Here is a 131494-nt window from a genome sequence, read left to right on the forward strand (position 1 = left end):
CCTGCTCTGGACTGAAAACCCAGAAAAACACCAGAGCTCACCTGTGGCCCACTGGGGCCCAGGACTCTGCATTCCAGCACAAGAGGGACTGATAAGAGACTGGGCTGAGCTACACCCCTTGACAAGGGCTTTCTGAATTTGCCATCTCTTCAGAACTGCCAGAGGTTCTATTGTTTAATATTATTCACTTTTTATGCTTGTGAATATTCTGCTTGTTGAATAAACAGTTTTTTTCCTTTTCTCCAAGGAAATCTTTTCCTGAACCATTTAGGAGGGGACACTTGAATTTGTTTTCTAGAGGGATCCCTTTAGATGTTTTCTCCCAAATTTGCCCTAAACCAGGACAGTGCAGTAGCTCAGAAATGTTCAGGTCATCTCATTTCTGTAGTGTGTTTAAAACTTTTATCTCCTATACAGAGGTATTTATCTCCTAACAAGGTATTGTCAGGTGAATCTTCATATCATCTATGTGCATCAACTATGCTTTTCTCTGGGTTACGTTGCTTTTGGAAGCCACCATGTACTATCAATATTTTGATACATCAGGCTCCTGGGAACAGAAAATGTCACCCACTACAACCAACCACAGGAGGGCTCTCTCGCTAGTTAGGCATTGAGTAAAGACTACACAATAGTTCGACTGTGGATGTGGTTGCCACCTCATGGTCACTAGCACCTTCTCTTTCTTCCATCCAACTCAGCCCACTATTTCCATTCCTCTATTCTCTTTTCAGTTCCTGCCACTTAGCTTCAAGTTCAAACTAATAGTCCAGCTGAGTCCAGCCACAGCCTACAACATTCTGCTCCCGATGCTCCAGAATTAGTATGTAAATCTGCCACACACTGGCTCGACATAGAAAGATCTTGACACTGTGGTTGCCATTCCTGTTATACAGCGTCATAGCACACTAATTACAAAGCAGTCCTTGTATGCAAACTAAAAGGAAAAAAGCAAGGAAGATTAATCTCCCTCTTTCAGAGATACACCTATGTATATGGAAGAAAAATTTAAGCTCTGCAGAAGGCAGCAGAATAATCTTAAAGCAAATAGGTTATTCAGCAGTTAATGTCTGAAGTTTGTCCAGGAAAGGCTTACTTCCATTTGCCTAAGGACTCCCAAAGAATAGTAACTTACCTTATATCTGTGATTATAATGATGTGTTCACAGTCCCCTTGGTGGCAGTAAAGGTATGGAAAGCCAATTTTGAGGGATAAATCATTAAATACATAGTCCTCCATATTAACAGACTGAAGATTTTCATAGCCTCTCTCGTGAGATTCTGACCACTCTATAATTGTTCTGAAAACAGAAAGGCCATCAGCATGGCAAAGCTATGAACTGTGAATGCAGAGAAAAAGATGCCTTGGGGACATGCAAAACTCTTTACTGAGACACAGTTAAATGATGAAAATCAAAACAGTTCACAACATTTTGTAACAGTTTTAGGTGATTTCACAGCAATACTACAACACTTTAGAATTGTTCACTGCTCTTGTGGAACATCTGCCTTTCAGTCCTCACCAGGCAACTTCTTGAGGAGTTTTAGCCAGTGTATGCTCCTGATGGCACTCATCCAGGTCACAGGACAATATTTCTTAAGTAGTCCAATAATTCAAGTTACTAGCAGGTCATTTTGACCCCTTGGTCAATTACTTCAATTACTTCATTTTAAAGTATTACAAAGAGCTTTTTTTTTTTTTTTTTTTTTTTTTTTTTTTTTTTTTTTTTTTTTTTTTTTTGTCAAGGAGAAACATAAAGCTGACAAATGCAGTTACATTGCCAAAATTTAGCACTGGAAGGGCACTGGCCACTGTAAATTTCTTTTTGGCTTTTCAGCACACTCCTACACACAAGGCATCTAACTCTACAAGCTGTGTATGCTATGACAAGCCCTTCTGTGAAGACCACTGTCATTCACAAACAGAAAGACAAGAAGTAAAATATTAATTTCCCCGAAGTCACATACAAAGTCTGGCAAAACAACAGGGTCCAACAGTCAGCTCTTCCATACCAGCCATTTTAAACATTTTCATCTCCTAAATCTCACTAGTGTATCAGTAATACCACAATTCCTTAAAATATCAGATATCTTTTCTGATCAGTCACACAAACCCCATGTTGACTTTACAATGAAGGCATTCAGCATATTTTCAAGACTGAGCAGGACAACCACTGCCACACAGCTGAGCTTGTTGTCTTTCTGACCCATCTTCTACCTCACAGGCAAGTCTTTTGATTGCCATCACAAGTAGGGAAGGTACTTAAAAATACAATACAAAATGGCACCTGTCACTTTACACAGAAATCCCATCTCAACAGAGCAAAACAGGATTTACAGATTAAAAAAAGGATTCATACTCTTTTCAAAAGAGAGGCAAATGGAAGGAATAAGTAGAGCAAGTAAAGTTAAACTTCTCTGTAAAAACCAATTCATCATGGAAAAACAGTAGAAGTCCATTCCAGCTTAATACTCTAGACATTCCAGTATCCATAACACCACAAGTCATAAACAAAATGAAACAAATTTCATGCTCCTTAAGGTTTTCCTGAATTCAACATCTACAAGTACCATACCTGCTCAGATCTCTGCACTCTGGGTATCTTTTATCATTATAGAAGACGCCTTCAAAATAGAAGAAGGCAGATTTGTAGTGATCCTGCGAGACAGAGAGAAAAGTCTCCATTAGTCTTATGAGAGAATAAACACCTTAAACAAGAAGATGCAAAAAATCTAGGCATTTTAGATATCTAAATTATATTAAGAGACCTCACTGTACAAGTGTCTAAGAAAAGTACTGCTCTAATTGTAGATACTGATGTGACAACTAGGCTTATATGATTGCCAACTACACAGCTACTCTGCTGATATTGTTCTCAAGCCATTACAGGTTACTTTAATGCTCTTTTCTTATTCTGTCCCCATCATAGCAGTTATGGACTTCTGCAAAAACACAGAAAAACATAGGCATCACTACAAAAATTCATTAATTGCAAGGCACTGACTTTAAACAATAATAATATTTTAAAAAATTAGCAAGACACAGTGTGTTTACTTTGAGTAGCTACCAGATACCTATCCAGCTGTTCCTCTTTATTAACAGGACTAGGGAAAAAAAATAAGACAAGCAAGCTCGTAGGTTCAGATAAAGGCAGTTTAATGAGAAAAAGCAAAGGCTGCATGCAGAAGCAAAGCAAAAAAAAGCAGATTTGTTCCCTATTTACCACCTGACCACCCTTGCAGTGAAGAAACATTTCCTAATATCCAATCTAAACCTTCTTTGGTGCATTTTGAAGGCCATTTCCTCTCATCCTGTCTCTTGTTATCCAAGAAAACTGACCGTCTACATGGCTACACCCTCCTCACCCTCCTTTCAGATAGTTGTAGAGAGTGATAATGTCTCCCTTGAGCCTCCTGTCAAGGTCCTCCTGAATGCCATCCCTGCCCTCCAGTGTGCCAACTGCCCCACATAGCTCAGTGTTGTCAGCAGACTTGCTGTGGGTGCACTTGATGCCACTGTCCATGTCACTGACAAAAACGGAAAAAAGCACGGGTCCCAATATCAATTCCTGGTTGACAACTGCTCTCCACTTGGGCATCAAGCCATCAACATGGCAACCATGTGCCCAGAGGTCTTTTTGAGCTATTAACTCTAGGCTGGGAAAACACAGGAAAAGCAGACCCCAGGACCAAAGACAGGATTTTTCAGATGACCTGCATGAAGACACAATGGTAGGAACGTATTTCACATTCAGACTCTTTGATTCACTTCTGTCTGTTACCATTACCTTCTCTGCTGCTAACATAAAACTGGAAGGAGTGGCTGATACACTAGACAATCCTGCTGCCGGCCAGAAGGATCTTAACAGCCCAGAGAAATGGGCCAAAAAGGACTTGGTGAGGTTGAGCAAGGAGAAGTGTTTATCTTTCCTCTGGGGATAAGCAAGCTGATGCTCCACTGTATGCTGAGGGCCACTCAGCTGGAGAGCGGCAAGGCAGATAGCCCAGGATCCTGGTAGATCCCAAACTGAGTATGAGCCAACATGTCCTTGCAGCAAAGACAGCCAGTGGAGCAGGTGGGATCCTGTGCTGCATTAGATAAAGTACCACCAGCAGGTCAAGGGAGGCAATCCTTCAGCACTCCTCAGCACTAGTGAGGCCATGCCTAAAGGCCTGTCTTCAGTCCCTGGCTACTCAGTATAAGAGAGGCATGGACATACTGGAGAAATATTCCCATAAGGGCCATGAAGAGGAAGGGACAGCAGCATCTCTCCAAAAAGGAGTGGCTGAGAGAGCTGTGAGTTCCCGCCCTGAGGAGAAAACTCAGGTAGGGGAATCTTACTAAAATACACAATACCTTAAGGAGGGTGCAAAGAGGATGGAGCCAGGCTTATTTCAGAAGTCCTGAGTGAAAGGAAACTAGAACATACACAGTTCCCCATGAACCTCAAGAAGCACTTCTTTACTGACACAGACACAGGCAACCACCATCCTTGGAGATAGGCAAAAAACATCAGGACATGGTCATGGAAAACTGGATGTAGGCGGCCTTGCCTGAGCAAAGGAAGTAGACCAGATGAACTCCACAAGCTCCTTTCAACCTCAACCATTCTATGATATGACGTATATTACATGTTATACAATGTATGATCGAAGTGATTAAATATCAGTATTTTCAACTAGATAATTTGTTTTGCTCATATCCAGAGAACACGTAGCAACTTCAGGAGAGAAGAATAATCTTCATCCCTACATTTGATCAGCATCCAGTTGCAAACAACAAAGCACAGTGGGATGGTCTGGCTTATTATTATTAGTGGGATTAAGCTATTACCTCTGACGTTTCAGAATACAGCTCAAAATAAAATCAGTCCCCAGGAATATATCTACACAAAACTCACTGCTTGTGTTTCTATTACCTAGCAGTAGAAATGATAATGCTTTTTTTGATATTGGACAAAACAGATCATCTAGATAATGCCACCATGAAGTATCTACTTGCAGTGCAACCAACAGTTAGAAACAATGCAGCTGAATTTACTGCTGAAGAAAAAAACACCAAAACAAAACTCTGTCTCCTTCTCTATGTTTTCACTCCTATACATGTAGAGGGTTCCACACAGAAAGTTTTACCTTGCTGATGTGCTCTGGTGCTTGATCTGGCTGACTGCTGAACTCACCACCAATCTGGAGGTCACTGACGCAGGAAATTGAGTCTCTCAGCTCAGTGAGCTTCTGGCTGCCCAGTACAAGGACTGTTTGGTAGGGTTTGTGATCTTTATGCTACAAAGAACACAGCATGCAAACTTCAGATAAACTGTAACATATCAGCATCAGCCCTGCTGTTCCTTTGACAGCTTAAGGCCATTACTTGCAGCATCTAGCACAACACTTCTCTGAACAGCATCTTGCCATAGCCTCTCCTAAGACTTGACACTTAATAGTTTTATTCAGGAACTCGGAAGTTACATTCTCCATCAGAGAGTGCAGTAAAGACAGAAAGTCTGAGCTCACTTATCCCAAATCCAGAAAGAATACTTTGGTTTTCACGTATTTAGTTTCAGGTTTTGAACTTTCTATAAAATAAATTAACTACTGTGTAATTTTTGTAGAAGTTTTATTATGTAAACAACTAACAGGATGAAAGCCAGATTCTGAATGAGCCTTAAGAAATTACTAGTGTTGAAGAGTTTACCACATCTTCAGTAGACTCACTGATTTTAACTGCTTAGGAGAGCAAGATATTACCGAACAGGAAAAAAATCACAACACAACCCAGAGAATTTCATACCAACCTTCTGAAATATAACAGGATAAAAGATGTTCAGAGTTAAAAGTAGTTCTCCCTCCTCAATTAGATCTGTTGTACTGTCTGGCCTCTTTCCAGTTGCACGTGATTCCTGGAAAAACATACAGACACATACATATATATTATATCGGTAAAGATATAGATATAGATATAGATATATGCAGACACAGATATATATAAATAAATCCTGGGTAACAGTCCAAGAAATGCTGAGAAATGCTAACTAATTTTTGACTATGTAGCATTCAGAACTGAAAACAGCCTACTTCCTGCAAGGTGGAAAGTAACTGCTCCAGTTACTGATTTCAAGCATGTTCCTTCATTTCTCAGCTTTGTTGCAAGACAGCTGGCTGCTCCTTGGCTATTGAGAGGCCCTGAATAAAGGAATTAGAAGCTGCTGCCATTCTGCCCTCATGCAACCCAGCTGCTACCAACTTTTACCAGTTAATGCTTTGAAATGCTCTTTGAATGCTTTCATATGTCAAGGAAGATTGCAACCCTTAACTTGGGAAACACTAACCTAGAAAATATACACAGAATTAAATATATGAAAATTACAGTCCATGCAACACTTCCTCTTATTAGGGAAGTTAGACATAGCTGGAGGCTACAATTTCTCCAAAATCCAAACCCAAAACCCAGCAATGACCTTGCCCCAGTACTGGGTTTTAGAAAATAAGTAAATGCAACCCTACATTTTCATCCTGCTTTGTGTTTAAGACACAGCTCAGCTATGAAAATGAGGGAGGGTACTTCTCTGTGATGGTTTCCTCCTTTTCCAACTGATGCCTTAAGTTTTAGCTTTCATGTTTTTCAGATTCTGTGCTGCCTAGGGGTACAGTTCTGAGCCTCATATTAAGTGCCAGTAAGCTCTCTTCACAGAGTTAGTAGACAAAACAAATCCTTTTCCTGCTGAGAACCAAGGACAACTTTCAGCCCAACAGCATAAACAACGGTGGACTGAAAGGAAGAACAAGGACAAGACCTCACAACCTGAAGTTGTAATTGGACAGTTAAACCCCAATATGCAAATGGTCCAAAACTTATGAAAGTGTAAAACCTTGTGACCTGTTTCCCATTTTGTGATCATTCTCAGTCCACCTTGGGTGTAGCCCTGGTCAGGCTCTTGTCCTGCCCAAGGTGTATCCTCTTAAGGCCTTTCAATAAATACCTACTTTATTCTCTAGCTCTGTCCTGTCTCTGTTTCAGGCCACCCTTCCCAAGGCATCACAACAAATCAAGAGAGAATACTTCCTGCACAAACACCTCCCATCAGCATGGAGTATTCCTTAGATTTAGTAGCAGAAACTTGTACTCCTGTGACATCCAGATATACTTGTACTCTCTGCCTTGCATCTGCCTTTTTCATGTCACACATTCCAAACTCACATTTCTTACTGCTCTCCTCCTGTACAAAGGCATTGTGGTCTCAACCACAGAATCACAGCTCTGACATAGCTTGCTTAAAGAATGCAATAATGACCATGTGCTCATTCTTCAGAAACAGCAGTAAGACACCACTCATGGAAACCTTTTATGAAGGTTTCCATTGCTAATATTTTCTCAGATTCTCCTCAGGCTAAGAGCCCAGCAGAATAGTTGCATCATGTTGTTTACATAATGTGCCTGGGTCTCTGAACAGCTGAAACATAACTCACTACAGACCAAGAAATCCCAAGGGGAAAAACAAGTCTAATAGTCACACCAGGCTCTTTCCTCACAAGACTTTTGTCCCTAATTTTTACAGCAGTTCATGGCTTGTTCAAGCCATAGACTCCAGCACTTCAGTGTCCCTGAAAAGTTCAAAGAATATGTATATGTGGTGCTTAGGGGGACAGTTTAGTGGTGGATCTGGCAGTGTTAAGGTAATGGTTGGGCTCAATGATCCCAAAGGTCTTTTAGCCTTAATGATTAAATGAACATTTATGAAATGAGGTTTTGCTGTTTAGGAATTCAATGTTTGTGAATAAATAGTAATAATAAAAAAAAAAAGTATTAAGCATAGTTAAAAAAATCCAGTAAGGCTTTTGAGGAGCTGATGACAAAATTCTTGGTTCCTGGCAGTTCAGAATGGCTGAAAAACTTGGGTTACAAAGCTCAAAATCAGGAATTTACCACCACTGTGCTGCTACTGTTTTCTTCTTTCAGCCCTAATGAAATCAGCTCACAATCATTCACACACTGAAGCTTAGTTTCCAACATTGAACTCCAGGAGCAAAACCATTACATATTTTGTCTATGTCCAGCTGGAAGTTCACAGCACTTAAAAAAAGCCATATAGTCATATAGTCGTAATGAACTGGAACTCCTCCTTAACTACATCCAGTATTAACAGACAGTTAAGAGCAGACTTCCAGTCCTATCTTTCCATAAAATGTCTCTATCCTTAATAATTACCAGCAAACTTGTATCTGCAAACATTTACAGGGTATATTTCAAAGCAGTGAATAAAAAAGCAACCAGAAGCTGGATTTCAGGTGTCTTGAAAGCCCTAAAGGTGACAGGCAACTTACCATCTCATAGGTAAGAGTTTCTTGTCTGCACGCCCGATCCACAATAATTGTTTCTTCTCTCCTCTCTAAAGCCTTCTTTCTAATTCTGAGGGGCAAGAACACACAAAATTTCATTCAACAATTTCCATGTAGAATTCCAAGAATTTCATATTTTTAAATGACACATGCTACTACAGAACAGCTTTCAAAGAGCAGGATTCCTGTCTGTCTTAGTGGGACAGACTAACTTAAAATACTCATCTCCTGACTCTCATAAAACCTGACAGGGCAGAGGTCATCTTGTGGATTTCAGTTTGTGGGCTTTTCCCCGCTTTTGTGCAAATGACAGGTTGTTTGTGAGCAATTTTACATTCACAATAAAAAACAGAAAAATGTTGTTTGAAGAGGTTGTACTAGGACAAAACACTTTGTGGCCTTTGAGAAAGCTGTTTCAACAATGTTTTCTACTTCAAAAAAATTGAATTCATGTGCAAACAAAACACAAGGAAAAAGCAACCCACATATATTTTTTTCTCAGCCCCACAGCATAGACACTTTAGAAATACCCCAAAACAAACCTTCATTATCATTTGTGCTTTGTTTAAACCATCTTTACATTAGTGCTATGTAAGCAAGGCCTAACTGGCCAAGTTTGCCAGCTGATAGAAACCTTACATATATTGGTTAACCTCTGAAATGCACCAGTAGTATCAATGAATTCCATGAACAAAACAAAATTCAACAAAACAGAGTGGGTTCAGATAAAAAGCTTATCTGGATACAGCATCAGTAGTTACAGTCTGGCTGTAACAGTATGACTATGAGTTAGCAGACGTATGAGACAGGTTTTTTTTGGAGGAACCTCACACACATGGTTATCAGAAGGCCCCTGCACACTCCAAACTTAGGCACTACTTCAGAAGCACCTAGGTCCAGAAATCCTTTTCCAGTAATAAAGATAGCATATTCTGTACATCTTAATAAAAAAATCCTAAACAACATTAAAGCAGAAGACTCATACCAATGACCCCATCATAAGCTGGTATTTTTGTATAGTGCTTCAGAAAGCATTGCCTGGAACAAGCAGCCAGCCGTGCTTCTGTGCTGATTTCCAACCCCCACCTCGAATAAGGATACCATGAGAGCACTGTGACAGCATACCGAAGAGTAATCAGACTGCTGTCTTCAGGAATAACATCTGGGTCCTCTTCTTTTTCAGAAGGCATTAACATATCAATGCTAGAACAATAAAAAAAAAATAACAGATAGAATAACAGAATCATAGAACAGTTTGGGTTGGAAAGGACTTTAAAAGATCATCTAGTTCCATTCCTCCCAGCAGCACTGGCGGGTCACTTTTCACTGGCCCAGGTTGCTCAGGGGCACATCCAACCTGGTTTTGAACACCTCCAGGGATGGAGCATCCACAAATTCTTTGGGCAAACTGTTCCGCTGCATCACCACTCTACACAGTAAACAACTTCTTCTTGATATCTAATATAAATCTACAGCTATTCTCTTTGGACATGGCCGTGATTTCTCATAGTCTGTGGAGAAGTATGAGAGGCAGGAACCTGGAGGTGCTTTCACTACTTGGTCCCATTTATGAATTCCCATTTGTTGTGCACTACAGCACATCAGATTCAGAGGAATCATCATATGCACATCGTTTCCTCTGCAGTCCTTCCCAGAAGCATTTTGCATTAATCACAATAGAATTTTATCCAGCTTAAAAATAGCCTGAGGAAGAAAATATTTAAAACTGAGAATCTGCTTTGAATCAGACTCGACTGCTTTTGTCTCTCCACTTTTGTGGACTCTATAAAGACAAGGCTTACTCCAATGCCTAAGTCCACCTGCAGTTTGAATCCCAGCAAACTTTTGTGCAAACCCATCTCTTTATGAGACAAAATTACCACTGGTGAAGTCCAGGGAACCTGTTGGACTGTACCATTTATCCTCAATAATATCTATGATTTAATTATATTCTTTTTAATTATAATCTTATTCTTCATGTCAACAATAATATCACTGCAGTAATGAATAACCCTTTGGAGTGGAAATGCATAGGAATACAAAGTAATTGAGAAATAGAAGTCTGGAATCAACTGTTATCAGCTGACAATAGGCAAAAGTCAGAGACAATGTTTTGATTGTGGACAGATGGCTTTATTCTGATGAGCCATACAAATAAAATCACCCTGTATCAACAGTAAGATGAATTTACTATTGTTCAGTTAATTACCATTCAGCAATATAAAAATTTTAAACTTTCTGTTTCACAGTTTTCACATCTCAAATAGAAAATATTTCTTTAAGTTACTAAGAAAATATGATTCTTTCAGAAGCACCATTTTAAAAGGAACTTTGCAGTAATGAGCCATTACCTCCTGGAAACAGAATGAACTTGATCCTTAGATTCCTATTTGAAGAAGTGGAGGCAGAGAAAACCAAGTGAATACGGTGTCACATGTAGACTGAAACATGTAGCTCAGAAACAAAAATTTAACTAACAGAAAGATGGAGAACAGTACTTTGGAGAACACAGTTCACCCATTAGCCTTTTAGATGGGGCTGTTTTCCAGGCAGCATACAGCTGTGTTATGAGCAGCCCACATAATCAAGTAAAAGATATCGCCTGACAGAAAAATCAACTCACGACTGACCCTTTCTGCAAAACTGATAACATGACCAAATTATTCATCCAAAGTCTTCTGGCACATGGATCAATGATCCCATTCACCAAAGAGCATAAGTCACTTGAATATATACCATTTTGAGGAAATGACTTTGTACTCAGTTCGTTAAACACCACAGGTACTATTTGCAGGATCTAAAAATGTCTATTACCTTCCATTGTGAAGTTTCACTTGCATTAAAGGTGACAGTTTCCCATTTTCCTTCTGTGCCAGAACCCACCAACAGTATGTCAGAACTTACTAACAACACTTGTGCTTTTCTTTCTTCCCATAGTCCTAGATGGGATCTCTGGCTGGGCTATCCACACCATGACCATTAATTGCCTGCTTCAGGGAAAAAAATAATATTTTTTATTTTTCCCAGAAAAGCTGCTACAAGCAGACACTATGTAAAAAAATGCCATTAAAACTGCTTCCTCTTTTTCCTTATAAGGACTGAAAGGTAGCTAAAGTGAACCCCTGACAAGTTCCATGGAACCTTGCAAGCACTCTTACTGCCTCTTCTCACTCCTGAATTTTCTAATGGAAAATTCTCCTGAACTCTCACTCCTTCAATTTCTAAAGGAAAAGCAAAGCACCTTTTTTAGTATTAAAAATCAGACTAATTACATATGTCATTGTATCACATGCAGTGAAGTCTTGAAAGGCTTTTCTGTGTGGCCTTACACACAGGCCATGCTGGACCTCCCCTTGTGTAATTCCACTGTTGCCAGTGGAACCACATAAGCAATACTTGGTCCATGGTCCTGAGGAAACCAGGCTTTACAAACAGGAAATATATGCTGATCCCTCCAGAAACTAAGGCTAAGTCAATGTCAGACACCTAAGACACAGAAGTGCATGCAATTTAGAGTTTGCACTGGGAACACCTCACTCCTGACTGCCAAAAGCTTGGGATCCTACTGTGTCCCAACAGAGACTATAATTATTCCCTGCATGCGTGACAAATTCACTCAGTGCACACAGTTACAACAGACAGGAAAACACTGGCCATGCTGTTTAATGGAAACCAAGGTGAAGCGCAGGACAGTAATGAGGAACAATAGCTGAAAGTGTCACTTGAAAAAAGCTAAATGCAAAGTGTTATATGAATTCACATCCCCTATAAAGATATTTTAAGGTGAACAGAAATAAAAAGGCCAAAGAAAACTCTCTGGAAATGTAGACTCAGAAACAGACTACCAATGAAGCCTTTAATCACTGTGACTTTACTTTTCCTACAATATTCTAGCAGCACAATGAGTTTTCTCCTTTAGAAATTCAAAGATAATTTAGTATTTTGCCTGAAAGTTTATAATAAGCAGATACAGTGTTTATATTACTCTTTATATTGCACATATTTTAAAGGTAGTACTTTCATCACCTTTGAGACACTAATACCACAAGACGCTAAATACTAATATGTTAAGACGTTAATGCTAGCTTAATGCAGCTTTATAACACATCCCAGGAGATATTTACAACTACCCATTCTAATAAAACAAGAAGGTGACTTAGGGCTGAAGCTGAATAAGGTACCTGCAAGCCTCACCTCTCTTGACCGACCTAAAACCCACAGTGATTTGAGGCTTAGCCTGCCCTGTACGTGCACACAACAAATCACACAGAAGGCAAAACAGAAAAACACAGCTCCAACAGACGAACAACATCTCCAGCATTCAAGGATTTCAGTCACCCAAGCACCAATTACGAATGCCAGTACTTCTTTGTTCACAGACTCCTGAGGCATTTGAACAGAACCTAGAATTTTACTCTTTTGACACATTGGTTATTTAAGAGCATTACTGATGGAATCTTTCAGATAAAGACACAGTTTTACACCTGTTTAAGATCTCTTGAAAACACGGTAAACCTCTATAATGATTATCAGCATACAACTTGAGCAATATGCAAAGCATTCTTACTGCATCAAATGCAAGTGAGTGAAGACACAAATTTTTTCCTGCATTCTGTTTGCAGGAATGTATTACAGGAAGAAAGTAGAATAAAATAATAATAATAAAAAAACCAAAATCAAACAGGCAAAACAAGAACAAAAAATAAACCAACAAATAAATTAAAAAAAAAAAAAAAAAAACCAAGAAAACAAAATTAAAAACAAAAACAAAACAACAAAGAAAACCCAACAAACCCAAAACCCAAACCAACCAAAAAAATCCAAACGAACTAAGCAAAAAAAACCCCACAATGACCACACTCCACCAGGGTGCCAAAAGTGTTAAACAGCATTGAAACATGATACAATTTCTCTTCCCCAGAAGACTCTACATTGTAAGAAATACTTACATGTTCACTATGTCACTACTCTAAAAAAGATTTAATGATTGCTATTGAAAAAACTTTATCCTGAATCCATGACAGATTCTTTTAATCTAAGACTATTTTAAAAATAGATGTAGGAGTATCCACATCTTCCTATCTCTCTTCCAGCCAAAAAATACCTACTTAATTTGTCAGAATTTTCCTTAGAAGTATTTTAGAGTCAGAAAAATCTGTATTTATATCCATTATGTGTGCACTTCACCTTATAAAGTTATATTTACACTGGTAATAAATGTGATCCCAGGATATCATAGAACAGATCTTGGTGTAGCCCAGTGTTCTTATCTCTCCCCAACAGAGGAATATGAGTGGCTCAGAGCAGGTGAGTGAAAGTGATCAAAGGCAGCGATTTGAGGTTGGCCAATGTTAAGGAGAAACTCAAGACGCTAGGGCTGTTTAATTTAAAAGCAAAAGCACATAAAGATTACAGATTGGGATTTCCAGCCTGAACAGGGGAAAGGTTCAGGATGTGTAGGTTTAGCTTCATTCTCCTGCAAAGCCAACAAATGGCTGCCAGGTGATCAGCTCTCTCCCCATCTTAGAACACCAGTCATTTTCTCTTTCCCAAATGACCACTGTTCACAATACACAGCTTGAAACAGGCAGCATTGCTCTGTAGCACCAGCAAATGACAGCAAGTGACGTGCAGCAGTTGTACACTGAAGAAAGCAAAACAGAAGAAAAAAGAAAAAGGAATGTGACTAAAAATAAAGAAACCACAGGAAAAACTCCTTGGACTTCAGATGAAAACAGCAACAGAGTTGCCACAGAGAAGAAGGAGCACAGGAGCAATCAGGGACTATCTACACCTCAAGAGCTTACAGAGTAACTGTCACAGTTTCTGCCACACCAGAATACATTTTTTAAAACCAATATCATCCTCCTTTTCTACTAAGTCTAGTAATGGTAAAAATTTATGCTAGTCACCAGAACTTCGACAGCTGAAGCACAAAGTTACAAAGATAAGATCAGAACTCTGGCAAGCCTTCCTTACTGAGGGACTACAGAAAAATTAACAACTGTGATGCATTCTATAGGAATTATTGCCTGAAATAAGGCCTTTTCTACAAGTGAGGGGCAATTCTCACTATCCACGTGACCGGAAAGCCTTCCAGCCATAGTGTGTTAGATGCTGCTGCTGCTTCAGTACCCACAAAGCACTCACATAGCTCTGATTTCACCACCACCCTGAGAAAAACAAGTCAGCGGAGGCTAAGGACAAAGAGATGCTCAACAGGTACTGTATGCTGCCAGCTACCTGAACTACTCTAAATGACGTTTTTAAGGGATTGAAACTAAAAGAGAGTAGGCTTAGATTCATATTGGGAAGAAGTTCTCTGCTGTGAGGTGTTGAGTGACTGGAACAGGGTGCCCAGAGAAGACGGATGTCCACCCCTGGCAGTGTTCAAGGCTAGGCTGGATGAGGCTTTGAGCAGCCTGCCCCAGGGAAAGGTGTCCCTCCCTATGGCAGGGGGATTGGAACAAGATGATCTTTAAACTAAACCACTCTGTGATTTTATGATTCTTCATTAATACAAACAGATGCCTGGCTTATCTCTTCATATAAGGTGTGTTATTCATTGTGCAACTGGGGTCTCCTAACGCCGCGAAGATGTTCAGGTACCTTTAAGTACTTAACCAGTACTACGTGGCTCAATGTTTACTTATGTAACCTTAAGCATCAAACTGTTGGTTCAAGTTTGCAGATGTAACAAAGTTTCCACCACTGGAGCACTACCCTCCAGAGAAACTATTTGCCTTCACAGTGTATTTGGCCTACAGAGATGGAAGGATACAGATAAGGAACCGTACCACGGGATAAAGAGCATTCAGTACAAATGAAACGGGCAAATTTATATTCGGCATTAGGAAAAAACTCTTTACTGTGAGGGTGGTGAGGCGCTGGATCAGGTTGTCCAGAGTACTAGTGGATACTGGAACACTGGCAGTGTTCAAGGCCAGTGGATGGAACTCTAAGCTATTTGGTCTAGTGGAATGTCTCCCTGTACATGGCATGGGGGCATATATACGGTCTGTAAGGTCCATTCCAACCCCCTGAGAGTCTACGATTCTGTATTTACTCGGGAAACACGGGGGCCGCAAATCCGGAAGAGGCTGCTCCGAAGCGCTTTTGCCCGAGCACCTTCCGCCTCTGTTGAGAAACCGCCGCGGCGTCTGGCGACAGCACCAGCCACGTCTCCCGCGCCAGAGCCGAGCGAGGCCACTGACATCCCCCTCGCACCAGAGCCACAAATCCCGGCTTGGAGACAGCCGCGCTTCCCCACCTGCAGACGGCGCGCAACTCGGCCGCCGTGCCCGACGCGCAGCCCAGCGCCGCCGCCACGGCCGCATCCGACTCCTCCGCCGCTTCCGCCGCCAGCGAGAGGTCGGGCGGCCCCAGCACCCGCCGCCAGCCCGGGCCCAGGGCGCCCACGCTGAACACGCGCGTGTACTGCTCCGCCGACTCGTAGTCCGGCGCCGCCACCTCCGCCATGGGCGCCGCCATGGCCGCCCGGCCCCGCCCCCCGCCGGCCCCGGACCCGCCCCCCGCCGGCTCCGGCCCCGCCCCCTGCCGGCCCCGGCCCCGCCCCCTGCCGGCCCCGGCCCCGCCCCCCGCCGGCCCCGCCCCCGCCCCCCGCCGGCTCCGGCCCCGCCCCCCGCCGGCCCCGGCCCCGCCCCCCGCCGGCCCCGCCCCTCGCGTCACGGGCCGGGGCCTAACGGGCGGTGTGCCGCGTGACCGGGAAAGCGGCTGCTGGGCCTGTGCCGCCTGTTCGTTGGCTGTTCGCAAAACAAACAAAAAACCAACCAAACAAAACACCCACTACCCCCAAATAATTTCTCAATTAATTCAAAAACCCACCGCGTCCACTGTTCTAGAGAGGTACACAGAATCGCAGAATCTAGTTTGAAAAGACCTGTGAGATCGTTGAGTCCACCCTATGATCGAACTTTGTAATCTAGACGACCAAAACTTAAGTGCCAGTCTTTCCTTAAACACCACCATGGACAGTGACACTCCCACCTTCCTGGGCAGCCCATTCCAATGCCTAATCACCCTTCCTGTGAAGAATTTCTTTCTAATGTCCAACCTAGACCTCCTCTGGCACAGCTTAAGACTGTCTTCTCATTCTGCCACTTGTTATCTGAGAAAAAGACCAATCCCTACCTGGCTACAAGCTCTTTTAATATGGTTATTCTCCTTCCAACGTGAAAACTTAATGCATTGGTACAGTGAACAAGGCTAATGAGATGCATTAACTTTTACCTAACACTGCTCATACCAGCGCTTAAAGAGAATATATATGTGCCAGCCATCTGGAAATTCCCCACTAAAGTAGTGTGACAAAGCTGACATGAGCACAACCTGTTGAGGAAGACAATAGAAGTAATTCTGGATTGCCCTCACCTTTGTACCTGATGCCCATGCCCATTGAACCACAGCCTTGGCACTTGCTTCGAGACAAAATGTTGATGGAATCAAGAATTAAAGCATGGTTTGAGTGCTAAGGGACTCAAAGATAAAGATCTAGTTTCAACCCTCACTGCTGTGAACAGGGATACCTTCTAGTAGAACAGGTTGCTCAATGCTCTGTCCAGGCTGGTAGTCTTGGACAGTGCCAGGGATGGGGCATCCACAAGATTTCTGGGCATCCTGCTCCAGTGCCTAGCCATCTCGATAAAGAATTTCATCCTAACATCATTCAAAGTTAAATCTAAACTTGCCTTCTTTCAATTTAATACCTATGCCTCTTGTCTTGTCACTATCTGCCTTTATAAAAACTCTTTTCCCTTTTCAGTCCCCTTGATATACTGGAAGTGAAATCTCCCTGAAGCCGTCTCTTCTCCATGCTGAAAAACTCCAGCTCTCTCAGCTATTCCTCTTACTTCACTAACTAGAAAAATAATGCTGGGAAAAGAGGCGTATTATCAGATGGTGTTGAAGATAAGACCTGAAAAAGTTCAAGAAAAGCGACTGGGTTTTTGCATGCTCTATGGAATGGGCAGAATGCCGAAGGTTTTGAGATTTGCCTGCTAGTTTCAAAAAGCAAAGCAATATAGAGGAAGTTAAGAATGTAAGAAAGCCCAACGAGAGTGTATTTTGCTTTGCTTAGCAATAAAAATGTGGCCTAAAGCCTTTATACTTCCCCCAGTTATATTTAGACTTGCATTGCATTTCAATGCTGATTTTTTTTATTAGCTCTCATTAACCTCTGCCTCTTAACCTGTAGTTATTATTCCTCATTATGAAAGTTTTGCTAAGCTTCATTTTTCGTGTAAGTATAGACAGTATCTGTTTTCTTCCTCAGTTACACTCTCTGCTTTATTCATCCATCACCTTTGTGCTTCATGACACTCCTCAGCTCTGGAAGAAGCTCTTCATTAAAGGCTGTTGCCCTCACTTCCTGTTGTATCCTCCCTGAAACCTATGAGTTGTCCTATGAGAAATCTCATTCCAATTTGCCTGCCTCGTTATGTGTTTGTTGTTATTGCCTATGCTCTGTTTATTTTATGAACGTACATTTTTGCTTGCAACATTACCTGAAGTTTGAAAACGCCCCATCACTTATCTGATTTAGCCATATCTAGGGTGGAAGTGACAGGGCTCTGCTGATTTAAGTGCAGTGGTGACATAAACAGGTGGGAGGAATTTCAGCCAAGAGTTGCAGGATTAAACTCTACTCTTCCAGAAATCTATCAGGGATTTTAGTGTTCATAGAAGGGAAATAGTATACTTGTTTCAAAAACCTTCCTTAGAAAACTGAACACCGTAGAAATCTGTGGTGTGAAACGACCGTGTGAAAATGACCGTGTGAAAAGGACATCACAGAATTCCCCAGCACAAGGACGGTATCTGCAAACCACAGCACTGTCAAGAGAGGAGTGACGTTTGGAAGGAGCTAGAGGCTACTGTGCTGTGATTATTCATGCTTTTTGGCATGATGCCATGGGGTTTTCAGTTAAATATATGAATTTCCCTCACTGCCTCTCTTCCTTCTCTTCATGGTAGTTTTGATTTTGGAGTTTTTCTGTATTTGTTTAAAAAACTCCAAACCTGTAAAGTACACAGACCTCAAGCAGGAAGACTGAATAAGAAGCTTAAGGAACAGTTGAGTTGAAAATACAGAAGCTGGTAATTTTTAACCATGAATGGATAATATGGTTTCTGTTTTGTTTCCAAACTTCAGTACTAAGCAATCATATACTTATAAAGCCACTCCACTCAATCCAAATCCTCTTAAGAACAAAGAGAACTGTTTATTTTTATAGCTTGGAATTAATCTGCCCTTTATATATTAGGCATAAGGCACATGGGCATTTCAAGGTTTCCAGGAAGTATTTACTTTTCTTTCCTGGAAAGACTTTAATAATTCAACAACAAAGCAATGAAGGATGTATGAACTCAAGGAGTATGAACTTTACAGGAATTTGGGTGAAATCTTTAATAAGAGCTGAAATCCAAAAAGCGTTGAAAGTAGACTGAGTTAGAGAAGTGAAGATAGTACCAAAGACACTTGGAAACAAACTAATAAAAGTACTGTACTTGCAAAAACTCTCAAGAAAATTTGTAACTAATGTGCTCCTAACATAATCAGGTAGCCTGTATTTTCTAGTACTGTGAGATCCTGTGAGCTTGAAAGACTAATTTTCAGAGCTTCCATGTTCACAATTACAGCTACAGTCAGTAAACGCTGTGGATATATAACAACTTTGAAAAGCCAGTCCTTAATGGTCTGATGAATCTAAGATTAAGACTAAACCCTTGAGTTCCAGGCTAGTCTTTTAACACAAGAAACACCCTTCATTCCTTTCTTGATTCACACAACTGCTGAAGCACATAAAGTTATGTGAAGCTAATCACATTCCTTGGCAGTACTGAGTAATACTTCCTCTAACAGACATAGCCTTAATATAATGACATGAGAATGCTTATTAAAGGGTAGTTTTGTGGCTTAATCATAAATCATATTTTATGCTAATCTCAGCCCTGTCTCACATCACTGAATTTACTGGACTTCCACTCCAGAAAAAGTACAATGATCATCACTTAAGCTCCAGCAGGAGTATCATGGCTAACAAACTTAGTGTTTGTAGGTAGTCCAAAAATACCTTTGGCAAACCGGTGTTGAACATTATATTTACTCAGTGTTTTAGAATTAGCTTAATCCTTGCTTCATTACACCAAGAGTATGTTACCACTGTGCCTTGACTGACAAGGAATACTGTCACTGTTTCTTAAGCACTGACTGTGTCAGCACAGCAATTACAGAACTATGCAGAGGGCTATCATTTTGGGAGTTAAGTTTTCAGCAGTGGTGAGTTTTTTCTTTGTCATGCAAGCTACTTCTGGCCTTTGTTCTGAGGATGCTGCTGACTTCTGGACAGCAGCACCCAAGGAACTCATCAAACCCAGTTGAAAACACTCCCCAAACCCTTCTGAGCAAGGGTTTTTTTAACTTGGCCTAAGCTAGACTGTAATATTTATAGTATAATCTCACACAGGGTTGCATCACACAGTGGTGCCCACCAGGAGAGGGAACAAAAAGGAAGGCCTAGAAACATCTGTCCTGTCACTGCTTTCAAAATTCCCATAACATTGAAGAGTGATGCAGCGGTGTAACAATCTCAGCATCAAAGACTCTCAAAGTCAGCCACTAGCGTCTTTTACTCTTATACCTGAACAAAAATGTTGCATTCTTAAAACGTAGCTATAGTTGGGACATATCTTACATTACTTTTACAGTAAAGGCAATAAAATATTAGTGCATGGTAACACATCATAATGTCTCAACATGGATACTTGTTTAAGTATGAAACTGCTGGCAATTTGAAAGCGTGCAACCTAAAATGTAATTCTGTCCAAAGACAGATGTTTAACTCACTTTTGGTTCAGTTAATATTTGCTTCAGATGGTTTTTGCATCTCTTCCCAAAAGTGAGACCACTTCCCAAGGGTAGCATGTTGTTTTGGCAGAGTATAGAGTATGTTGTTTTGCTCTCACCCAAGGTAAACAGAAACAACTGAAAAAACCCAAACTGCATAAAAACAAAAAAGTAAGGAAATATATGTGATTGGTAATTTCTGAATTCTTTCATATCTGAATATTACTTTTACATAACCTAATTGAGAATCAGCTGAGTACATGATGCTTTCATCTCATGAGTGTTGAGCAGTCAGAATTATTTCCCTCATGGGTTTTCATCTATCTCTAATACTTATTCTTGCCTGTCATTAAAACAGATGAAAGTTGAAGAAGAAAAGCTTAAGAGAAAGATGATAATAGGGATGGATATAATCCAACCCAGATCAAACAGGGGTTTAGTTTTTAGATGTTGCTGAACCACATCATTCTGACAGCTGAATTTGGGTAGACTATTGGAATAAGCAATAGGGACAGTCAGACAATAGGGACAATTAAATTTAAAGATTATAAGATATATTAAGTACTTGATCCACCTTGGTGGGATCTCTTTTCAAGGTTCACACTAGTCTTTATCATATGCATTTTCTTCCAGGAAATTTCTGCCAAAATTTTTCCATCATCAAAAGTTTAGGTTTTCTTTTCAGGAAATTTGATCTGTATCTCAATGACAGTCAACAAGACTTCACTTTCTAGGGCCAAACTATGGGTTTATGGCATAGGAACCTTTTGTGAGTCTAGCTAAGTCACATATCTAACAGAAGAGTAAGAAAATGTTTACCACATTTTTACAGTACATTTTTTACTACATTTTTACTGTACTACATACGGTTTTATGTACCAGTTTACCTAAGAAGGTGAAATAATGCAGGAGAGGCGCATATTTGCAGGGATAGGTTGCACTACAAGAAAATTACTTAGCCTTTTCCCAGTGTCAGCTACCAGTGTACTTGTACAAGACCTAAGGAACTATAAACTGCTTTCAGGCACTTTTTCCTTTCTAGTTGCAGTATTTCCTAGTCAAAGCATGCAAAGATTTTGTGGTACATCAAGCAGAACTATAGCTGAGCTTCTGCAACTTGTCTTACCTGATCTATTTTCGCCCTTGGGCTGAAGACTCACTAACAATCTATCATTTGCAAAGACTATGGAGGAAACCTTCTCATGGAAATCTATAACTGATTGCTGGAGTGTCTCATTTCTGCTATATAGATTTGGAGGGCTGATTACAGAAGTACTCAATACTTCACTGGGAAAAAGAAGTTTATCTTCCAAAGAAAAGCAAGATGCATTTGTTATCAGTGTAAGTTTCATTATCTGGGAAATACAGAAGACTTTATCTATCTAAAAAAATAGCCTCTTTTGAACTGTTATAGCTTATTCATGAAATCTAAAGAAATGAGCTAATTTCAACAAACTTGCCTTGAAATTTTAGTAGCCTAGAAATTTAGGAGATAATGCCCTTCTTTGACTTTAGAAAGGTCAATTTCAATGCACCAGGTGGGTAATTTCTGTACTTATTTTATGCTATAGTTGTCAGATATTAATCTGTACACTTTGGTGTGATTTAAAAAATGAATGGAAGAAAAGGAAAGAAAAGGTTCTGAATAGAGACTGACTTAAAAAAACTCCAAATGAGTGTTTGGAATGTTTGCTGCCTTTTTAAGTAAGAGGAGGGTGAAGTAACAGATATATTGTCTCCAGTCCAAAAGCATTGTAACACCATAAATTATGTTATTCTTTTACAGTTAAGGCATCCACTCAAAGAGATGGATGTAGTCTATAGACTATATTATAGTTATTGTTTTTCTGACTTTCAAATGTAAGTATAAAACTCTCTGTTGGTCATTAGAATATTTGCTCCATCTAATTAGGGGAAAAACTATAATTTCTTTTTGTTTTTTGGTTTTTTTTCCATAATTACTTTCTTCTCCCCCATGAGCCTTCGTCATGCATGAGGACTTCATTTTGTCCTGTGCACAGAATAAATAGAGAAAAGAGGACAGGATTATAGTGCATGTTTACTGAGTAGACAGCTGCAACACTGTGTTCTACCCACAGTGCCAGTGGTCATGTCCTACTGAAGAGTTCCTCCATATTCCAACACTATTCGAGCATGATGATGATTGTTCTTGACGGCACCTGAGGGTCTTGTCCCCATCTTGCCTTTTGTACCATCTCCATAGATTACCCCTAGCAACATATTTGTGCAATTTGAAGGGCTTTCTATTACACCAAGTGATGATACAACCTCCTTGATGAAAACTGGCTGTTGCCATTTCTTGAGAATAATAGTAATGAATGTTCAATTTTGCCAAAATGAGTGTCAGTCGATCCATGTACATTTGTTCTCCTCCCACCAAGAGTCAGTTAACAGAGTACATTCTGTAGTGTTTTGGTCACAAGTGTCTGCATCTGACATAAATTGTGTGTAAATTTTTCAGTTTGCCTTGCAGGGGATCACTTGTTTCTTGTTTGTGCCTGATTCTCTTATGGTGAAGTTGTTTTAAAGTGGATCAATGCTGTTTTCTTTTCTTGTGTCAACCATTGAGGCATCCTGAGAGGGGAGGAATAAAGTAACATACCACTGTTTAGATAACAAAGCTGACTGGAAGAATTCTGCTTCAAGCAGGTTTAGGTAACAGCACCTTTTGTGTGTAGTTACAGTTTTGCTTAGTAAACTCCACTCTGTTTAGATCAGTGAGAAGTTTCCTAGCTATCAATGTGAAGGCAAGCCAGTTTGCCTGTACAAAGGTATATTGCTGTGGGTCCTGAAGGGACATCCAGAGAAAGATGTTTCAAGCCTCTTAGGCTGTTTCTTGTGCTGCACTACTCAGGTCTTTGTTGCTTACATCCGTCTATTAAGGCATATTAAGGTATATTAGTCCTTATATCCAGACCAGCAAATCTGATTTGTCTTGAGTAGCTGAGTAGATGTGATGGGGTGTTCTACTCTATATAGCATCCAAAACTCTAAACAGAGACAAGTTACCAAGAAGCAGTGCTGTCCACAAGAAAACCACTTTCTTTCTCACTAGTAAACAATGCATAAGATCAGAGGGCTTGGGGAAAAATCACTTGTCTTCTGAAAAGCCAAGGCTAAAATGGATTGTAATGCTAGCAATAGCCAAATAGCATTCTACAGTATATTGGCTCTTCTTCTGGCACAAAAATTGTGAGGTTTTTTAAAAAACTTTTTGGTTGATGGTGGCTGCTGCAAAGAGTGAAATGTTGATGGAGTAAGGAGAACACAAGTCCCCATCATAGTGTGTTCTGCTGAGAGCTTATGACTTCTGATCCTTGTAATGAGTCTTTTTAGTATTTTAGTATCCACACAATCACAGGCAGAAAAATATCAGCTATGGGTGGTGATTCCAAATAGATCTATGTACCTGTAAGTTTCAGTGTCATTGCATGGAATTGAAAGCATGGGTTTTTCCTGATTGTTATTGTGGTTTTTTTGGGTTTTTTTTTGGTTGGTTGGGGGTTTTTTGTTTGGTTTTTTTGTTTGTTTGTTTGGTTGGTTGGTTGGTTGGTTTTTTCCCCATAAATTCGTTAAGAAAACAAATCACTGAGTGATTTTTCTTACACTCTGGGGTTAGAGAATGTAGTGACTTGGGCTACGGTAGAGTCCATTTTCTTCATGCGTGTAGAATGGAGCCATGTTTTGGATTTGTGCCGGAAACAGTGTTGAGATGTTTTTGTTAATACTGAGAGCTGAGACCTTTTCCCCTGTTTATACTCCCCTGCCAGTGAGAAGACTGGGGATGCCTGAGAAATTGGAGGAGACACACCTAGGACAGCTGACCTCAGCTGGCCAAGCAGATATTTCTGACCACACTGTATCATGCCCTATATATAAAGTGCAGGGAAGAAGCCGGAAGTGGGAGGACATTTGTAGTGGTGGTGTTTACCTTCCCAGGTAACCAATATGTACAATGGAGCCCTGCTTTCCTGAGAATGACTGAACATGGGAAGTGGTGAATGAATTTCTTATTTTGCTTTGTTTGCATGTGCAGCTTTTGTTTTACCTATCAAATTGTTTTTATCTCAACCTGTGAGTTTTCTAGCTTTTACCATTTTGATTCTCCTCCCAGTCCTGCTGGTGGGGGAATGAGCAAGAGGCTTTGTGGTGCTCTGTTGCCAGCATAAAATTGAGGTTTGAGGCACTGTCCTGCTTCATGTGTTTTCGTTCATCTGTGGCTTTCTCAAGAATGATTTGTTAAATCCATCATGCTAATCATCCTCTTCGTATCTTGCTGTGGTTCAAGTTACTAGAGAGATTCTCACTTCTCCTTATGGTATGACACAAAAGCTACATCGTGTTTCGTTATTAAAAATATCAGCAGATAGAGTGTTCATGCTGCCAAGCAAATTAATTTGCCCCTCTAGAGTAGTATAAAAGCAAGCTTTGATGTCCTCTGAACAAAATACATGGTAACCTCCTTCAACACAGCCTTCCCACACCATTGCCAACAAAATAATTTCCAATCTAATAAATAAAGCCCAGCTGTTAGTGGCATGACTGGCAATAATCACACACATTTTTCATTGTGCAGGCAGAATTCAGGGAGGTACATTGCAATCAGGAACTGGAAGCTATTCCTTTAAACAGATCTATTGAATGCCAGTGATGATAATTATTAGTGATTACTCACCGATTGCAAATGCATTCTAGATTTAGACATTCTAAAATAGGGACAGCGTGGCAGTGTTTCCCATGGATATGAAGGTTAAATTTTTTATTTTAACTTCTAACAATGACTCTTGGTTAGAAAAAGGTAGTATTCAGTGGCTGAAATCTGGACTGCCTAAGTTTAATACTCTTTTTTATATTTACTTCAAAGGCACATAGTATTTCAAGTAAAAAAATTAAAATTGAACTCTAGGAGGCAGAGGAGGAAGTGTTGCCTATAGCCTGTAAAAATAAAGAATGTCAGATGAAAAATGAAATTATCTTTCAAGTAGAAGAAATTTAGACTAGGTCAAAGGAAAAAGAGAAGTTGTTATAATTCATTTTTACCCTGGAAGCTATGCTGAATGACATTTTTGGAAGAAATCAGATATTTTGTGAGACCAGATGCACAGCTGGAACCTGAAATGGCAGTCCATGTGAACCATTTGAAAACTGTTTTTAATTCCTGTGGGTTTTGTTGCTGTTGTTGTTGCATTCTTTTAATCTGGAACATGGAGCTCATCTTACTGTGTGATCGGAGCAGAGCTATTGTCAATGAAAGAGAGAGAAGAGGAAGGAGGAATGCAGTTTTCAATCACTGTTAGGCCTCAAGGGAGGCCTAAATAGGCAAAGAATTCAAGGAGAGTATTCTCTGTGCCTCTCTTTTCACTGATCATGCAGGTAAGCTTTGTAGATGTTACAGAAAATTTTGAACATTACTGCATTGAAAAGTTGCTTTGATTTCTTACCAGTGGTAATTTGAAGATTTATGTTATGCTTCAATTAATAAGATTTTTTACAACTAATAAAATTTAATAACTATCTCTTATTGTTGTGCTAATAAATCTGCCTTCTGTTAAATGGATAATTTCAAAGGATTGAATTCTTTGATAGTTACTGTATATAACTAGACTAGATAAGCAGTATGAAGAGGAGCATGGTTGCATATGGTTTGTGCCCTCAAAGAATGACTAATTTGATCCTCAAAATATTATTCTCCCTGGCTGCATTTGTCCTGCCACTTCTGTGATTCCCAGGATGTCTGCTGTCCACATTCCCTGCAGCAATGTGCCCTCTGGACAGCAGCTGGCTGAGCCTGGGTCTCTGTCATACAGGACTTCTTAACTGATGGTGCTCTTCACATCCTCATCTGAACCATGGACCAACCCAGTAAACAAAGGGAAAGGAACAAATAAACCACCACCATTTGGTCAACTGCTTCCCTGCACTCTCCTGTGTTTCCCATTATAGAGAAAACAACTTGGTGCTGCAGAAACTTCACACAGTGGCATCTTATTTGTACTGGCTACTTGTAGCCAGTACAAGTAAATTAATTGGTGCCATCTCAGCTGTCCTAGGTGTTTTATGGTGTTCCCATACCAGAAACATAAACTTAAACCACACAAGTTAAGTTTAATTTTAACACAAGTTTAAGTACTACTACTGCTCCCTAGGAGACATTTGGTTATTATTAGCTAGAAGGCTGCAGCTGTGGTTTTACTGACCCAAGGAAAAACTGTCTGTAGAACAAGAGTCTCTGTGGTCTTCTCACCTCCCACAGCTCCCCGTGAGAGGAATATGTAATTATAAGCCAAGACTAATCTGGAGATAAGCCCATTAAGCTTTGGAGGCTGTGCTATCTGTCCACTGACCTATTATAGGCAGGTAGTGTATATATATTCTAAGTAATTATATGGTCTTATGTGGTTATGCAAATACCTATGACAGTATCAAACCTAATGACGCTCTGCTTATGCAAGTTAGTCTTGTTATCCCATGTTATAGTACTGTGGCAGGAAAGCCTGGGCAGCCAGCACAAGGACATCCAGTATGTACCTGGACAGGCAGTAGAACTAGTTACTCAAGTTTCATACTAGTTCTCTATCTTCTCTCTTGTCCTTTCTATCCATCTGCCTTTTTATGTTACTGCATCCCAGTGCTCTACCTTGTTTTCCATTATGAATTACCTTGCATAGTGTCCCAAGCAGGCATAAAATCTTGTGAATACTTGAAATATGACATTGCATTTCCTATTCCATCTTTATAAGAAAATGTCTAAAGCTTAACCTGCAGGCCTTACTTGCAGTCAGTTAAGAAAACATGATCAGATACAACATTCTTAAGCTTCAGCTTGCTGGATCTATATTTTTTTTTTTTAATTCAAAACTGTCTAATCAAAAAGATTTTATTTTAAGGGCTACAAATTTGTGCTCTTCTGCTGAGTAATGATTGTTTCAGTGCAGAATAAAAAGCCTGCAAATAGATGCTTGGCTTCTCAGCATGACCTAGTTCACAGCCATCTGTGTTTACAGTAAGACATCGCCCACATGTATTAGTCTGTAAACAGTATCAAACCCCAAAGTTCTTCTTTTTTTCTCTTTCACTGTCCATATATACTCTCCTCTTCAGAGTGTCTCCATATTGGTATAAGTGTCTGCAATAATACCTTTTTTTGAGGTCTAAGAAATGTAACAGTTCTCTGAGCTAGTATTATAAAGATACCTTTACAGTATTAGTAAGTAAAAAAATTGCTAGTTGGTTGTTGTTAGTTAGAGGAACACTTACCAATTGCCTAAAACCCTACCTAGTCCTTTAGCAGTGGTTGCATATTCAGACAGCCAGTGGATATTCAAGACCCAATCAAAATGTCAATGAGAAAAACTCATGAGTTTCCCAAGTATATGAGGGGTGTTGGGAACCCCTCCATTTGGCATTTGGTTACTCTCTATTTCTCCATGTTAGTTGACTTCAGACTGTCTGCAAATTATCTTTCAAATCAATGCTGGTGCCAGGAACAACCACAACATTTATTTTTAAGTCTTTTATGTTTCTGCTAGCCTACATATATATTTGTGAAAATGATTAGGCAAAAAGCTTAAAACCCAAGATTTCCCATACATGTCATTGGCAAAGAATGGAATTCAGATCAATTTAGGACTCAGTATTTTTTATAAGGTGTTAAAAGCATATCCACATTTCAGGTATCATACAGGAACACATTTGTGGAACATGTAAAGCAGCTGTTCTTACCGATCTATGGCCTCCAGGACAAGGAAATACTCTTCAGCTTATCCCTGTTCATAAAAGACACATTGCCCACATCTAACTAAAGTAAATTGACTCAACTGGGAAGGAACTTATATGGTTGTAGAAAAGATGAAGAAATTCCAGCATATTCTTACATCATAGGAATAATGGCCATGTGCAGCACCTGAAACAGTCATGGGATTGTCCTGAATTCCTATTCACTGTACAACCACTCCCACTGCCAGAGAGTGAAATGCTGCTGCCATGGAAAAAGACAAGGCATTTGGTGAGAGGAATCTGAACAAAAAACATCTCTGTGACAAGTGTTTGTAAATGCATATTATGCGTGGTGGCATGGGGAACAACTCACTGATTTTTGTCAGTCAACTTTTCTCTTTTTTTATAAAGTCTTTTGTGGCCTCCAGGTATTGACTGATCTGATTTGAAAAGTCAAGGTTTTGGACAGCACTGCAGAGTCTGTTGCCTGCTTGCCACATGCCTTGTTTTTGACTCACTTGAACTGCTAGAATAATGTAACTGCTCTGCTTAAGCTTTAACTACTTCTTGTCCCCCAAGTGTACTGAGAATAAAGCATTATGAATCTAATGAAATATGAGAACTACTTAGAAATTACTTTAAATGCTTGGTTAAATAAAGCAAATATGCCATAAATCTTAGGCAGATACAAGGGCATGTGATAGATAGACAGACAGGATAGACACATGCCTGTCAGCCTGATCTTTGTGGCTGGCAAGGAGGTGATGGAGCAGATCATCTTGAGAGCGATCACATGAAACATTACAGGACAACCAAGGGATCAGCCCCAGCCAGAATGGGTTTAGGAAGGGTAGGTCCAGCCTTGCCAACCTGATCTCCAGTTATGACCAGCTGACCTGCCTGCTGGATGAGGGGAAGGCTTTGTCTGCCTGTAGTCCAGCAAGGCCTTTGACACCATCCCCTGTAAAAGCTGGCAGCCCACGGCTTGTACAGGAGCACCTTTGCTGGGTTAAGAGCTGGCTGAATTGCCGGGCCCAGAGAGTGGTGAATGGTGCTGCATCCAGCTGGTGGCTGCTCACTAGTGATGTCCCTCAGGGGTCTGTGCTGGACCCAGTCCTGTTTAATATGTTTATTGATTATCTGGATGAGGTGATCGAGTCTACCATTAGCAAATTTGCAAATGACACCAAGCTGGGTTGGTGTATTGATCTGACATTCAACAAGGCCAAGTGCTGGGGCACTTGGCAACAACCCCAGGCAGCACCATAGGCTGGGGCAGAGTGACTGAAAAGTGGCCCAGCAGAAAAGGACCTGGGGGTGCTGGTGACAGTGGCTGAACATGAGCCAGCTGTGCCCAGGTGGCCAAGAAGGGCAATGACATCCTGGCCTGGATCAGCAATACTGTGCCCAGCAGGACACCGATTGTTCTCCTGAACTTGGCACTGGTGAGGCCACACCCTGAGTGTTGTGTCCATTTCTGGGCTCTTTAGTTCGGGAAGGACATTGAGGTGCTGGACCATGTCCAGAGAAGATCAACAAGGCTGGTGAGGGGTCTGGAGCATAGGTCTTGTGAGAAGCAGCTGTGAGAGCTGGGGCTGTTTAGCCTGGAGAGGAGGAGGCTCAGGAATGACCTTACTTTCTACAACTGCCTGAAAGGAGGGTTTAGCCAGGTGGGGGTTGATCCCTTCTCACAGGCAACCAGCACTAGGACAAGAGAACACAGGCTTAAGTTGTGTCAGAAGAGATTTAAGTTGGATATTAGGAAGAAATTCTTTACGGAAGGGTGATTAGATGTTGGAATGGGCTACCCAGGGAGATGGTGGAGTCACTGTCCCTGGAGGTGTTTAAAGAAAAACTGGATACAGCACTTGGAGCCATAGTCTAGCTGACATGAAAGTAGGTGTTCAATGTAAGGTTGGACCCATAGATATCCGAGGTCTTTTCCAATCTAATTGGTTGTGTGAAAAGGACACATCAAACAAATGTAAGCAAATTACAGTAAACAAATCTATTTTATTTTTTGAATTTATGATTTACAACATTTTAGGTAGCAATAACTTGTACAATAGAGAATGAGAAGTTGCTTATTCTACTGGTCTTCACCAGAAAATTGCCTTGCAGTTTCAACAAGTGAAAGTGTCTGGATGGATAGTCCTATAATGACTAACTCACTTTGCATTCATATCTTGCAGTATCTTTTTAGTGCACCCATATTCTGACGATGAATTGGTATTTCATGTACTGGAGTTGAAAAGGCCTGCCCTGGTGTAGTCATGTGATGGGGAATTATTTCTCAGAGTGAGAACCCTGAAGAAATATTGAACTTTAAAAATCCAGAAGTAAAATAAGGGCTTTTAAAAATGGGAAATGAGATTGGATCAGTTCACAGAAAGCTTTGAAGTATTCTAAATTTTGCCTTCTAAGTGAAATGAAAAGAGAAAGTGTTTCTTCTTTTTAGTTATTATGTTCTTCAGTTAAAAAATAATTTTGAAGGCTTTTTTTAGCTTAACAATATAGACATTAAAACAGGCAAAATATTGTCTGGTCTATTCATGTGTTACATTCTGCTGCAACACAGAAACCAAATCTATTCTGTCCTCTTAGAAAATCTCCTTGTTCAATAAAAGTAGTTTTGTGGTTTTGAATGGAAACTGTAAATACCATGAAAAGTCTGAGCTGTCTCTTTATCAGTATGAGCCTTAATTTTCTTACCAAAAAACCTGTTCCCTGCATAATTGATAGGAATACAAATCACCTTGACTCCCAAAGGATCTCATATCCTGCTACAAGAACATAATATATTTTTTTGGTCAGAATACCTCTGTGCCCAGCCAATTTATTGCTCAGATGAAATCTTCTCGTCTTATCTATCTGTAAACCAAGTCTTGGAACACTGAGAAAACATTCCCTTTAGAGCTTGTATACAGCCTGACTACATGCTCTTCAACATTAAGTATTTTGCTGATGCATGAACAGAAAATTTTCTTTAGGTTATATGTGGCCAGTAAAAGAAATGCTCATTTGGGAAATATCTACCCTTTATTTGATGTTTTGACATCTCCCGGACTTGTGCCGTACAAGCTGAGGACATTAATCAAACCAGAATTACTTGAAAGAATTTATCTTCATTGCAGATAGAAGCATCCATATGAATTCCACCCATCCGACAGAATTTCTAATGGTTTCATGGTTTTTCAAATAAAAGTAAATCCACGTCCATAATACACTGATTTCCCTGTGAGAGTCTTCATGTGGCCTCTAGTCAGCATATAGCAAAACCAAATATTTTCACAAACAGCATGGGTACAGGAGAGCTTTCTAAGAGATGTATTAGCTCATTTGTCTTGGAAGCCCACAATTAGCTACAAAAAGACTGTAAATTCACCAGATGCTAGCTTTTTCTGCATAGTCCTCCACAAATTCACTTATCTTCAGATCCCTTTGTATTTTTCTTCATTTCTCAGTTCTTTCAGATAGTCTGCCAAATCATTGGACAAGTGACCTCCCACAAAGTACTATGTTAACATTTTGATACAGAATGCATAATTTCAGCCCTAACAGAGGAACAGTGGAAAACTGCTGCACACCAGAGAGGCGTAGAAACATATTAGTTTGGGCATAGCATCATCCTAACATGCCTACTGGGCTCTTGATTAGAGCCAGATCAGATACAACCAATGTAAAGTGTGGACAGTGGAGGTTTGGATTCATCTATAACACTATCTGTACTCTAAATCTATTAATAAATTCTAACTAATAAAGTAAATAAGAACATTTTACAGAAATTTTTACAAAGGTCTTGCATTTTTAGAGCTTCTAAAGTTACAGGTGGTTTGAATGAGCTAATTAAGTAATGGATGCAGTTAAAATTCAAAGTAAACTTAAGAAACAAAGTACTTGAAACCTACAGTACTTGTATTTAAGTTACTTATGGATGCTATTCACCCTAATAAATATTAGAAAGAAAATACACCAACTCACATTATTCTTAATATGTGTCTCTCTCTCGATTAGCTAATATAGAATTTTGAAGCCAGAACAGGTATATTTAACCTTTAAGAGCTCTTACTAATATACTAGCCAAGTGCTGTGATGTACAGAACAAGCTCAGATGTTACATTCTCAGATGAGGCACCTTAGGTTTTTCTCAGCTAAATGTATGCACTTGGCTGCAAAATACAGAGACAGTCCCTCACCAAACAGCAGCAAAATCTCTTCACTGAAGCGGGACCAGACCTAGCATTATAGTAGGAGCTTTTGAACATGGCAGCCTACATGACAAGAGGAAAGAATACTGTCAGTTTTGTAGGTCTGTGTTTTTTAGAAAAAGCATCTATAACATGGATAATCCATAAATTAACAAGAATTAAAATACAACTACGTAAACCAATCAATCAATAAATGTACTTTCCAACAGTGTGAAGGGGAAAGCCTTTGAATACAATTTAGCAACATACTGTCTGAGTGAGGATCCTTTTTCTTTGTAGGAAGAAGGACATTGATTTGTATATATGGCACTTTGGATTTTTGTCTCAGTGATTTTATTTTGGAGGGGGGAAGGAAGGGGTTGCTTTCAGGCATTTGCATTCCCTGATGACTTGGACACATAGCAACCATCTGTTCAGCTGGTTCAGTCCTGAACATGTTGTCTTCAGAGCAATGAAAGAACAACAAAATGAATAGACAAAAGATGTCACATATTTTCTGGCAAGCATATATTTGAAAACTTTCGTTATTAAGGCAAAGAACATTCTGTAAGGTGCAGTTACAGCTTTTTCCAATGCTTTTCAAATAGTACAGTATGTGTTGAAAAAAAACACATGGAAAGGACTCAGCTACATAAATAATATAATCTAAAAGATATCATTGTCTCCAGTTATTGCAGCATTTACAGGAAAGGTGCTCCATTTCTTGAAGCTAGTGAAAGTATCAAATGACAAAACATAGTTTAGCTTGTTACTAAGACCAAAGGTTTCAAAGGGAAAAAAAGAGCCAATTAAAAATTAACCTCGGTGCAGCAATGCAGGCACATCCTTAAGGGTTTATTTAACAAGACATTCTGGAGGAAGAGGTGTTCTATCATTTACAATATGGCATTCAAACGTCAAGCATAATGTTAGTGTCAGGGGTAGTGATGGCACATTAATGCATTTTATTTTCTAAAAAAGTAACAAAATTCAGTGTGGCTTTTTATATCTTAAAAAGGACAGTTGGATGAGAACAGTCACAGATGTAATTTCTGACCTCTATTAATCTAAAACTGTGTGAAAATCCACTTTGTCAAGAGGCAGAGAAAAAGAACATCAAATACAACCAATGAGATGAAATGTGATCATGAACAGGAGGAGGCTTAGAGATAAGAGTGGGAGAGGTACAAAGAATATCTTGCTGGAAAAGCAGAAAACTGTTTAGTTGTAAAGGGGAGAGAAGAGGAGGGGAGACATCACATACCAAGATAAATAACTTCCATCAGCTCTAGGAGAAGAATGGGGTAATTATCTGTCCTGATGTAAGAAGTTATAGGGGAGGCCTCTTAATCCCCTGCTAGAAAATGCTTTTGGTTGGATAAATGAGCAGAAGAGGAGACAAACAGAAAAGAAAACACAAAAAAAAACCTTAGAAAAACAAAGGTAACTTCATATTTTCCTTTTGGGTGAGGGGAAAGGGATTGGGCTGGAATGGAATAGAATGAAACAGAATGGAATGTCAGAGAGTGGGAGTGGGGTGGAACAGGATAAGAATGTTGCGAAGAGAGAATGTTGACCAGTAAAATTAGGAGGTGTGTAGGTGATGGGATGCCCTCCTGCACTTTGAAATGGAGTGAAATGCCAGGAAGATCTTTGGCTTAGTTGTCTAAAATCACAGAAGACAGGGGGACTTTTAAGCCTTCCAAAATACAATTACGCTTTGGTGTTTTGTTTTGGTTTTTGTTTGGTTTTTTGTTTGTTGTTTTTTGTTTATTTGTGTTCTGTATGGCTTACCAATTTCTTCATGTATCGTCCTGTTGAGTCTCACTGAGTACTCTGAGGTTTTGCTTAGGGGTCTGTACTTACCTGGTCCGTTAGGTGTTCCTAAAGTGTGCATCTAGTGCAAGTTTCTCTAACCTTGAGCTTGGCTGTATATTCAGCAGAAGATGGATCAGTTATTCCGTGACTTATACTGTTGTGAACAGCCACTCACTGGCTCTGGATAAATCCAATTTAAATGGTGTCAGGCTCAGAACAGCTTGATTCCACTTGGAGCAGGAGAAATGTATGTAAATGTTGGGGGAGAATTTTTTGTTTCTAGGGCTAGAAAGTAAGTAGTCTTTTTTAGTGGCATCTTTCATGGCTCTCCTTTAGGAAGCTTGTAAGGGCATACAGAAAATAATCCAAATATAGTCTGTAAATTAGAGATGGCACCTTTAGAAATGTTGCTAGAAACTATTATGCAAACAATGTCTGTGTAGATACATTGGTAAAAGAACTAGAGGCTGCATGAAATCTGAGTGAGTCAATTGTATTATGCTTTCACTAAGGATCACTTACACAACCTGGCTTAGGTATACAGAAACAAGTCACATGGTAACCAAGGTAAACCTCTGTGCCATGTCCAAAGTTCATTGTTGTCCTTACTCTGGCTTCGTGAAAGAGGCAGGGCTTCCCTGAACAGAGGAGACCTTCTCATGTATCTTGTTCAAGATCCTGTTTGTGCTGAAATGCCTGATCATTCTCTCTCAGCCTCAGGGTTTTGTATGTCTTTCCACATCTGCAACATTTGGTTCATGCTAGCATGGTGAGTGAAGGCAAATATGTCTGTTTGACAAAAAGAAGAGGCCTTACTTCAACATGACCACCACTTCTAAATATGGAAACAAGATCTGAGAGTTTGAAACCACTCTGGCTCTCTAAAAGAATGCCTAGCAGAGTATGAAAGTCTTAAGTATTCAAATAAAATTTCTGCATATATATATTTGTGAAAGAAATTACACCTAGGTTTTTCACTTCTAAATAGAACTTTTGAGAGGTCTAACAAACAGGATTTAGATGAATCAGCTTACTGCAGGTAGTACACTTTCACTCCTAAGTGTAACAATGCAGTACTTTAGGCTTTATTTGATGTCTGTAGTCTGCAGAGTATGAGTACTCTAGGCTGTAGTACTGCCTCTATGCATGTCAGGTGTTTTAGAAAGCCAACTTTCTTTCATGTCTTTCATAAAAACTGTGTGTTGATTCACTACCTTAGTTCAGCCCTTTCGGGGTTTTGTTGGGGCCCAAGGCCAGACCATGTGTTTTGAGCATACTGACTTGCCTTACTCTACTGCCTTTATTTGTTGCATTTACTTAGCTAGGTGGGCTGTTTTGTGTCTTGCTACACCCTCCTTTCAGTTGGATGCAGGAAAATGGGTGCTGGGACTGAGAGTTAATATTCCTCCTAGAGTCTAGGGTAAAACCTGAGACTTGCTACAAGATTGGGTAGTGTGGGTGTCTGTGTACCGGGGGGTGTGTGTGTATGTGCAGGAATTGAATTTATTTTAGAATCTACATTAGCCTCCTCATACGACTACATATATGCATCAATGCACGCTCATGTGTTTTAATTCTAAAGGGATTACTGCTGTTGCTATAGTAATGGCTGAAGTACGGTTTGTGTCACGGACTAGCTCAGCTTGTGGGAAGAAATAATATTTTCATACTGGTTCCCATCAAGAAGACATATTGCTTCACCTCAATTGGCAAAATAAGTGCTGGTTAAAAATCCCCTAATTGCCTAGATGTTATGGCATGGTGGTTATAATTCAAAGGGAAACACACCGTCAGCAATTTTTTGCTCTAGGCTATTACATATTGCAATTTTTTTTTTTAATGAAATAGTATCTCTGACAAGTTGCTTCAAATATATATGTCTGTGGTTTGCTTTTTTTTTTTTTTTTTTTTTTTTTTTTTTTTTTTTTTTTTTTTTTTTTTTTTTGCCAGCTTCTAACTCAGTGTAGCAGTAAGAAATTTCATTCTCTTGATCCTGAAAGGTGTTCCTTAAATATGGTGATTCTGACTTTCTCAAAAATATTTCACAAGATATTTTTGTGGGTAGAGTCACAGTTTCTACTGCTCAGAGTACTCACTGTTCTAATAAGTAGTTTATGAAACAGTACTTCTAGAACTAGGCGTGAGTTGGTTTCTGCCCTGCTCACTTGCCCTAGCTCCATCAGGGAATGTGCTAATTGTTTAATGAGTGTTATTTACAGCTCTTCTGTTTGTTTGCGTCTAAGACAGAATAACACTACTGGAAAGTAGCTATAGGACTGCTAGGGCAATTTTCCAGGCTTCTTTTACAGAGGGCCTATTCTCAAAGATTATTTTTTAGTCCTCAAGAAAACTGTATCAAGTGTTTATATTGAGATGGATTTTATTCTTCTACATAATAATGAGGCACAGAATAGGACTCTTCATACTTGTAAGATCTATAATTAATTGATGAAGCTCAAAAAATAAAAAATAGATACTTCTTTTCCCAAATTGCCCCATGAATTTTTATAGTGAGGTAAATTGACAGTGAATAGCTAGACTGAGAAAGGATACACTAGAAAAGTTATCAAATATCCAGTGTTAACACATAGAAGCATGCAAGTGATGGCTGTGAAAATGAGGAAAATGTAGGCAGGCTTTTTCTGGGTGGGAATTCTATCCAGCTATACCTGACTGAGGAGAACAGACTCTTGAGGTCTTGTCTCCTCTGTCAGATCACAGCAAAATCCTTTCAACACATCCACTGGAATGTTCCCTGAATGCTCTTTGAAAGATTAGTAATCAGCTCATAATCATCCTAATTCTTGCTGCAAGACACCTATAGTCAAATGGATAGAAACAAGAGCTGGCTGAGAACTGCTGCAGGTTTTTCAGAGGATTAAGACTTATTACTTCTTGTTCATATTCCTTCAGAAGTGGTGGGTTTGGTTTTGTTTATTTTTTTACAAATGGAAAACCCTAAGAGAAATTTACAAGGATTTTCTTTAATGCTTACATTTCAAGTGAGAAGGGGAGGAATTATTAAACTTAAAGCCGACAGAGGTGTTGCTTTGAGATGTCCTTTTTGACTATTACTACAATGATTTTAGCAAAAGCAAGCACTGTGGAAGCTTGTGAAAGACCAAGCAAAACACAGTAACGGCTCTGCCATTCCCAGGGCTTGTATTCAGACTTCAGTAGCAATTTTCATGCCTTAGTTACCTCGATCAGATATGATTTGTTGTAGTCATCTCTTCCACAATTATTTTAGTACACTTCTTTGTTCTGACTGGAGAAAGGCCATTGCTATATATAGTCTTAAATCTGCCCAAGACTATAAGTGTACTAAAGGACTTGGTGGGGAAGAAAGAATACAATAACATAAATGAAACCTATCAAGTGCTAATTTTGACAAAACGGTGATGGATTAGTCCTTGATCTTGAGCTTGCTGAGTACATTAACTGAACCTCTGACTCATGGGGCTACATCTTCCACACATAGAGTAACCATCCATGAATTAACACTCTGCACATTAATGGGATTTCCCCAACCTAACTTTAGAAGTGTTGGTGCTATAGTCCATTAACAGTTTCTGCAAGAACTGAAGTGATTGTGCTAAGTTTTTATTCTCTGTTGCTAGTGCATAACTGCTTACATATGTGGCTTCTACAGAATGGCATAGCTAGTTCTCATCCAAACCTTATGTATTAGTTATCTTACTACATATGCCACAGTATTGTGTTAAATAATAACAGTGGTTAAAAACTGAGTTTGAAATGGAGGTAATGTGCTGCTCTAAGCTAAAGGATACTTCAAAGGGTGGTTGCCTTTGGGTTGCTGGGAGTTGAAAACCAGAAAGAGAATCATGTTTTCAAAAGAGAATGATAACTTGCAGAATAATTTTTTGTGAACAGCATAAAAAAAAGGTTTCAGGTGGAGCTGACATGTGGGCAGACATGACTGTGCTGTGAGTCAAATACAAAGCATGTATGAGCCTGTCTGCTGCTTTTGCACGACTGGTATATTTCAAGTGCTTCAGTTCAATTCTGGAAAAATATTAATATCACTGATACCTTCCAACAAGTTGCCAGTGAATAAGTGCAACATGAGTATGGGAGAACCGTGTGTCTGTGATACCCCAACCGAATTTTGCAGGAAAGATGAATATGTTTATCCTAGGTTCCCCTCCCATTTTTACTTAGCTGAGCTGAGTAAAAATAGCAGATACAGCACAGCAGTCTACATAAGATTAGTAGGGACACTTCAGTTGTGAGTCTGCTTTGAAAGCCTGTACTTCTGCATCTTAGACTTAAGTGAAATGAATGAAATGTAAGAAATTCCCTTTTTTTACACAGTCTGTCATTTGTTAACAAAGTTATGCTGTTTAAAATGTTATGCCAGTTGTAACCTGTCTGTTAAGAAAGTTATGCTGTTTGTACCAAAATTTGTACCCTCAAAACCTTATTCCAAGTTGTATACCCCCTCTAAAAACCCGGGCTCCCTTCCCCTTCCGTCGAGCTAGACTGTCGCCATTCCCCACCAGCTCCTCGAACTGCTGGCCCCGCCTAATAGGAAAATCCAAGGACTTCCATGGTGCACCGCTCCAAACCGAAGTGCAGTTGCCGGCAAGCGGACCCAAAAGCCGTGACCCAGCACAAAATCCAGATAAAAGGGAAACACTACAACACCGAGAAGACCCTCAGCTACCTAAGGACTGAATTCTGCTTCTGCCGCCTCGCCATGACCACAAAGAGACTGGGAAGAAGTGACGCCCCTAGACCACCCGAGCCCAGTTGAGTTCCTGGGAGTTCCCGCGAGGCCGGAACTCCCGACTCTGCAGCAAGAGCAGCAGGTTCGTCTGACACCTGATCCTCAGCGGCGACAGGAGCGAGGGCGGCGACAGGAGCAGCAGCGGCGGCGCAGGCGACCCCTCGCGTTCCCCCTTGAAAGAGCTGACTAATAAAGGCCTTGCAAAGGAGCAGGTCTCCTGGCCCGTTTATAACATTAAGGACCTGGTGTCTATCTAGACTATTCCTAAATTTTGCACAAAGCTCTTAAGATTGTATCTACCTCCTCGTTAGCTGAATCTGTTCAATTCTCTTTCTCTCTTAATCTCTCTCTGGTTCTAATGAAAACCACGTATCAAAACTATGTATTTTTTAACAAGGGCTGTGACAGAGAATTAGCCAGTAGGAAGCGGGCATCATGCTACCTGTCTTTTAGTTGGCATTGGCCTCAGCTGGCAGAATACAGAAAAGTGGAAATTAGTACATTTTGAGCAAAGAGCATTATGATACTTTGAACTAAAGACAGGACAGGTGAGATGGGGGACTCTAACAGTTCTCAGAGGGCTGGCTGCTTTGTGAACTTTCTTTGCAAGTGATAGCCAGCATGGTGATGAGGCCGTTCTTCCCCAAAGCCTGACCACTGGGCGCTGAAGGACTGTAAGTGCAAGTTTCTCCCGGAATCAGATACTGAATACCTGCAGATGACTGAGAACATGGGAGGGGCAGGATCTGCACGCCGTGCTACCCGAGGCCCCTCCGGACACGAGCACAGCCCGCGCCACCCTTCCCTGGAGCAGCTGGCCGGGCAGATCCCGCCGGAGGCTGCTAGCGCCCGCAACAGTCCGCCACCGCTGGTTCAGGTGCGCTGAACTGGCCAGGGCTGCCGCTCAGGTAACCCGGCCTCTGAAAGGACGCTGCGGGAATGGCTGCGAGAAGCTTTGCGGAACCTCGGGCAGCGAAGCCGGTCACAGCGGCGCGAAGCCGCAGCGAGGCTGGAGGCGGGGCTACAGGACGGAGGAAGGACGAGGGCCTCGGCACGAGTTTGGGACGACGCTCCGCTTGCTCCGACCCGTCCAGCCGCATTCTCCGACCGCCTCCGGACCGGGCGGCCCCGGGACATCCCATGCCGCCCCTGCCGAGAGGCAGCGCGGGGGTTGTGGCGGGGGCGGACGCCAAGGGCCAGCGGGGCGCGACCGGCGGAGGCGGGTCCTGCCATGCAAACGAGGGGGCGCGGCCGCCGGAGCCGCGGGGTGGCCGGGGCGGGAGTAGGAGACGAGCGCGGCTCCGGACGGACCGGGCGGGAGGAGCGGGGCCGGGCCAGACCGGGCCGGATTGAGCGAGGGCGGCCGGGAAGGGCGAGGGGCGGCACCGCCGCTGGGCTGTGAGCAGTGGACGGGGCGCGGCGGCCGCAGAGATCTCTCGCGGCGGGCAGCGGAGAGGGAACATGGCGAGCGTAGGAAACGGCACGGAGGAGAGCGGCGGGGGCGGCGGCGGCGAGGAGGTAAACGGAGGGGGACTGCCGACGGGCTTCGGGCGTGCGGACAGCGAGCGGCCGTCCCCGGCGGCAGCGAGGGAGATGCGGGAGGAGGTTCCGCTGCACCGGCCGTTCCACCTGCTCCGCCGTGGGGGCTGGAGCGGGCGGCCGGACAGGATAGGGGCAGGCCCGGCCGCCCGTCTCGGGGCGAGTCCTGGAGTTGGGGAGAGTTGTCTCGGCAGCGGGGCCGCAGGCGGCCCCTTCCCGCATACCCCTCCTTTGTTTTCTTTTAATTTTTATTTTTAAAGTTTATTATTATTATTATTAATATGGTTTGTTAAAAAAAAAATCTGTAACCCCAGCTCTGCACTGCTCCGTGCGAGCGTGCCGCGCCGCCGCTCCGGTGTGCGTCCGTGCCGGCGGGAGCGAGGGACAGGTGTGAGGGCAGCGGCGAGCCCCGGCTCTGCTCAGCCGCCGAGGCCTCGCTGTGGGGCGTCCGGGAGGGCCCCGTGTGCCTGGGGTCTTCCACGGGCGCTTTATCTGTCCGGGAAGTGCAGTCGGTCAGAGCTGTAGTGTAATGTGTGTTCATAATTTCGCCGTTGTTTTATTAAAGGTCCTTCAAACAGCCCAGACAGAAATCCCTGCAAACGATCGCTTGAAGATTTTCCTTGTTATACGGTCAGTCTAGGAGAACACGGTAGCAGGATTCCTTGACATCTCTTTCGGAAACTGATGATTGTAAAGCATTGTCCTAGATGGGCTTTTGAGAACGGTCCTGCCAAACTGAGGCAGTTTTAACTGGAGCGTGCTTTTAAACACGGATTGCAGTCCTGGCGTGCGTGTGTGGGAATACAGACTTGATTTTTGACTGCACAGTCTAGACTGAACGATTTTAGTGTTGCATGCATCCAGCAGCTTCTTCAGGAAAGTTAGCAAGGAAATCTCCCCAAATTTTGCTGAAGACAATTTATGAATGAGTACATAATAGGATGGGTTTTATTCAGTGCCCAGTGTTTGAGGTGTGGCAGTGTTTTGTACAATGGGGCGAGTGACTAATGTTTGTGTAGGACTTGTTATGCTGTGTAGCTCAGTGGAACTAGCTTGTCCTTGTTCTTGATTAGAGAATGGAAATATATGCTAGCCTGTATTTCAGAGCCTGTTGTGAAGGTTTCTACTTCCTAGAGGTTGTATGTGGCAACAGTGAAGAGGATATGAAATGCTTGAATTTCATTGTGTGCCAGAGTGAATCATTGCAAAATGATAAAGTCATCTCTGTGAGGCTAAGATTTTTTCCAGAGTAGAGAGAAAAAAGTTATTAACTCTTGCATCTCTCAGTAAGCAAATAGTTGGAATTTACAGTTGTTAAAACAGGTACTCAGCAACCTTGTTGTAGCCTGGCTGTTCTGTGTGAACAGTAGGAAAAAATATACTGCATTGAGTTTGGTGTTAAATGTTGATGCTTTTCAGGGAAAAGACGCTGCCATTAAAATAAAAAAGTAGGCACAAAAGAGGCATTATTTGAGCAATACTTTGCAAGAAGTGTGAAATTTTCTCAGTATAAGCCTTAAAGTCCTCATGCTCTTTGCATGTGCTTGATTTGCTTAGTGCTTGATTCTTTGGAGTCTGAAATAGGCCTGGAGTGGTAATGCAGGAAGTACTATTTTTCCTGGTCAGATTCCAGAGTTCAGGAGGAGAGGGCAGATGATTATCTTGGGGATGGTCACTGTTTTTGTAACAAAAGTTCTCTAGACCATTGCAGACTGTCTTTGCCTACAGGTTCAGTACAGTCTCTTTACTAATAAATAAATAAGCTTGTGATTTCATGCACATGGTAATTGTTTTTAAATATCTTAGTTTTTTTTGGTGTTTGCAATGGCTGTGATGCTGAGAAACAGAGATAGCAGAATGCCTCTGTAAACCTTTTTCTTTCTTTTTTTATTTTTTTAAGGAGCTACGTGCATCTAAATAATATCATTTACATAGAGCATGGTGGATGGGAGCTCTGCTTCCTGATTTAAGTGTATATGCTTAGTACTGTATGAATGCAGCTTTTAGCATAGAATTTTGCTTTGCAGGGACTTGTAAATGCTTCTCCCCTGAAGCTTTGAAGAGGAATATGTTAAGCTAAACATTGAAATTGTTTCCTACTTAACAGGATATAGACTAGCAAGAGCCCTCTTCTAAAGTCCAAACATAAGGTACCAGGTAGCTGCCCCCTGCTGTAGTCTGGCCCTGAATAAAATTTGTGCTTTTCCTCATGCATCTTGGAGCTCAAGGAAGTGCCAGATACCATGGGCCGGTTTTTCGTTTTGTTTTATTTTTTTGGTGTGATGGTTTCTTTTTTTTTTTTTTTTTTTTTTTTTTTTTTTTTTTTTTTTTTTTTTTTTTTTTAATTTTTTTTTATATTTTTTTTTAATTTATGTCTTATTGTCCTGCAGCTGTGGCTTTCTGGTGAGAGCAGCGAGAGAAAATGGTATGAAGTGTAAATAAATCTTTGGATTTTTTTAACCCAACTAACACAAGTATATTAGTCCACTGGTGTTTTTTATTTCAAGGAAAAGAAACCACCAAGAGGAACCAGAGACCCAAGACTAAGAGGCTGTATAGATGAGATGGTGTTATGGGTATACCAGCTGGGAAAACAAATGGCTGTTGAACTCAGGATTTTCCTGATTGCAGTGTTGCTTCTGTGGTGTTGAGGTGTGTTTGTGGTCCTTCTCTACTAGGGAGCAGTTTCCTGATTACTGTGTGATCAGAGTGTTCACTTGTGGTGTGGCCAGTTGAGAACTCAAACATGATATACCATCGCCACTTAAACTGCTGTATGATACTGAATTCACCCCTGAAAGAATTCATACTGGTATTCCTTTGGAACGGGTTGGAAATTTGGACAGATATACTTAATGTTAAGGGCAAAGTAGCATTCCCAGCCACTAGAGAGTCTTCAAGCAAAACTTTAATTCTTCTCCCCATTCACCCTCTTCCCATCCCCCTTCCCTCCCCCCCCTCCACTGTCTAAAGATTACTTAAAATAGCGGGACAGATCTGCTTCCCATTAAGTTCACTCTTTGCTGGCCTGGTTTTTCAAAGTCTTAAAGCCAGCTTAATTGGTTACTTGGGGATTCCCTATCAATTAAAAAAAATTAACCCATAAACCCAGCCAGGGTCCTTTTGCATCTGAGGGTTATGGCTAGACAGAACTGTTTAGGATCAAGAAGCATCTAGATGCCAGAAGAATTCCTGGCTTGGCCAAAGGGAGCCAGACTAGGGATTATTTACAGATCTGAAGGTGATTTGGTGCCCTTGCTGTGGTAAACTCTTAAGGCTTTGTCCTGACTTTGGGTGAGATAGAGTTAATTGGTGCAATACTGTGTTTTGGATTTAGCATGAGAATCCTTTGAATAACAGTGATTTCTAGTTGTTGCTAAGTAGTGCTTACCCTAAACCAAGAACTTTCTCAGTGTCTCATGTGCTGCCAGCTACCAGGTGCACAAGAATCTGTGAGTGGCTGTGGCCAGAGCAGGTGACCTGAACTGGCCAGAGTTATATTCCATACCCTTAAGCATCATGCCCAATGCATAAACTGGGGGCAGTTGGCTGGGAGGGGGATATCACTGCATGGGGATAGTCTGGGTGTGATGAGAAATTGTATTGTGGTTCTTCTTTCTCTTGGGTTTTATTCCTTTCTCTTTCCCCCTTTTCTATACTGTTATTATTATTAATATTACTTTATTTCAGTTGTTAAACTGTCTTTATCTCTACCCATGGATTTTACCTTTTCTGTCCAATCTTATTCCATCTCACTGGCAAGAGGGGAGAGCAAGTTCAGTGGCTGTGGGATTCTTGGTTACTGACTGATGTTGAGCCAGGACAGTCTTCCTCTCATGCCCAGCAGGAGGGATGGTGAGTTCAGATAATAACAAATCTGACTAGAATGTGTTAGAACAAAATTTTACAAGCATTTGTTCTATTAGTGACATGGAAGCAATACAGAGATGCTGCTGTCCATTGTAAGGAGAAAATTTGTGCATCCAGAGCTCAGCTGAAGATTGCCAGGACTGTCAGAAAAATAAAAAAAAGGTTTCTTTCTTTGATACGTTAGTACCAAAAGGCAGTGCAGAAATAATGTTAATCCATAGAGGATGAGGATGATCACTTCCCAAATGGGGACATAGACAAGGCAGAGATGTTTAATGCTTTCTTTCGCCTCTCTTGTCAACACTGAAAATGGGCTAAGCATGTCCCAGCACCCTGAGCTGGAGGACCATGGCCATGAGAGTGGAAAAACTAGCTGGATCCTCAGAAATTTGTGGGGCCTTATGGGATTTAGCCAAGAGTACTCAAAAGAGCTGGCTGATGTCATTCATCATAAGATCTCTCTCAATGATTTTTGAATGGTCTTGGGAATCTGGAGAGGTCCCAGTGAGTTGCGATCTGGCTAACATTTTCCCTAGAGAAGGGGCTACAAAAGTGATGCTGGAAACTACAGGCCTCTCCCTCTTCCTTCTGTGACTGGGAAAAATGTGTGGAAGATTATTCTGGGAATTATTGAAAAACACTCAAAGGTCAGTGCATGTGTCAGTCAGTCAGTCAAGCTTCATGAAGGTAAAGTCCTACTCAGTACCCTCAGAGGAAGAGAAGGTCTTTAAATATGTCAAGAAGGTCACTAGCTCTAACTCCAGTGATGGGCATTGCAGCTAAACAACCCGTACAGGTATCAGTCACGTATATAAACAAGAAGAAATGGACACAGAAGTCAGCTTATAATAAAGTAGGGTGAAGCAGGGCTATCACAAGAGCAGGAGGAAAAGACTGAAAAGAGACAATAATTCAATATCTATCCCTGAGCTAACTGTGAAATATGTGAAGAGACTTCAGCCATGGTCTAGATTTGCACGTTGTTACCTGCTGGCTCTGGTGCTGCAATAACAGGGCTAGTAGCCTGGAATTTTAGAGTTGCGAAGCAGCTGGGTTTTCTTTCTACAGGAGAGGGCAATTAGGAGAAGGGTACAAGTCGTCATCCTCCGGAGGTGACTCCTGTCAGGTGTGAAGGAGAGGTCTCCCTTCAAGGGAGATGTTATATGCCACCTAGGCAAGTGGACCACCATGTCCAGTATGTGAGAGAATCAACAATGCTAGAGATGATTTATTAGGACCAAAGCAATGTGCAGTTACCCACAGATCCAGATGAAATCCTGTGCACATGATGCATGATGGTGGTAATATGACTGGAGTGCACCATGCACCATTGTTGTGTGCCAGTTTATTGGTGGTAATGAGACAAAGCTGGGTAGCTGCGGAGATAAAGAGGCAGTGGTGGTGGGCAAAGTGGCTTGCCAGCTCTGGCAGTATTGAGTCCCTGGCCCTGCTGGTCTTTGCTGCGGAAAAACTGTTCCAGAACTTTCAGCAACAACAACAAAAAGATCCTATTCCCCATGTTTATGACCCAGTATCTCTGCTGTTAACAAACAGTAAGTGTTCTTCTATTCAAGAGAGAGAATATAGGAGGTAGGCACAGTGGGTTGTCCTGTGTTTTTATCTGACAGATCACAGAGCAGACATGAGAAAGTGGGATAGAAAACCTACCTTCAACCCTAGAGGCATTGATGCCCGAGCTATAGGGAAAAAACAATCCCAAATTTTTTTTTACCAGGAAAGTTGTTCCTCCAGTCTCTTGTGGGCAGTTCACAAGAGTGGAAAGTCTTTTCTGACTTTTTTTGGAAAGAAATTGTAATCTTGTTTTCTTTATATGAAATGAACAGTCCCATGATCAGGAGTGGAAGGGCCCTTCTCCAGCCAGGTGGAGGAGAGAGGTAACCATGTTTATTGGACTCCGTGGATCTGACGGCCTAGCATGTCAGACCCATGGGTGTATAAGGCTCTAGCAGACACCAGTGCACAGTCAAGCAGTAAAGAACTAGAACCTATTCGTACTTTTGGAGTGACAAGGGCACTCTTGTAGCTGACTGTGTTGAAGGCTGAGGTGAGCTTGACTGGAAATGAGTGGCAAAAGCACCTTACTGTGATGGCCCCAGAGGCCTGTGCATCCTTGGCACAGGCTACTTCAGGAGACTACATATCAAGGGCTCAAAAGTGAGCTTTTGGTGTCTTTGCCTAGCACCAGCAGAGGCACCATGATTCTCACCCAGAAGCTAATCAGTTGACTCCAGAGCCAAGGAGAGATCAGCAGGATCCACTTACCCTCTGATAGCACCATACAAGCACTTAAGCCTTGGGGAGAGTGGAGTTTGACCGTAGACTCTTGTAGTGTGATTGAAGTCATGCCACCTCCAAGTGCTGCTGTACTGGACGTGCTGTGACTTCAATAACAGCTGGAATCAACAGCAGCCAAGTGGTGCCACAGCAGATAATTGTTAATGCATTTTTCTCAATCCCTTTGGCAGCAGAGTGTAGGCCACGTTTTGCTTTCACTTGGAGAGGTATGAAGTACACTTTGAACTGACTGCCCTAGGCTTGAAACACAGCCCTGCTGGAGGGATGGGGTGGGGGACGTGAGGTGTGGTGGGGTGAGAGAGCATCTGCGCAGTATTTAGTTGCCAGCTTAGTTGTAGGTACAAGCCATGACAGGCTTGTATTAAGGACAGCTTGGCCAATTCAGCTAATCTGTGCCTCATCTCTAAACTAAGCTATTAAGGAAAATTTAGGTAATGAAGGTCTTATGATGCATGTTGTACTCTCTTGAACTGCCCAAGCAGGGATAAACACTGTATAGGCTGGCTTTACTAGCCTGGACAGTTTATCTTCAGAGCTAATTTCAAATGAAACCAGCATCGTCTTTAATTCAAAAGCCGGTTAGTCCTTGGTTTAAGTACTCAAGAGTTTCATCCACTGCTGCAGCAGCTGCTGCACTTATGATGAAAGAACTTGCTAGTGGTAGCTATGTCAGTAGCTTAATATAATAATGCACTTTCGAATAAATGTGCAACACTTTAGAATGTGCCACACTGGCTATTTTCTTTCATGTTTATGCTGAGGATTCTTCTGCAGTCTCAGTGGTCAGAGATGGTGGTAGCTGCATTTCCACAGAGACTTTGAGAAGCTGGAACCAAGCTACCATGGTGCCTTTTTCACCTTAAAAACTAGAATGTGTTGGAAATATGGAGTTGGGAAGTGATAATAGAAGTGCTTCCTCTGCTGAAGGATATATATACATATATTTAAACACCCTCAGCTGACTTGTATGGATTTGTTTTTTTAATAAGTACACCTTGCTCAACTGAAGAATGTAAAATTTGTACGCCTCTTGTCTGCCTTATCCAAAGTGTTGTGCTTTGGCACATGGCTCATCTGTTTTTCCTGGTTCTTTGTTGGTCTTTCCTACTTTGAGAACACATCTGCATCTAAGATAAGGACCATTCTGTTTCAGCAGCACAAATGGAAAAGTAAACATGACTAGTAATTTCTTTTATAGTAAATAAAATTAGATTACTGCCTGGTTACTGTCCCTCCTTCCAAGATTCTGAAGTTCTTGAGTTCAAATAAAACTTTGCTTTACTTACAGCTGTTGAGTATACCTGTGCTCCTTTTGAGAGATGCTGTGTTTCCTTGTGACTACTATTTGACATAAGCATGTGTACTCCAATTTATACTACCTAGGTTGATCTCAGATGGCTTACTTTTATTTTTCGTGATTTTCCATTTCTTATTCGCTTCCTAGAGTCATGCATTTGCTGTTCCTTGGTTGACTGCAACCAAATTTGAAAGGTGGGTAGCCAAAGAAACCAAGTCTTCATTGATTTACTGGAGGGGAAAAGGAGTATGCAGTATTCCAATTAATTTTTCTTATTTAATATTCACTGTCATTAACCTGTGAGCTGTTTTTCTTCAGAGGAAGAGATAAAAGGTGCAGAAGATACGGGAAAAGTGGGGTCACTGTAGAAAGAACCATGTGCCTCTTAGGGAGACAGAGCTGACATAAACTGGGAAAGCTGTGGACCTGTGAAATGAATTTTAAAAGGGGAGTAAATTTTGCTTTTACTTTTCTGAGGTTTGGTTTTGTTTTTTGGGTTTGTTTATTTGATTGTGGGTTGTTTGTTTTTTTTTCTTGGAGGAAGGGTGCAAGGTGATGATACTTAAATTCTTACTTGTATATGAATGGAAAACAGTATAACTGAAAGGAAGAGTTAGCTTTATTCTTAAGATTTTGGGTATTCTTTGTGTATTGAACTGCTGCTATTCTGGTATAGGAAGTAGCATCCAATATCTTCTAACGTAGCGTTTTCTTGGAGGAGTGGAAGTTACTGTCATTACAATTGTAAATTGTACAATTGCCTTGGTAATTGTAGCTAAAAACTTGCCAGCTACTGTAAAATCATAGGATGTTAAGGGGTTGAAGGAATGTGAAAGATCTAGACCGCACCCCCGAGCCCAGGGCAGGGACACCTCCCAGTAGACCGTGTTCTTCAGGCCTTGTCTATCCTAGACTTGAAAGGGCGCTGGTTTGCTTCTTGTAGTTCCAGTCAGTCTATGTGAGACTTATGAATTTGTAGAAACACGTTTAGTTCTGCAAGTGTTTGTTCTTCTTTTGCAGACACATTGGTCCCAATATGCTTGGGAAAACTCCTAGACTTGATGAGCTTGTTGAGACTGCTAGAAGTTGATGCCTTGGCTTGGATGAAGATCCTTGCTGGCCCCCTCTCTTGGCAAAGAGGTCGTGTGTTGAAAGAGAAAAGAGACTTAGTTGCTTCTTGGCAGATCATGCATTACTTACCAGCACTGACCAGGATGACTCAACACAGGAGTAGGTGACAGGCATGTCTGATCTTAGACCTCCTGTGTTAGGTAAATCCCTATAGCATGCCTAACCATAAGAACGTATTTGAAAATTTCATTGCTGTTGCAATTAATATGGTTTCCTTTTCCTGCGTGGCACTAGCACAGGAAGTGGAGATAAGATCACAGTTGTTGGTGACAGGCTGGCAGGAATACAGGCCAGCACACAATGGCCAGTAAATTTAACAAATGCCGTTTCTTCTGGATTAATAGAAACAATTATATTAGAGGGAGCAGAAATGATGAATTGCAACACTCATTTTGAAAAGGGAGCAAAACTGTGCAGCTAAAGACTTGAGAAGCAGTCTGGGAATTGGATACACATTGCTGTTGGTATGTTTTCTGATTAGAGTCTGGAAAATAGCCAAGACCTGTGTGCCACACTTAGTTGTGTCTGCATAAATAGTCAGAAATGTGAGAATTTGTGAGAGCTATAAATTCCTTCTGATTTCTAAGCCCGCTCAGGTTCAAACAAAGGTTTCTGCTGAGTCAACAGTAAGTAAATATCGCGGATGTGTGGATTTATGCCCAAACAACAAGTGCTAGTGGTAAAGTTTTCTTATCAAGCAAGTAAAGACTTGCTTGTCATCTTATTCTGTACTAAGGAAGTAATGTTATTACCATATACTGAGGCAAGATAATCTAGTATCTTAGCAGCAGTATTTTTTGTGATGCAGTGAATGTATCATGTTTTTATTCCAGTTCTCTTGTGGATTCACTTTGCAGTAGAGTGGTATATAAACTTTTGCAAGCCACTGTTTGGGTGTGCAGAACTCCTTTATTTCTTGCCATCTCCAGAAATCACGCACACACTTGGTCGCCAGAAATCCTCTTATTGGAGGGTGTACAAGGACAGTCTGTCATCCAAACAGAGTTTTATGGAAAACCTGTTCCTGAAAATAATTGTGTGTCTGACAACTCTTGGCAGTACTAGTTCCTCTAAAAAGTGTAGTGTTGAGTAGGTGAATAGGAATACTTGTCTGTAAGTAGTAGTACTCCAGAGGAAAGAAAATATATTCCTATTAGCTTTGGTTGAGCAAAGTGAGATGATAGTGGTGATATAGTATATCAGACTGGCTTTTATTTTTACCATGAAATAATGGACTAAGATGAAGATGTTTTGTCTGGATTCTCTCCATTAGAACTGTTATTACCACTTGTTGTTATTCACTTCAACAGTTCAGAGTTCCACTGTGAAAGACTCCTCCTAACTGCTTTCTCACTTAGTGCTTGTCGTGAATTTGTACACTGGAGCACTGAAAAAGCACTTGTAATTTTAAATAATAATGTCTGTGAGTGAAGAGGAGTATGTTCAGGTCTAGTCTCTAGGGGAAAGTAGGCAAGAAATTACTGGATGGACTATACAGCTCTGCGTTCATGGTACCTTGCATTGGGGGTTTCATGCTGAATCAGCCAGCTTACGAGTGTGTCATCACAGTTGTGCATGGGCACAACTGAAGGGATAGTAAAGAAAACGTCATGGGGAGAAGGACTATGTAGTAGAAGTGGCTTATGCATTTTCTCTGAATAGTATGAGTTGCAACATAGAATGTAGTTTGTGGTCCTGTATTAGCTAGTTTCTCTGCAGAAAGCATATTGTCTTGGCCAGTGGGATTTGTACAGTTGCCTTGAATTCCCGTCTGGTGTTTGTTTCTGTGTATGTGTGTTCTTCTGGTGGAGTAGAGAAAGGAAGTCACTTGACTTGAAAGAGCTGGCATCCAGTAGTTAATATTTTGGCTTAGTTCCTTTTTATTTTTTTAAACCCACATAATGTGTTGCTTTGTGTTTTATGTTTGTGGAAGTCCACTGGTGTTCCAAGGACAGGTGGAGTGCAAGAAGGGAAGCTGAGGTTACATTTTGTGGTGGCAACCAAGGATATAGGGCTTGCCTTCACAGTTGTCTCTGAAACATTTTCCTCTTGTCCTTGACTGAAAGTTTTGTGTCTGATCCTTTTTCTTTGTTTTAGGTCTGGTCTTTGTTGTAGATGAGATAAATCAGTTTTATGCTGGGAAGATAAACTCTCTATTAGTTTTGTGGGCTTTTTGTCTCTGTAGATCATACCATAGTGCTTGGTCTCTTCTGTTTATGTATATGAAGTCTGGCAGCTGCTGACCTTAGATTTTAATCCTTGCAGAATTTTGCCTAAATGGTATCTTTCTAACATTGAAAAATATTCCAGCTTTGGTAAGTGTTTGTGTGGTCAGAAGAAGTAATTAAAAAAATCCATGTGACATTTCAAAAACTTTTGCACAGTATCCACAAATTGATAAAACCTTTCTGGTATATAATGACTGTGTGTTAAAGTGAAAATGGATAAGGATACCAGCAATAGGTAGAGATCATCTATGACGTAAGTAGTTTCCTGGCAGCCTGGAAAAATGGTCCGTCTGATACTTCCCTTTCTGTAATTTAAGAGAAGTTCTCTACACCTCATGTAACATGAGGCTTTTTTTCCTGTTGTGTGTCTCTGGGTGCTGGCAGAAGGAAGAAGTGTGCAAGGGGAGGGTCAGTGCTTTGGACTGAGGCATGGTGTAGTTGTGCAGGATTTCCTTTGGCAGTGTGTGAGTCACAAGAGCCAGGGACACTTGCTGTGATGTGGGCATGCTGTAGAGGAAGCAGTGCTCTGGTTGCCCGTGGGTACTCAGGACAGCAGGAGAAGAGAATGTGTGTGCCTGAACAGTTGCCTAGAGGCCCTGACATACTGTAAACTTACCTTTGTGGTAAAGTAACCCTTTTGGGTAGGAGTCACAAATCTGGTAACAACTGTGTGTTAATCCTGTCCTTGTTATTACATGCCAGATAAAATTTTCAAAGGCTATAAATTCCCCATGGGGTCAGTAAGCTGTATGCAGGGTGTGCATGCTGGAAGGTGGAACAACGACTGTCTGTCAGTGTCTGTCAAATGTTACAACTTCTAACTGGGAAACACATGATAATTTCAGTACACCTGTGTAGTCTCTGTGATGTATCTCTTCTGGATCCTGCAGCTGTCCTGCCATACCTGAAGAATTCCCATGTGTGCTTGGGAATGGACTGGATGAAGAATTGGTGTTGAGGGAGTCATGACAGAAGAAGGAAAGCTGTAGACTTTTATGGACACTTGACACATTACCAAATTTAGGGCACATTAACAGGCTATTACTTTATGTTAATGAAATTTTGTGCTACTTGTTTTTCTGTTTTATTTTCTTGGTAAGAATTATTGTAACTTCAAATGAGAATGTATTCTTTTAGTGTTTGTCTGTAAGCAGCCCAGGAAGAACTAACACTTTAGCTTACTGGCTGGTTAAGTCAAGATCTGATTCTGCTTAGCATAATTTAATGTGACATGTGGTCTGAATGTGACACTGTATTTCTGCGTTAGGTGTTCGGCCTTTTTTCTGGTGGAAAAAGTGAACTCTCTAGAATGCAGGTATAAATCAGTTAATAATCAGTTAATTTTATACTTGTAGTGACGTAATGAAGTTAAATTGCCACAACCTTGAGACAATGCTTTTCTGTTAATGAAAATAATGAAAATAAAGAGATGGAAACTGATTCCAGAAGACATGGAAACTGATCTTGCACAGAGAGGACAAGCTGTGCTCTGGCCAAAAGTAACTGCTTTGATCTTGTATTACACTTTTAACTCTAGATAAAGTTAACTTCTAAAAGTCTCTTCTGTTACTGCAGTCAGTACTTGTCCTGATAACGGATCAGAAAATACAGCAACTTTGAAGTTTTGAAGTAAGAACAACTTTATCAAAATTAGAGTTGTTGGAATTACCATTAATGCAGCCCAATCTTCTTTTAAAGGAAATGAACCAGTTAAGAAAAATAAGTGAAATTGCTTTTTTCACTATAAAATAGAACCTCATAATGCTAAATATTCAGTGACTGCTGTCACATTCTTTACAAATGAGTGACCAGCTGTATAGTCAAGAGGATATTTAACTTGAGGGAGACAGGAGAAGGTTAAAACCTAAGATGCTCATTTTAGTGCTCCTTTCCTCTTTTTTTATTAATTACAGGCAAAGCTGGCCTTTATTAGTTGTAGATCATTTTTAATATGAGGTAAACCTGTTCTGCTCCCCAGCTTGGAGTCATCTCTGGGAAGCATTAATATCACCAGTGGCAAGGTAATGTGTCTTCAATGAGACTTACTTAAGATTGTTGATTACATTGTAGTTGATAAGCATTCTGGAACACTGTCCAAATATCCCTTTAGGGAGGCTGTAATATGGTTTTATCTAGATAGTGTATATTAAGTGCATGGGGAACTGTAATTAGGGTTTTTCCAGGTAGCTTTAGACATCTGCTAGAAGCAGTAAGTATCGAACATCTTTATATGAAATTGCTTAGTGAAGTCCAGGACAGCACAATGTGCTCTTCCTCTTAGCTATCTATATTTTGCTTTAGAGGGAAGCAGACTCCGCTGTGTTTGTTTCTTATGTTGATTCAAGACTGTCTCTTAATTGTAACTGCAGCTTGACTTTCACTATGTCTTTGTGTTTGATCCATCCTGATATGTGTGAATTATATGTAACGAAAAACTGTCACGTTCTGCCTCATCAGTCGCATCACAAACACTGTAGTATGGGAATGAAGATGGGAAGGTTAGGTGAGACTGCCAAATAGACCTACCCTGTGAGACAGGAAGCATGTTACTTCACCTCCAAGAGGAGTTTTGTTTTCAGGTGTTTGTTAAATGGATCTTCCAACATGTTTTTCTTTCCTCTTCACATAACACTAATTTTATTTGGTATGTTATGTTGACTCGAGCTTAGCTTCTTATCTACTGATGCTGTATCTTTTGAAGTGATGAGGTTTTGTTATCAGCAAACTGTCTAGTGAACCTCTGACTAAACTGAGCTGAAGTTTCTGTGAATGTTACCCAGTCATGGAAAGTTAAACTTGATGAGAGAGAGCCAGTTCTGAACTAGAATAGATAATAAGTTACTGGCTGGGAAATACTAACCTTGCTAGATTAGGAAAGACCAAGCTTTTTCTTTTGAGTTACTGTGTGGCTGGTGACTTTTCAAGTTGCTCCTGCCTTGACTGCCTACAACACGTTGAGAGTAAATGCTTACTCTGTTTTTGTTGCTCTACCTTCAATTAGTGTCTGAAAGTGCTTTGTGTCTCTGAAATTATATTGTGTCTACCTCTGATACCAATAGAAAACTGAATAGTCTTGTTTGGTAACCAGCAGAAGTTTAATAAAAGTTTATTGTTAAGCTGTGTGGCTGGAAGTAGGAAAGTCTTTATCAGATCAGTCTTTCAGCAGTGCTATCTCATCCGTGTTTATGAACAGTGTCCTGGAAAATACAGCAGTACCTACTGGTTAAGGTGTTGGAATTATTAGAACCGGAAGGGTGTAAATGAACTCTTGTTAACGTTATAAACATAATAAATAGCATCCTAAAAGTCTTTTTTATTTCAGTGGAATTTCAATTTCTGTGGAATGACTGAATGATGGTATAAGATTTTACAAAAACTAATGAGCTTGACACAAAGTTCTTTTAATACTTAGAATTTTGTCTACTGCAAGAAGAATTAATTTGATTGAATAATCTTTCTAATGGCTAGGACAAACTTAGTGTTTTCCCTTGTGTACTATCTGTTTAGAGAAGAATATTTGTGTATCTTTCTGTCTTCCGAGCCTCCTTAGCTGCCTTTGCATTCTTCTCAAATCTCTTTTCCTACAATAGGAAGAGGAAGATGTGTCCAGACAAGGTGGTTTATATTTGCCTTTCAGTTTAGGATTGCCCAGCAATCAGTTTTGTGTAATGAAGTTCATCAAAAATAGAATCATATGCGATATTTCTAGAGATTTTCTATGAGGAGTACACGTTGGTGCAAGTGTGCTGTATATTGAACTTTTGGTTGAGTATGTGGTTTGTTTGTTCTGTTGCATTTTGGTTTGTCTTTTTTCTGGTATCACTTTCAAACAAACAGAAATTACATAACACTCCTTTGGTCTTGGGGATGACCCAGTAGGCTTGTGTGAGACAGACAGGAAAAGTGATCAGCTAGGAAAGTCAGAGCTTCATTGCAGCAGTGAAGTTCTATACTACTACCTATTCTTCTGCCGCTTACAAGTGCTTTTTTGTGCAGAAACAACTGCAGGTTGAATAGCAAGAATGCGCCACTATAAACAGTAAGGAAAGGTATCTTGGTGTTTAGCCAATTTTTAAGTGAAACTTTATTCTGCTTTCTTGGTCAGCATGTTGGATATGAGCCCAAGCATGGATAATTGTTGACACAGCCATTTGCATGTCATTTAAAGTAGTTGTTATGCTTTACTTGGTGAGTATGTAACAATCTGCTGATTTTCACGTATCAGTCGTGAGGGAGAGATGCTGTTTAAAACAGTAGAAGCTCATCCAGTTGTTTACAGCAAGTGAAAGTGAGGGGTTTTTATTAAAATGTGACTGCCTGGTACCCCATTTTTACATGTAGGTTCAGAAAAACCTCCATCTTGAGTCTGCCTCTGGTATGCAACCAGCCTGACTGACAATGTCTGAGTGCAGTTCCTTTGTCTGAGGTTTGTTCTTGGTCCTGGTTTATGCAGTATGGCTGTCTAAGAATTGTCTGGCTTGCTTGCAGCTGAAGGCAGAGTAGGAACTGTCCACTTTCTATAACATGTTGATTAGCTGCTCTTATTTATAGCAGTTGTTTCCATTGCAAATATGTGTTCTCTGTAAAAAGTGGAGGGTAGATTTTTTTTTTTTCCAAGATTCCATTTTCTTGTGTCTTCTGGAAATTTTTGGGTGACCAGCAGCTTCAAAGGGCCACTGCTTTCCAGACTACTGGAGAAACCTTTGTTCTTGTGGTTACTGACATCTAATTTTTCAGCTAAATGCCACTGAAATTTGTTTTAATTCCTAATTGTTCATCAGCTCTTTAGTTAACCTAACTTCTAGCAAAAGTGAGTTTTAGCTTACCAATCCCTTGTTTCTTTTTGGTGTGTGAGTGTATTTCTGGGGTTGTGTTATTTGGTGTCTTGTTTTGTTTTTGTGGTTTGGTTTTAGTTTGGTTTGTTGTTTGTTTTTGCATTTTTAAAAATATTACTCCCAACCACGTCTTGAATATTGCATGTTCAATTTAGATGAGAGTGAATACGTAAGTCTGAAGTACCAAATCCGGTCTTTGGCTTCTGACTACGGAAGTTCTTCATCTGCAGTGGAAAACACAGCTTCTCCAAAACAACCACCACTGTCTGTCCACTCAGCTCTCTGGAAAAACACTGATATTATATACAAATAATCTTGGGAATTTTTAAAAAGCTGATGAGTTTATAGTTCAAACCAATTAATCTAAAATAATATGTAACCACAGAAATATGTGCATTCTTTCTTTCAGAGGAGCGAGTTTCACTTCTTACTTTTCATGTGAAAGTTGGTTGTACTGTATGGAGTAGAAGTTGTGCATTTTCATTCCAATTTTGCTGCCTCAAGACTATTTTTGTCTCTGGGAATGGGAAATGATTTTCTGGTTTTGTAACAGCTTCATCATCTCCTTCCTCTTTGAACTGAGTGTTATTCATGTTTTTCTGTTACTATGCTATTAATTGTTAATACCAAGATCTGGTGTCAGAGTGTCACATAAAGCACGTGTAGGTGACAGAGATGAAGAGTTGGAGACATCTTTTCCTTCCACTGCTTCCCAAGTCCTTTCTCTGCCAAGACAATATTGAAATAATGTTTCTGTCCCATGTTTGGGGGGGTTTTGACAGTAAGCATAAAGATGTAGATTAACTTCCGTGTTATTTTTCTGCTGGTTTGTAGAGTAGACCGCTCTTTTCTGTAAGAAATTGCAATGAAATCTAATGAAGCAGCTAAAAAGTTAGGATTTTTAAGCACTTTATAATGCAGAGTATTGACAGTTCTACGGAGAAATTAGGAAAAGCATCTTACTTTTTTGAGAGGAAACCTAAATTTTATTTGTCTCATCAAAATACTTATTCTTTACATCAGTACTTTATGAATTAGCTGAAGATAGGTGACAAATTAGCTTTTGGATCCTGCTGTAATGCTGGGTATTTTTGTTTCTTAACATATGGGAAAATACACAGTCCTGAGTTGTGTTTTCTCATGCAACTGCCCGTTTAAGCAACAGTTGAATTCTGTCCTTATGTGACATTGTCATCTGATTGTTAATTTGCAGGAAAGGTGTCCATGGCAGATTATGTTTCATAAGTCAGGTTATCAGAACTACTTTTCTTTTTTTACTTTATGCAGATACTGTCTGCAGTTTGTACATGTGTGTAGCTGTCTTACCCTACTTCTCTTAACTGCAGATGACTCAAACCCAATTTTTGTAGGTGAATGTATGTATTTTGGTGTGAACAATCTTACAGGCTAAGGTTCCATAATTTAAGACCAGTGAGTTGCTCTGTTGTTCATCTCCATCATTCTTTTTTTATGAAGTAGTAATTTCTGATACTTGATACCTCAAAGCTGATAAAAATTGGGCCAGGAGACCTGCTCCTTTTGAAAGGCCTTTATTAAAATCAGCTCTTTTCAAAAGGGGAACTCGAGGGGTCGCCTGCGCCGCCGCTGCTCCCTTTCTCTCGGGTCGCCACTGAGGAGGAGGTGCGAGACGAATCTGCTGCCCACGCCGCAGAGTCGGGATTCCTGCCTCACAGGAGTCCCCAGGAGCTCGCTTGGCTCGTGTGGTCTAGGGGTGCCACCTTTGTCCTATGCTTGTGAGGTTATGGCGAGGAAGTAGAAGCTTTCTGCGAGCAGCCGGACACTTTCCTTACTCGACAGTGCTTTTATAAGTCCAGATTTTGTGTTGGCTCGTCGTTTTAGGGACTTCCTGGTGGTAATTGGACTTCCGTTTGGAGCCGAACATTATGGGAGGTTTCTGATTTTCATATTAGGCGGGGTAAGCAGTTTGATGAGCAGGCGGGGAGCAGCGGAGGCTTAACCCGACGGAAGGTAAAGGGGAATCTGGGGTTTGGGGAGAAGGGAGTGCACAACTTGGAATACAGAAATACAAAGCTTGAGGGTACAAATTGGGCACAAACAGTTGAGGCTGGCAACATAACCTTTTTAGCAACATGCTAAACAATACAACATACAACATAACTTTCTTGTTAACATGTCAAACCATTCAACACCCCGTGCCTGACTGGGAGTCTTTTGAATTTTATTCATTTCAAAAATGTTGTCCACAAAAATCAGATTGGGTAACTGATGTGCAACAAGCTAGTAATTACGCAAGAGAGACATTGATTATTTATTTCAGAGTTGCACCAGCCTGGGTGCTCAGTGGGATTCCGCAGGTCAAGCATGCCCTCCCAGACTTCCTGTGCTGTTACTTACACACAGAGCTCATTGCTAGCAATCACTGAAGTACTGCCCCTATGTTTTGTTTGGTTAGTGATTTCCATACAACTTATATAATCACAAGGACAGGTCTTCACCTGAGCAAGGGTCTTCTTGACTTGTACTTCTGGGAATTTTGCTGATTGTGTTGTTGTTCTTTGTTACTTTCCACCTTCTGTTAGCAGTTCTCAGTTCAGTCAAGTCAACTAAGGGGAGAGAAACAGCACACTGTTGTTTGATATCCTTGAATAATAGTCTAAGGAACTTTCATATTGCTGTAATGCTTGGCAAGTTTTAAATGTGCAATGATTTTAAGTTACCACTTCTGTCGACCTGAAAGGTAAAATTTATAGCCACCAGTCTCTTTGAATCATTTTTAATTTTGTCTTGACTAAGGCTAAGGAGAAACATATTCACAAAGTTTCAGAACAGAAAAGGGGGAAAATGGTGTGTATATTTATAATCTGTTCCATTTGATAATTAAAGCCTGTGGTGACTGCTGGTTTAAAGAAGCTAAGAAACTGGTTTCCTTGTTGAAATGAAAACCATATGGGAGGTCTTTCTTCTGTAGTCTCAGATCATATTGTAAGCATTGCAGGTCAGCTTCTTATACTTCTCTCATTGTCTTCTCATGGTTGCACATTTTCCCTGTGTTCCTATTACCAAGGGAAAAGAGGTTAATTAATACTCTCACATGCAGCATAAATCCTAGTGCTATTTTTGCTGTCTGCCAACTTTTAGCCAAGGTCAATAGGAAGCCTCTGGTGTGATTTTGGGTGCTTCTGAGCTTGTCAGCTAAGTTTTATTTATTTAAACTCCTTTAAGATCAGTGAGATGAATCCACAAAAAGAAGAATAATTTTAATGTGAATGTAGTGAAAGGTGTGTTATCCTTCCTTTTCAGTTGAGAAATTTTAGACCTCTCAATGAAGCCTTTTTTTTCCTTTATGTAGAATCTAGTCACTAAATTCCAAACTGGTAACTGAGCTTTCCATGAGCAGCTGCAGGTAGTGAGTAGGCAGGCAATGTGCCTGAGGCCAGAGGCTGGATTTCTTGTGCATCATTTTCACCTAGCATAGATTTCTTTTTTGAGAAGAAGGATGGTGTGGGACTGAATTACAAAAGAGTACAAAAGTAGTTAGATGTACCCATACTTGAACAGACATTTGGGCAAAACATATTGAAGTCCATGTGCTTGCTAAATATGCAACTGTCTTCATAAATTCCCATGCTTTGCAGTATCTTAATATGTGGGTTTTGCAGGGAGGGTGTTACTGAGAAGTTTATGGTTTTTCAAGTCACCTTAAAACTGTTGTTTATTTACTACTGACAAAATAAAGCTGTGACAAGGACAAGTAATGTGGTACAACAATAATATTAAATTCTGGGTTGGATTTTATTATTATTATTTTATGTGATCTCATTTATCTGTTGAATTAATAAGGACCCTTATTCATGTTATGTTTATAATTTTTGAGATAACATTTTTGGTGGGCTTTTTTTCCTTTGTTCAATCAGTATGGACTCCAAATTGTGCCTGGAGTGTGTAAATACTATTTGATTTAGTTTTCTGAAGTTATGTTGTTTTCAATGGGGAGATATTCTAGATGCTTCATACTCTACTTGGTAGTCATATCCTGTCATAAACCAGAATTAAAGGAATAGTTTAAAGGAATAGTTTAGGTTGATCAAATTGGCCTGCTTCACTTGGAAAAGAGCAGTGTTTAAACACTTAGCTCAATAAAACATTAAGTGAACTTAAAACAACAGTTTGAGAGTCATGGGATATAGTCTGAAATTTCTGTAGAGTTGATTGATAATGAATGTGGAAGAAAGTAGAGTTCACATTTGATGCTAGGATATTGTTTCTTCTTTTTTCCAGTGCATTAGAACAAAAGTGTAGGTACTGGTAGATGTCCTATATTAGTTGAAGAACGTCCCTTACATCCTGCTTTTGTGAGGCTTGAGAGGTGAAGTGTCTGCTGTGAGTAGTTTCTGCTCTCATTGCTCGAGTGCAGGAACTCTTCTGTTTTTCTCCATTAGCGCAGTATCCATTTTTGTCTGTCTCTTTGACTTTCTTTGCTTCACAAAACATTAGTATCTCTAAGTTATGTAAACTTAATTGTTTTTAAGCCTGCTTGCATTTTTGAAAGGATAAATCATAAAGGTTTTAAGAAATAATGCAATTATCAAACAAACAAAAAAAGACTGTGATTCAAGAAACATAATTTTGTGACAGCTTTATTTTGATAAATCTTGTGCTAATGGTTTTCTGAAATCTATGGACATGTCTGAGTCATGCCATCTAGTGGCAGTTTTACGTATATTTCTGTGGTTTAAATTGTTGGATGGACATGTACTCTGGAAAAAGTGCACTAAAAATCTGCGGATTGCAGCATTAATCAGCATTGTATTGACAGATTGTTGTTAAACTCTTTCTCTTGGTACTAGCCTATGTGTTCATATGTTTCTTTTTTTTTTTTTTTTTTTTTTTTTTGAGTAGAAGGTCTGGTTGTCCTTTTTGTGGATTCAACTACTGTTCATATTTCTGGAAGTTTTCTGCTGTGTGCATGTCCTGTGAACAGGACAACATTACAACAAGGACATACTGAAGTGGGAATTTTGGGATCTGCTGCAGGACAGATCACCAGGATCAGGTGAAGGAGATGAGTGGAGGACTGCATCCACCTCAGTCTCTTTAGCCATGTAAATAATGTAGATGGTGTTGTTCTGTGCTAAAGTGTGGAGGTCACATTCAGTATTGAAGGAACTTGCCATGGCCGATGCCTGACAATGCCCTTCATTGGTGCTAATTAAAAACACTTACTTCACATTAAATAGCCTGCTTTGCTGCAGACTGAAAGGAGTGAGCACCTCTGGAAACTGTTGTGGCATCTCAGTTGTGTCCTTTGCAAGTTGCAGTGCTGGAATGAGCATTTGAAAATAGAAACTTTACTAGGCTTTAATTGCACAAGAATGTGCATTTGGTCTCCTTCTGTACTCTGAAGAATAGACAAACTTTATCAATCACTTGATTTTATTTTTTGTACTGACATATATTGTATGTATACATGTACCCATTTGTATATTAAATATGGCCTTAGGCCTTAAAGATGCTATGTATTATATGCAACACTTCACTCAGTTTTTTTGTTGAATAGGCTTAATTTACAAATAGATTTTGCCAGACTATTGGGAAAAAAAGGAGTTATGTTCTGAGTACTTTTTAAATTACTTAGTTTTTGGTAGGAATGTGATCACTCCTAGAACTTAATTGAGGAGGAGCTATTCTGGTTGCTTCTGTTGCAGTCCTTTTCTATACACCTTAGGTTGATGTCACTTTTTTTGTTGCAAATGGGCATGGAGCAGAGTAGAAAATGCTTCTCTTCTACTGCCTTCAGCTTTTTCGCTAAGAGTCTGTAGAATCAACTGCAAACTTGTGTAAGTCTGTGGAAATGGGAGCAAGACATTAATTTCTAATACCCATGCAGTGGGAATAGGAAGACACGGGAAACTTCAGGAAAAAACTATAATTGGGTTTTTAGTTTTTGTTGTTTTGTTTTTTGGGGTTTTTTTGTTTGTTTTTTTTTTTTTTTTTTAGAATAGAAGCAGCCTTCAATGATGTTGTTTGTAGCACCTTTGAGGAGTCCCTTGAAAGGCTGTAACTAACTATTCCCTATGCCTTGATGTTTGGAGAAAACACTAAGGTTGCACTTCATCCTTTTAAATGTTTGGACAGCCATTTCACCAGTGTGAATGGCAGGAATCAAAATTCAGAAGCCACCAGGTAAAGGAGTCATTTACCTAGACAGAATGCAAATTCTCTCTCTGTCTGTTCCTGTATATAGGTGCTGTCTGTTCCTGTATGTAGGTGCTGCTCTTGTATGAATGTTTGAAAGAGCCTGCAATAGGTTCACATCACAGATACTCTTTTTCATGTTAGCTTCCAGTCATTACTATTCTTTAGAGAAAGAGTTCATTAGAAGACTTGTGACTTCTATCAGTGTCTGGGGTGAGACATGGGTAACAGAATTTCTGTTCAGGATATTTCTGTTGGTTTCTATTCAGCCTTTCGAAATGCCAGTGCTTCTCAGATCAGGAGGATCATTTAATTGGCTTTCTCTGAGTTGTTTTAAGTTCCCTCTATGCTTGGCACTGGTGAGGCCAGTTCTGAAGTTCTGTGTTCCCTCATTCCAACACAGACACGCAACAACAACATGTGTTGTGGGGTGTACAGACAAAGTCAGTGGAACTGGTGAAGGATCTGGAGCACAGATCCTGTGTGGAGGGGCTGAGTGAGCTGAGGGTGTTTAGCCTGGAGAAGAAAAGACTGGAGAGATCTTACGATTCTCTGCTGCTAACTGGAAAGGGTTGTATGGAAGTGGGGATTAGTCTCCTCCAGGTTTCTTCCTGGGATATGCTAAAAATCTGTTCCATCATGGTTCCAGTTTTTCTTAAGGGAAGAGCAGAAAGCACAGTTACAAGTAGGAAATAGTTTCTGTTTGAAGAGTGACTGAATAAGGTAGGAGTCTTTGACTCAGAAGAGAGATGAGTTGGATGATGTAACAAAAGCTTTCAAAAATTTAATTGTAAAGGGAAGAGTATGAATCAGTATGAACTGATTCTTTACTGGTTTTGAATAAATAAAACTAGAGATTGTTAAACAAAGGTAGCTGGTGCTGGGTTCAATCAGAAATTCTTATTTTGCGTGAAATGGGTGTCAGGCTCTTGAAATTCCTTACTAATGTTATAACTCGAGAATAAAACAAAGTCTACACGGGATTGAGGAAATCAGACTGGTATATGGAACAGAGATCTAATGAAAATCACAAGATGGCCAAACTGTGTTTAGGCGTGGAATTCCTGGAGTTGCCAGAAGCTGGAAAGTGTGAGGTGGAGGACTGTTTGCCCATTTGGCCTTGCTACATGCTCCTAGAGCCCAGTTTTGGAAATTGGATACGGAAATAAATAATCCTTGAGCTGAGCTGGTCTGCTTTTTTTACATTTGTGCATTTCTTCTTTAATTTGAAACTAAGTTGAAAGAGATTTGAATCTAGATGGAAAGAAACAACAACTAGGTTTCTAGTTTTGACGTAACTTCTTTTAATGTGTGAGCTGGCTGTGTGTGTGTGCTGTCTGTCATGCATTCCAGGCCTCTTGTATGTACTCTGGCCAACCTGCATATTAGGTATATGCACAGAGCCCCTTTTGTTTCATGTGTAGATATACTGTTCAGCTAGTGCATCCCAAATGCATCACAAGTGCAGCACAAACTCTTGAGGCATAACCCTATATTGTCTGTGATCTACATGGTGGAAGTTTAGAATCTAAAAGGAAAAGGTCTTTGGTTTAATTTAGCTGTAGTCTGATGTAGTAGGCCGTAGGAAATCTCTCTGTATAATGATTTGCAGTGAAAGCTTAGCAAACAGTCAGTAGACTGTGAATATTCTGGTATTTACTGTCTATTGCAGAAGTAATTGCTAGCTGGTAATGGTAAATTTCTGCTGTAATAAAAATATGTACATATTAGATTCATGCTCTTTTTTTTTTTTCCTGCAGGAAAACTTTGAAGATGCCTATGAAAACATCCCCGTGTAAGTAGAATTTTTTAAATGTGTGGTTTTTTAAAACTCCTTATACAGAAATGGATTACTGTGTGCACACCATTCCAGTGAAAAATAATTTTATATGCACTGACTACATTCATGTTTTTCAGAACAGTTAAAGTTCTCAAGAGTTGAGAAATGGACATCTAATTAGGTTGATATGTGATGAAATATTTGTCAAAAAATGTGAAAATTGTACAGAATTAAATATAGGAAATAGTAACTTAGTTACATACCGACAGCTCTAGATATTTTTGTGTGGTGAAAAAATGGTTGCTTAACATTATTAATAAAACTTTGGATCACTCATTATGCAAGAGCATCTAAGCAAGATTTTCAAATGAAAACTGCCATGTCATATAGCGTGCTGCTGTGCAAATGTTTTCCCCTAATTAAGTGAGATACAGTAACTTCTCTGGTGTAGGATCTCATGCTGAAGCAGCACCTTTCTTAAACTGTGAATGAACACACATTTTGCTGTTCGTAAGTGGTTTTAGTTTTCTTCTAGGATTTTATTGCATTTTTGTGCCATGAAGCACGTGAGAAGGGGACTTCTGCTGATACCCTCAGATTGCTGAAACACTATTAGACCCAGCAGTAGGTTTGGTCTGAACTTTGTGACCAAAACATCCATGGTCTTGGCAAATTGTATTTTACAGTTTTGCCAGACCCTCTGTTTGTATCTTACCTAGAGTAGTAAGGTCTGATCTGTGTAGAACTGAGAAAAATTAAAAGTTGTTTCCCGACACTCAGAAAGTAACAAGAATCTGATAGATCAAGTTGAGAATTCTTCATATTAATGATTGCTTATTCTTCCTTTGACTGCCTAGCAGTTTGTGTATGATTTGGTAACTTATCTCTTTGGCCACTGTTTTCCCCTGGGACAGGGACAAGAGTAACTTTGAAGTCCTGTATGAGAATATTTATCCAATATTCATTCCTTCTATGAGAAAGTGGTCGTCTTGTTTTCTAGTAATGCATGACCTGGGCATGGTTTTGGCATGCAGAGCTTTGATTTGTTCTTCCTGGTGTCTCTTCTGTGTTCATAGCTGTCCTATGGATACACCTTTTATAATAGAAGTTAGGATGTCAGTTTATTCTGGCTGATATTGCTTCCATCTGCAATAAGCATTATATAGAAGAGTCAATGAAAGATGATAGAGAGAATATTAATGGGACAAAAAATTGTGTTGTTACTCAACATCACATTGAGCATACTGAATTTGTATTTTCTTTTGTATCTGGGCAGGATTCCTAACTGGACTAGACTCTCCATTCTTAAATTCTTTTGAAGATATGGCTATTTTTAAAAAAGTGCCTAAGGAACTGAAAAAAGTCTTGGAATGTTTTGTGAAAGTCTTCAATGTAATCTTTCTTGAAATGCTTTGATTGTAGTTTGCAAATGATGCTAGTAGTTTGCCTGAGGAAAAGCCTTTAGCAAAATCTAATGTCGTACTGGTTGTTCTTTACCTTTCTCTATATATTAATAGAGAATTAACTATGGTTTTTTCATTACTACATTGAAACAATGAATGGCCAGTTAAGCTTCTGGGAAATTGTGTCTATTTTTTTTTTTTCTGTTGATAACATTCACTTTCATTGTTTTTCTGTGTCAGTGTTTCATTCTCCCTTATTTTGGATAGGAAGGTGGCATTGTTAGAGCTCTGTGATGATATGCCTGACATCAGTTTGAGTGCTTTGTTGCAGTTAGTTATATGCAATTTAATCTAACTAAAATGGACCTTTCTTATAAGGAGTTGTGTCAACAAATGCTCATGTTTACTTTTGAGATCAGTTTTAGTTCAGATTCTGCCAGATCATCATGTTGATTTAGAGAATTGGGAAAGAATGTGTAACAACTAGATCTTCATAGTATTTCATACACCATTCTGCAATTATTAGTGTAACATATATAGAGAGTAACATGGCACTGTATTTTGCGCCAGTAGATGCTAGTGGATGGTTTTGCTATTCCAGCTTGACTTCAACTGGCTTCATTCTTTAAATATTATTGCGTACTTATAGTAACCAGATTGTGCAGGTAAGGTGTTGAAAGGGCAATGAGTTACCTTAATATGGTTAAATCCTTCTCTAAATCTCGTGTGCTGGCTGTCATATCTGAGGACAGGCCCAGGAGGAAATCAGTATTTGCTGCAGTGGTTTAAGCGTAAATTTTGTTCACTGGCGTTAAACTGAAGGAATGCCATTACAGTAGGTCAGTCTGCCATTTTACTTAAAGCAACAACTAGTGTTTAATATCTTCTCTGCCAACAAAAGTAACTGAGTTTTCAAAGTACTGGTTTGATAGTAACACTTGATAGAACATCTTCAACCTTCCAAAGATAATACATGGAATATATGTCAAAGTAAATTCACCGTTACTGTTTGTGTTAACTCAGAACTAGTTTGGTTGGCATATTCTGTTGTAAAAGGAACTGAGTGACTGGAGACAAACTGTGATTTCTGTTGTGGAAATTGAAGCCTTTGCCAAGAAGTTTTGTGGTGGTATGCTGCTTTTTACCATTTTTCCACTAGAGTGTCTACTTCCAAGATTTGGCCTGGATGGATGTGTTTGATAAAGTTACCTAATGCCTGCCAAGCACCTACATGTCCAAAAACATATGTAGATGGAACAAATTTCTGTGTGGTTTATTCTTTTAGCTAATGCTTGCTAAAAATGCCTCATCAATACCCAAATCTTACCCAAATCAAGTACAACTTTAGTTTTAGTCTTACTGAACAAGATAATTCTTTTTGATTTTTTTCAATGTATTTCTGCTACCTTAAATTTTACTCAAATTATTCTGAAAATCTCTTTGTAGAATGCAGATGTTCATGTTTTCTGTTGCCAGAATGTAATTTTTAAAACTATATTGTCTTTGGCTTTAGAGCTAGACTGAAAGTGGTTTGAATTCTCAACAGTTTTTAACCATCATTGTATTATGCTTAGCATGCTTGCCACCTTGGTACTGCTCTTTTGATTTCTGTATGTATTTTTTGCTCTGAAATTCTCAATTTGTTTAGAACATGTATGAATTATTAATTCTGTTGATATTTCTGTCCATCTCATTTTACTTACTGTTCCTTCAAATGTCATCTCTATGTGAAAGCAATAAGTAGCCATCAAGTTGTTATGCTTGTCCATGCAATCTTCCTTAGATTGCCATGCAGTCTTTCTTTGAGGTAAAGCAAAGATAGTGCTTTTATTTACTGCCCCAATATCAGAGGCCTATGCAAATGAATAACAGCATTTAGAGCAACTGTATTATGACAGCTGTGTGGGTATGTTTATAGAAGACGTTTTGTAGCTGTCTTTGGGAAGAAAGCAGCTCATATGCAGAGGAAATGTTCATGTTGTGCTATTTATATAGAAATTTCAGAAGCCAGACCCTGAGTTATGTCATCAGTGGAAAGATAGTGAAATCTTGTTTAAACATGTTTAAAACATGAAGCATTTTGAAAAAATGAAAAATGCTTACAAAATAATGCTTACAAAAATAATCCCATGAAATAGTGGAAGCTTGCATTCTATAAGCAAAGCAGATAGATGATTTTTGATCAAGAATGGAACTCTTAGAATTTTTTTTATCATTTTCAGCAAAAAGAGGCATTGATTCTTTTGCATTTTCTTTGGCTACTCAAAGCTGTGTGCTGTTAATCCTTGATCCTAGCAAAGCAGCTCTGTGTGGTATTACTTGGGTGATGGATTAAGGGCCAGAAGTGTTTAAGGAAGTTAGAGCAGGTTATCCTTGTAATCTTAGATGTGTAGTTAAGATTTCAGTTACACCTGTGCATGCGAGTCTTTTGTCAGTGAACAAAATTAACAGTTAAGGAAATGGCTCTAAATTCAAATTTTAATTCAGGGAGCCAATAACTTTTACGAAGAGTTCCTGTCTTGTTTAAACTTGCATTCTGAAATTATCTTGAGATGGTGAGAAGCACCTATGACAATTTAACTGATCAAAATTTTATTTTCTTATGTTTGATCCTCAAGGTTAGTGGAAAAAAAAACCAGTATAGGCAGTTTTTGTGTCTAGAAGAAAATATTTTCATGGCTGCATAAATATAAAAATATGACACAATAGCTACTTTATATTACAAGTTTCAGGATTTGAAACAGCAGCCTTATCTCTCTGATCTTCCCTCACCCAAAACAGCTCTAAGATTAAAAATTTCTAAACTTGGAGAGGTTTTCATTGGGCAATAATTATGTCATTCCTAACACATGTTTATTGCCACTACACTTTTTGCCTGTACTGTAAGATTTCTCTGTGTTTGTATTTCAGTAGAAGACTTCAGGCCACATTGTGCTATAGTGTTTGTATTGGTATCTTCTGTTCACTTTGAAATGTGCATTTCTGCTTGTGTTAATAGCTCCTTAGAGAGGAAGTAGACAGAGACCCAAAGCCAAACAAACTGTTTCAGAGATGTTGTACATAGAAGTGCCTGAAACTCTGCATGTTTTTCACATCCTGTTGTTCTTTTTGCAAGCCTTTGCTGAAAGGCTGATGCATGGAGAGATACCACAGCATGTTTTTCTGTTATCCCATGTTCACCTAAAGAAATCTGTCTTAATTGAGCCTAAGTATTTCTTTGCTGCTCTGTGGCTTATTCTTTCATTACAAATTAATTAGCAGCATGGCTTTAAACTCACATCGTATTTTTTGGGGATGGGCTTTCTGTAGACTTCTGGAATTTATCTAAGTATTGTGTTGGAGTCTTGACATTATGTTGGAATGCTTGACCACAAAAGTGTTTTCATTATTTAAACGTCTTTCAGGAAAGTAATATTTGTTTTCTGCTTTAGTAAAGGCTGCATGACACTATTGGTAGCCTTACAGCTCAAGAATTGCCTTGTCTGAATAACTTCTGAAGCTTGGAAGGGGATGTAGACTTTTGGATTGGTGGTACAACTGTTAAGATGTAAGTGCTTTAGATAAGAAAATGGAAAGATGAGTTTTAACTCATCAATAAAGAGAAAGAATAAATTGTTCAGATGTTGAGAAGTAGGATTGTTTTTAAGGAAAACTGATTGAAACCCAGATTTGCCTGTTTGTTTATTTTCAACTATTAAAAAAATCCTTTCTTTTCTCTATTGTTGTTTTAGTTGTTTGATTTGGTTGTGTCATGTCCACACCTTCCTTTCCCCTTCCCAAATGATTAAATGCTGTCGCAAAGTGTTTTGAGAATCAATCTGGGTGGAAGGTGTACTCAGTTTAGTAGATTAGTTCATTTTCCTGTAAGTTAGTCTGGGGAAAAACTTTCAAGCATGGGTTGATATTTGCAGACAGAAAGCTTGCTTTTGTCAGCTGTGTGGAAATGTTCTCCTGACTCACTTAGCTTTTCCTAGAAAATAGTTTCTGAGCCATCAGATGTGGACTGTCTGAAACTTACGCTGTGTTAAAAACAGAGCATGGTATATTTTGTGGGGAAATCGCGTTGATTTCTATGTGACTGGGAAACCTTTATTGAAATTGTCTACCCTTCATGTATAGGCAAGGTCACAGAAATCCTGGGGCTTAACTTTCCGTGCACTAATATTGTTAGTGTGTTAACTGGTGATATGCATAAGCACCGCTTTAAATGACATGGTAGAGAACTTGGATATGTATCTCTGAACTCCTTGATCTTTAACTACTGGGTCAAGTTTTATGGAAAAGGTAAAATGTCCTGATTTTAAATGTGCTGTTGTCCATAAATTACAGGTGTCAATCTCATCTCTTTGAAAGGCTTACAAGATTTATGAAACCTTTTTTACCTCATCATAGCCCTTTGCACACAGATGTTGTAGGAAACACTGTGCAATTCTTTCCCAGTATTGTTAGAACATTCTTACTTGTAAGAAAGTAAATTGTTTATATAAATTGCTTTGAAGTATTACTGCTGATACTTAGCAGCACGCACCTGAGAAAAGTAAATGTAAAACTGTGGTTTCCTGCATTTTGCTTTAAAAGACTCGTTTGAAGGATATTTAGAAATAAATCTCAGTTCGTAACTGTAAACATAGCTAGAAATAGGTACTATTAGTCCAGTTGGAACAGCTTTGAGGAATACCTTTGAAGGTAATAGTAGAGAACATATTTTAATTTTCTGCAGCTTAGTTCCCATATACTGAGCTTTCATGCTATCTCATCTAGAGAGATTAGACCAAGGGGATGAAACTCTCTGTTGTAGCTCTTTTGCTTTTGACTCCTGCTTTCTTCTATTGTAGCTGTTATTCATGAAGAGAACTGTTTATTAACAGCTCTCTGTGTTAGTGATTTGTTTTGGTCCTGGAACTCTACCTAAAAATTTGGATTTCTGGGGGAAAAAATGTCAAAGGGGTAATTTTAAAAAAGTGACGTTTGAGTACTGTCAAATAAAGAAAATCAAACAGGTGCTAGTTATTTTTCTTCAGTGTTGCTTGCTATCAAATCTCATATATTTGATCTAGTTTTCCTGCAGTTGCTTTAACATACTTTACTGCAGTGTCATTAGCAGAGTTTTCCTTTTTTTGTCTGACTTTAATTGTGTTTTTTTTTTTTAATATATTCGGAAATACTAAGGTGACTCCTCTTTTGTCTTTAAAAATAAATTATTTTGCATTCCCCATGTCTCCATTCTCTCCTTGCAGTTAGGAGTGATGGATTAGAATTAGGCTGCAGCACAGATTGGGAGAATATCCCAGCATCCTCTTCCTGCAGAGGCATCAGCTTCCAGCATTGACTGTAGCTGCTGCCACTCTCACTGACATTTCTTTTGAATTCGGCTATGGAGAGTGCCTCTGTTGTCGGCTGCTGGCATGGAAACTTTTCTTCTTTTTGCTTGATAACTCATTAATGAAACCTCATGGATATTGAGAAATAAAACAGAATCACTTTTCTCTTTATGCTTTTTTTTTTTTTTTTTTTTTTTTTTTTTTGTGTGTGTGTGTGTGTGTGCGCACGGTAGATAAAGAGCGAAAGAAGCAGCACTTATTGTTACACAAGGACTGTATTTACATACCTGAAGTTAACTGAATTAATCCTGTAAGTATATTATCTCTGCCTAATAGTCCTTGAAATCATGAATGTGGTAGTAAGATTTATGGGATTTTGTCTGTGAAAATTTGCTTTGGAATGTATGTCAAACTACAACATTTTTTTTTTCTGTAGATTTCCTTGAAAATACAAGAAATAAAAGAAAAAAAAATAGATTCACAAAAGGATTATGAAATGATGTTTCTCCTCTGCACTTTGCAGTGGTGAACAATGCTTTTAGGGAGCAGAAGCTTCTCTGCTGATGTCAGTGCTTAATCAGCTCAGATACTGTAGGTTGTAGAACACTGCAAGGTATGTATTTTGTGATGCCATTCTTTAAAATGTGGTAATTTAGGGGCAGTATCAGACTTACAGCTACTTTTTCCATTTACAGACTATGTCTTCTGCTCCTAGTATCTGGGCTGATTTAACTGTTTGAAGTTATATAATTTTTTACTTAAACATAAATAATTTATTTCATGGGGTGCAGTGCTTTCAAAGTATTAAATGTTAAGTATAATGCAGTGTGCTTTTAGAGATTTTAGTTATTTCAAAATACCTCCAGCATAGGCTGTAAGTTCGCTATGCAATAAATTAAAGTAAATTGATTTGAAGTTTTGGTAGAGTGTTTTGCTGGGATCATGGTGTCCTAATTGTCTCTTTGGATCTGGGCCAATATTTGTGTGACGCAGTGTTAGTCCCATAAACATCTGGCCTGATCTGGTGTCCTACTTGTGACATGATTTACTTTTTCTTTTTTTGCATAGCAAGATAAGTTAAATTTTTATTCATTTCATGTAAAACTACCACTGAGCTGTCATTATTATTCATATATGCTAGCTCTTCAAGGAGGTTTTTTTCTCAACCTATTTTCTTGTCAGCATGCCTTATTTAGACCTACTTTCAAGCAGAAATGTTGAACAGATCAAAATTATGTATTTTTTGTGGTGAACATCTATTTGTCTGTATCTACATGCTGTATATAAAGTTTTGCAGTATTGCTCTCTGCCATATTTAGGCAATCATTTATTTACACTGTATTGCATTCACTGACCTCAGCTTAATTATTTGATATTAACTATTTGTCCAATAAGGAGTATTAAAATGTAGTAAATTCTGAGTTTATCTGCAAAGATCTCATGTTAAAGCTTACATCTAAAAATGCTGTCTAACCACTGAGCTCCATTAAATAAATCTGATAACCTTTTATACTGCTGTGTATTCCCATTAGTGTTGAACAGAATAATATAAATCAGATTTTTCTCTACCTGCAAACCAAAACTGGCACTTACTTAATTTTCCTTCCTTCTTAGTCAGACTGTGGTCAATTCTAAATGCCTGTGATTTGATTGTTTTGCTGGCAGTTTTTAATTTACGTATATGTTGTGTCAAATTCATGCTGGAGTGGCTGGATATGCTTAAATAGGATTATTCTGTAATCATTGTAATGATCAGATGAACTGTGTATGCCTATTCAGGTGGGTAAATAGTAACATAAGGAGTTGGCATCTGTTGCTCTCACAATATGGCTGAGTCCTTGTGGGGAAATTTGGGTGTCCCTTTCATCCATGTGCAGTGCAATCTGCTGTTGAACTTAAAAAATTTGGTGTCAGATAAAGCTGCTGATGCTTGTTGGATGATAAAAACACCTGACTTGAAAGACATTGATTATTTGCTTTCTGAATATGAATAAATGATGAGTCAAAAATGGAAACACTTGGCTATGCTCATGTTTCTTTTCGAAAACACAAATAAGATAGTAAAGTGGCTAGAAATGTCGTGTGTGTTATTTTCAGGGTAGTAGACTCTGTTGGCAGTGGGGGGTTGATGGCAAGCCAGTAAGATGAGCTTCATCTTGGCACTATATCCTGTGGCACTTGAGATTCAAGCAGATGGTTAACTTTGCTTAGATTTTCTTCATTTGTGCTTATTCTGTTGCTTTGTTGCATCTGTAGTGTAATATGTGAGGATACACTAATCAGTATTTTCTTGTGGTATTCAGATGCTGCATTGATAATAGGTATGTAGATAATCAAAATCCATGTTTTAAATGAGACAGACCACCAGGCAAGTTCCTTATCATCTCTGCTTGCCCTCTCAGTCATGAAAGTATTTGGAAGCTAAACCTCTTGATCACTTTCTTGTAGTCAATTGTTAGATTCCCATGAGGGAATCTAGTGGGCTGGCTAAGTTTAGAGGGAATTTAGCACTGTGGGTGCTGGGTTGCTTTCTGACCAGAAGCATGCCCTCTTAAGTTAGAGATCACAAACAAAACTTACATGCAGAATGTAGAGCAAATAAACATGTCTCCTGACACATGATAATCGGACATTTAAATTTCAAGATCAGATGAGACTTCTAAGACGGAATTTTTGCTTGTACAGAAAGTTTTGTTTTGTTTGATGGTCTTTTAATGCATTTTATTTGTAAGACGGCATTACAAATATTTCTGCTGCTGTGAGCAGTAATAACTACTAAAATAAAACATTGTCACCTGTAGGTAAATCTGTTCAGTTTAGAAGAGCGAACAACAGAACTTCTAGCTCTAAAAAGAAAGAGAGGGCAAGCGCTTTCCCTAAAATACTGTTTCCCCTGCCCTCAGCTTCTGTAAGAGAGAGGTGTATGTGCCATCCTTGCCCTTGCCTTGTTGTTACATTACACGTAACATTATACCTGGTAATGTATAGCAGTGGATCAATTAAAATTCTCTCTCAGTGAAATTCTGGTAGTCTATGAAAAACTATCAGCTTGACCTTTTTTGACAATGCTAAGGTATAGATAACAACTGTAAAGCCATTCACAGCTCATTTTGGTACATATTATTTTAATAATAGTTGGTTTTCAATAGGAACAGGTACCTCCTTTTTTCTCCCTTAGTTACATCCTCCCTTTTCTCTGTTTTTCTGAGAGCTCCAACTTATTTTCCACAGCTGTTCCTGTAGAAAAATAGTTTTCAGTGTTTTTTTCTCTTTATGTGTACAAATGTGTAATATCAGCTAGTTATTTCTTTTTGCTTTGCATCATATTTTCTGCCACAGCTGTAAGGTGAGGGAGAAGAAATGATTTAGAAAATCCTAACCCAATAAACAGACCCGCAAAACAATGAAACAAAACCCCCAGTGCTATTAAAGAGAAGGGAAGTGCCCTAGTAGTGAGTTGGCTTGATCATTCAAAGGATTATATGGGCAGATCCATTGGTATTGCAGCAGTGATCCAGAAATTCACTGGTGCAGATTTACAACTAGCTGTTTAAGTCATAGTTATGTAGTGTTGAGGAGGAAGGTGCAACAACACTGATCTGAATTGCATTCTACCATGATGTTTTCATCATGTGCTATTACCAGCTCCGTGGGTGCATAGGTGTGTCCGAAAATTCAAATAGAAGCTAGTACCAAGGAAGGGCTTGGGTAAGAACAGTGCTGTTTGTCTTTCTCTGCTGTAGAACATTTCAGATACAGTGAAAGGAACTCCTAAGGGAGGAGTAAGTGAAAATAAGTGTGTTACTCTGATGGTTTTGCCTGACTACTGAACTACGTAACCTAAAGTAATTTAAAGTAAATTACCATTTAGGAGGTGTTCATCAGTTGTGCATTTTCTGGTGGGTTTTTTTTAATTACTATTTTTGTTTGTTGCTTTCTTTTAAGAAATTGCCTGATATTGAATGCATTTTATTATAGTGAGCTTTTAAAGTAATCTCTGCCTGTTTGCAAATGTGGCTAGCACAGTACTGCATATGTTTGCTGACAGTTGGGTTTTTTAAAATTAACATTCAGCATACAGAATATTGCATGCATTGGTGAAGGTCTGAAACAGTGAAGACAGTGAGCCTTCAAAGGAATAATCTGCCTTGCGTTGGCAAGAACTTTTTTTCCAGTGCTTACCATAAATAGTTATTTACCTAAAATTCATGCTTCTCATAAAAGGGGGTATGTGCATCATGAATGCAGAATTTGGTGTGGAGGTGACTAGTGGATTTAATACATGGGTAAAATAAGTTACTGTTCCCTATACTGACCAGTTGGCTAAAGTTTTCAGACTTTCTGTATTAATGATAATAGCCTAGGATTGAATTGCTTTATATCAATTGCAAATAATTTCAAATGCCTAGTGGTATGCCTTAAGGCATTTTTCTTATAGCATTTAGCCATTTTTCTGTTGTGTGATTATAGGTGGTGTTGAAGACTGAGTTTTAGATTAAATGATAGAAGAATTTGTAACAGTTTTTCTGGTTTCATTTAAAATACACTGATCACGTGATCTTATTTTCTCCAGGAAAACTTTAACACGAAAGGTTTAAGAATCCTTTTTGTTCATAAGGATGTTATTGGACACTTAAAAATACTGCAATCCCTTTAATGTCAAGGATGTAATATGCTTTAATATCTTAGCACCAAGAAATGTTCAACTGTGAGACAGGTTACTCAATTTGATTTTGCATTTCTGAATTATTATCTGGGTAAGAGGCATGCCTAGCATGCCTATATGTGAAAGAATAAAATTCAGCCTCATGAAGCTTGTCTGATGGCCCTCCAGAGGCTGAGTCCTGTACCTGTCCAACAAGATACTAAAAGACATGTGCCAGGTCTAGCATAATGTGGGATTGAGGTGTGTGTGCAGTTTCTTGCATATGTCAGTACTCCCTCAGAATAACGCACATTCATGATAATTCCTTAGTTTCGGACTTGATACAAGAATAGTTCCTGAAGGTTGTGTATTTCTCCTTGTATTTGTTTAGAACCAAATCATACAGAAGTCTCTCACTTGGGAAATTTATAAATAATCCCGTGTATAAGAAAATCCAACTGAAAGCTATTCCCATTTGGGTTTTTTTGAACATTTTTTTTATATCAGTGGATTGTATTACCTTCAGCCATTCTTCACTGGATGCTCTAGAACATACTAGAACATAAAATGTAGACCTGACAGAGTATCACAGTAGGATTTTGTAACAAATTATTTTGCTTTATTCATGATGCTCTTGGTGGGGATTTGCCATGAGAACTAGTCCAACCCACTGCTCTGTGGTAGGTAGGTAGTACTCCTACAAGTACTTCACCTTCTGTTTTGTGTTGCAACTTTACATCTGTGCAAATAACTAACTAAAGTGAAAGTGGATAAAATTGTCCCTTAAGAAGTGATTGAAACTAAATTTTGGCACAGCACTAGGCAGAAAACTGGAGTATTACTGTTAACTCATATATGAGTGATGGATGTGAGGGGTAAGATGCAAAAGCCATTTGTCTTATCAAATTACAAACTTAATGGTGAGGAGTCCAGTGCTTTCAAAACATGAAGAAAGTTATTTGAAGAAATATGTCCAGATAGCAGAAATAATATCTGACTTTTCTGTGTGGTTGTTCAGATACAATGAATACACATGGGTGTATGCTGATCTTAATGTGAAAGTAGTTCCTGTTGGATATTTCATATCTTTGTAGTTGTTAGCTGTGCACATAAAAACATGAAATACAGCCTTAAAATACATGTTTCAAGGACGAAACCATCAAAAAGTGTTCACAAGGAGATAACCAATCCCGCAGGCTTTTCAGGCATGGGGGGCTGCCCTCTATTTGGACAAACATTAAATACATGCTAAGAACATACTTCATTAGTGTTTCCTTAAATAAACATGGTTTATTTAAGGAAATGTTTCCGTTACCCCCAGACAGGGACAGAGATTGCTTTTTCTAACTAAAGTTTATTGAAAGAATATGACACTTTACGGAGGAAAGATATTGTTGAATCACAAGGGGGATTGATATGTTGATGGAAGATAAAATAGTTGAACAAAGTAAGAGATACGGGATTTGTACTAGTATTTTACAGAACTAGGCAGAAAGAAAGCCTGGCTCTGTAAAACAGTCTCTGCCAAGTAGTAAAGGATGCCTCTGTCCACTTCGCTGAGACCAAAGTAACAGTAGACTATGACAGATTTCCCGTGTTTGAGTGTTTGAAGACTGACAGAAATCAACAACAAAGAACCTGTTCCTCAACAACTTCCTTTTTCTTAGTGTATGGATTTTAAATGTTACAGAATTAAGAATGTTAGTATTCTTGTCCTAGTGACATACTTCTAATCTGAAGCATAGTTTAAAATTAAAACATAGCAAAAAGAATGATGCCTGGAAAAGACTTTTACTACAGTAATACAAGGTGTCTGGATCAAATGAATCCAAAGAAAGAGTAGTAATGTGTGACAGTTTTTCAAATGTTTTGGATCTTTGCTATATATTAAAACCAGGCAAGAGGCCATCAAGTGCATTTTGGCAATGTAAAGCTATGCAAGATGTGAACATGAAGTGAGATTTAATAATATCTCTGTGATCTGTAAACTGTGACCTTTGATACTGTAGTTTAGTACAGCTTTTGATGTTGGCTGGGAGAAAGTCTTCCAAGGAGACAGTGGGTTTCAGCCCTCACAGGGCTGGATTTGAGTTTATTTTATGCTGAGCACACATGGAAGTACACAGCCAGGTCCACATGTGTGGACTAAGCATAGTATGGTCTGCACATAGTCCCCTTGGAGGGGGACTATGGAGGGAAGAGAAGAGGGATCCTATCAAGTAAAAAGATTTAAAATTACCACTGTTCTTGGGCATTCCAAGGGATCAGTGAAGTTGAAGTAGAGCAGTGTACAGAAATACCCAGAGCCTTGTAGCTGAGAAAATGGAACTATGGAATAGATTCTGCTGTTCTAAATCAACTGTTATTTGCCATTAGGAGGTAGTGTTGTGGCTGTTCAAGACTGACAACAAGATAGTTACTCCTTTTCATATGGTGGAACATAGACAATTAATTCAATATTAAGTTTTCTTGCACCAATTCATTGCTGCAAAGGGAAAGATCTTCCTCAGGAAGTATATAAACATTCTGTATAGTGCCAGTGTCAGTATTCTCTACTACTGCCTGAAAGGAGTCTTCCAGGCTGGTTATACTAGTCAAGATTCTAAAGATTTTTCAATGTCCTTTAACTGCCCTTGAAACCAGCTGCGGGTTTTTTTGCTAGTAGCCAGCATGTTGTTGTGTATGGTGCAGGTCTTGTTTAAGGTCAGGCAGATAACTGAAAACATTACTCAGAGATCTGCCCAGAAGCTGAATAATTCAGAATGACAGGGCATTTGGGGTTGTATGGGCTAGTACCTAGGACAGTGAGCACCTTTGGTATGCTTGTGCCTTACTCCTGAACAAGTGCAGAATCAAGAAAAGCTAGTAAAATATTGAAAAAAAATTGTTCTGTCATGATGTTCAGCACTGCTTAGTACCTGCAGGAGGAAAAGAAAGAAGGTCTCTAAATATGACAGTGAGACGACAACAAGCCCTACAGATGCTCCAGCCACTTGAAAGACACTGTGACTGCTCCAGTCCCACTGACTTGTGGCACTGCCACTGAAACCACTAAAGCAGAGAATCAACATGGGCTAGTGTCAGTGGCCCCTGCACAGTAGCAGAATCAATGTACGAAAATCACCCAGTCAAAACGCTTTAGCAAAAACAGTCAAGGACAAGGGGAGTAAAGATGATGCGGCAGAACCATCACAAGGGCGATTTTTCAGCGCCATTTTCAAGGTGATCACAGGAGTCAGCTCTAGGAGACACAAAAAGATTTCAGCTGTCATCCATGAGTGTGTTACTGCTTGGCAATCTGCTGGCGGGGGCAGTGGAGCTAACAGTGTGGAATGAGAGGGTAAGGAGGCCAGGGTGAGATCACTTGCTGAGGATCCAGCCATTAACAAAGCAGTGGAGAAAAAGACACAAGTCTTTAGTCTCTGGAGGTGATTCTTATCAAGTGGCGATTCTTATCAAGTGAGATGGGCAAAGGTATCCCTGTAAAGATTATATATGTAATTCAGGCAAATGGACTGCAATAGGGAAAGTGAGCCAATTCCTAAGGGAATTAACTGTTCAGAAAATTATGTATTTTGACATGGACAATGCCCAAGTCCCCACAGATCCAGACAACATTTTGTGTCAATTACCCATGTGGCAGAAATTTCTGGAGTGCAGCATGGGCACATGAACCTCTTGACAACAGTAATTTGGAAAGATGATGCACCACCAATATCAGTTGGTGCAATTTCGCAGCTCAGGTCATATGAAAACAACATGAAAATAATAAAAAAAAAATAGGAAGAAGTATTCCTTCCTCTGTCATAGCATCTGTGGAGAAGCTAACTCGTGAACTGACTCAGGAGCTCCAGCAATTCAGAGAGAATATGTCATATTCCCCATCTGTGTGGGCATGTATTTCAGTAACTGACAGCAGGTATTCTCTTTCTCAAGAGAGAGGATATAGTTTGTTTTTGTCTAGAGCTTTGTGCATAGTGCATGGTGGAAAAGAAACACAGCTGTATCATCTGCCACAGACTGATGAAGACTGGAACAGTGTGAAGCTCTGGAACACCTGTAATGTATTAGTGATACCATTTTGTGAGAAAATACAGCAGAAGAAATTTTTGAGCAAAGGAAGAAAACAATCCAATCCTTCTAAAAGCTGTTTTTGCCATAAAACAGGATAGGGTAAAGGGATCCAGCTTTTAGGAATCAAATGTCAAGATGGGCACTGTCAGATACCAATGGCTGTTATTAACATAACAGTGATGTCTCCAGCAACTAACAAGAAAAAGACAAGATTTTTTAGGTGTTGTGGGATTTTGGAAAATGCACATTCCAATTTGCAGTCAGCTTGTAAGCCCTCTCTATCAAGTGATCTGGAAGAAGGATGACTTCAAATTGAGCCCCCTGAGCAACAACAAGCCATTGAAAAAATCAGGTAGGAAATAGTTCATGCCATAGCCCTTGGGCCAGTCTGAACATAGCAAGATGTAAAAATTTTATTACAGCTAGAGAGAATGGACCTATCTGGAGCCTCTGGCAGAAAGCACCAGGGGAGTCTTGAGGCTGACCTCTAGGTTTTTGGTGCTAAGCTTATAGAGGATCTGAAGCCCCCTGTACTCTTAACAGAAAAGGAGATGCTGGCAGCTTTCAAAATGTCTTAGCTGCTTCAGAGATGATTGCTACTGAAACACAGCTTCTGGCACCACAGTTACCTGCTTTGAATTTGATGCTCAAAGAAAGCAGAAGATCATCATGCAGCAGGTGCTGTATGGAGTAAAGAGGTTGCACTGATCCCATAAGGGGTTTGGATAGGAAACCCTTGTTGTCCAGGAAGCTTAGAATTAATCATGGCCTGGCCAGAAGGCAAAGATTTTTGGAACCTCAGCAGGCTTGTGCTGAAGAGGCCCTACAATACAATGAATTCCCAGAAATTGAGAAGCAGTATGCTGTGTTTACTGATGAATCCTTCTGTCTTGTGGGAAGGCAGCTGTATGGAGTCACCTATGACAGGTCACAGAAATTGCTGGAGGAGAACATGAATTGAGTCGATATGCAGAGGTGAAAGCCATCCAGTTGCCCTTAGACATTGCTGAAGGAGAGAAATAGACAATGCTTTTTTTTTTTTTTTTTTTTTTTTTTTTAAGCTGTACTGATTCATGGAGGGTGGCCCTGTGGGGATGGTGGCAGCAATGAAAGCAGAATGACTGGCAGCCTAGGGATGAGCCCATCTGGGCTGCTAAGTTGTGGCAAGACATTGCTGCCTGGTTGGAACGCTGTTAGCAAGAGTGAAGGCCAACTGCATGGATCCAACAAACTTTTTTTTGTGGACGTTTTAGGAATATTTGACAGAGGTGTTACACAGACTAGAGGAATGTCTGTCTGTATATCTATCAAAATAGATAAGTAGGGAAGATTATTCTAGTAGATTCTCTATTCTAATAGATAGGAAGGTTATTATAATAGATGAATAGGTATATTGGGAAGCATGAAACTTGGTGTGACATGAAGGGTGTGGAATAAATGTAAGTTTTGGCTAGGATACAGTTCACCTTCTTTACAGTGGCTAGTATGAGGTTGTGTTTCAGATCTGTGCTGATCAAAGGGTTGGTAATATAGAGATGTTTCTGTTACTGCTGATCAGGACTTACATGTCCTGAAAGGCAAGGTCTTTTCTGCTTTTCATGTAGTCACACTGGCAAGGAGACTCCGTGTATTGGGAGACTGGGGAGAGACACAGCGGGGACAGGAGACTCAAAACTGAGCCCCAAAGGGATGTTTTATACCATATGACATCATGCTCAGTATATAAAGTTGGGGGAAGAAGGAGAAAAGGTAGACATTTGTAGTGATGGTGTTTGTCTTCTCAAGTCACTATTACCTGTGACTGGGGTCCCTGCTATGCTGCAGATGGCTGCCTGCCCATGGGAAGCGGTGAATTAGTTCCTCATTTTGCTTTGCTTGTTGCGTGTGGCTTTTGCTTTCCCTGTTAAGCTGTCTTGATCTCAACCCATGAGTTTTCCAGCTTATACCCTTCCAGTTCTCTCCCTGTTCTGCTGGTGAGGTCATGAGTGAGTAGCTGCTTGGAGCTTGGCTGTCATCTGGGGTTAAACCACTACACCAGGTGTAAAATCCATAGTAATATCACTAAGTGTAAAATCCATAATAATATTACTGACGTGGTGTTAATCTAATCTGCTCTGGGGTAAATTAAAGAATATGCTCATCCAATGTTCTAAAATGTATAGTTTCCATTCCAGGAAAACTATGTGGAGGTAGAGAAAAAACAACATGAGTCAGAAAGAGAGTGTGAGTCAGCACTACTGACTGAACTGTTCATCAGTCTGGTAGTTTGCTGTAGAAATTGGTTTGTAATGTTTTGGGAGTAGAAGCGGAAATGTGCTTATTCTGAGCCTTCTTATAGAAATACCAGCGAAGATAGCCAAGTTACTTCTGAGTCAGTGTGCTCCTTTCTTCTGACTATTTTGGTATCAAGTTATGAATCTGAGTTGAAATAAATCCTTCTGGTTAAGTTGCTCTGCTGCAGAATGTAGGAAAACAGAAAATACATGTGAAGAGTAATGAAACGGGAATGAGGAATTCTCTGATAGAGAATATGATTCACTTATCAGAAATAACAGTTTGAGAAAACTAGCTTCCCAGTTATGAAGTGGCAGAGTAACTTCATAAGCATGCTTGATGCAGGGAACAGTAAATGCAGTAACCTAAGGAATACTGTTTGCATTGTCTGCAGACTTTGGTCTCATATAAGCAGTATCAGGGTAACTAGTCTGTAACAGAGGGGAAAAATGTGATAGCCAGGTGCTGGAGCAATCTGCTGCTTACCCATTTAACTAGGAAAACATAGTTTTGTCACAGTGCCAGGTTGTTTAAGGACCCTCGTTTATGGAACTATTTTACAAATACTGATATGTACTGTGGTGTTGCTCGAGCTGCTGGTATGGGATTTGAGATCCTGATGGCAAACAATCCACACCAGCAGCTTAAATGCTATCATGTCCATGTGTGTGTTAAATGAAATAAAGATTCAATTTTCTGTCCAGGCATGGTTACAGCAGTTTCTGAATGTAGGGTAGGAAGTCTGCAGATTTACAACATGCAAGTACAGAAAATTTATTTCTTTTTACTAAGATGAGGCTTAGTAAAGCAGTTGGAAACAAAACATTGCACTTCCACCTTGATCCTTGTCTTTGGAAAAATGCTACAGTGGTAGAGTACTGTAACACAATTTCTCCGCTGTTGCTTCTCACATGAGAAGCATACAGTTTTGAGGCTGAACATAAATATTTTGAAACTAAGTGTATACACAGTCATTAGTTGTTAAATTACCTGCAGTTACCAGTGATCTGCTTTCCCTCAGATTGTTTTATGAACTATGTAGTTCTTACATGTCTTGCTTACCATTCTCATCCCTCTCTTGACTTCAGATGACTGTTCATATTCTCCATACTCTATGTAACAGAACATTGCTTCACTTGGGGTTTTTCTTTTCCCATAGTTGAGGGAGTTCTTGGCCCACCACAAAGTTAGTAATCACGCCTGCAAAGGGCAGAGGACCAAAAGGGCCATTTGTCCTCTGTAATTTTGAAGATTCCACTCACCTTAATATGGACCCTGGCATTTGTATGCGAAGAGACTTGGAACAGGGCACTGCTTTAGTCCTAGTCCTTGCACACTTGTAGTGTGCAAGTGTGAAAAAATGAAAACTCATTCTTGCTGTCTAGTAGATATGAACTTCAGTTACTGATGTGGTGATGATGGTGGTTTTTTTATTTTTTTATTTTACTAAAGACAGCTAGTGCCAATTTGGTTTTTAAAGGAAGGGAAATTTTCCTCCCCCACTCTCCTCCCACTCCTTTTTTTTACCTTCTTGAAAACCTTTTGAAAGCAGCTAACCCATTCTTCCTAGCAGGAAAGGCAGAGCAAATAAAAGGACTAATCTCACTAGGCATGGACCAAGTGAAATAGTTTTGTTAAACACAAATGTGAAAAGAAGATACAGAAGCATGGGAACACACAGGGGATAGGGATAATGTGTTATCTTGTGTCCTTGCTTGTGTACTAGGAAGAAAATCAGCCTTTAAATCTAGCTAAAAAATACGTATTTTGTCTTTTTTTTTTTTTTTTTTTTTTTTTTTTTTTTTTTTTTTTTTTTGCTAGTAGATGGCATTCCTGCAATTAGCTAATAAGATTTAGTAGTTTAAAAAATTCTGGGTTTTATAAGCAAGTATTTTTTCTTTTTTTTTTACACTGTTCTTTGGAGGGTAAAAAAAGCCCCCTGGCAAGTCATATTTTCGTATCCATGTCTCTCTTTGTTTTGTGTGTGTGTTACTGTTAGATTTAGAGCAGCTGCACTCCTCTGTTGATCTCTTCTTAAATTCCTCCTCTTCTGGTCAGTACTTAAATATTTATCTCATTGACATGATCTGTTGCTTACCACTGCTTACCACTTAACCTTACTTGGAGAAAGCCCATTATCTAGTTTAAACCTGTTGTTTTAAAGCTGTAGAGAGATTATCTTTTCCAGATCCAGCTGTGCACATTGATGGCTGTGTAGCTTCTAGCTGTATGTCACTAGCATGATTGTCAGTTTGTCCCCAGTTTGGCCCATAGAATAATTTGTAAGTACTCCTGAGTATTTCAGGCAGGACTGGTCAAAGAATGGATCTGTTGTAATGGCTTCTTCTTAAGCAAGTGCAAGTGCTTTTACTTGAAGTGAATTAGGACAAACAAAAGCTATTGGCATATCTACAAGTTTTCTGACAGGACTATTTGTAGTATACCTGTTTGCTGAATGACTGTCTCTTTACTGCTTTTTTTAATGAAAATATTGTCTTGTGACCTCTTTTGAGATTCTGATATGAATAGAGTCTGGAAGAGCATTTGTACTGATAGGAAAGATTGAGAGCTTGGGCACAGTGATAAATTTTGAGAATTTCTCCAGTAAGAATAAGAGGACAAAGCCATGAGCATTGCTTAAATAAGCAGAGGCTGCACCTGTGTAACATAGCTAAAGTGTTAAGTGTATGATTTGGTTTTGAAAAGCTAAATTTTGAGAACTAAATAAAAGAGAGTCACCACAAAAGACCTGTGTTACATAAGGAAAATACTTTTTTGTTTGTTTATGTTTACAGTTTGAGTAAACTAAGGATCTGTTTTTTAGGGCATCTAAGATGGATCTCAAGTGTGCTCTGGAAGAATGTTCAATGGCATTGAACTTATTTCTAAATAATAAGTTTTCTGAAGCACTGGAACTGCTTCGTCCATGGTGAGATTCTAATATTTCCTGAAGTTGTTGTAAACAGACAATATCTAGTACCTGAAGATTAATTTAAAGCCTCTGAAGATACTAGAATTAATTTATTCTATTTTATCTGAAAGCATTTCTCCATATTTGGGGTTTTTTAATTTACTTTTTGGGTCATTAAAACAATCTCAAAAACTGTTGATGAAGCACTGAATTGTTATGTTAGAATTTATCTTTCAAGCTGTCTTTCCTTGCACAGAGGAGAAAAACTGGGCAGCAAGACCCTATTCAGTGGATCTTTGATCAAATAATTTGGACAATGAAACTGCTTTTGACAATACAGAAAAATTGGAACAAAACTCCAGAATACTCTTTTCACTGTGATTCATGTTATGTTTGAGTCTGGTGTTTATCATTAAGCTCATCTTTCGATCTTGTTCTTCTGACTAATTCTTCTTGATCTCCTGTTGCCTTTTCTCCACTGACAAAAAAGGCATGGCAGTGCAGACATAGGGAATTAAAGAATATGGAAAGGGTCATAGGTGAAACCTGTCTTATTTGTGACTTTGTGGAAAGGCAGTCTGTGTGGCTGATCTTTAGGGCTGGTGTCTGAGTTCCATCCACTGTTCCCCTGTCTGTGTCTGAAAGGAGCACGTGATATTGAGGGGCATGTTGACAAGAGGGATGTGTAGCCCATGTTGATAGAATGGAGTAATGTTCTCACTCTGCAGTTTGGTGCTAGTAAGAATTAAGGATGATGTATTGGTGTTGTATGGACAAGTTCAAGGACAGCTTTAAATGAAACATGAGGAGGATGACACAGCTATCAAGTGTTTGCTTTTAGTGCTCAAGAGAGGAAGTGGTAGGAGAGCTCAAGTGAGGAAGTGGTAGGCCAGGGATATTATCCCTTAAACTTAGCTGTAGTTAAACTCAAGCTTATTAGAAGGTGATATTGCTAGGTTATATTCTCAGGTCTGTTACTTTCCTGCTTATTCTTCTGTCTTTTCACAAATTAATACAAGTGCCTCTGCATTTAATTTTGTATTGCATTGTAAAGTGTTGCTTAAATGCACAAGATTCATGTTTTCCCTAGGTCCAAAGATAGTATGTACCATGCACTTGGATACAGTACTATTTTAGTTATGCAAGCTGCAATGACCTTTGAACAGCAGGATATACAAATGGGGATTTCTACTATGAAGGATGCTTTGCAAACCTGCCAAAGGTAAGCCCAAGCAAGCCCAACCACTATGAGATACTAAATCCGATAAGCATTCTTTGTGAAATACCCCAGTTCTCTGTATGCTTTTGAAGCAGACTCTTGTCTGTATGATAGTGGTCTAAATTTGTAAAGGTAGAGATAAAATACAAGATGTAAAATAAACACAATTATTACTGGTGAGGATATTTTTCCACATGATATTGTGGAAACAACAGACTTGTTCTGTTTAGGTATTAATTACCACTAAAGGTTGGTTCACTGTGTAAACCTACACATCAGCTGACATTACATGATTGAAATGTCTGAGCTATTGACAACTGTGACTTTTTGTTTTCCAACACTTTAAAAGCCTATATTTTGAATTTTCTCTCTCAGCATGAAAACAGTCTTTTTAAAAAAGTTATTTCCAAAGGATGAACCAATAGTCTAATACAATTAAGCTTATACTAAGGTTTCTTCTGAAAACCAAATAAGTTGTTTTATTGTTGTACAAATTGTTTAGTTTGCCTTAAAATGAAAGAGCTACTATTCACATCAGAAATCATCTCAACTGAACATTTGGCTTCTGGTCTTCCTTTGAACAGCAAAAAAAACTTAGAAAATGGGTTGTGAAAGCTAAAGTTTTAACAAACCTCTGACAAAAATAGAAAACATTTCTGCTTTACTCGTTCATCATCATATTGGTTAGGCTATATTTTATCACAATGATTTAAGAAATTACTGCTAAATATTAGTTTAGACATTTAACATCATCATCTTAGCCATGGCAAAAAAGAAAAGAAATGAGAAAATGTTATAAGATGCTATCTGAAGAAGAAAAGGTGTGAGCAGTTTCTGCATCTTTTCCAGATGTGCTATCAATTTGCAGTTTCATCTGAACTATGTTGTTTAGTGTGTCTGAAGATTAGATGTCCATCTAGACAGCTGCAGTACAGGATTTCATCTCTGCAGGATATAAACTAGTCTAGTCTGTCACAAAACTCATAAAAAGGCAAGAGAAAGGTAATTAAACATTCAAAGATGAAGAATTAGCATAAATATGCATACCTTAATTCTTGTATGCATTATATTAATGTGTAGTGTCATAATCTTGTTGTTGGGATCCCACAATTGTCAATATGAAGAGTAGTGTGAACAAATGATAAGCTAATGCTTAGTATTTATAATCAGTGACTCCTTGGTTTGCAGAATGCATTCGTTTTCTAAATAAAGAATTGTTTCTCTAGCTTCTTTGTAAAGCTGAGTTGTTTGTAATTTGTTGCCAAAAATTAGTTTTTGGAATTAAAACATGTACAGTGGAGATCTCTTGGAAGGAAACTATGTGATTGTTTTGACATTTTATCTGCCATAAACTACCATAAAATACTGAAGCATTTATGTTGAAAAAAGAGCTCCTTTTAATTTTCTCATCCTGATTCTGAGTACAAGTTTAAGAAACAGAAAAAAGCAATTCATAAAACTTTGAAGTCCGGGTCATATGTCTTGCCCAGCATCAGAGACATCTCTGCAGCTGGTGAGTGGCAGTAGAGTTGAAGCTGCCATACATATAAAGTAAATTAATTGAACTTGCAAGCATGCATTTAATGTTGGATAGGCTTTTTAGCCTAAAGGGCATACAAGTCTTCAGACTGCTGAAAGAATTGAAAAAGTTGGCAAACTATCATTTTGCTAAGAATCTCTGTAAATTTTGGTTGGAAATTATTAAGAATTCCAAGAATTAAATTCAGGTTTGTGTTGAAATGTATATGGCTTTCTTTTCTTCCATGCACAACTTATTTAGATTCAGGAAAAGGAGCACCGTGGTGGAATCATTGTCCAGTCTAGTTTCTAAACAGACAGTGGATCAGTTGAGTGAAGGTAAGTGGTTAAATTATACAGTTAAAATAAAAAAGTGAAAAAAGCTCAAAACTACCCCTACCAGTGTGTATAAATATGCTTAACTCTGTGACTTGATAGTATTTTACAATAATAAACATGCAAACCGTGTATATAATCTTTTTTTTTTTCTAGTTTGAATGCAAAGCTTCAGTGGAGAATTCCTCCTAATTTTTTTTGTCTCTGGGCATGCATGAATTAAGACAGGAATGCCTTTCACAACACATTATAGGACTGAAGGGAAATTTCCGTTTTTTTTTTTTTTTTACTTAATAACAGCTTCAAAAAGTTTAAGAATCATTGATGCAGAGGAGTAAATCCTTGTCATTAGTTGCATTGGAATCTGAATATATTAACAAGTTTTGTGCTTGTCTGTTTTGCCTTAAGGTGTTTTGGGAAATGGTATCAGTACATTGTTCATGGCTCTGAAAATGCTGATCTCCTATTTCTGATTCAGGCAGAATCAAGTATGCATTTTTTTCTAACCTGGCACAAGAATCCTCTTTAATACTTGGACACATCAAACTCACCACGTATGCACTGTACATACAGCAGCCTTGTGCATGTGGCTGGTCTTGCAGCATGGGTGCAGAGCTACTTGTGTTATGTGTGTCAAATCAAATGCACTTTAGCGCTGCATGAAGAGAGAAAGTCTGCCTGGGGTTTTCAGTTTGTTAAGCATGATTTGGTGAAAACCTGTTCATAATGTCTCAGTGGATGTAAGAAATGCCTGAACCTCCGTAAGGGTTACCATTCATCTACAGAAACTTCTTGTAAGATGTGGAAAGAGGGCTGAAAGACTGGAGTTGCTGTGGGCTGTTAAACTTAGAATCAATGAAAAGTACAGGACACCATCTACCACAATGTGAAATAGCTTTTGCCATAGACTGAGGTCAGCTCTGACAATGTTTTGTCTGAGAACAAGGGATATAGAAGAATTCTGTTGGGATTTGTGTGTTACAGCTACTACTGAACAGTTACTGAAATGGCAACAGCAGAATTTTGCCTTTTTTTTTTCCTTTTCTTTTCTTTTTCTTGTCTTGGCAGCATTTTGTTTGTTCCATTGACCCCAAGAAGCCAATATTGATAATGACTTTGCTGATAGTAAATAACTTTTCTTTCTTATATAGAGGAAATGCATGCTGAAATCTGCTATGCTGAATGCTTATTACAGAAAGCAGCTCTCACCTTTGTACAGGTAAAGTCAATTTTTGATTTTGTGTGACTGTAATGGAGAGATATTAATACTTGTAAAACAACATTCCAACAATAGATGGAATAATAAAACCCATTTATTTTGCTAGTGAATGTTATTTCATTGCACTGATTGAAAGTATGGTGAATCCTGTGCTGCTTGGCAAAGTTCTCTCTTTGTATGAATAACCAAAGATGATATTCAGATACCAAGGTATCATCCTAGGGTGTATTGCTGTGTTATACAAGGTGGTATATTTAAATGGTTTGCATCACATTGAACAGTGTCCTGTGCTCATACAAAAATATGTTCCAGTATGAGGAAGTGTGTGTTTGAAACTATGAGTCATTTTTTGCATGAACGGGTAGAATGTTTTCCAACTAACATAACTTCAGCTGGTACACACATGTAATTTCCATTTTAGTCTTGCTCTCTATGCAGAAGGTGTCAGGAATAATACCCTAACAAATGTTTATAAAATGGACATGCCTTAGCATTGCTGAGGTAACAATTTTGAGCTTACAGAAAGATCTGGTATTTTATATTGTGTGGTGCTGTTGATTTAGGTTGTGGTTCAGGGACTTCATGCTACAGAGTTTTCAAATTCAACTTGGAATTTGATTGCTGAAAACAGGAATCAGTTGTGCTTCTTCAAAATAAGTGAGTGTTTAACAAGTATTTATTGAATGTGTTTTAGATAATCTCTTCCTGTATAAATTATGAGAAAGAAGTGAGGCACATAGATACTAATGTCAGATGAAGTTCCTGTGGCGAATACTTATAAACTGCTTGATCCAGTATTCGGCCAGAAGTATCAGTAAATACTATTAATGGAATGCTATAGGAAACCTATAGCTTGCTTGCCTCTTTATTGACTAAATGGAAGCAACGCTTTTTATTTTTGGTGGGTGGGGTCTGTTTTAACCATGAAAAGAATTTTGAAAAAGTTGTTGAAGGAGGTGAGTTAGGACTGTATAAAATAATAAAAAAACCCCTTAGATGTATATTTTCGCTAAAACAGCACGTCTTAATTGCTTTTGACTGTAATGCCCCACTCTGCTGATTGCTGTGCTGCCCTATATTCCATATTTTTCGTCTTTGGCTGATGATGGTTCATCTTAGGATGGTGATGATAACAAAAATGTAACCACTCAGAGGGAAATAGAGTTCTTGTACTAAATACACTTTCATTTGGGTGCTTAGACTTGCAGACAAGACAGATGAGGTCTTTTGAAATGGTGCTCCTTTTATGGAAGCCAGAATTTCCTTTAGTTCACCGTTCCGAGGCACTTTTTTTGGTGCTTTTTCATTTTCCACGTTGTATATACTGTCCCTTAGTATTTAAATGTGCATTTCTGAAATGCCAGCACATGTTCTTCCGTGTGAATTCTAGGAGAAAAACATTCATCCGGTTGAACTGATGAGGTCTTGCTTTTCAGGAATTTAGTTTTGATGACAAGTACATTGTGGCTTTGTTTTGATTTTTCTAGAGGTTAATAAGCATGTAAATTGAGTAATACATCAAGTTACTTTTAATTAATAATGGAATATCATCTGTTCAAGAGGTTCTTCAGTTTGTCTTCTGCTGGTTTCCCTAGGCATCTTTGTGTATGTCAGAATCACCATTTCCAAGTGTTTAAAAGACCTCCTGCAGCACCATCTGGTGGAGAGCTATCTTGGTTCATTTATATACATTGCAAATTCTACTCAAAGGAACACTTTGACTCTCCTTTTCACCTCTCTCTTCAGTTTTAAAATTTGTAACATGCACCAAAGAAATGTTTCCTGGACAACTTAGAGCAAGTGTTAACTTCAGTCTTAAATATGCATCTGGTAACTGAAAAACATTTACAGTGATTCTTATGGCACTAGCTTATAAATGAATGTAAATGTAGCTGGAGGGTTTTTATGTATGTGTTATGTGTAATATGAATGCGCAACATTTTAGAGTTAAATCTTTCTCTTCCAGGATGAAAACATGATCAACTTTATCAAAGGTGGCCTCAAAATTAGGACAAGTTACCAAATATACAAGTAAGCTATTAAAAAACATTAATTTAAGCATTTGAAGTTGCATTAATGCCCCCCAAATAGAAAGGAATATTTTTGTATCAATCATAGTCACTAATAAAATTTCTGTGTCATATTTCCCCTTCCCTCATTTTTCTCCATCTCAAGGGAATGTCATCAGGTGCTGCAGATGACTCAGGGGAGCAAAAGTAAAAATGAAACCTACTACCAGTTTGAAGGAGGAGTAAAACTTGGAATTGGAGCATTCAACTTGGTATGACTTCTTCCACTACAGAAAGGGAATTGGGATAATTCTGTAGGACTGTCTTTTTGTGTACAGTACTGTAACTGATTTAACATTTACATGTTTGTAAAGTAGAGATACAGGCTTTGGAGGCTTTATGCAATATGAAACCAGCTGCAATTTCTGGCATGCCTGCTTTCTGGGTTGTTTTTACTAGTTTGTTCTGAACTGTTTCATTCTCTAGGAATAACTAATGTATGTATTTCTGAAGTGAAAAAGCACCTGCATCTACCTGTGTGTAGCAGGATTTTTAAAGATGCTTACACTGTGGTTGCAGAATAGCTGGAGTGATTGTTTAATTCTAACCCCCCCCCCCCCCCCCCCCCCATATATCCGTTTCTTTTGCTTCAGTGACATACTCTAGATTCATATAGGTAATTATAGTTAGAAGAATGAAAAATAGTTTACTGAGTTTGTGTAAAAGAAAATTGCATTTTCTTTACAATTTGTTACAGTTGCACATCTCTCATGGCAACGGTGAAAATTGATTTCTGTCAGTATGTTAATTTCTGTATCATTCTTGATTGGTGATGGCCAATTTTAAGTATGATCGGAAGAACTCAGGTCTGTCTGCGCCACACTCTAAAATTCAAGCGACTATGTTCATAAATGCTCTGACCTCTGCTATTCTTCATGGAGCCTTCTCAGTAGGAGGCTTAACAGAAAAAGTGTCTGATAGGCAGAATGTATTAGGGTGAACAGAGCGTTTTAAAAACGGACCCTCAGGTAGACCTGCTTCTTAAGGTTCATTGGAAAGGTGGTTATGGTGTTTTACATTTTCTGTTGTGGAGGATGCAGTTACAGAGGGAACAAAAATGCCTATAATAGAGGGCTGAAAGATTATAGCAGAGGCTAGTATTTCTAAAACCATTATGCTCTCTGATCTGCTGATTCAGTGCTCCCACAGGAAAAACAAGTAAAGCTTCTTTGGGACTCTTAATAAAATGGAGTAGTGGAAAAGGAAGATGACAGTTGTAGGTTCTAAGTAATACTAAAATAGTTAGGAATTCCATTCCACAGTTTTCAAGCAATTCTGACCAGCTGAAGGTAGAAACATCTGTCATTATCTAAGGAAGCACAGCTGGACTCTGTCTACTTTCATGCTAGTTGGTCATCAAAATGCTGAGCATGCATGTTTACTTCCAAAATCTTTTCTGTTTTACTTTTTACTAATGTGTAATAGCATTTAACATAGCAGCCAGCTTTTTGGGTTCACATTTATAGCAATCTAACTAGTTTTTTAAGTGTACACATTTTAATTATTCTTTTATTTTAAATATATTTCAGATGCTGTCACTTTTACCAGGAAGGATCCTCCGACTTTTAGAATTTATTGGATTTTCTGGCAATAGGGTATTAGATTTCATACTTTTTTTCAATTTTCAAATTAATTTTTTCTCAGATAAAAGACTGGATGGATTTAATGTTATGTATTCCACACTAAAAGTATAATGTCGATTGTTTATCAGTATTTTAGTGTTGTTAAAAAGATAAATGGGTTAGATGATACAGGCATAAAAGCACATATGGTGATACCACACGCTTTAACAACCATAGGAAGTGACCAGTTTACTTAAGAGGAGATTTTGCCAATGGGATTTCCTTTCCTTTTGCTGGTCCTTAAGTAGAGGATATCAGCTTTCTTTTCTAGTTGATGTAGTCAGAAATTGACATTCCTTGCCAGTAACTGAGGGAAAAATGACAGTTCTACATTTTTCCACCCAAAATCTCAGCCCATTTCTTTGGAAAAAAGAATTTCTGAATATCATGTGTCACCTTGGAATCTAGGTATATCTTTGTCTTGTGGATGAAAAAAAATATTTGTAATTTGTTTTGTTAGTATTTTACAGCTCTTTAAAACTCTTTGACTCCCATAAAAAGTGAAAAAACTCAAACAAAATTCAAGCAAAAAACCCTAATAACCCATAGAATTCAGTGCACAACTGAATTTCAAGTTTTTAATGCTACAATCACCATATGGTCTTATTGCTGTTACCTTGTCCACAGTATCGTTCTCCTGTTGTAAAATTAGACTTCAGTAGAGACCTGTTCATTCTGTTTCTTCCTCTGAAAAGCTTGGTTCATGCTGAAGCTCTTCCAAAGTACATGTTTTTCCCTGACTAAAAATGCAATAAAGGGTGAAAGAAAAGGAATGATTTTGAAATACCATCACAATTTTTTTGTGTGGTGCTTGAAGTCTCCTATAATTCATCAAGCTGCTGTGCAATAAAACTGATCTGTAATATTTGTTTTGAGGCAAAGCTGTGTTTCTGAGAAGTCACTGCTTTTGGTCAGGGAAGCTCTGAACTCATCTCAACACCCCCCCCAAGCAGTCAAGCTGTTCTGTAGTGGGTTTAAACAGGAACATAAGGGAAATCTCACATGTTAAGAGCTGCTTAAGGCTCCATGAATCTGGATCTTTCCTTGGACACTGATATATCTGTAGAGGTAATGTTTTGGTCAGAACCTCAAAGTAGTGGCTGACTTGATGGAAGAGAGTTGAGGATAACTGGGGTTTTCTGTGTAGGAAGATTCACACCAACAAGTAGCACTGGAATAGCTGGAAGAGTTTACCACTGAACATAGATTGAAGGATTTTATTCTGAAAGGCTCATAGTCAGAACCTAATGGGAAAGCATTGTAGACCTATGTGTCTGCATGGTTCATGTGGTGTTCTCATTTCACCAAAGCACTGAAATGCATGATTTTATTAAGAGTTAGATTAGTCTTCTCCTTCCTAAATGCTGTGACAGAAATGTTTTGGTAGAGGGTTGTGTTGGATTTGAGACAAGTACTGAATTATGAAATACTTATATCTGAAAGGAAAACTGAACTTTGGTTAGCCAGAAAAAATTAATAGTAACTCTGTATACTCATAGTTAATTCTGCATGTGTTTGTGATATTTCTTAGGAGTTGGGCCTCTGCCAACTACGGGAAGGCGCATCTGGCAGCAGTTTGAGGGCCATTCTGTGTACTTTCACCCTGTTGGTTTATCATACTTACGTCTCCTTAATCCTTGGTGAGACCACTGTGTAGCTTTTCAGTCATGCTACACCTCATGATAGATATTGTGATTTATTTTTATAATTGAATTTCAAAATTGTGGCCAAATAGGAGTTTGCTGTATACTTAATTATGATCTAAAATTACTATCCATGACAAAGTGTGTCTGCAGAAACAGTGAGGGTGAATAGCATTATACCAACATCTTGTTCCATTTGCAGGGTGTCTCAACAGCAAAATATTGCAAAGCAGTATTAAGTTAGAAAAGTCATTTTCCATAAATTAACATCAAATGTGAAAACTATCTCCAGTAAAAAGCCTATACAGAATTAATTGCTTTTGCTGTTCAGAGCTAAAAGTCATGATTAATTCTATATGCTTCTCTGCCATATATTTTCACATTCTTTAATATTGAAGTATTTTAGTACTTGTCCCTCAGGCTCATCAGGAAATTAAGGAGAACTTCATTTCTTCCAGCATCACTTGTATTTCATTACTGAGTTCAAAATTAGGAGAAGAGGCAGCTGACAAATGTTTTCCTAACTTGCTAAAGCAATTAAAGGGATTTAAAATTATAACTAGGATCAATAATGGAACAGTCTAAAAAATATTCCTATAATTCTAGTCTGTTTTTACTTACAGACATTTAGTATTTTTAAAGCACTTAGTATCTTTGAGACAAGAGTTTAGTTTTATAGAAACACAGTATTATGAAATAATTCTGCTTTCACTTAAAGCAATCATCCATTGACTTGTCTAATATGATTTGAAAACAAAATCTTACTCTATGGAACTAGGATTTTTTTAAGTACACTGAGGTTGGTTTATTATGTTTTCTAGGTACAGGGGAAGCCAACCTTCAGGAAGCAGACAGTCTCCTCGAACCCTACCTCCAGAAATTTCCAAATGTGCGTATTTTTAATAAATTTTATAACAGAAATGTACTTCCCTAAGCTCCAACTCCTAACTGGTTATTTTTCTCATCTTTTTTCAAGGGTTCAATTATTCTGTTTTATGCTGCCAGAATAGATATACTGAAAGGAAATTTTGAAAAGGTAAATAATTTTTTTTCCTAAGGTTCTTGTTTAGTGTTTAGCCTGAGGAGGGGGAAAATAATTCATCTACATATCAGTTGGACTGATAAGTATGCTGTTATCCCTGTTCACATTCATTGTCAGTGTTAATTCCAGCCCTCTCTCTAAGTGAGACTGAAAGGGAAGTTTATCTCATTTTACTTGTCAGGTGTTCTCCGCCTGGGTGCTAGGTAAGAATTTGCTCTGTAATTAGACATTGGTCTCACATGGAGTTGTAATTGAGCTAGTTTTCATCATTCTTCCTTAACTACTCATAGGCACAACTGAGGTTCCAAGACTGCATAGCAGCCCAGCAAGAGTGGAAACAGATTCATCATCTTTGTTACTGGGAGCTTATGTGGGGCTACACCTTCCAGCAGGACTGGCTTCAAGCATATCGGTATGCAGACCTGCTCAGCAAAGAGAGCAGGTGGTCTAAGGTAAATGGACAGGTGGACTTTGTTATGATCTACCAGTGCTCTCTAGTTAAAGCTACTTATCATTTTGCACAGTAGGTATAATGTTTACCTTCCTGAGAAACTCATAAACAAAGACACAATGGCACCAAGATGTTTTAACTGGGTGGTTAAGGATGAATTTTTATTTCATGTTTTGGAACAGCAGAACCATCAGCAGCAATGATTTGGCCCCTCCAAAAATGGAGGTACTTGCCCAAGGTGGAAGAAGGAAGAGGGATAGGAAAACTAAACTTGTCTCTCAAGTCAAGTTCTAACACTCACTAGTAAAACTTGGTTGAAAAACTGTGTTTGGTGTTTATAAACAGACACACTTACTCAGCAGCTGCTTTGTGATACAAAATGAGAAAGACTGCTGAGGACAGGATCTCACAAGAAAAGATGGGCTATCAGATAACTTTTTTCTTGTAAAAACATTTCTCAGAGTATGAACCAAGGACAATATGTCAATAACCTTTTATACATGATTATTGTCTGTTCCTCTATAGGTTACTGTTTATTATCTTAATTAAAAAGGATATAATTCTAGTAGAATTAGAACATCTAATTTGTGGCAAAAGAGGAAGAGAATAGTATATTCAACATGAAGTGTTGAATTCAACATACATCTTTAATAGAATTACGTGGATTTTTTTCCTTGCAAAACCCATTCCTTGAATCAGTAGTCAGGTATTTCCTTCTGTTCTTTTCAAGCATGTCTCTACATGTAGTAGATAATAACAGTAGTGGACTTTGGAACAGTTAAGTCATTTAACCTCATTTCTTTGACAGTGATTTGCATAATAAGTTCTCCTAATCTTTGTAGGAGATACCTTTAACTTTCTGACAAATATATAGTACGAATAAGTACATTAAAAATAAAATTACGGAATAAACTATGTGACAAGGGAATGCTAAATGTTTATAGTTTTACCTGCATGAGAATTATGGAAATACTTTGCTGAACAGTTGGGGTGAGAGGCTGAAGTCTTTAATGTATTGATTAAATACAGAAAATCAGATGTGGTGATCTGTTTCTGCTTCTTTTTGATATAGGCAATATATGTATTCCAGAAGGCAGCAATTCTGTGTATGCTTCCAGAGGATGATTTGAAGAAGACTGGTGAAGACATAGTCTCTTTATTCAGGTAAACTTTTATAAAGCAGCTGTATGTGCCTTCCCCCACCTCTATGTCTTTATCTTGTGTGACTTACTTCTTGCTTTTAATCATAAAAACTTCACTTTTTCTCTTTGCCTTTAGCGTTAAAATTGCTTTTATCAGCAAAGGTAATATCCTACAGCTCTGGTCTCCATGGTGTAAAACAATTTTGAGGTTTATATTTCAGAGAAAAACAGTAAATATAACTGAAATGAGGTGAAAAAATACCAATAAACAAGTTCTGTTTTCCATTTTCCCTTCTTGTAGACAAGTGGATGGTCTAAAACAGAGAATTGCAGGAAAATCTATCCCAACTGAGAAGTTTGCAGTAAGGAAAGCTCGACGCTATGCATGTCCTCAGCCAGTGAAGCTGATATTACCTGCCTTGGTATTTGTTCTTGCTTTGTTTTCATCTTTTACAAAAAGAAGAATTTTACATTATAAAAAAAAAAAAATTGCATCATTATATGGGGGAGGAATAATGTTGTCAGGTATTACGTGTCTGCATTTAAAATTTTTTGAAGTAATACTGTATTCATGCAATGTGATTTTTGTGAGAGGTATTAGAAACTGGATCATAGTACCAACACAGTAGCAGTCTGAAACAAGCACCAGATTTTTTTTATGTGAAAAGCTCAGCATGCACAAAACTGCATTCATGTTCTTTAGATTGGCATAATTTTAGTCCTTGTCTTCTAAACTCATTAGGACATTAAGGAGTATTTTGGTATTGTCAGTTTTTCTAGTGAAAGGAAAAGTGGTGATTGGTTTTTGATACTTTGTTTTTCTTTGTATTGAGTCTGATTAAAACATACAGAAGTTAAAGATACTTTATGAATGCTATTCTAATTTCCCATGTTTTAACGCCAGAGTCATTACTATTGCAGTCTGTTTATATGTGCACAGCAGTGATACTTTTCATATGGGTATGCTAAAATCTTTGTAACATGCATAATTTACTAACAACTGTACATGAAAAGCCTAATTTGAGAACGAATTTCTTATCTTAAAGCTCATTGATATAGAAAGAGAAGTACAAAGAAAATTAGTCCACTGGCTCTAAAATTCACTCTATATTAAATTGCATGTAGAGGACGAAGTAAAATTTTTCTTGGGCTTGTACCTCAGAGTGCTTGTAAGCTGTGAGTATATATATTTGGTCTTGCTGTCAAATCCAGTATCTTTTAATTCAGGATTTTTTTCATCCTAGATTAGGCATAACCAAACATAGTGAATGGTTTGTTTCAATAAGTATAAATAGACAAGACACTGCAAAATCTAACATGATGTATTTGATGATGTTTGTAACACTGTTTCAGACTTTGATAGAAACAGATTTTTTCTCTGTCTGAAAACCTACATATTTACAGTACAAATACAAGGGGAATTATTTCACCAGTGTATTGTATGAGCTTCATAATGACATTAGGCTTCATATTTCAGAGGTGTAATTTCAATTACAGTAGAACAAATGATACTGTAATATGTGATGAATAAGTAAAGGTCTTGGCTCCTTGTTGGTTAGCATTAACTCTCATTCTGCTTAGGTTTTACAATGTGATAATGCATCAAAACAAGCTTATTTCTTACTGTTGTACTGAGACACCTGGGAAGATTTTTTTCTGGGATTTGCCTTGGATTTTTCCAACAAGATTTTGTAGAAATTATAGTAAAATCATATGTTGGATGTGTTGTATCTACTTCCAGTTTTGCTCTGTATAGAAGGTAATGGTCTGCAGGTTAGAGCATCTCTCTCTCTGTATGTATATAAAAACACGAGAGTGTATTTTTGGGTGCATACTTAAATAAGTGTGCTGTATATACAAGCACACACTCAAATGCATACCAAGTTTACCTGTCACCCTTTGTACTTTTAGCTCTTTCTTTAGTTCATGCAACAGAGGCCACAAGTTGAACCTAAAGCATCCAGTTTTGCTGATGTGTTATGTGAATGATGGTAAACTCCCCTTATAAAATCTGTTCAGTTTAATTTTTGAAGATCTGTGAAAATACGTGATAGTAGAATCCATTAAAAACACGTCAGAACATTCAAAACGTAGGAACCCAGGTTAGCTTTGTCAACACACATTCAGCATAATTTTTCCTTTCCTACTCATAGGCGTTTTGTACCAAAACAAGCTTTGGTAGTATTTTTATGTACTCAAAAATGTTCCACAACAGTCTTTTTAGAGGCAGTCTTTAGTTAAATACTTATACAATTCCATGAGTTTTTCTTACCTTTTTGTTTGTTTGTTTGTTTGTCTGTTTGTTTTTGTTTTGGATTTTTTTGGGGGTTTTTATGTTTTGTTTTGGGTTTGGGTTTTGTTTCTGTTTAATCAGGAAATGATGTATGTCTGGAATGGATTTGCAATTGTGGGCAAAAGAGCAGACCTCACTGAAAACTTACTGGTAACAATTGAAAAAGAAGAAACTGCTCTACAAACTGAAACTAGTAAGTAATCAATCAAGATTGTATTAATAATCTTATAAGAATTGCTGACATGTTAGAATTGCTGACATTTTCTATGCTTCTGTCTTCTGATATTCTGCAAGTGAGTGTTTGCTTTGACAGCGTGCTAATTAAGTCGAAGTTTGGAAATGTTGAAGCCACATGAAACCTAAAGTGGTTCTTAAGTATGTTCTTTATGCAGCTTGATTGATGCTGCAGACAAATAAAGATGACTCAAGGACATGAGGTTATTAGTCACAGAACATGACTGCTCTAACTTAGTTTGTCTTTGAGAGTATTCTTGGACCATAATCTACTAATGTCTTGAAAGTCTGAAAAATGCTTTTTTAAAACCAATTTATATCACACTTTATTACAGAGGACACGTGCTGCATAGAATATGACAAAGTGTAAAAGATACAATGAAGTGCTATGCATGAATGAGTTTGGTTTTTTTGTTTTACTTGCTGGCAAAATAAAACATGTTTGCTAGTTGCAAAATGAAACATACTTAACAAATAAACTTTGAGCATGGCTTTACATCTTAGGGTAATGTTTGGAGAATCAGCCCATAACTTACTCCTTAAAGAATTTAAATTGAATTATTGCAACTGGTTTATTGCACAAGTACTTGATTTTATCAGGGTGCTTCTGTCACTTACCATATGAATTATTTGATAGATTTCTCTTTTGAGTTTTTCTAGAATGAATATTACCCTTTTGCATGTGAACCTTTTTAAATGATAGTTCACTAAAAATAATTTCTATTGAACTCAGATTTTAGTCACACTTATGAACAATTTAGTAACTTATTTTTACCAGTAGTTAAAACAGACATATGTTACATTTCAGAATTGCAAATATGATCTACAGTGTAAAGATGCATAAGAAATTACACAGGGATGTGCAAAAAATATATATCATGGTCAAATCCAGATGGTATAATAAGCAAAGTGAGAGTAACCTGCATGGCCATGTTTGAATTCGGTTCCTTTATTTTGTATTGCTTTCTGCTTTTCTGCAGAATCACTAGTGTCTGTCTTAAATGTTTTCCTTTCTTGTTGTTGTGATATTAAAGCAAAAATCTAGTGATATGCAAGATACTTGCAAATAAAGTAATTCCCATGACCTCCGCATGTAGGGTTCTGGCAGAGCCTGCTGGAAATCAAGTGCTGCATTGGTGCAGAAATTTGTACTAGAAGTGCTCATTAGTTGTAACAGTGAAGTACATTTCCTGTCAAATCCCTAATTATAGATATGCAAAGTACCAAAATAAAAGCAGTGGAAATAAGACCACTGTGTTTTTCTTGCAGAAATTCACTGTTTGCAAACAGGATATAGTCTGGAAATGTATATACTTTCTGTGTGATTTTTTAATAACTTCTGTCAGATATAATTTTATTCACATATGTGATCTTGATCTGCTTTTAAAGATACAGAAGCAGTGAAAATAAAGACTCTGATTACCAGAGTTGCTGCTGAATCTCTAAAAAAGTGAGTAAGGCTGCTAGCAGAGTATGACATGGTTACAATATAATTTTAAGAGACAGTTTTTAGTAGAAGTAATGTCAAAGGATTGACAAGGTGCTGTGAAAGAAGAGTGTTGATTATACACAAAGGTCACTTAGGGATTGAGACTTCTTAGAACTGTTTTTACTTCATTTGCTTCACATGGACGGGCACAGCATGGAATCTCTCAAGGACTGAAAGTAGTTTTTATGTTATACAGAGCTGAAAATAGAGATGGTAGAAGGAAAAAATGAAAGGCACTAGAGATGTTTGTTTTTTCTTTTCCCGCCACAGGATTTCTGGGAATCTTTTTTTTTTTCCATTTCCAAGATCTAAAAAAAGAATATGTAACTTCCGGAAAAAATTATTTTTTGCTTATTTTTTTGTCCTGGTATTGATCCTTGCTTTGGTGTAGAGCACTGCAGCTGTAAAGATGGTTCTCCCACATTTATTGCAAGGTTATCTGTGTTTAATTGGCCTGTGTGTTTGTTGTCATTTAGTGTTAATGTTTTGGCATAATAGCTTTTATTCTTTTGGGAAATAAGACTAGTAGTTGAAGTTGTTCAAGACTGGTGCGCCCTTCCTGACATGGGTGCATGCCCCCAGAATTTCAATGAATGAGTCCTTCAGGAGACAGTGGTAGAATCCAATACCTTAGTCTAGCAAAACAGGCTAGAGGGAATACAAAGTACTTACGCGCTGCACTTTACTATCACTAAAAGCGCAGTCTGTCAGTTACAATCTATCAAGACTTTTTGGGTTTAAACACAGACAGAAAGAAGGCTGAACATGGTGGCAAAGCACTTTGTAGAATCCTGAAATGCGTTAGTCTTGCATGTTTCAGAACTGTTAACGCAGGATTTCTTCGGCAGACTGTTAAGGAAAAAATTAATGTGACCTTAGAGAGCTGGTAATTAGTTGTAAACAACATGATCAGAAGGGAGAGTGTTTTGCTTCCTGAATTGTTAATGTATGTGGTGCCATCTGTCTATCCATATGTGTTTTCTTTCCTTTCTTTTCCTTCCTTGTACCCAGCAAATGCTACAAACTAAGGGAACTAAAAAGGATCACACTTGTTAAGTAAATTCTGAATTTATTCAAACACTCTCTTTCATATGGTATTTTTAGTCCTATTGAACATAAACTTATTGAATTTTTCAACTATTATACCTCAACTACTGCTGAGGCTTCTCAAACATTAGAGATGATAAAAATACTAGTAAACATGGTTTCTTGAATTTGCACTGCAAAATGATGCTTCTGAAGTGTTCTGTAGGACAGAGTCCTGGTGTGGTTTTACAGGCTTTTTTATGTTACTGGTGCTACTGGATATCTGCCAGTGCCCTGTAACAGGGGAAACTATTAGGATAATATGATGGTTTTCTGTCTCACTGTAGTTTTAGCTATTCCAAGTAAGAAATCTTACTTAATGACTCTTTATGTAATGTATTTAATTAATGACTGTTTAATCTCCAGTTTATGCCTATTTGTTGGATGTTTCAATTTCTTCCTATTTCTTCTTGGCCTGTCTTTTGAGAGAAAGATACAGATGTCATGGACACAGCTTCTTTAGTAGACAATATTTTAAATCATGCCTGAAGGTTATGTACATTTTGAGGTATAGACCATGAGAAACAATGTCCTGAGTCTGAATACATATTCCCTACTGAAAATCTAATTTTCCTTTTCATGATGTCTCCAAATTGTTTGACATATCTCACTTCTACTGTTAGATCACAATGAATACTATGTGGATGACGCGTGCATGTTGCAGCTACTGAAAGGCCTCTGCCTGAAACACTTGGGAAGACTCATGCAAGCTGAATTATGTTTCAGTAAAGTAATTCAAAGGTAAAACCCCCCAGAAATAGATTTTCTAAATTTTCCTTTTTTTTTGGTGATGTTTCTGATGCTCCTGTTGCAGCTATCATGTTAGAACTTTGATTAATTAAAAGTCACGTTAAGGAGCTGGAATTAAAATACCTCTGAAAGTAGTTAGAGAACCAGAAAACTTTCCTTGTATTTTTCTGTAGCAATTTCACACTTACTGTAGCTTTACCTATGTGGTGCTTGAGGCTAAATAAATCAAACTACCAGGTAACATACCCAAATATATTTGAATTGTATTTGCAGAGCTACCGTGTAACATTCATATATGTTTCCTGTTTGGGTTTTTTTTTTAAAAATTTGCATTTAGTACCTCAGTAGTTAACACTTCTCCATGTAGATGAGAAGTTGTGTTATGTGTTTTAGTTGAAGACTGCTTTTTCCTGTGTTACAGATTTTCAGGTGTCAGATCCATACCAGCTGTAATAGCTTTTCTATATAAAACATGAGTCAAGTACTGGTTGTAGTTGAAAACTACTTAGAAGTTTTTAGGTATTTGGGCTGAAGAAGCATTTTTACATGTGCAATGTTTCTAAGAAGTTATTCAGAAAAATTAATAATTAATAATAGAATTTATTATTGAGAACTAGGTGTGCTTTAATTCTCTTGCTGTCTTGTTTTCTCTTATAATTTCTAAGATCCCAAGTGAGTTTAGTCAACGACATTGCAAGTTACGGGGCAGAGGCACTTGATTGCTTGCAAGTTAAAGGAACACTATTTCTGAAACATCTTTTTCCAAGGGTAGATGGCAACAGGCAGGCATTTATAGCTGAGATATTTTTAAAAATCGAAAGACAGCATAAAGTGTACATTTTGCATGGGTGAGAGAAAACGTTTTCTGGTGAGTTGAGTACCTACATTTTGTTCAGCTTTATTTTCTACATGTTTAGGTCTGTTATAGTGCTTTAAGACTGTTTATCAATGTGTACAGGATTAACTAGTAAAAAAGGCTTCAGAAGGGTTTTTCTGGCTGTGTGCTGTTACAGGCAGTGATTCCTTTTAGGAGTTAACTGGTCACTTGAGACAGGGTTGTAAGTAACTATTTCTGTATTTTTCTGGTTTTCTAGTGAGAAGCAAATAAAATATGACAGTTACTTGGTGCCATTCACACTGTATGAATTGGGTCTTCTGTACAAACAACAGGATGAGAGAGAAAAAGCAATAAGATACATAGAAACCGCAAAGTAAGTGGAATTTTTTTATCACCTTGTAAATGAAGAATAACTGTGTATTTGTAGCAATGAAGTGTTTTTTCTTCCTGACAAATTCCTTGCAAAATGCAAGTAATTATAAACCTGTGTTCTAGATTTGCAGAACTTTTCCAATATAGTTGAATTTTGCAGTTTCAGACCCAGTGGAGTAGACAGATTCAAATAAGACACAGTATGAAGGGAGAATGTTTCTTTCTCTTATGGGCTTCAGGGATACTGAGGGTCTACTGCATGCATGGGATGAAGCTGGAGAGTCCGGGAAGGGATGTGAACCGTTCTGTCGCAGAGGCAGCTGTGGAAATTAAATCAGCTCCACTAAAGGTGTTAGTAGGTTAAAAGCCAGTACACCAGTCTGACCACACCCCTTTTTCCTTTCACATGGTGTCACAGAAGAGAGTTTAATTTACTGTAGAGCAGCGTGTTTGCTGCATTTGTAGATTGTAGTCTGAGATAGAATGTCCCTTGTGTTTACAGAGAAGTAGCCCAGTGATGTAATAGTGTCCCCTCATGGGTCTTTTTGTTTGTTTGTTTTGGGGAGATGAGATTTATAGAATATGATTTCTGTAAATATGTTTATTACTCTGGCTGAATTGTCTTCTGAGTTGGAACATACATTTTCTACTAACACCCTTTTCTGTAGTATTTGGCTTGTCATTTCACAGCAAATTTCAGTAATTGGGAGAGCTGTTAAAATCATCAAATTAAGTGAAAGAGATGCTAAGACACAGGCTTAGTTTATCAGGACATTTAATTTTAGAATTGGTCTTAAGTTTTCTTTGCTCAATTTGTGGATGTAGCTTTAAGTGTCTCATAACTCATCTGTGTGTCAATCTCCATTTCCTCTTGAAGGAATAAAGACCGTTAACTTACAAACACATGAAGTCAAAACAATCCAGTCCAAACATTTTTTCTTAAAGTAAGTTGTCTGTTTTGCAGAAACAACTACAAGGAATATTCGATGGAGTCCAGGTTGCACTTCAGAATTCATGCAGCACTTGACAGCTTGAAGTCATCTGCTTCAACTCCTTGAATGAGGAGGGATGCTTTTCATGCATATAATAAATAGCCTACACAATCTTTTTGAAATCTTTTTTTAATCATAGAGAAGAACATAATGATTGTTTTCTGTCTCTTCTATTTTGATGTATGTCATTCCTTTAGACATTTTCTGTATAGCGCCTATACTGTATCTACATGCTCTTTTAAAGAAGATCTTATATTTTGTTTGATAAAAATAATTTAATATTTGACTTGAATGGGGGATATTTTTAAAAAATAGGTGATGGTGCAATAAAGTTTAATGAAAATACTTTTTTTTTTTTTAATATAAGAACAGATGCAGATTATGCAGTGGAACTGGTGATAATTTCTGCATTTTTTGAAAGTTTGATTTTCTGCAGTACACTTGAGACTTTTTTCCTCCTCTGGAACAAAAATGCAATGTCTGCAGATAACCTTACCCACAGTTTTTGGCATACCATATTCTGAAATTTGTGTTCCAGAGGAAAGAATTAGTTATCTTTGACTTAATTTCATTTTGGGAACAAAAGTAACCTCTCTGAAGTGCAATATTTTTACTCTGTCAGATGAAGCTAAGCAGGTCTACAGTTACAATGTCTTTGCAGGTCTGTTTCACTCAAAAGAAGTGCTTACAGGGGATTTTTTTTTTTTTTCACTGAGAATAGGTATTTTGGAACTTATGCAGGATGTCTTTCCCAGTGAGAAAAGACTGGGAAATTCTGTCTGATGTCTACCCCAAATAATTCTTGGCACAACTGAAACTGGTTGCTTCCCATCTTCCCTGTCATAGATCTGGAGGAAGGATTGTTCTTTTCCTTTTTGAGGCAATAGTTTAATATTTGTAGACTGGCACCCTAGCTGATAGTCGCTATTCTTGGATCCCAAGCAAATTAAAGAAAAAATTGATGGATTATGCATTTTTCCTAATAATGAGTTATAATTCACATTAAAAGAAGTTGATTGTGCATCAGAAAGTGAATCCACTTTTAAACTTACATTTAAGAAAATGGGCATATGCTAGTCTAACTTCTACCAAAAACATGCACTAAAATTGAGATATTTACAAGTGCATGCATTTTTCTTTTCATGCTTATGGGCAAATAGCAGCATCAAATTGTATTTCCATTTTTTTAGATACACAGATTCTCTAGCTGTCTATTCTTAAAAATAAAAACGTATTTGATTTTTATTTAAGTATACACCAAATAACTCTTCTTTCACTAGCTGTTGCAAAACTTGCCATTTCTGTATTTTATCGATGTCCAGGATGTTTACTTCTGCACAGTAAATTCATAGTGCCTGTGCTCATGTGTGTGGTTTTCTGCCCTTAACTACCCTCCAAGCAAAATCAAGATAAAAGAAATGGGTGAAAAATGTGTTCTCAGTAAATGAGTAACCGAAGTTTCTAATCAAACAGTCAGTATAATCTAAATGCTATAGCAATTCTTCTCAGGTTACTGAGAGCACGGCTTTCTCCTATGACTTACAAATAATGGGGTCATATAACTGCCTATAATTCTGTAATACAGTGGTATATTTACAGGGGAAGTAAGAGTTTAAAAATATTAGCTAAATAAACATAATGGGTTTTTCAAAATGGAGACATGATCCAAAGTCTTTCTTTGTTGGTTTGGATTTGTGTCTATTGTAAGTGTGTAACTAAGTTATTGTGTAAAATTATGCACATGTAGGTTTGAAGCTTAGATACCCAAGACACTGAATTACTGATAAAATAAGATGCTTACTTTCAAATATATTGTTGACTGTAGCTAAACTTCAAAACAGAGATTAGCATATGCTATGAATTGACTTCTCTAAAGATTTGCCCATTCATATATATCTGATTGTAAACTGTAGTGAGTATAAATTCATATATTTTCAGAAAATGCTTTTAATGCATCTGTGGGCATTATATGTTCAGTTCAGGTTATTTTAGTTTATTCTGATTATTGGATTGGGGTCTGCATATTTTCTCTGTGGAAGGTGATGGGAACAATTGCCAGTAGAACTTCTTCTGATTGGTTCTAACGCTAGGAGAGTTATAACTGAGACTACAGACTCTAATGGCAGAGCATGATGTAGTCTCTGATCTCTTGTTTTTGTGGGGAATGTCTTACAGCTAATATTTTATGAGTGATTTGAGGTGGAAATCAAAATTAACAAAAAATGAATAATGATCTTCCTTAGAAATTGATCTTGTTCACAGTTTAGTACAAAGCTTCAAGAAGCAGGTTACATTTTTCCGTGGGTGATGTTACTGACTGAAAAGAGAGTAAAAAGAGCTATTTTCTTCAGTTCAGCCTTCCAAAGGTAACAGTAGTTCTCTGTGTATGTTATACTGCGTTTCTTTTGGGATCAGCCTTTTTGCACTCCTGCAGAGAGCAGGCTTATCGACACAAATTTGCAGTACCCTCTGTAGTGTTTTGTGGACATAGTATTAAGCACTATTTAGAGCTTGTCTCCTTTCTGTGCTTGCTCTTCCAAACTTTGCTAGAAAGATTGATGGATCAGGATTCTTAGCTTTAAGCTTTATTCTGGATATTTTTCTAAGTCGTTAACAGTGGAAATATAAATGTGTGAGAGTGATTTGTAACCCTCCAGTTAAGGTAGGTCTGCACAGAGCTGCAAGAGATGCTTAGTTTTCCAAATGCTGCTGAAAAGTGCATGTGTTCTTGACACAATGCATCAGTGATGCAATATTATTTAGGACATTATGTCTGAGTTAAGTGATTTCTGTCTAAGAGTTCAGACAAAAGGTCTGTGACGCTTTTTCTTTTTTTAAAACTGGTGTATTCTCTACTGGGCCTTAAATACAGCTCTGATTTAATCTTAACTGCTGTTTATAATATTCACCGCACATGCTCATCTTCCAAAATTCAGGAATTTTGAATATTGTGCTGAGACTTAACGAAGCAAAGCTGATCATTTACTTATGATGCTATAGCCTCTCTTGATAATAGTAGGAATTACAATATATATGAGAGCAAATTTAGTTTTTTAGTTTAAACAAGCAAGGCTAAGCTTACAATTAAATTATGACAAAATGTCATTTAGTTATTTCTGGTAATAGATGCACTTTTTTTTAAGTCAAGCAATAATAAATTAGCCTGGTTATAGGACAAAGCTGCTTTTGATTAAGAATTGCCTACTTAGAAGCTATTACAAAAAAATTCTTGTCTGTGCATATCAGTCAAATGTTTAAGCTGTTGACTATGGTTTATGAGTCTTTATTAATCAATTTTTAACAGAAATTGAAAGCAAGTATATGTTAAAAGAAAGCTGATGCAAGATTGTTACATATTTGTTCTTATACACATTGGGTAGCAGCTGTATGTAGCACTTTATGGCCAGAGAAATGTACAGTAATCAGACCTTGTTGCGTTTCTAAAACACCCTGCAAAGCAATGTGTAAAACAAGTAATTTCTTGTAACAAATTCAGCTTAGACTTTGCAGTTATTTTATTACTAATCTTAATGTTTCGTGTCTTCTGTTTCTGTATATTCCTACACTGCCTAGTTCAACAAAGAATGTTTATATTTGCCCTGGTGCTGCTGTCTTTTTGCTTCTAATCTACTGAGGTTTGCACATGTTCTTATCTGGTACTTGATGAGTAAAATATGAGGGCAGAAAAACAGAAAATGAGGAATGAAGTATATTCTGGTTTAAAGAGCATGTAGAAATGTTCCTTGTGATGCACTGGAATGGATTTTCACTTCAGAGGAATAAATCACATGTGCTTGTGCTACCAAAAGCTGAATTTGGCACTGTACTCTAGTGGTACATCAAGAACATTCAGCTGAGATTTACCAAAGCATCGTCATCAAAAAAGTCCTGATCTCTAGTTTAAAAATGCTACGTTAGACGTAGTGCTCTTATGCAAGCTGTCCAGACTGAGAGGTTGTACAAAGCTCTCAAGGCTTATTGAATGACTAAAATGTCTTTTGAATGTAGATAGAAAATACAAAATAAACTATGGGAGGCGGTGTGTGTGTGGGTTTGTTTGTTTGGGGGCGTTTTTTGTGCTGCTGGTGTTTTGGGAAATTTTTTTTTTATTTGTGTTTTGGGTTTCAGTTGTGTGGGAGGTTTTTTGTTTGTTTTATTTTTGTTTGGTTGGTTTTTTGCTTAATCTAGTAAAAATGCTATAGGACAGCTTCGTAAAGAAACAGTGTGGCTCTTAACTTTGCAGCTGATAGAAGAGTGCCTTCTGGAAAAATGGGTCAACAGTCCATGGTTAGTGTAACAAATTTAATGCTTAGTGATTGCAAGATTAAATGCTTTCCTTTTTGTAGTAGTGTAAGTCTCTACTTCCAGACTGTAGAGAAATACACATCAGCTAGTAATCCCAGGTAGGAACACCTTCCTGGATTTATTCACTTACCTGAAGAGAGAACTGCCTCAAGCACATAAGCAGTAGGAGATGTTTCTGTTTTCTGTTTCAGATCATCTGTTCCATGTAAACCACAGTGGGCCAGATTCAATATTTGTGCCATTGAAGCATGGAAAGTACTCAATATTCATGTCATGAATGTGACACTGGGAGAAGTTAAGGTTTTACTAAAATCCTGCCTGAGAGGTTAATGGTATTTCTTACCTGCTTGAGCATGTAAATGTAAACCTCAGAACTCAAGTTTGTTACTGTAAAGTGGATATAAGAGTATATGAAAACAACTTTATAGACATAGTGAAATGACATGTTACTTCAGTCAGGGTGGAGGGATATGTAAAATTAGGTTAATGATACTTATATAGCATATATAGTTATGTATAACTTGTTCCAGAGCATTAAGTGATCTTCAGAATTAAACTTGTTTGTTGAAAAGAGGGCAGTATGGATTTAAGCATTATTTTATTTTCAATACAGTTTTGCTCAAGATGATAGAACTTGTGTCCAGACAAAACACAATGCTTAAATATACTCAGGTACAGATATAAAACTTATATTTTGGTCTTGCAGCCCAGCTTGATTAGATTGTATATTTTTTAAGAGAGATTCTGTATTGCATGCATTGATGAACTTACTTAAGCAGTGTTCTAATAAGGAATCAGCTGTAGTTTAAAATTATATATGGTGTAGTATATACATGCTCAAGCTTTACTTGGAAAAGATGCATAGCTTAAATCTCCAAATTCTAGTCATACCAATAAAGTTGCTTCAAATCCATCTGTATTAGTTTTTGCGTAGGAATATTGAAAACTTTTTCTTGGCAATGAGAGAATGTCAGATGTTCCTTCACCTACTCTCTAATTGGTTTTATACTTCAAAGAAAGTTTAAGACTTTTTTTTTCCCTATAATACGCATAAAATTCAAGATCAGTTTCTTTTCACAACCCAAATGAAAAGTACTCCTCTAATATTTTCCATTAATTTTAGTAGACTGTTCATATACTGTGGAAGCACCTTACTTCATTTATTGCAATCAGTAATACTACTAATACTATAATTGTGTCTACTTCATAATGAATCTTTGAAGTGGAAGCTGCTTTGAATCAGATTGTTGTGAGTTGAAAGAAAAGGAAAAAGGTGAAAGTGAAATGTGTTGTGGGGAGTTCAGAGTGACTATAGAAGATGAACAGTTACATCAGGACATTAATTCAAATGCAGTGTACTCTGAAGGCCTATGACAATATATCTAGTGAAAATCAGCTTACAGGCTGTTTTTCTGCTGGCTAAGATTTTAATAGTTTAGGCAGAAAAATAGGCTTGGCTGAAAAGTAAAACTTACTGTTCTTACTGAGCAAGTCAGTGTTTTAAGGAAATCTGTGAAAGAGCTAGATAAGCTAATTTAGGGTGTTGGATATGTGCTGTATGTGAAAAGTTACTTATAGAATATTACATCTTGGAAGGGACCTTAAAAATCATCTGGTCCCCACTCCCCACCACGGGCAGGGGCACCTCACCCTAAACCAGGTTGCTCAAGGCTTTGTCTAAGCAGGCCTTCAGCACTACCAGGGATGGTGCATCCACAGCTTCTCTGGGCAACCTGTTCCAGTGCCTCACCACCGTTACAGTAAAGAATTTCTTCCTAATCTCTAACCTAAATTTCCCCTCCTTCAATTTGTACTAATTCCCCCTTGTTCTGTCACTACAGGTCCTGAATCCCCTCCCTTGCCCTGCTGGCCAGGCAGCTTTTTTTTGATGCAGCCCAGGGTTGTTTGGCTTTCTGGGCTACAGTTACAGATTGTCAGTTCATGCTGAGATTTTCATCAGCCATTGTCTCATGGCTTTCTCCCTAGGAGATCTCTCTGTCTCCATTGATACCTTTGGGAGTTCGGAGTCAAGCAATCTATTTTAAGTCAAGTTATATATTTTCCTGTCTAAACACTTCTAGTTTTCAGTGCTACTTAGTAAGTTGGTGGACCTTACTTTATGAATGTTCTATTTTCTATCTGGGTTTTTTTTGTTGTTAATTAAAGCTTCTGTGTTTATTTCATGTGTTACCCAAAGAGTATGTTGCAATAAATATACCACTTTGGTACTGGTTTCACTGCAAAATTGAATTTAAATTTTACTGATTGACATTGCCAGGACAAAAAATGGAATTCTGGTTTCTGAAACAAGGAAGTTTTCTTAACTTCAGGAATCTTACCTGTACACCTAAGTAAGATTAGGTCTGCCAGTCTGAATACCCACTAGTGTGTCATCTGGAAATTTTGTCTTGATGGACTTTGGAAATGCCCAGTGTTTCTGGTGTATGAAACGCCGTTGCAATAGTGAGGGTTTGCCAACAGCTATTTTCCTTCTGGAGAATTCTGCTCCTGAAGAAGGAGCTTTGCTTTATTTTTTTTTACTTTTTCCTTCAATTTTTTTACTGCTTTCCAAGGACAGCAAGGTTGGATTCCTTTTCTTACCTCTCTGCTAGACTGTCTGAAATTGGTAAGAGTTTCAAAGAAAAATAGTTTGTTTTTCATGAGTGTGTAACTCCATGCTTCCCTGGAATAAAGTGCAGCTGAAATACCTGCTTGTCTTCGCTGCCTGTGGCAGTTGTCCCAGTTGTCCCCACTCATTTGGGAAAGAGGATAGCCACTAGAAAAGGGAGAAAATACAGGAGAAATTCATGTGTGAAAGATAAGTAAGAATATGTTGGATAGGAGTTTCTGTTGCACATGAGCAACTGATGTCTGCTTAGACTGTGGGACCAAATAGAATAATACTAAAGGATGGAACAAAGACTTCTATCACAAAGACACAGGTGTCAAGAAAGAGAAATTATTGTGCATAGTACTTGCTAACTAAATGGAGGTAATGTAATCCAAAGGTGGTGATGTCCTAAACAAAGAAAGGTCAAAAAACCTCAAAACCAAAAATAAAAAATCCAACCAACCAGCCAAACAAAAAACCCCAGACCACTCATTTTGGAGCAGGGAGAACCTGCAGGGGTGTTTACACAGTTTCAGAAACAGCTCTTCCATCTGGAAGTTCTTAGGTTACGATGTTATTTTTGTAGCATGGCTCTGACAGCTCTGTCAATAGGTGAAAGTTTATAGCACTGAGAGTCCATTGTATTGTTAACTATTAAAATCAAAAGCATTGCTTGTCAGAAGATAGCACAGTGTAGTTGTAAGCTCTGTCTCACAGCTATTTCTTCAGGAAACATTTAAGGAACACTTAAACTGTCTCAAATAAATATTGGCAGCTGCTACCCAAATTCCATGGTAGTAGCCTAGGTCAGTAGCCCTACTGGATCTCACAGAAAAGACTCTGAATTGTAACTCCTGCTCTATATGTGCCAAATGATCCACCGCTACCTACCTAGTGTGACCATGTGGATTCTAGTGTGCTTGGTGCGACCTGGCTATCTGATCCTGTTAACTGGTCTGTGACCAGCTGTACTCTATCACTGGAAAACACACCTGTGCTTTTGGTTACTTGGAAGGCCAAGAGGCCTTGGAAATACCTTGCAGTGTCTTGTGAAGAAACCAGGAGCTTCTATTGCAGCAGTGGCATCATACAGAGTTCTAGAGTGCCCTGCTGTGCCATTTAGCAGTTTCTTGGTGTAGCATCTTTTTCTGCTCCTGTAGTACCCTGCTGGCAGTCAGGCCCTAGGAAACAATATACCATCAGCAAAAGCTTGCTTATATTGGATTAACTCCAACAGTGTTTGTGGAAGCAGCTGTTTATTAACAATCATGGTACTGCATTTGGAGCCTTTTAGGGGCCAAATTAGAACTGTTTTAAGGACCAAATTCAAGTCTCGGCTGTATTCCTTCAAAACCGCTACAATTTGCTCTCATAGATGCAAGAAAGGCATGTATGTTCTAAACAAAGTAAGATAAATCTGCAGTGGAAGTAGTGTTTATTGCTTCTTACTTGTTTACAAAGAAGATACCATAGTGGTAGCTGACCACAAATACATGCTGCATAAAATCCCTTCTTTTTGAGACTTTAGGCAGGAGTTTGAGCACTGTGCAATTCAATCCAACCAGAAAGCATAGAGGATAGAAGTTTTTTCACAGGAAAATAATAGTTACAGAATAAAATTTTGTTTACTCAGTCTTATTTTGTAGGCGCCTTGTCCAACTTCTGTAGCAGACAACAGGCCCTTCATCACTTGTAGATTTCACCTTATATGGTGCCTTATATGGATCTTCCAGGTTTCAGATCTTGAAAAAAGAAGCTGGGAGGGGTGGTGGTCTTGTTCAAGGAAAATTTTCTGCTCCCATGCTCGATCCTTCGCAAAACCTAGTTTATCTTCTCTCACTTCTTCCCGCTCCATAAAAATACAAGCCTGTATCAACTGGTTTCTGCCTAGCACTCCCTCTTTGCCAGGTAAATGAGGGGAGCAGTGACGCAGAGTGACACAATCCAGCAGCTTGCAGAGCAGGAAAATGGCACTCTGTATAAGAGACAGACACATCAGGGGTACCATGTATAGCCAGGGGAGCAGCCCATATCCTGGTCACCTGGATTTGCTATTGGCTTGCATTCCCTCTGGCTTGGCTTGGTGTGTGGAAGCGACCCTGGTTAAGGGCGGGCATTCGTGGTGAACATGAGCAGGGGCAAGTGAGAAGATGAAGAAGATGCCTGCAAGGTACCCTTGTTAAAGAAAAAACGCAGCAGATAAGAACCTTATGTTTTCCATAGCAGACCTGCATTTGGCAGCAATACATGTGCAGGAGATTGGAGGCTCACCAGGCCTTAGGCTTGTCTGTCAGGGAGGTTGGTGCACACCTCAGTATGGAGTGAGGCTTCTAGCAGCTGGGGATCACAGTCACTTCTGCAGGCCAGGAAGTGCCCACTGGGAACTGGGCGAAGTGATTCCTGTGGTGAAACGTCCCTCTAAGCAGGGCACCTCAGGCTAGCAGTCTCTCCAGGCTTGAACTGCATCTTTGACACCTGCCTGGACACCTGATGGAGTGCATCACACAAGCCATTTCTCAAATTCAGCATTTTAAATGAGACTGCAATAGCAAAAACTGGCACTGTGAGCTTGCTCAGCTTCGGAACATGAGATAAAGGATGGCCAGAACCATAGGTCAGCAGAGAAAACCAGCTTTTCTGCTGAATGTGAGACAAGCCACCCTCAGGGAGAATAACCTAGTCACAGCCCCTCACCTGTGTGTCACAAAGCAACAGAGCCTGGGATGTCGCAGTTTCAAAGAGTTCTCAATGACAAAATGTTCCTCCCTGCTGATCCCTGCTCTCAGTTTGCAGGTGGAGCTGGTTGTAATCAGGATGTTTACTGATGTTCATGTGAAAGTAATATGCACATTCATGTGTGTAAGAACAGAGCCTTGAGCTTGAGATGCTCCAGACCTCTTAAACATTGTCAAAATGAGTACAGCAGAAACTGCAGGCTTAGTGTGCTTTCCTAGACTTGCAGTGACTGGGTAGAGACACTGGAAAAATACCACCTGTCATGGGATCTTGCAACCTCTTGATCTTTTCTTCCCCTCTAGCATCTTTATCTTGTTCCAAGAAAATAACTTATATGACCAGATCAACATTTCTTGGAAGGGAAATACTCTGTTCCTCAGGGAACGGGTCATCGGCTGCCAGAAGCTAAGCTCACCTTTGACAACATGAACAAAAAAGGACTCTGAAATTACAGGGCAAAAAAAAGGGGGTTGCTTTTTATGGAAGCTAATTGACAATGGGAATACAAAGTGCTGTGGGAGTTATTTTCCAGGATATGAAAGAAATTGTAGCAGTAATAAGATTAGCAGAAGCTTGGAAATGTGTGCAGTGTTACTAAGGACAGTCTTCTAATTGATGGAGAATCAGTTGGAGGACTGAATACAGACATCTGAAGGTTATAGAGAAAGGTTACTCACAGAGAAAACAGTAGTCTCAAAGGCAGAAAGCAAGATTCTGAGACTAAAAAAATGCTATTGGTATCACCAAGGCAAAACTTCCTTAAAAACTGATATCACGGGTTTGTGGTTCCAGAAACTGGAAAATTGGTCATTGCCTTTTCTGCTGCATTGCCTGCAGGTGCATGAGTACATGACAGGGCAGACAGCCAAAATGCCAGCTGAGAGGACACTTCAGTATGAAGGTCTGTAGGTACAGTACAGATCCAAAACATGGAGCTCCTGTGGGGGCTGGACAGCCTTCTTTGGACATTTAGGGTGGGAGAAGTAAAGAAGAATCTGAAATAACATTGGAGAGGGTGGCTGAAACAGATGGATGTAAATTGTTTTCAGACCTCTCTGAATCTTGTGCATTGTGCATTCAGGTCTCATGCAATTCACACTTGGGGTCTGTTCCCATTTTGGAGAAGGACAGGAGTGCAGCTGTGGCGGACAGATAGAGACTGAGCCTGGTGCTGTTACTGCACTTAAGGTTCCTGATGCACTAATGTCTTGCTCCACCCACAGAGGAAAAAGCAAGCATTGCAAACTTCAAATCTGCACTTTTCCTACTAGGGGATTGCAGATACATGTTGAAGATGGGAAAGGAATGTAAACCAGGGGCTACTGAGAAAAGAGCTGTGCATGCTGTGAGCATGGCGGGCAGCATAGCAGTAACCAGAGAGGTGGTATCTCCTGACAGCTGCTCTTGCTATGAGAATCAAAAGAGTTGGCCAAAGTGTGTGACTTGGAAGAAAAAAAGAAGACCTGAAAGAATTATACTAGCTAATAAAGTACCAGAGCCAGATGGACGTGCAGCTAATTTTATGAGACAGTCTGTGGCAAATTACTTCCAAGTAAATAAAGATTTTAATGCAGTTAAAATCCAAAGCATTCTCCCCTAACTTAATTAGCCCACCAGAAAGAAACCCAAAGAAGTATACCATGTACAAATCTATATCATAATCTTGCATTGAACACGATAATTTTAAAATTAATTACTTTTATATTAGGGTCCAATGTTACAAGATATTCTTAGAGCAAGTTTTCCAGAAGGCACTGCTCTCTTCATCACTGCATGAACAGAGTATGTCAGCTTTGCTCTGGCATTACAATTTGATTGACTAGGAACATCACAGCAGGGCATTCAATTTGCCTCCTGGAAAAGTAAGCCATTCACTCAACCAGTCACTTTCTCAACTTATATGCTGGAAGACCAGCAATTACACTTTTCCACTGGTGCTCTGGGAAGCAGAGCACCCTTGCCTTGCATGTTTCAGAGCGCTATGGGCGCTATCCAGCCCTGGTGAGTGCCCTGATGAGTGTAGGGCTCTGAAAGCGCTGACACTGAGGTTCACAGCAGTGGACACCAGCTCAGTGTGTAATGAATTAAGCCTTTGTGTGGGGCTAGAAGCACACTGACTCTGTAGTAATTGGTAGGGTTGCATATGCCATTCTCAGAGCCTTACAGTAGTAACATTTTTTTTGTCAAGACGTATGTCTGAATTTCAGGTTGTACAAGCCGAACACAGTTTTTCTAGCTGTGTAGGATGAAATGTATCTCCATATTTATCCATATGAATATTATTCTGCAGAACCATTTCTGTCAGAGGTGAAGATTTCAAATGATGTTACCCATTTGCCAGAACCTGGGACTTTGTTCAGCATCTTTGTTGTATTGTACATGTATTTCAGGTACCACTCTATTAAAATGCATTTGTTTGAGATTGGTTTCTGTGGTGTATATATACACATTCTTTCAGATACAGACATATATATGAAAATGTGTGCATAAATAGGTGTCCTATCTAAACATATTTAAAATAAATTATTAGTTATTCCACTTAGGCATAAGTTCACATAGCAATGTCAACCTTTAGATTATTAATTTTTCTATGTTTGCAGAACGCTTCTCCTGTGTTAATGCTTGTTCTGCAGTTCCAGCACAGGCACTAGTGTGGGGAGGTTTATTGCAGGAGGTGAGTGCAGCTGACTCCCTCCAACCATAAGATGGTGGGGTCACTGTCACATGCTCAGGCAGAGATACTCATTTGATATAGATGAGGTGTGATTGTTTCTGGTGTAGGATGACTGTGGTAGCTCTGATTTCCAGATTCAAACAGGTGCCTACTTGGGGCAGAATACTTCACCCTGTCAAAGCTTATCTGCTTGGCCTGGAATCCAGTCAGAAGATACAAAAAATGCAAAGTATTTGTGGTGGAGCTACTGGAGGTGCCAGTAATTTTTGGTGTTGGATATCCTAAAAACCCTGCTTGCCTTACCATCTTCAAAGACATGTCTATCCCTTTTAAGCAAAGTTTGACAGATAAGATGCTTAACTTCACCTGAAGACATATGACTGGTGGCCAAATTCTTTGTGGTATAAAAGTCCAACATAATTTCATTCACCATGTGAATTATATGGAGTTTCTCCCATGGATTGTGATGCCTCTTTATGATTGCTTCCCAGGGATTGATATAAAGAGGAAAAAGTATTCCACGAAAAAAAACTGTGGTGAGATATATTAAAATTTCTACTTAAAGTTTCTTATGCTAGCTTTCATACATAATTTCTTTAATATAGTGCATTTTGCCATTTTATATCATAGATGACTAGTTTTTTTTAGCTTTTGTACTGTAATTCTGATACAGATTGCCTATTAATTTCTCTTAATAAGCAACTAATCTTCTATAAATTTATCTGATTTGCCATCTTTAAAACTTGTGGGACATAGTTATGAAAACTTAAACTGTTGACAGTCTGAGACTAAAATGAGATCCAGCTGCCCCAAGACTCCTCTCCCTTAGGAGGAGTTTAGAAAACAAGGGAATTTTCTTTGCACCTTGTGACTCAGTGGCAGGGTTTTTTTGATAGACTTTATCTGAAGCTCCCACTTCATACACAACACCCTGCTGTGAGCAGCCAAGGCTGATGATTTTTCCTCCAATGGGAGGCAGATGAAATCTGCTGTGGAGCTGTTGCTCTCTGCTGTGCCAGGCAGCAAACTCATCTGTTAGTTGGGAGGTAACATTTTGATGAGGCTTTCTTTGTACCCTTATGACCACATGCTAAGGGAAACTTTGAGTCTTCTGCACCTTTTACATTCTGATTTTTTGCCCCCCATGGCTCCGTTAAGGTTATCAATAGCATTTTTGTGTTTATACCTATTTTACCAAAGTGAATTTGAAATGAAAGCAACCCTGTCATGCTCAGTGATGTCTCCACAGCCTCTTACGAGCACCCTCTGCCTTTCTCCAGGGCCATGTTATATTCTATGCATTTCACACTAAAGCATGCTGAGAGATATTTTCAAACCACAGCAGACCTTTCTGAGCTTTAACAGGTAGTATTTCTCAATGCTCCTGCTGTAAAGGCAGACTCTCAGTTGCTCAACAGTACTTCTGATGGGCCTGTGAGGTAAATAGGAATTACCAGCATAATTCTAGAAATGGCTACAGCATTTTTATTACCTAGCAGTTTGTGACTTAAGACATCTCAACAACTCAGATCACTGAGAAATTATGTTCCTTGCTGAAGCTGGGAGTACTTCTTTTCAGTCATTAATAGGTTTGTAAGGCAAAATCTAGGACTGATTCAGGGTAAAACACTGCCTTTAAGGCTTTATGTATCAAGGAGGAGCAAGAGGAGAAGTATTTTTATTGTTTATTTGGTCATTTGGAAGCTGTATAGAGGTATCCAGAAGGCTTTATGGAGAGTCTATGAGAGAAAATATGTTTGTAATATCTAATAGCTTCAGCACAATTAAATAATTTTTTTCCCTTTTTTTCTGGTATTGCTGTGCTGTGCTTTCCTCAGTAGGTGGCAAACTTCACAAGCTGTAGCTGAGTGGATTTTTTTTTGCAGGCCTTTAACCTCAGATAAAATAACATGAGCTGGGAAAGCTTTGCTTGGACCTCATCCAAATAATATTTGCCTTCTTCCACTTGCCAAAAAGGAGCCATTATTGCTCCTAATTCAAACCTTTTCTGAACTGATCTGTGAAAAAGCACGTAGCTGCAAAGTATTTACTCTTCGTTTGTACTGCTCTTTGAGGTTAGTGAATAAGCAACTGCAAAAATGTCCCCTTATTGCTATTTAAAAAGAAAAACAATATATCCATGAAACACAGGCCTGGATTGTTTATATGATAGATCAACTATTAGTTAAAATGTGAAAAAAGTGCTGCCATTTTTTGGGGAATAGTAAGTATCCTCTGGTGCTACCATTTCTTTAGTATCATTAAGTGTGAGGGAGCACATGCATCCTTCATATTACAGAAATTAGGATTGTCTTCAAGAAACTTAAGAAGTCCCTCTGGCATATAACAAAAATTGCTCCTATGTTTCAGGAACTGTGGAATCCAATTTGAATGACACAGAGTAAGTAGGCAGGTGAAACAGAGAGCTGGATATGCCTTGGGATGGGCCAGTGGCATTTCTGCTAACCATCCATGGGCTTTGCAGAAGAACTTAAGCCTCAGCAGAATTTGGAAGGAAAAGTGGATATCTGATGCACTGGGGCATTAAGAAAAGAACTGAAAGCATAAGGGGCTGTGACCTGGTTCTTTTCAAAAACCCTGGAAATATTTGTGATCATATTCACATTGTGCATATAATATGCATATGTTTTTGTGGGTATTTTTTCTGTGGTGTTTCTTCACTACAAAGATGCAGTGAAGAAAACCATAGAAAGAAACAAGCAATGGAGAGATTTTAACAAAGATTTGAAAACAGCCAGGGAAGTTCAGTCCCTGGGATAACTGTTTGGTTGAAACTTGTTGCAGCTGTTCGACTTGTTTTTAACGACATTGAATTTAGACAAAGAACAAAGGCTGTCTATTCCACTGCAAGCAAGTCCTCTGTGGGAATGTTTCTGGGTCTGTGAAAAGAGATTGCTTCCTCATTAGCAAGAATGAAGTGTGCTGGGGGGAAAACTGAAACCACTCAGATTGGAAACAAACTGTGGTCTGAACTGGAATTTCAGTTCTGAGTGGTAATGATGACAAGCTATGCATCCAGTGGCAGATAATTTCCTTATTCTGTGCCTGTTTATTTGCATTTCCAACTATGAGATCCTGAAACAATCATGGGAGCTGTTTTAAAATGTAACATCTGCTTTTTGAACTGGAGATCCCAAACCTAGAGAATCCATTTAAGCTGAGGAGTGCATATTGTCTCTGTGGGAGAACTCTGTTAATACTTTTCTCATCCTTGGAACAAGTCTTTACTCTCCTTTGCAGCCCTTGTCTGCCCCCTCCTTCTTTCTTGCCATGTATTTCTTCATCCTTTAACCAGCAGGCTCAGTAGATCTATTAACATAATCAGCTGGTGTGATCATATTCACAAAACAATACCCCATTTTCTATCTCCTTATTTGTGCTCTCTCAATATGCCACATATTCCCCATATAACCTGTTGATCCTGACTGAAATTGTGTTCATCTTAATCATGTTGTCTTCCAAGGTTTAAGGTCAGATTTTCTTTCCATATTCTGGGCCTATTTTTTCCTCCTCTTTTTTCCCCACATACTTTCTTCATGCAACTGACTCCTCATATTTTCATCTATGCCCTCAGTTTAGGATATGGCAATTTTATGTCCTGGGGGAAAACCGGTCCCTAACAAACAAACAAACAAACAAACAAACCAAAACAAAAAACCACAAAAAACCAACCAACCAAACAAACCCAAAAAACCCCCCAAAAATAAACAACAAACCCAGTAGAAGCTCATAGCCTTCCTTAGGAGACTCAGGGATCTGTACTCTAGCTGTGCTGGAGCTAAAATGGAAGACTAAGACACATTCTGGTAAGAAATAAACAGTATTGTATGTGAAATAAAAGTGCAGCATACTGCTGTGAGGAAAGTGTTCCTCTCCTAATCAATATGAGAGGCTCAAAGCACAGAAGTAGGGAAAGGTTTTGAAATCATGGTCCTTAAGGTCTGCCTCTATTATAAAAAGAATGAGAAAGCTTGAGCTTTACACTGCATTCACAGGCCAGGATCTCCTTCCTCTGCATACTGTCCTGGTGAAGCTGATGTGTTTACTGAAGGAAGAAACGTTTGAGAAATGCTGATGAGTGTTTACTAACCTTAATCCTTTGCAATCTAACAGGCTCTACGCTGGAGAAAAGGAATGCTTAGCCCTGGCTCCATGGGGGTTGAACACAGAAAATGCAACTAGCAGCACAGTGAGGATTTTTTCTGCCTTATTGTGGCCATGTGATTTACAGTGTGTAATGTCACACACAGTTGAATGAATGTTGACTCTGATGCAAATTGTCTTTTCATGTATGTCTCAGTGGTATCCCAGGTATTTAAGTCTTCTTTTCTACTCTGTGTGTTACTGTATGAGAGAAACAATGGAAATTTATACACTCATATACCTGTGACTCCCTTTTACCATCTATGGTGTTTGTTCAAATATATTTCAAACTAATATTCTTAATTTAGATGACTTTCAGAAGCTCTGCTATATTTTGCTTGGCTTATTGTGTTTGGTGTTACTTATTAGTTTGTTTTTAGTAGATAACTCTCATCCTTCAGTTTATCTATTAGCTGTGCAGTCTCTGCAAATTCAGAGTAGCAGTCGACTGCTTGACAATTTTCTTTGTGAATATCAAGCAGGCCCCGTGCCCTTTGCTGTGATATTTTTGGGATTTCATGATCCTGTTTCCTCTCCCACTCGGATATCTGATCTGGCTACAGCTGGAATTTAGAGCATGAAAGCACAATTGCAAATAACTTATTGCTAGTCTGGTTGTAATTTCTCTTGTGACTTGTAGTTATTATCCATGGCTCAATTGACTGCTCTTCATCCATTAGTAACAGAGATGCATCATTCAAGTAATGAAACAATTCACAAGGCACCTGGCTGGTCATTCATAAGACAGAGGGCTTGTAAGCCACATTTTTAGCTGCCTGTGGGATTACGTTATTTCATTCTCTCACACAAAGACCAGAAAAAGTCACTTTGCAGAAAATTTGTAGAGGAATTGGGAATTACATATAAATTTAGAAAGAAAGTAATGAAATGTCTTCCCATGAATACCAGTAATTTCTCCACTGGGAAGAGGTGTTCTAACAGCTGTTTTTAATTTCTCTGGAATGGCATTGTTCAGCAGACATTCTGTAAAGAGCTACAGTTTTCCACTGTGTTGCTCTGTTTGCTGTTAACCTTTGTGTGAATTCTCTGCATCAGTTCTTGTGGCCCTTCCTAGGATTATTTAGATAAATTTAAAAAACTATTTTATAATTAGTAATTATTCAAATCAGTAATTATTCAAAATATATGCAGGCTTGAATGTAAAGACCTGGGAATAGAGTCAATGTTCCACTTATAACTAGAGGTATATTAGGGTGAAGTATATAAGAGGTCACTACTCAAAAGGCAGACTTCTACAGTGCTTTTTAGGGACAAAATGTTAAACTAGTGTTGGTGCATTATGGTATTAATTTGACTGAACCTAGCTGCACTTTAAGTTTGAGAAGTTATTGCAAGAAATAACTTCACAATCATAGATTCACAATTCAAAGCTCAATATATGAACACTTTTTAAGAGCTTTTAATGTGTGCACCTAGGTGCGATAAAATGTTTTGCTGTTTTCCATCTTTCTGGTTTTGACTGGTGTGTTTTACTTGAAATTTGCTGTGAGGAAAAAATATGCACACAGTTTGCCATAGTAAAATTCACGATAATGATTTTGTAAGCTTTGACTGCTTATGGTTTTCTGACTTCCTGCCATTGTATTTGCCTTAACACTTCCTGGGATCTGATATGAAGGCAAAATTTATAGACAACAAGCCTTGTGTTTAGCCAGGATTCAACTTGTCTACCCATTAGTCTTTCATTCTTTTTAATTGGAATTCCATTTTCTATTAAGCAGTCAAGCTCAGTCATCCAGGAAGACTGGTGATGTAGTTTTGCAGCTTTTACTCCCTCAGCTCTCACTGGCTCCTGGTCTTGCTGATTAGCTAATAAAGTGCTTTCTAGTCTGCAGGGTGGAGGAGGAGGAGGAAGTCTTGTTGGCATTGTTCTTTCATTACAACTCGGAGATACTCTCACACACTTTCCCAATTCCAGTGTAAGGTGGAAATCACTGCCCTCTCTGTGGGAGTTCTCACTTCGTTCACTGCATGCCTCTAGGAAGTGCTGCAACTGCACCATAATTTTGTTTGGATTTGTTCATCAGTTGATGAACTCTGTGCTACACAGTGCTTAGCCCTCCAATGAGGTGCTTTTACAGAAGTTGTTTCTGGGCTTACCAAAACTTATGGCATCATGTGAAACATATTCATTCCAAGGTCTGTCGCAGATTATTGCATTTTTTATGGCAGATATTTCACTGTTCACTTATGGCTTCAGAAGATAAAGTGACAACTGGAGTTTTCATGCGGGAATTTTCAGGACAACAAGGTTTGTAGAAGTGGCAATTTCTTAGCTGTCTCTGAGCAAAGTTCAGACAGGGGTTTTCAAGGTATTTGAACAGTACCTGTTATTCAGAGCTTGGCCTATGAGAACCATCTGGAAAAGCCCAGAAATACTTAAGGCAATAACATTGAATCTTATTACATACATTGGGTTTGTTTGAATCTATTACAGTAAAAAATATTGCCCTTAACTAGTACTGGAATCTATTTACCACTGAGTCTGACCATGTCCACAAAACAGAAAACAAGAGTGGTGGACTGGGGTTGAGATTTCAGGAATCTTCTCTTGCATTTGCTCCCTGCATCCTTCATGTTTAGGGGCAGTTTTAGTCAAATGTTGCCAGCTCTGGCAAATGTACATGTCCTCATAGTGGTCAAATGATGGTGAGAGAAAAGAAATGGTACTCAGATCGGTGTGCAAAAGTGTATCTTTCTGTAGTTCCAGCTCGGCAATTTTCTGTCAGTTTGATTTTGCTTGTGACTACCCTCAATGGATTTTTTTTTTAACGAGATGGGGCTTTGGAGAATGAAGGCAAGTAGATTAACAAGAAATTGAGAAAAATTGGGGTTTTTTTCCTAAAAGCATCTTGAAAATAGGCATAATCAGTTAAACACTGACAAGAGCAGTGTTTTAAATTAACATAGATGCAATTTATTTGAGTTTTGGGGATTTTTTTGGTAGTGTTGGTATTTTAGGGTGGGTTTTTTTTGGTTGTTAATTTGGGGGTTGGTTGGTTTTAGGGGGCTTTTGTTTCATTTGTTTGTTCAAAATATTTTTGTTTCAGAGTGTAAAAATATTCTTAAGTTCTGTTTTGGGTAACTACTGCAACTGGACAATGTTTATGTAACTTTGCAGCGACAGCTCCAGATGTAAAATATCTCTATAAAAATGAGAAGTCTTATTCAGAAAAGATACAGGCAGAAGTTACTTTTTCTACAACAGAACAAACACTCGCCCTAATAAAAAAGGAATTGAGCTATTTTTATTCTTATTCTCATTCTCATTCTTACTCTCATCTTAAAAGTGTATTTTACAAAAGATTGCAAAAATATAATGAATCTGCATTGGATCTGTGAAGGGCTTCTGTCCTCAGCTGCACTTCTCACAGTGCCAAAGAAGGATGCTGAGGAAAAAGGGTAGAAAAGAGAGGCAACTATACAGTTTGGCCTTTTTTGTTCCCCTTCCTGCCCTCTGTTCTGTCCAAGCTTTCCATGGACAATTGGCAACTGTAAGTTCTGTCTTTAAGCAGCTCCCAAAGGTATTGTGGCTATATAATTTTTCTAAGCAATCAATTTATACCTGGGTTCACCAGGTTGGGAAGGTGAAGAAACCCACCACAGGGTTAGAGGGTTTTTTTCTGCCGACCTTATGGCTCTTGGAAAAATGTCTCCCCAGGTGGAAACACATGGCGCACTACAATCAAATTTATTTCCATTATCTGTAATTTTCAGTTTCCAGATCCAGTAAGAATTTTTAGTATTGTTTTAGCTCTTGCCAGGTAAGATACTGCTCTTGCCTCCTTTTGCCACCAAGCATGAAATGTAGCTGCTTGAGGTTTAATATTCTCTTCTCTGAGATGCTTTCTCAAAAACTTTTTCTAAGTGTGAAAGCCATATGTTCCTTGTCACACAGAAGACCATTAACCAAGCAAACCTTTTGCCAAGTACTGGAGCCTGTGAGGTACTGTCTCTCTAGAGAGGCTTTCCTTTTTAACCTTTTTGGTTTCTCTCTGCCTTTTCCAGGGATCTGGCTGTAATTTACAGCTGTTTTAACTAAGAGAACGTAACACAGCTGGAATTTCATCTTAAGCTGCTCTAGGAATAAATCAATCCTAGGCTCCTTTATCAGCCATGAAAGCTGTTACTGACACAGAACAAATTACTTTACCACTGCACCAGATAAGTTATGGGCAGAGATGTGAACCTGATATGCTCTTGCACAGTCCATGCTTGAAATATCTCATGTACGTACGTAGATTCATGCAAAAGGGGGTGAAAAGACAACTCTCTAAGACAATTTACTACTATTAGGTTTGATTCACTCTGGTATTCCTATGGATTTTTTTAAATTATAAATTTGAGCAAAAGATAATCAAATGCATTAGTTCACAGGATTTATTTAGCAGCCTTCAGAATCATTAAACATAGAATGTGGTATGGTGCTTACTCAGGATTTTTGTTAGTAATGAGAGGCCTGTGCCAACCTTTTTTTTCCGCAATGATGCATTTTAGTATTAGAATGGATAGTATTTCTTATCATCCTTTCAGAAGAAAGTAATTTTGAGTCAAAATAAAGTAGACTACTAAAACTGGCAACATTCCATCTACTTTCTTTAAAGAAAAGTTGAATTTCTGCACAAGTATAAACTCTGTAAGAAATCTATGTAGTACTTCATAAAACACTTGAATAGGAGATCCAGTGAAGACACTGAGATTCCACATGAGCAAAGTAGCTTAGCAGTTTTTGATGGCAGAATATAGCCCTTGTGCTTGCCCATATGGGGTGATCTCCTTGGGACAGGAACATATCAGCTGCTTAAAAACACAGCTCAGGTACTGGTGTAGCCATATTTTACAGATACATTTCCCAGTGATAAGTAAGAAGTTTCTGTTGTATTTCTTTCCTCCCTTTTTAAGCTTTAATGAACTAAAAAAATCATGCATAGAGGTAAACAGCAAATCTTTGCATGTGAATATCTTTCTCTGTTGGTGTGGAAAGCAACTGTCTTTTCTGAAACTGATGTGAGGCTCCCAAGGACAGAAGAGCAGTCAACTACTTCCCTGTTCAGATGCCTTTCTCAAGCTCTGCCCTGCAAGTCAAAGACTGCTGGAGACCTCAGGAACTTTGCTTTTCTCCATTACTAGATAGATCAAAACTCCATGACTTGGACCTGTCACTTCCAGTAACCCCTACCACTTCTGTGGAAGCAAAGTCCTAAGATCTCAAAAATAATCCTACATACTAAAAATTCAAATATTTCAGAAAGAAAACAGCAATGATTTTGTAACACACTCACCAGCCATTATGCCATACTTGTGTAAACCACAAGAGAGGTTTGGGAAGAGAGACAATTGCTCATGTAGGCTAATAAAGTCTAAAGATCCTCTTGCTGAGCACGTCTAAGCACTGGTATGACCACACCATGTAATGAAGAGTACTTGTTTTGGCACCTTCTCTCAGGTTTTTTTCTCAGCTGACATTCAGGTGGTTAGAGTCTCTTGCCCTCTGAAGGCCCTGAGCCAGACGTGAGAATGAAACTGAGTCTTCGAGATCTTGTTTTTTCAAGGTTTCTTGGATTGTTTATTATTTCTGATCTTACAATGTTCTCTGTGCCTGGCCAAGGTCTGTGTAGCAGCTTGGCCAGAAGGTGACTCCCCCCCAGTAGGAGGTTGCTGCCCTCTTATACAGATAATTACTGTATATTATATCCAGTTATGTGCCAACACCTATCACCTATACTAAACAGGTCATCTCTACTCTGACCCAATCTCCTTGAACTACTTTGTGCCACTGTCACAGCAGAAGATGGAGGCGAGGGGAGAAGAAGGAAGAACTAAGGGCACCACCCTAAATCTTCCATCTTGTTCCCCATTCACCTCCATTCTAAGAACCCCAAAACTACAAAATTTTCCACCTCGTGATAAGCTACACTACTGTCTGTCACACCTTTGTGACTTGTAATTCCTCTCTCAGTGTTGGAAGCCTTTCCCATGACTGATGACAAAGACAGTGTCTCCTTGGGCTCTGTGCCAAGGTCTACAACCTCCTTGTATAGATCCCAAACCTCACTGTCCAGGATTCAAACACTCTTTCTCAGGTCCCAGACCTCTCTGCTGTCTGGAGTCCAAAAGTTTCTGGCAACTTTAAGGTTGCAGCTTTGTCTCTGAGTTACCTGTGGATTACTTGTAATAGATAATTGTTTACACAGGTATGGGCTCTATATTAGCCTACACGTGTCCCCAGTTGTCTTCTGTAAGTCTGCCAAACATTTATTTGTAATTATTTTATTCACAGTTGGCTTTTTCTTTCTTTCACTACTTCATTATTATAGGATTCAGGTTCAAACTAATTCTGCCTGATAAATATCTAGATGAGAATACAAACTGTGATTTATTTTAATTCCTGTTAAAATTATTAACAGGGCATTATTTTAACTTTTTTTTTCTGTATGCACAAAGCTCTGAACAAATATTTTTAAGTCTTAGAGAATGTGGAATATTTTTTTCAGCACTAAAATTGTTGCCTGGGACAAAACTTTATTAATAAAACGCAATGCACTGAAAATGATTAATGGAGCCTTTACTTGTCATGTTTTCTTGCTGTCTTGGGAGTTCTATCATCTGTCAGAAGAAACAAAGGATTTGAACTTTTTTTTAGTCCCTTTAGACTTAGTATGCTGAGTTATCCCAGAAGTCATATCACTTTCTTTGTCACTCTTACCAAACACATGCCTTTGCTTCTGCCTGTGGAGAAAATGGTGAAGGAGCCATGTGTCAAAAACAATGGAGGGAAGTGTTCAATCACACTGAGAAAACTGCCAGTTTTCACTAAAACAAATTAAGTAGATTAAGGCATGGTCTAAGGGAGATGTGCCTGATGTTTCATGGTTGTCTGTCTTTCACGGAATTATCTGGGACACACTAAAATTATGCTTGACTGGCTGCCTATTGTGCGAGCAGGTCTTGGTGCAGTTTGTTCAGCTGTAGCTGTCTCTGGCTATGCTAGTCACAGAGAGTTTTTAGTAGCTCAGGTTGCATAAGGTGACCTTTCATGGTTTCATCTTTGGGCAAAGTAAATCATGCAGTGGGATTAGACTTCTAAAATTTGCCTAGACTTTCTAGGAAACCATTTCTCTAGATGTGAATATTGCAACCAGTACAATGTTCTGAGAGACAGACCATGGTCCTGGGGACACTAGTTACAGCCATCGCACCAACTGGGTGTAATTTTGAAAGAATGGGAGGAGTCTTTTTCTTCAACAGAAACTAAGAGTTCCAGTCACAGGAAAGTGAATCAAGATGAAACAATTAATAGCATTGAGTGAAATACAAGTGTTTTTTCCACCTACATTAAGGTTTGTCCTCCTGATTATTTTGTTCAAACTTCCAGGGCTACTACAGGAATAATGAATTGAACATGGCAATTCCTTCAACCTACTAATGATTTTGAAAAAAGGAACACATGTCCCACACAGGTACAACACTTAAACTGGTTATCTTATTAGCAAGTGTTGTGCTTTGGCGGTTTGTTTTTTTTAATTGGTATGGTTTGGTTTTTGTTTTCCAAAAAGATACATTACACATTTGTGTTGAATTAACACAATCACTCTTCCTATTCTGTTGGAGAAGAGATTCATCCACTCTTCAAATGAGATATGTTTACTTTGTCATGCCATGTTATCAACATATCACTTTGTCAACCTGCATTCTTCTTGCTCCAAAACAAGCGTCTTCCAGTCAAGTGAATTTTTGTGTGTTTAAACACAAAATCCACTGAAGTGAGTCTCTACAGTGAAATCTGTCTAGTAAATATTTAATAGTTTTGAATAGGAAACAAAAGATTTGATATTATGATTATTATATTATTTTGTGGTGGACCAAAATATTACCTATAAAAGAGCTTTTAATTTTTTTCCTGGCTCTTAGAAAGAGCTAACCTTTTCTACTCAACCATAGAATCTCTGATTTTAAGAAGAGTCTCTTTGCTTATTTTCTTTCCTGATAAGCATCAGAAATAGCTGCTCTGTTCAGTGCTGGTTCAGGTGAAGGATCTCCTGACCCAGAAGAAGGTTCACAAATGTGTTTTCTGCATATATTCTTTGACTGATGGGAAGATATTTCAAAATGTTAGCCAAATTAGTACTAAAATCAGGATAAAAAAACTGTGAACGAAAGCTTAAAAAAACCCCTAACCTTAATCTCTTTTTACCACATATTTTGCCTGGGTTTTCCATTCCTTGACTTCAGTGAGAAAACAATTTTCCCAGTTTCCTCTATATCTTGTATTTGAAGTGGTAAAGATTTCATGTTCTGACCTAAGTAGAAAAGAGTTTTTGCTGCAATACCTACTTCTCTGTCATGTACTCTTGCATCTTTGCAGTATTAGTTAAAGGATATCCAAATACTCCTATTTTATTTTTTTAACTTCCTATTTTTCTAACTTCCTTTTTTTTCTCACATTCCTCTAAAGGAAATTTGAGTGAAAAGAGGAGAACAAAGAGACAGGCAAAATAGGGTTGCAAGATAGCAGGCAAAATACTACTTGGCTTTTCATACAAAAATATTCTGGATGGGCCCCTGACCCCTGAGCTCCCTCTGCTCATGGCAAAAATTATGGGAAACACTTTTCTCACGGGAAAGAAAGAAACTTCTTCCAAAGTAAGCAAATGCTTCAGCAATGTAACCAGCAGGAGGTTATAAAGCAGCATTAGCAAAGAAATGTGTTTACAGTGAGTAGCATTATGTTTAATTTCCTAAACAAACAGTTCCTTTTGCTGTTAAACTGTCAATGATGTAACACGTGTCAACTATGTTGACTCTTGCGTTTTTTAACCGTCTGTTATTTTTGGGAACATTCCTGTCCAGCTCCTCCCACCTCCCGTCTTTCAGAAATGTGCTTTTCATTATCATAGTATCCTGTTTTAGCAAGTCTGAGAATGGCCTGCTAAGTAGTTATATAAATGTAACACAGGCCTCCTGATTTTAAGAATATTTGGTATAGGTAGTGAAGAGATATTGTTCTCATTACAGAATCAAATTATATAGTGCAAAGCCAATATGAATACTAACTCTGGCATTTGCTTTGTTTTTGAAGGGTGATATACTTGCTCCATGTCCTGTTGTCTCCAATATTTGGCAGTGTTCTTAGCAAGAACCGGTTTGGCTAATACAGCAACACACAAACTTGGGGCCCCTTGGACTGTGGATATTCAAGAAGTCAGGGTCTTGGTTTCAGAGAAGAATGCTGAAATAGAGGTAGGCCTTTAAATACATTTTAAAGACATTTCTTATATGCAATTTACTTCTGTTTACATGAGATGTTATCTAGAGGACACCAAGAATTTAAACATCATTCATCATTTGTGCTTACTGGGAAAAGCTGATTGTTACCATCTGTTGTAAAACAGATTCAGAAAGGGACGACCTTTCCAGTTTCAAGTTCTTGCCTGCCTGGCAAAATGAGAAAGCAGTGAATACACTGTTGCATTGCTGGGACCTGGCTGGGTGCTAGGTAGGATAGAGGGGATCCCTCAACACTCAGTGAAAATGAAAGTAGACGTATCTTTTTGACAGTGCTGTGTGGTTGCATCTAATTTTTTAGATTCAATCAACAATCCATTTGGCAGGGATTTTGGCACTGGCAGGATTTCTGCTTTGTTTCTGTACTGCTAATAGTACTTCTAGTGAACTGTTGACAAACGATGAATTTTGGATCCCCTGATGAACTCGGAATAGGGAAAAGAAGATTTTTTTCAGTGAGGCTCCATGTGAGCACAAAGATCAGTGTAGACAATGGTAATTCATTACAGGATTACAGGTTGGCTAGCTGGCCTGCAGGCTAAGCAGCTCTTTGACCAGTGTTTAAAATCAAGATAATTGAAGTTTTCTGGTTTTGAAGCACATTGATAGAATATGGTTTGAAATGAATATTCTGTTAAAAATACTACATCTGTTCTTACTATCAGGCCTCTGATGGTGTGATGTTGTCACTTGAAATCCTTAACACCTGGCACTGGCAAGAGGGGAATGCCAGATGCTCAGCAGCTCTGCAAATCAGTATACTGCAGGAGAACATCCAAACACAGGGCTGCCAATTGCCACATACATGGGAATTTACTGGTCCTGTCTGGTACTGACACAAGTGAGCAGGATTCACTATGTCAGACTTCTGCAAAGAGGAAGATGTTA

At 38.7% G+C, this 131494-nt stretch overlaps 2 protein-coding genes across 2 annotated transcripts in view; one reads left to right on the forward strand and one right to left on the reverse strand.

Annotated features, from left to right (window-relative positions):
• The window catches only part of SNAPC3 (small nuclear RNA activating complex polypeptide 3), a 19032-nt gene extending 3181 nt beyond the window's left edge, over nucleotides 1–15851 (reverse strand). Inside the window, exons 1-7 of the mRNA XM_066338514.1 lie at nucleotides 15607–15851; nucleotides 9462–9539; nucleotides 8322–8406; nucleotides 5795–5899; nucleotides 5133–5282; nucleotides 2576–2658; nucleotides 1136–1300 (exon numbers count right to left, since the gene is read on the reverse strand). Coding sequence (XP_066194611.1) covers nucleotides 1136–1300; nucleotides 2576–2658; nucleotides 5133–5282; nucleotides 5795–5899; nucleotides 8322–8406; nucleotides 9462–9539; nucleotides 15607–15827 — 887 coding nt within the window. The 5' untranslated portion in view covers nucleotides 15828–15851. The remainder of the gene's footprint in view (nucleotides 1–1135; nucleotides 1301–2575; nucleotides 2659–5132; nucleotides 5283–5794; nucleotides 5900–8321; nucleotides 8407–9461; nucleotides 9540–15606) is intronic.
• Nucleotides 15852–63851: 48000 nt separating this feature from the next.
• TTC39B (tetratricopeptide repeat domain 39B) lies at nucleotides 63852–108414 on the forward strand. The gene is made up of 18 exons (XM_066338513.1): nucleotides 63852–63882; nucleotides 84409–84513; nucleotides 85586–85717; nucleotides 87495–87571; nucleotides 88720–88787; nucleotides 90754–90818; nucleotides 90963–91068; nucleotides 92386–92451; nucleotides 94010–94118; nucleotides 94943–95010; nucleotides 95098–95157; nucleotides 95454–95615; nucleotides 96687–96778; nucleotides 97058–97178; nucleotides 99131–99242; nucleotides 102482–102599; nucleotides 103703–103819; nucleotides 104783–108414. The coding sequence occupies exons 2-18, from the start codon at nucleotides 84419–84421 to the stop codon at nucleotides 104874–104876; spliced, it is 1662 nt and encodes a 553-aa protein (XP_066194610.1). The 5' UTR covers nucleotides 63852–63882; nucleotides 84409–84418; the 3' UTR covers nucleotides 104877–108414.
• The last annotated feature ends 23080 nt before the right edge of the window (nucleotides 108415–131494 follow it).

Source organism: Sylvia atricapilla, chromosome Z (genome assembly GCF_009819655.1).
Source record: "Sylvia atricapilla isolate bSylAtr1 chromosome Z, bSylAtr1.pri, whole genome shotgun sequence".
Classification (NCBI taxonomy): Eukaryota; Metazoa; Chordata; class Aves; order Passeriformes; family Sylviidae; genus Sylvia; species Sylvia atricapilla.

What these genes read in the sequence shown, in the direction of transcription:
- TTC39B (XM_066338513.1), top strand. Translation starts at nt 84,419, where the DNA reads ATGGATCTCAAGTGTGCTCTGGAAGAATGTTCAATGGCATTGAACTTA. An exon ending in TTGGATTTTCTGGCAATAGG is followed by an intron (nt 92,452 to 94,009) that starts GTATTAGATTTC and finishes GATATTTCTTAG; the next exon opens with GAGTTGGGCCTCTGCCAACT. An exon ending in ACCTCCAGAAATTTCCAAAT is followed by an intron (nt 95,011 to 95,097) that starts GTGCGTATTTTT and finishes TCTTTTTTCAAG; the next exon opens with GGTTCAATTATTCTGTTTTA.